At 45.4% G+C, this 143252-nt stretch overlaps 3 protein-coding genes across 7 annotated transcripts; 1 reads left to right on the top strand and 2 right to left on the bottom strand.

Moving 5' to 3' along the window:
• Nucleotides 1-35779: 35779 nt before the first annotated feature.
• Nucleotides 35780-39271, bottom strand: LOC124976038 (uncharacterized). Its single transcript, XM_047538638.1, has 2 exons — nucleotides 38924-39271; nucleotides 35780-37052 (listed from the first exon to the last, which is right to left on the bottom strand). Exons 1-2 carry the CDS (start codon nucleotides 39135-39137, stop codon nucleotides 36472-36474), a joined length of 795 nt encoding a protein of 264 aa, XP_047394594.1. The 5' UTR covers nucleotides 39138-39271; the 3' UTR covers nucleotides 35780-36471.
• Znf710 (zinc finger protein 710) lies at nucleotides 37814-107330 on the top strand. Of its 5 annotated transcripts, XM_047538635.1 has the most exons (6): nucleotides 37814-38352; nucleotides 39844-39922; nucleotides 93876-95364; nucleotides 98885-99076; nucleotides 99541-99715; nucleotides 104832-107330. In XM_047538635.1, the coding sequence occupies exons 3-6, from the start codon at nucleotides 93904-93906 to the stop codon at nucleotides 104999-105001; spliced, it is 1998 nt and encodes a 665-aa protein (XP_047394591.1). In that variant the 5' UTR covers nucleotides 37814-38352; nucleotides 39844-39922; nucleotides 93876-93903; the 3' UTR covers nucleotides 105002-107330. The 5 variants fall into 5 exon arrangements, with proteins under 5 accessions (XP_047394591.1, XP_047394590.1, XP_047394589.1 ...); XM_047538634.1 differs by lacking the exon at nucleotides 39844-39922; XM_047538633.1 differs by lacking the exon at nucleotides 37814-38352 and having other exon boundaries at nucleotides 39512-39922.
• A 1270-nt stretch (nucleotides 107331-108600) lies between these two features.
• On the bottom strand, nucleotides 108601-125511 carry Idh2 (isocitrate dehydrogenase (NADP(+)) 2). Its single transcript, XM_047542346.1, has 11 exons — nucleotides 125319-125511; nucleotides 116476-116567; nucleotides 115523-115688; nucleotides 113804-113964; nucleotides 113578-113721; nucleotides 113157-113293; nucleotides 112826-112977; nucleotides 110610-110722; nucleotides 110348-110445; nucleotides 110162-110254; nucleotides 108601-109700 (listed from the first exon to the last, which is right to left on the bottom strand). The coding sequence occupies exons 1-11, from the start codon at nucleotides 125431-125433 to the stop codon at nucleotides 109613-109615; spliced, it is 1359 nt and encodes a 452-aa protein (XP_047398302.1). The 5' UTR covers nucleotides 125434-125511; the 3' UTR covers nucleotides 108601-109612.
• Between the last annotated feature and the right edge of the window lie 17741 nt (nucleotides 125512-143252).

The raw sequence follows: 143252 nt of genomic DNA, 5'->3' as shown, positions 1-143252 counted from the left end.
GTGGTTCTAAATTGCCCTGTACCATCTTCCTTAGGCTCTTCCCATTAAAAGCCAGCAAGGCAACAACAAAACAACCAGGGCTGGAATGTAACTCAGTGGTAAAATACTTGCCTCACATGCTCAAAGTCCTAATTAAAAAAAAAAAAAAAAAAAAAAAAACAGCAAGGGTGGCCTCCCCAAGTCACCGCTCCTCTAAGTTAAACCAGTTTCATGGGTCTCTAGTCTCAACCTAAGGATAAATACCCTTCAAAAATAATTCAGAATGCTTCCAATGTTTTTTTGTCAAAAATAATGGCAGAGAAGCCCAACCTGGCAGTATATGCCTATAATCCCAGTTACTTAGGAGAACAGAGTAGGAGGATTGAAGTGTCAAGGCCAGCCTAGGTGACTTTGTGAGGCCCTGTCTCACAATAAAACACAAAAGGTCTGGGAATGTAGCTCAGTGGTACAGCACTTGCTTAGCATGCTTGAGGCCCTAAGTTCAAACCCCAGCACAGAAAAGAAAACCAGTGAAATCAACTTTTCTTTCTCTTCGTGTAAACTTAAATTTTTAATAGTTTTATTTTGCTAGCATTCAAACTCAAAGAGGGAGAACATCATTAAGATGCTTCTCTTTCACCTTATCTAACTGGTTTCCAAGATCCTTCAACCTTTTTAATGTCTCTTGAATCTGTTTTTTCCACATTCACCATTTAAATGCAGGCTGCCAGGATTTCTTGCCCAGATTTCTGCCTTACACTCCTATCTGGTCTCCCTTCCTCTAGTTGACCTTCATATTGCTACCAGAATAATCTTAAACTTAAGGGAATCGCTCTCCCCTGTAAAACTTTCTGTGGCTCCCTATTGCCTCTGGAACAGAACCTTTACTTAACCAGACCCACCAAGCCCCCAGTGCCCTGGGCACTCCTCCCTCTCCAGCTGGTTCCCAGAATCCCTTGCTCTTTGCATGGGATCTGCTCTTGCTAAACCAGTTACAATTGTCTCTCAAAAAGAGTAGTCATGCCGGGCACCTGTAATCCCAGCGGCTTGGGAGGCTAAGACAGGAGGATCTCGACTTCAAAGCCAACCTCAGCAAAAGTAAGGTGCTAAGCAACTCAGTGAGACCCTGTCTATTAATAAAAATTTAAAATAGGGCTAGGAATGTGGCTCAGTGGCCAAGTGCCCTGAGTTCAATCCCTGGTACCGCCCCCCCCCCAAAAAAAAAGAGGAGTCATGCTGTTCCTTGACTATATTTTCACACACTAATACTTCCTTTACCTGGGAAACCCTTCCCAGATGTACCACATACAAGATTCAACCCTTTCTCCCAGCTCAGTACAGGTCTGAGTGAGTGAGAAAGGATGTCATGGATGCAGACTTTCTGAACACACCTGGCAGGTGCTTGGATGATCATGGGAAAATGGAGGCTTGGAAGACCCAAATGTCAGAGCTGGAGGAAAAGGGGTTCCTTGAGCTTATCCACTCCAGTCACTTCCCTTGGTGAATGAGAAACCAAGACCAGAGAAGAGCAGTGACTAGAGTCCAACAGTCTACTCAGGGCCTTGTGCATGTCATTATTTTCACAGAAAAACAAGGAAGCATCTGAATTCATTTTGAGCTATGTATACCCCTGGGTTGAGCCTGGAGACCTCTGGAACTGATTTAGCTTAGAGGACCAATGGCTTAGGGAGACCCCTAATCATTGACTTCTAAGGGGAAGAATCTAAGGATTTTTTAAAGATCTTTGAGGGCCAGAGACCTGTTTACTTTCAGAGACTCTATGCCAGGTCACATGAAGCAAATGAAAAAATATCTGTATCCACAGTCAGATAAAATTTATATCCAGCCAGGCATGGTGGTGTGCACCTGTGATCCCAGCAACTCGTGAGTCTGAGGCAAAAGACAGCACGATGAATCAGTCTTAAATTTCCTATGTTCATATATGAATACCACCAAAGAATCTCCACATCATGTTCAACCACAAAAATGGAATCCTAATTAGAATAAGTTATACTCCATGTATGAATGTCAAAATATATTCTGCTGTCAAGAATATCTAAAAAAAAAAAAAGGAAATAAAAATTTTTTTAATAAAGGAGTCTGAGGCAGGAAGATCACACGTTTGAGGCCAGCCTCAGCAATTTAGTGAGATACTCAGCAACTTAGCAAGACCTGGTCTTAAAGTAAAAAAGGACTGGGATTCAGTTCAGTGGTAAAGCACCCATGGCTTCAACCCCAGTACCTAAATATAGACAGATAGAGTTACAATTTATCAACTACATAGCTTCCTGTTGCTGTTGCCTGATTGATGCATGTGACATTTTGCAGACACTTAAACACATATTAATTGTGATTACATCGTTTTAACTTTTTTGGAGGTTTGGTTTCCTTATCTGCTTTTCAGGTTGCCCTGGTGTCAAACCTGGGACGAGAGTTCAGCCTGCTACTTTCAGTCTGAAGGTTTCCTCCATCCCCTACAGAGCTTCCCAACAACAGAATGCTCTTCTTGGTGGCCTGTTATCATTGAAAATTTTCATTGCTGAACTAAATACCCTGAGTACTCCTATCCGCTTCATTGCCTTAGTCTTTGTTAATAAAATCCAGAACCATATGTTCACTTACTTGAGAGATGATGTGAGCAGTCATTCTCCAAATCTGGAGCATGAGAATCATCCAGGGAGAAAACTTATAAAATGTAGTTTCCCTGGCTAGGGATGTAGCTCAGTGGTAGAGTGCTCACCTAGCATGCATAAGGCTATGAATTTGATCCCCAGAACTGCAAAATAAACAAACAAATAAACACAGTCTCCAAAAATCCACCCCAGACCCATGGTTTCAAAAACTCTTAAGACTGGGGATGTGGCTTAGTAATAGTGTGCTGGCCTGGGTCTGATCCCTAGCACCAGGAAAAAAAAAAATTCTGAGAAAGGTATTAAGAAATATGTTTTTGTTTTTGTTGTTGATGTTGTTGTTGTTACTGGGGAGCTAACCCAGGGTTGTTTTACAATATCCCCAGCACTTTTTGTTTTTTATTTTGAGACAGAGTCCCACTAAGCTGGCTTCCCTAATTTGCCAAGACTGGCCTCTAACTTGCCATCCTCCTGTCTCAGCCTTCGGAGTTGCTGGGATTACAGGTGTGCCTCACCATTCCTGGCTGTTTTTATTTTGTTTTGTTTTTTGCAAAGCACTCCCAAAAGACCCAAGAAACAAGTAACACAAAGCAACCAAGGAGGAGAAATAGATGCTGGGAGTCAGAAATGAAAATCTTTTATACTTTTAGAATTCTGAACTATGTGACTATATTACCTTTTAATATAGAGTGTCAGGTTTTAAAGGAAAGAAATAGAACAACCAGAAAAAAGATCAATCAATAAGAAAATATAAGGAATTGAGCAATAAGGAATTGAGCAACACTGTAGACCAATTGGACTTAACTGATGTATACAGTAAGCTCCACTCCATAATAGCAGAATGTATACTCCCCAAGGGCAAATGGAATGTTCTCCAGGATAGACCCTATAGTAGGTGACAAACCTTAAAAGATTGAAATCATAGAAACCATCTGTTCTAATAACAGTGAATGAAAGTAGAAATCAATAGCAAAAGGAAAACTGAAAAATCTACTCATTGATGGAAATTAAACAAAATACTCTTAAAGAACCAAAGGTTCAAACAAGAAATTACAAGTAAACTTATAAGATATCTTGAGACAAAAACAAAAACACGGCATAAAAAAGTTTACGGGATAAAGGAAGTTGATAGCTGTAAATGTTTGCATTTAAAAAGAAAGGTCAAGCTAGGTAGTGCACACCTGTAATCCCAGCTACTTGGGAGGCCAAGACAAGAGGATCACAAGTTCGAGGCCAGCCTGAACAATTTAGCAAGACCCTGTCTCTAAATAAAAAACAAAATGAGCTGGGGATGCTGCTCCATAATAGAGTGCCCTCTGTGTTCAATCCCTAGTACAGACAAGGTGGGAAACCACAGCTGGATACCATGGAATGCACCTGTAACCTCAGCTAGGCTGGAGGCTGAGGCAGGAGGATCTCTTAAGCCCAAGAGTTTGAGGCAAGCCTAGATAATATAGCAAGAACCCATCTCAAAGTGAAGAAAGGAAGGAAAGAAAAAAAAAGAAGAAAGGAGGGAGAGAAATGATTGTAAACTAACAAACTAAATCCAAAGCTAGCAAAAGGAAGAAACTAATAAAGATTAGAGCAAAGATAAATGATATTAAGAACAGAAAAACAATAGAAAATCAACAAAACTGAGAGTTTGTTGAAACGATCAATGAAATTGTCAAAGCTAGATTAACTAAGAAAAAACAAGATTCAGACAACCAAATGAAAGATGATAACAAATGGTACTGGGAACACTAGATTTCCATATGCAAAAGAATGAAACTGGACTCTTATCTTACATCATATAAAAAAAACTAACGAAATGGATTAAAAAGCCAGGTGAAGTGGTTCATGCTATGATCCCATCACCTCAGGAGGCTAAGGCAAGAAGATCACAAGTTTGAGGCCAGCTTCTGCAAGTTACTGAGATCCTTTCTCAAAATTAAATAATAAAGGGACTGGAGATGTAGTTCAGTGGTAGAGCACTTGCTTAGCAGATGCAAGTTCCTGGGTTCAGTCTTCAGTGCTTCCAAGATATAAACAAAAAATCCATAATAGGGACCAGGGTTGAGGCTCAGTGGTAGAGTGCTTGCCTAGGCAAGCACTGGGTGAGGCACTGGGTTTGAGTCTCAGCACTGCATATAAATAAATAATATAAAGGTCCATTGACAACTATATATATATTTATATTTTAATTCATACTACATAAAGAACTCCTACAAATAAACAACAACAAATATAAAACATTTTGAAAATAGGCAGTCAGAAAATGAGGAGAACCAAGATGGTGGACTAGAGGGAGGCTGCATTCCTTGTCGCTCTGCAACTCCGGTTTCAAGCAGAGGATATCTGTTTCTTGGGGAGGCAGTTTTTGCTGCTTATCGATCCCCTGCTGTTTACCCCATTTGTCTACTGTGATCACCTGCAGTCTGCCAGCATATTGACGCCTTTTTTGAGTGCAGATTGCTCACTGTCAGGCACCTATAATCCGCCATTTGCCTGTCTCTCGCCTCTCCATCATCTGCCTTATACCTATCCATCACCCAACACACAAGGTTCACCTCCCGATCTTCCAACAACACTCAGCAAACTGATCGCTGAGTGGAGAACCAGCTGCCTGCTGTTGCCTGGAAGTTCACCATTACGGTACCTACAGGTTTGATTACACGTGACTGCCGCCATTTTGAGACAACAGCCAGGCCCCATAGGACCCCTGGCCGGACTGACCGAGCCCCATCTCCAGGAGCCCTCAGCCCGACCGATCACTCCCTGCCTCTGGGGCCCTCACATCGACTGCTCCCTGTCACCAGGACCCCCAGACCAACTGACTGCACCCTATCACCAGGATCCCAGACCGACTGATTGCACCTGGCCTCCAGGAGCCCACAACTACCGCCAAACACACCTGACCTCAGGACCCCTGCCTGACCAACCACACCCCGCCTCTAGGACCTCCAGCTGATCACATCCACACCCTGAGCTGCAGCTCCCCATTTGCCAACACATTTGGAAGCCAGAGCGGCCATCTCGGATAATCCTGGAAGCCGTAGCTCCGATCTTTAGGTGGAGCAAATCCCATTCTGAGACGCCTGCTGGAGGCTTGAAGCTCATTGTCAGGTACCTATCATGCATCAGGTTACTGAAGACTGGGAGGTTTCATTACTATATAACTGTTATACTATAGATTTTCTTTTTTCTCCTTATTGAAAAATTTTAAGTTTTTATTTCCTTACTTTTCTTGCTCTCTTTTCTTTTGTTTACCTGTTCCCTCAGAGTCTCTTTCTCTCTTTTTTGCATGCTAGCATCCAATATCTTTTGATTACACTCTCACCCTTTCTATTATCTAGAACTTCTGTATATTCTTTTCTTATCCCATTAACAGCCACATTCTACATCCCTCTGCATCCTCTTTGTCCTCAATTAGAAAGTGCAGACCTTATTGCATATCTGTTTGTTATACTGAAGATAATATTTGAACTCATTCTGTTTATTAGGACAATATTGTTATTGTCCTCATAGGGGCTATTTGGTCTAGGATTGCATAGTGTCTGAATTGGGCACTGCTAATATTGATCTCCCCTTAAAGAAAAGGTTTTGGAAACATGTAGGGCCACTATAAGCCTATAGGGGGAAATCTGCAATACCCCAGATCTGCACTGCTAGAGGGGAAGATACATGAACAACATGAAAAAAACAAGGGAAGAAAATGATCCAAACAAATCTAGATTCTATATTAATAGAATCCAATGACAGTATGTTAGAAGAAATGTCACAAAAGGACTTCAGATTACACATGATTAAGATGATTCGCAAAGCAAAGGATGAGTTAAGAGAGCAAATGCAGGCAATGAATGATAATACCAATAAGCAGTTGAAAGAGCAATTGCAGGAAGTAAAAGATCATTTCAACAAAGAGAGATTCTCAAAAAAAAAAAACAAAACAGAAATCCTTGAAATGAGGGAAACAATAAACCAAATAAAAAACCCAGTGGAAAGCATCACCAAAAGACTAGACCACTTGCAAGACAGAACCTCAGACAATGAAGACAAAATATTGAATCTTGAAAATAAAGTTGCCCAAACAGAGAAGATGGTAAGAAATCAAGAACAGAATCTCCAAGAACTATGGGACATCATGAAAAGAACAAATTCAAGAATTATTGGGATTGAGGAAGGCACAGAGATGCAAACCAAAGGAATGAACAACCTATTCAATGAAATAAGAGCAGAAAATTTCCCAAACCTGAAGAATGAAATGGAAAATCAAATACAAGAGGCTTACAGAACACCAAATGCACAAAATCACAACAGATCCACACCAAGGCACATTATAATGAAAATGCCTAACATTCAAAATAAAAATAGGATTTTGAAGGCCATGAGGGAAAAGCATCAGATTACATATAGGGGGAGACCAATACGGATAGCAGCAGACTTCTCAACCCAGACTCTAAAAGCTAGAAGGGCCTGGAACAACATATTTCAAGCTCTGAAAGAACATGGTTGCCAACCAAGAATCCTATACCCAGCAAAACTGACCTTCAGATTTGAAGATGAAATAAAATCCTTCCAAGATAACCAAAATTAAAAGAATTTACAAATAGAAAGCCTGAGCTACAGAATGTTCTCAACAAAATATTCCATGAGGAGGAAATGAAAAACAACAATGTAGGTCAGCAAAGAGAGGAACTACCTTAGAGAAAAACCACTCAAAGGAGAAACCAAGCCAAGTTAAAAACCAAAAATAAGCCCAAATGACTGGGAATACAAATCATATCTCAACAATAACCCTGAATATTAATGGCCTAAACTCATCAATCAAAAGACATAGACTGGCAGAATGGATTAAAAAGAAAGACCCAACAATATGCTGCCTGCAAGAGACTCATCTCATAGAAAAAGACATCCACAGACTAAAGGTGAAAGGATGGGTAAAAATCTACCACGCACATGGACTCAGTAAAAAAGTGGGGGTTTCCATCCTTATATTAGATTTAGTGGACTTCAAGCCAAAGTTAGTCAGAAGGGATAAAGAAGGACATTTCAGACTGCTTAAGGGAACCATAAATCAGGAAGACATAATGATAGTAACTATTTATGCCCCAAACAATGGTGTATCCCTGTACATCAAACAAATCCTTCTCAATTTCAATAATCAAATAGACCACAACACAATAATTCTGGGTGACTTTAACGGACCGCTGTCACCACTAGATAGATCTTCCAAACAAACACCAACCAAAGAAACCATAGAACTCAATAACACAATCAATAACCTAGACTTAATAGACATATATAGAATATTCCATCCATCAACAAGCAGATTCACTTTCCTCTCAGCAGCACATGGAACCTTCTCAAAAATATGTTGATCCGTTGATATTGATCCATTTAAATTGTGTTATGCCACATATGTTATGCCACAAAGCAGCCCTTAGGAAATGCAAAAAAAATAGAGGTTCAACAAAAGATTCTGTCTTGTGTTCTATCAGATCATAATAGACTGAGGTAGAAATCAATGACAAAATAAAAAACAGAAATTACTCCAACACCTGGAGACTAAATAATATGCTATTGAATGAAACATGGATAACAGAAAACATCAGGGAGGAGATAAAAAAATTCTTAGAGGTCAATGAGAATGATGATACAACATATCAAAATCTCTGAGACACTATGAAAGCGGTACTAAGAGGAAAATTCATTGCATGGAGTGCATTCCAGAAAAGAATGAAAAGTCAACAACTAAATTACCTAACATTACAGCTCAAAGCCCTAGAAAAAGAAGAACAGAATAACAGCAAAAGTAATGGAAGACAGGAAATAATTAAAATCAGAGCTGAAATCAATGAAATTGAAACAAAAGAAACAATTCAAAAAATTGACAAACCAAAAAGTTGGCTCTTTTTAAAAGTAAACAAAATAGATAAACCCTTAGCCACACTAAAAAAGAAGGAGAGAGAAAACTCAAATTACTAAAATCGGTGATAAAAAAGGAAATATCACGACAGACACCACTGAGATACAGAACATAATGAGAAGCTACTTCGAAAATCTGTATTCCAACAAAATAGAAACTACCAAAGACATTGACAAATTTCTAGAGACATATGCTCCTCCCAAACTGAACCAGGAGGACATACACAATTTAAATGGATCAATATCAAGCAATGAAATACAAGAAGCCATTAAAAACCTACCATCCTTCCAAAAAAAGCCCAGAACCAGACAGATTGTCAGCTGAGTTCTACAAGACCTTCAAAGAAGAACTCATTCCAATACTTCTCAAAGTATTCCAGGAAATAGAAAAGGAGGGTACCCTACCAAACTCATTCTATGAAGCTAATATCACCCTCATACCCAAACCAGGCAAAGACACATCAAGGAAAGAAAATTTTAGACCGATATCCTTGATGAATATAGATGCAAAAATCCTTAAAAAAATATTGGCAAACCGTATCCAAAAACATATCCATATTCAAAAACATATTCAGAAAATCATGACCACAATCAAGTGGGGCTCATCCCTGGAATGCAAGGATGGTTTAACATCCGTAAATCATAAACATAATCCATCATGTCAGTAGAGTTAAGGATAAGAATCATATGGTTATTTCCATTCACGTAGAAAAAGCATTCAACAAAATACAATACCCCTTCATGCTCAAAAGCCTAGAAAATATAGGGATAGTAGGAACATACCTGAACATTGTAAAGGCTATTTATGCTAAGCCCATAGCCAACATCATTCTTAATGGAGAAAAACTGAAACCATTCCCTTTAAAAACAGGAACAAGACAGGGATGTCCTCTTTCACCACTTCTATTCAATATTGTCCTCAAAACTCTAGCCAGAGCAATTAGACAGACTAAAGAAATTAAAGGGATATGAATGGGAAAAGAGGAACTTAAGCTGTCACTATTTGCTGATGACATGATTCTATATTTAGAGGATCCAGAAAACTCCTCCAGAAAACTTCTAGACCTCATCAATGAATTCAGCAAAATAGCAAACTATAAAATCAACACACATAAATCTAAAGCATTTTTATACACAAGCAATGAAACATCTGAAAGGGAAATAAGGAAAACAACTCCATTTGCAATAACCTCAAAAAAAATAAAATACTTGGGAATCAATCTAACCAACGAGGTAAAAGATCTCTACAATGAAAACTACAAAACATTGAAGAAAGAAATTGAGGAAGACCTTAGAAGATGGAAAGATCTCCCATGTTCTTGGATAGGCAGAATTAATATTGTCGAAATGTCCATACTACCAAAAGTGCTATACAGATTGAATGCAATTCCAATTAAAATCCCAATGATGTACCTTACAGAAATAGAGCAAGCAATCATGAAATTCATCTGGAAGAATAAGAAACCCAGAATAGCTAAAGCATTCCTTAGCAGGAAGAATGAAACAGGGGGTATCGCAATACCAGAACTTCAACTATACTACAAAGCAATAGTAACAAAAACAGCATGGTATTGGCACCAAAATAGACAGGTAGATCAATGCTACAGAATAGAGGACACGGACACAAACCCAAATAAATACAATTTTCTCATGCTAGACAAAGGTGCCAAAAATATGCAATGGAGAAAAGATAGCCTCTTCAGCAAATGGTGCTGGGAAAACTGGAAATCCATATGCAACAGAATGAAACTAAACCCCTATCTCTCACCCTGCACAAAAATCAACTCACAATGGATCAAGGACCTTGAAATCAGACCAGAGACCCTGCATCTTATAGAAGAAAAAGTAGGTCCAAATCTTCAACTCGTTGGCTTAGGACCAGACTTCCTTAACAGGACTCCCATAGCACAAGAAATAAAAGCAAGAATCAATAAGTGGGATAGAGTCAAACTAAATAGCTTTCTCTCAGCAAAGGAAACTATCAGCAATGTGAAGAGAGAGCCTACAGAGTGGGAGAAAATCCTTGCCACTCATATTTCAGATAGAGCACTAATTTCCAGAATCTATAAAGAACTCAAAAAACTCTACACGAAGAATACAAATAACCCAGTCAATGAATGGGCTAAGGATATGAACAGACACTTCATAGAAGAAGATCTACAAGCAATCAACAAACATGAAAAAAATGTTCCCCATCTTTAGTAATAAGAGAAATGCAAATCAAAACTACACTAAGATTCCATCTCACCCCAATTGAAAGGCGATTAGCAATAAGTGTTGGAGAGGATGTGGGGGAAAAGGTACACTAATACATTGCTGGTGGGGCTGCAAATTAGTGCAGGCACTGTGGAAAGCAGTGTGGAGATTCCTTAGAAAACTTGGAATGGACCCACCATTTGACCCAGCTATCCCACTCCTCAGCCTATACCCAAAGGACTTAAAATCAGCATACTATAGAGATACAGTCACTACAATGTTCATAACTGCTCAATTCACAATAGCCAGATTTGGAAGCAACCTAGATGTCCTTCAATTGATGAATAGATAAAGAAACTGTAGTATATATAGACAATGGAATATTACTCAGCTATAAAGAATAATAAAATTATGGCATTTGCAGGCAAATGGATGAAATTGGAGAATATCATGCTAAGTGAGATAAGCCAATCTCAAAAAACCAAAGGACGAATGATTTACAGATAAGCGGATGATGACACATAATGGGGTGTGGGAGGGGGGCAAGAATGGAGGAAGGAGGGACTGTATAGAGGGAAAAGAGGGGTGGGAGGGGTGTGGGGGAAGGAATAAATAACAGAATGAATCAAACACCATTACCCTATGTCAATGTATCATTACACAAATGGTACGCTGTTACTCCATGTACAAACAGAAACAACATGTTTACAATAAAAATAAATTAAAATTAAAAAAAAAAAATAGGCAGTCACCAGGCACAGTGGTGCATGCCTGTAATCCAGGCAACTTGGGAGTCTGAGGCAGGAGGATTGCAAATTCAAGGCCAGACTCAGCAATGTAGTGACACCCTGTTGCAAAATGAAAAAATAGATAGATAGATAGATAGACAAATAGATAGATAGGAAGGACTGGGTATGTAGATGGGTGGTGAAGTGCCCCTGGGTTCAACTCTGTCGTACTCTCCTCCAAAAATGGTTAAGATGGTAAATTTCATATTCTATGATTTTTGCCACACACACACACACACACACACACACACACACACACACATTTTAACCCTGCAGGGTTAGGGGGAGAAATAATTTTTTTTTTTTTTCTCAGATGATTCTGAAGTACCCCAAGTGATCCTGGATGGTTTCTAGGAGGAAGGGTAGCTCAGCAGGGCTGCAAAGGGGAAGATTTGGTTGGGGGAAGGGGATGGGGAAGGCAAAGGAAGAAATTAGTTCAGCAGCAGGAGCAGCAGCAGCACAAATCTTTATTAGAAGTGCTTGTTATGTGCTAGGTGTGTATTTCTCCCAACAGCAGCCCTGTAATGTTTCAGCAGAAGAGAAAGTGGAAGGCAGTTTGGGGCAGCCCGAGCAGGGACATGCTGAGACACGGGTGTGTACGCAGAGATGCTGTAGATTGGAATGAAGGGGTCAGATCGTCGCAGGCCTTGACGCCAGACGGAGACATCCACGTGATGCCTGGACTAGGGAGCCACTGCAGGTTCTTCCGCAGGAGCACCGTATGACTTGAGCTGTTTTCTGCAGCAGTGTTGGGGAAAGTCCTGACTGGACCCATATTCCTTGCACCTGGGGCGGAGGGTGGGCGGAAAGCCCCATCAGTGTAAAATGGGTGACAAAACGAGAAGTTCGAATCGGGGGGTCAAAGGGTGTTAACTCCTGAAGTAGGTGCCCCCTGGTCCACCTTCCCCCACTCACAACATTCCCAGGTCTTTTTTCTGAATGACTCATGGCCTGAGGCAGCAGGTCTCCTGGTACCTGGCCTGCTCTGGCTGAGTAAGACCAGATGGAGCGGAGCAGTCTACTCCTGCAATTTGGTGTCTGGCACCATGTTCCATGCGTGGCACGGGTGGGCACTGCCCGGTTCTGCGAGCGCCCTCTGCTGGAGGCTCCTAGCCTGGCTCATGTCTGCAGACTCTGGGCGCTGGGCCCAGCCGGATTTCATTTTCTATTAGAACTGTGGGGATGTCTTTCAGAGCCTCAGTAATATTAATTACAGCCTGTTGTATAACAGCCTATGCTTCACAGAGGATAGAGCACACTTTCCCAAAGGCCTCTGGCTCTTGAGACCCTGCAAAAGGATTGACTTTTCAAGGATTCTGAGCTCTCTCCTCCTCATGATGCTCTCAGCCTGAGCCTTCCGCCCCTAGCCCTTTCCTTAGAAAGACCCATCAGGCAGAACCTCGGAGCTTCTGGTGAGTTATGCTAGAAACTTCTCCTTAAGAATAGAAAATTCTAGATCTGGGGTTGTATCCCAGTGGTAGAGTACTTGCCTAGCACATGTGAGGCACTGGTTCAATCCTCAGTACCACATAAAAACAAATAAATAAAATAAAGGTATTGTGTCCATCTGTGACTAAAAATTTTTAAAAAACATAAGATTCTAGAGCTGGGCATGGTGAATATGCATGTGGAAGCTGAGACAGGAGGATTGCAAGTTGAAAACCAGACTCAGCAATTTAGCAAGACCCTAAGTAACTTAGTGAGACCCTGTTCCCAAAAAAGGCTGGTGGGGGGGTGGGGGTTGAGGATGTGACTGTAGTAAAGCCCTCCTGGGGTCAATCCCCAGTACCAAAAAAAAAAGAGAGAGAGAGAGAGACAGAATTCTAGCTGGGTGTGGTGGCACACACTTGTAATCCCAGTTGCTCATTTGAGGACAGTTTGGGCAACTTAGTGAGACCTTGTCTCGAGTAAAATAATAAAAAGGCTGGGAATGTAGCTCTGTAGCAGAGCACTTGCCTAGCATGCATGAGACCCTGGGTTCAATCCCCAGAACCACATTAAAAAAAAAAGAATAGAGAATTCTAGAAGTCAAATCTAGAAGCTGGACACAGGTGGCCATGATAGGGGACTAGATTATTGTTCCAAAAAAGAAAGGAAGTGAGGGCTATTACAGGACTGTTCAAAGAAGGACCTTAGCCAGGGTCACCATAATGGATCCATGCATTGAGCTGTGGGGTTTTCAAATATCTTTTAGCAGCAAATTCCTGGAACCTTGCCCACTATACCTTCCTGGATCCAAGGCAGCTCTCCTGAACCCAGGGTCCCCAGGTGCAAGCCCTGGCAAATGTTTCTTTGCTCCATGAGAGTCTATATTCTACCATTCTAAATCAATAAAATATTATTTGGGCTAGAGTCATAGCTCAATGATAAAAGTACTTGCCTAGCATGAGCAAGGCACTGGGTTCCATCCCCAGCACCAGAAAAAATGGGGAGAGGGGGACTATTAAAACAAGGAAGATAAGTATATTTGAAAAGCAGGTACTTCCTTAGTGGGTCAAGTGTTCATTTCTATACTCCCACTGAGCTATTTCCCTCCAAAGGTTCATTTCTGAATTAACTCATCCTGGATTCAGGGATTCCTGAGTTTCTGATTCATTTCTTCTCTTTTGGAAATGACATAAAACTAATGGAAACTGCAAATGTGCCGGGATGACTGGGCATGGGGGCACACAAGCCAGGTGCAGTGGCACATACCTGTAATCCCAGCTACTTGGGAGCTGAGGCAGGAGGATTGCAAGTTCAAGGTCAGCCTGGATAACTGAGGCCCTATCTCAAAATAATCTTAGGAAGGCTGAAGTGTAGAGTGTTTGCCTACCATTTGCAAGACCCTGGGTTCAATACCTAATCCTCCTTGCCCACACACACAAAAGTGGAATCTTAGTGGTCACTGGAGGCTCCACCCTCATGAATGGATTACTGCTGGTCTCCAGGAGTGATTGGGCCTCTCAGGAGTGAGTTAGCTCCCTCAAGAGAGCCACCTCTATAAAAAGAGTGAGCCTGGCCCCTTCCTTTTCTCTGGCTTCTTGTCGCTCCATAGGATCTCTCCTTCTTATAAATGCTCCTTTCATGGTGCCAATCATCATGTTGTGAAGTTGTCAGAAGGTCCTCACAAGTGGATGCTGGTGCTATACTCTTAGATCTCCAAAACTGAGCTAAATAAACCACTTTTCTTCGTAAAGTACCAAGTTTCTTGCATATTTTGTTATAGAACACAAAACAGACTAATGTTTCAGCCAGAATTAAAAGGAGGTGAGTTTCTGAAAGGTTCAGAATTGCTGGCAAGAACCCAGCTTTACTGAGACCAACAACTCCATTGCTCGGCCACTGTATCCCTTGGCTCCCAGAGAGAACAGTCTGTGCCTAAAGATCTCAAGACAATGTCACCCCTTGTAGCTATTCCTCCATAGCATCTGCAGTTTTCTTGTTATTCTTCCTCTTTTATTCTTCCTTTTCCTCTTCTCTCACCATAAATTATATCCCTATGTAAGGGATACATTATCTTTGCTTACATAAAGATAATGGCAGGAAGCAGGAGGATTGCAAGTTCGGGGCCAGCCTCAGCAATTTAGTGAAACCCTATCTCGAAATTTAAAAGGGGGGGGTGTAGATAAGTGGTAGAGCACCCTTGGGTTCAATCCCCAGTAACACACACACACACACACAAATAGCCTCACTTCTGTTCCTTCCTAAATGTGACTCTTACTTGCATAGCCAGCCCAGGGACACCCCAGAGGTGTACTCACTACTGACTGAGCTTTTTATACACTGCTCAGCAGGTGCAGGCATCAGCTCACTGCACCCTCCACATAAGTCTCAGAGGTGTTTCCATCTGCCCATTTCACAGATGAGGTGATAAAGTCTCAGAGGGTCACTCATGGCTTGATCAAGTAACACAACTTATAAATGACAGAGTCAGACCTGGGTTGACCTAAAGCTAATGCCCATATTCTTCACCCGGTCGTTCCTAATGAGGGATAGCAAAACCATAGCTAACTTTTGCCCTTCCTGTTTTAGAATTCCTTCAGTTAACAGGATGCATCAGCATGTTTTTAAGTGAAGTCAGACTTTGACATAGTATTATTAGATATTATTATTTGACATACTATTATTAATATTATTTTTCACATACTCAGTTATACCAGGCATTGTGCTTTTCCCTGTTATGCCATTCAGTCCCTACAAATGCTTAATGAAATGAATACTGCTATCTCCATTTTACAGATGAGAAAACTGAGACTTGGGAAGCTTAGTAACTTGCCACTAGCACACAGCTAGTGAATGTAAGAAGAGGATTTGGACCCAGATCTGGCTGATACCTGAGCCCAGACCTTTAACTGCCTCTCTACCTTGCCTGCCAAGTTTATTGTTCTTCCAAAGATGACATAAATTCTCTCCACCGCTGGAGACAGGCCAGGAGAGGCGGGTCTGGTCAGTTTGGTTGGCAGGAGACTCAGGACACCCTAGTTCCCTGTCTCCTTGGTTCTGCCTGAGGCTGGCTCCCTTCCCTGCAGGAGAACTACTCCGGGTCTCAGGATGGGAGCCAGATGACAGCTAGAGTGTCTGCTGGAACCCTGGGAACATATGTGACGCGTCTATTTGGAGCTACAGAGGAGACTGGAGCTCAGACTGTTTAAAAACAGTTCCTTTTCTTTCAGCAAGACATGTGTGCAGTGCTTATCCTCCCAAGAGAAGAATGGAGTATTAAATCAGTAGTTGGGCCGGATGTGGTGGCATATGCCTGTAATCCCAGTGACTCAGGAGGCTGAGGCAGGAGGATCACAAGTTCGAGCCTAGCCTGGGCAACGTAATGAGGCCCTGTCTCAAAGTTAAAAATAAAAAGGGCCAGTGATGTCACTCAGTGACCCCAAGTACCAGTTTCTCAGCTTTGCTCTACTCCACACTGACTTCACTTTTCTGTCATCACAAGATGATGACCACAGCTCCAAACCACATACCCTCTCAGGTAAAGATAAAAGAGTCAAACAACTGGGTTTCACTGGCTCTAATTAGCCTGACTTTGCTCAACACTAAAACAGGGTAATAAGATGCCTTGATTGGCTGGGCCTGGGGAACACACTGCTATTCATGGACTTAAAGTGAGGGAAGAGTGGTGCCCTCAACCCAAGTTGGGAGTCATTATAGGAAGCAGGGTGGGTAGATGGGAGGATATTAGATGTGAAAGGAAAGAAGAAAAGAGGGATATAGGGACAAAAGGAGGGAGGAAGAAAGGAAAGACGAAGGATGGAGAAAGTCAGAGCCAGGCACAATGGCACATGCCATAATCACAGCTACTTGAGAGGCTGAGATAGGAGGATCACAAATTTAAGGAACTTAGCAAGACCCTAAGCAACATAGTGAGACCCTGTCTCAAAATCTTTAAAAATAATAAAATAAAAAGGTCTGGGGGTGTAGCTCAGTGGTACAGGGTCCCTGGGTTCAATCCCCACTATCAAAAAATAAAATAAAATAAAAAGTCCTGGGAGCTCAGTGCTAGAACACCCCTGGGTTCCGTCCTCCATCCTGCCAAAAGGAGGAGGAGGAGGAGGAGGAGGAAGAGGAGGAGGGAGGAGAGGAGGAGGAGAGGAGGAGAGGAGGAGAGAAGAGGAGGAGAGGAGAGGAGGAGAGGAGGAGAGGAGAGGAGGAGAGGAGAGGAGGAGAGGAGAGGAGGAGAGGAGGAGGAGAGGAGGAAAGGAAGAGGAGAAGAGGTGAGGAGGAGAGGAGGAAGAGGAGGAGGGGAGGAGGAGGAGGAGGAAGAGGAGGAGGAGGAGGAAGAGGAGGAGGAGAGGAGGAGGAGAGGAGGAGAGGAAGAGGAGAAGATGTGAGGAGGAGAGGAGGAGAGGAGAAGAGGAGGAGAGGAGGAGGAGGAGGAGGAAGAGGAGGAGGAGGAGAGGAGGAGAGGAAGAGGAGAAGATGTGAGGAGGAGAGGAGGAGAGGAGAAGAGGAGGAGAGGAGGAGGAGGAGGAGGAAGAGGAGGAGGAGGAGAGGAGGAGGAGAGGAAGAGGAGAAGAGGAGAGGAGGAGAGGAGGAGAGGAGGAGAGGAGGAGAGGAGGAGGAGGAGGAGGAAGAGGAGGAGGAGGAGGAGGAAGGCCAAAACTCCACTTGGGATAAATAGAGATGAGACAAATGGCTTACAGACAGGGTATGCTCCAGAAATTAATTTGTAAATCAGTTTAGAACTCAGAGCACATTTTTACCCATGTAGGAAAAGAGAAAGGGGGATTTTTAATTGCAAAGTTCCCAGGTTAGTCTTCTAAAATGTTATTTAGTCTGCAAGACAGTAGTGATGCTGAATATTTGCAATGAAAAAAAAGAAAGCGAAACTTAAAACCATGGATGATAAATAAGAAAGATTTTGGATGTGAAACCTTGTCTTTATTTGTTATGAATGCCAACACTGGAGAAAAAGCAAGTTTAATTAATGAGAGTGAACTGGCAGATGGAGACCCCAGTGGGGATCCAAAGGGGGCTTCCGAGCATTTCCAAGGACTCCGGAGGTCGACTGGAGAGCTCTACTATTGGGAAATTTTCCATCCCGTCTTGTGGTTTTCCTTTTTCTTGGTATGGATGAATCCAGAACATTCCTCATCTTCTTTTTATAGGGTGCAAAGAAGATATGCCTGCAATTCTGCTATGGGTCCCACCACTTTCGACTCACAAATAGAATCCAAGAGAGGACGAGAGGTTGTTCATAGCACCTGGCCAAAGGAGGGGCAGGAGAGGGGCTGAGATCAAGTAGGGCTGCATAAAGTCAATGTGAGGGGCTGGGTCTACAGAAGAAAGACATGCACCTGACAGAGGAAGTACAAGAAAGCCGGGAGGCTCCATTGCCTTATTTTTGTTTTATATATTTATTTGCTTAGCAGTACTGGGAATCTGACCCAAGGGCACTCTATCACTGAGCTACATCTTCAGGCCTTTTCTTCTTCTTTTTTTTTTTTTTTTTTTTTTTTTTTTTTTTTTTGGTGGGGTGGGTAGTTTACCAGAGATTGAACCCAGGGGTGCTTAACCATTAAGCCACATCCCCAGCTCTTTCTCATATCTTATTTTGAAACAAGGTCTTGCTAAATTGCTTAGGGCCTCTCTAAGTTGCTGCAGCTGGCTTTGAACTCTCCATCCTCCTGCCTCAGCCCCGCAATGCCGCTGGGATTACAGGTGTGTGCCACCACGCAAAACCTTTTCTACTTTTTATTTTGAGACAGGGTCTCTCTAATTTGCCCAGGCAGACCTCAAACTTCTGACCCTCCACCTCAGCCTCCAGAGTCACTTGAGATTACCAGTTTGTACTACTGCATCCATCTCCATTACCTTATTTATTACTGCCATGAAATGCATTCAAACTCATGTTTCTCCAACACTCAGCATGTCCTCTCTAAGACCATCTAGAAATAAAGGAACTGCTACATTTTGGATCTTGAAAGACCTCAAAGCCTCACGTGTTAAAGGTTTGGTGGGCAGCCTTCAGAGCCTATCACTAGCCTATCGCAAGGTGGTGGATCCTTTGGGAGTGGTACCTAGTGGAGGCTAGGTCATTGGAGGTGTGCCCTTGAAGAGAATATTGGGACCTCAGCCCCTCCTGTCTGTTTTTGCTTTTCTACTCCTTGAGTTGAACAGGCCTCTTCCACCATGTGCTCCTGCCAAGATGTACTGTGCTGCACCAGACCCAAAGTGACAGAACAAACAATCAAGGGTTGAAATCTCTCTAAAACCATGAACCAAAATAAATCTCCCCCCCCCCTTTTTTTTTTTTTGTGTGTGGTGCTTGGCATGAAACTCAGAGTTTCTCTGCCATTCCCAGCCCTTTTATTTATTTATTTTATTTTGATACAAGGTCTTGCTAAGTTGGCCAGGCTAACCTTGAACTTGGAATCCTGCCTCAATCTCCTCAGTTGCTGAGATCACAAGCGTGCATCACCTTACCCAGCTAAACCTTTACTCTTTATAAGTTGATTCATCTCAGGTATTTGTCACAGTGACAGAAAGCTGACTAACACAGACTTGGCATCCAAGCTATGCCTAGGCCAAGCACCACCCTTGCCCCCTGGCCAGTGAAGACAGTTCTCCCACACACACAGGTGGCTTCTACTCCCCTGAAGTAAGCAGGTTTTCTATCTGCCTCCCTCACCTTTCCCCCATGCTTCTCCCCACACATGCTTCTCCCCACTTTGCCTAAAATTCAAATCTGATTCCATTACTTGTGGCTCCTCAATACCTCCCTGGGTTGCTCAGTGGCTAGAGTAGCACTTCTCCAATTATATTCCATAGTAAAGGATTGTTTTCCCTATTTCAGTCTGTTAAATACTTGCCCTGCCCCATATTGGGGATTGAACCAAGTGGCACTCTACCACTGAGCTACATTCCCAGCTTTTTATTTTAATTTTGGCTCAGGGTCTTCCTAAATTGTTGAGGCTCACATCAGACTTGTAATCTTCCTGCCTCCATCTGCCAAATTGCTGGGATTACAGGAATTCACCACTGTACCCAGTTTTATTAATTCTTAATCTAATTTGATACAGGAGCCCTTTTTATGCATTGTCATTTAGCAAGCACACTTGGAGGACCACTGACCTACAAGATAAATGCAGATAGCTTAATATGGCATCTATTCTGGCCACCACCCACCTTTCCAACCTTGCTGCCCAGTATTCCTCTGCAGATGCCCCCTGGGTTTCCACTATACCGATCACACATGAATGCTTTGTACTTTCATTTCTCTACACTTTTGTACGTTATTTCTCCTTTCTTCCCCTTTCCAGCAAATAAAACAATCTTAATTTCAATGTCTGGCATTTATTGAGTACTTACTACGTGGCAAGCACTCACCTTATAGTTTGATCAAGATACTAACAATAAATTAGTTGCTTTCTAGGCTTTGCTGTTCCCCTTCCTCCTGCCCCCTCCAGCTCCTTGGATCAATGAGACCATCTCCTCACCTGGTCATCCCAGACCTCTTCTACCTCCAATCACATTCCCCCTCACTAACTCCTTTATTATTAGAAAATAACTTTGTAATCTCTATTTGACAGGGCAATTGAAGCCCCCAGGTATATTCATTCATTGCACAAATATCCTTTGAACTTTGAGATACAAGATTTTAAGGAAGACATGGTCCCCACCCTCTTAGGGTCATAGGTTAGGAATTAGAAAGACAGGAAATGTCGTGTTATAAACAATTAAAGATAGGTTGAGCATCCCTTACTCTAAAACCCAAAGTTCAAAATGCTCCAAAATCCAAAAAAATTTTGAGCACTGACACAGTGCATAAGTGTCGATTTCCACACCCTGAAACTTTATTTCACCCACAAAATTACTAAAAGTATTGTATAAAATTACCTTCAGGCTATGCATATAAAGTATTTAAGAAACATGGATTTTTTGTGTTTAGACTTGGGTCCCACCTCCAAGAAATCTCATTGAACTTATGCAAATATTTTAAAACCTGAAAAAAATCTGAAATCTGAAATACTTCTAGTCCCAAATATTTGGGATTAGGGAGACTCAACTTAAAGTTACTAGGTGCACAAAGTGCTGCCAGGAAGTATGGGGCAGAGGTACTCAGGGGGTCCAGGGAGGGCAAATGCCCACAGGAGATGGGAAAACACTGGGAAGGATTGAAGTGCATTTAGGAGCTACAAGGCTGATGAGCAGAGAGCAGGCAGGCGAGGGGTGATTTTGGAAGGAGGAGAATAAGGAGCAGGCAACTCAGCTCAGTGACTGGAGTCAACAGGTTTGGGTGTGAATCCTGCTTGAACCATTTACCTGCATGAATTAGTCTCTCTCTTTCTCTCTTTCCTTCCTCCTTCCTTCCTCCTTCCTTCCTCCCTCCCCCCTCTTCCTCCCTCCCTTCCTCCCTCCCTTCCTTCCTTCCTTCCTTCCTTCCTTCCTTCCTTCCTTCCTTCCTTCCTTCCTTCCTTCCTTCCTTTCTCTTTCTACTAGGGATTGAACCCAGGGGTGCTTTACCACTAAGCTCCATCCCCAGCCCTTTTAATTTTTCATTTTGAGAAAAGTCTCCCTAAGTTGCTGAGCGTCTCACTAAGTTGCTGAAGCTGGCCTCAAACTTGTCATCTTCCTGCCTCGGCCTCCCGTCACTGGGATTACAGGTGCGTGCCACTGTGCCCTGCATGGATGAATTTCTTAATTTCTCTCTCTTGCCATTTCCCTATCTGCAAAATGGGACATCTTCTCCTACTCCTAGCTAAATATAATAAGCTCTTACAACATGCCAGGCATTTCCCTAAGCTTGTCTTTGTCAGCTATTTCGCTGCTATGACTAAATGATCTGACCAGCACAACTGTAAAGAAGGAAGAGTTTATTTAGGGGCTCAAGGTTTTGGAGGTTTCAATCTATAGACAGCCTACTCCATTCCTCAGGGCTCAAGGTGAGGCTGAACATCATGGTGGAAGAGTGTGGCAGAGAGAAGCAGCTCTCATCAGGAAACACAGAGAGAGTCTACACTCTCCGGATACAAAATACATACCCCAAAGCCTTGCCCCAATTCTTACCTCCTCCAGCCACACCCTACTACTTCAGTCACCACTCAGTTAATCCCTATCAGGGAATTAAATCACTGATTGGGTTAAGACTCTTACAACACAATCATTTCTCCTCTGAACCTTCTGCATTGTCTCACACATGAGTTTTTGGGGGACACCTCATATCCAAATCATAACAGCACTCTACATTATATATCTAATTGAACCCATCACAATAATCTTATGAGTTATTATGACCACTTAACAGATGATGAAAGGGTGTCACAGGATTAATTTGGTGAGGATGATCCAGCACACTGCAAGTGATGGTTTCTACCTAATAGGTCTGTGATGAGAAAAAGCCAGTGAAACACCTGGCACACAAGAGTTGCTCAATGACTTTTATTATTTATGTCTGTGTGTCCTAAGGGTAATAGGAAGCCATTGAAAGACTTTAAGCTAGAAAGAGGATATTTTATACTTGATCTTAGCCAAAAGGCCAAGAAGCAACATAAGAGGTATTTTAAAAATCAAGGGTCTGAGGAGCCCAGAGTAGACACAGTGAGAGTCATTAGAAGGCCGTCACAGAGGGCTGAGGATGCGGCTCAATGGTACAGTACCTGCCTCCCCTGCACAAGGCCCTGGGATCCACCCTCAGTACTTTAACAACAACAACAACAAAAAGTGTTACAAGGGAGGCAGATCATGTGGACTGTTGCAAGCCACAGGAGTGGAGAGGGCGGTGAATACATGGGATAGAGCTCCAAGGTGGAATCAACACGCATTGGGCATTAATGGGCATGGCAGGTGGAGGAGAGGGAGCACCATGTTTCCAGTGGGCACTGGATGGACACTGGTGCCACTGAGGGGAGCCCAGGATGGGACAAGTTTGGCATAGAAACTGGCAGGGGATGAGGAGTTCTGTTCAGGACCAGTGACATGTAGGAACATGCAGGTCAGGTGGGCCAGCTGCCAAAAGACACATAGGTTCAAATCTCTTGAACTATTTGGCCGTGCTCAGAAGTCAGACACTGGAGTATGCCAGCTCCCGTTTGCAAGCAAGCCTTGTACTGTGCCTGACCCCACACTATGTGCTCGAGTCTCTCATAGAAGCGGGGTGCTACTCTAGTTCTCAGTTTAGAAAAGTAAAAACTGAGTGTAATGACTTTTCTGGTATCAGGTAGTAGGTAGAGCTGGGATGATTTTTTTGTTTATTTTTTTCATAATGCTAGGGATTGAACCCACGGCCTCACGCATGCTAGGCAAGTGTTCTACTGCTGAGCTACACCCCTGTCCCAGAGCTGTCTAAATCCAGAAATTGAGAGCCCAGCCCTGTTTGCTTTGTGTAAACAAACACTGGGAATCTACATAGCAAAAGAGAAGGTATCACTGGGCGTGGTGGTGCATGCCTGTAATCCCAGCTGTTTAGGAGGCTTGAATCAGGAGGATGGCAATTCTGAGGCCAGCCTGGGCAACTTAGAGAGGCCCTGTCTCAAGATAAAAAATAAAAAGGCTAGGTATGTAGTTCAGCGGTAAAGGTCCCCTGGATTTAATCCCCAGCACCAAGGGGGAGAGAAAGAGACGGAGACAACCTCTTAGAGTTTCCACTCGGCTATAAACGGTTTCAAATCTGCTTGTCTTCATCAGCCGTGACCCCCTCTTCTCTCATCCGTTCCTTGGGGCTCAAGGAAGCTTTAAAGTCAACCTTTCCCCTATGCTCCTGTCACAGTCTAGGACCTGTGGGGAGTGGGGTTCCTAGACACAATACCCCCAATTTTGTCTTCAGTCCCCAGGTCACAGCATATCTGGTTGTTCTCTACGTACCCCTGTGGCAGGAAGTCGAGAGGGAGGAGAGGGCCAACAGCCCAGGTGGAGGGGCTGGGCAGATAGCAATGGCAAAATCTGCCACCATCCCCATCCCCTCCCCTCTGCTGTGCATTCCCCCAAGGCCCGCAAGGGAAATTGGAAGGGGAGAAGATAGTGAAGCAATAGCTGCTTTTCCTAATGTTTATACTCGCATTGGATTGATGTAGTTTTGTTTTCTGGTATTTTTTGTTGAGTAACCTGACTAGCGGTATCATATGACCCTTTATTGGGAGTTTATATTTAAAAATCATTTATAACTGGGTGTGGGGGTGCATGCCTGTAATCCCAGTGACTTGGGAGGCTGAGGCAGAAGGTTCTCAAGTTTGAGGCCAGCCTGTCTCAAAAAGAAAATTTAAAAGGGCTGCAGATGTAGCTCAGTGGTAGAGCACCCCTGGGCTCAAACTCTATTATCACACATACACATGTGTACACACACACACACACAAATCATTTAGATGTACTGTTTCTATAACAAAAAATAGACTCAATGGGGCTGGGGAGATAGCTCAGTCGGTAGAGTGCTTGCCTTGTAAGCACAAGGCCCTGGGTTCGGTTCTCCAGCACCCCCAAAAAAAAAAAAATAGACTCAAATATTTAAGGCAGCTTGCATTTCTGTTTTTTGTTGCCAAAAGTCAGTTGAGTGTGTGTGTGTGTGTGTGTGTGTGTGTGTGTGTGTGTGTTTTTTTTTTTTTTTTTTTTTTTTTGGTACTGGGACTTGAACCCAGAGGTCCCTAACCACTGAACAACATCCCTAACCATTTTTAATATATTATTTAGAGACAGAGTCTTGCTGAGTTGTTTAGGGCCTCACTAAGTTGCTGAAGCTGGCTTTGAACTCAAGATCTTCCCACCTCAGCCTCCCAAGTCTCTGGGATTTTAAGTGTGAGCCACCATGCCCCGCCACATGAGTATATTCTTGTTTTAAACACTAAAAATTCATACACTTCAAATAAAGCAAAAGTCCCCTTCACCCAGCCTCTTCTCCAAGCTATTCCTTACCCCAAATGCTGTCAATTAGTGTATTTTCTTCCTGATCTCTTACTAGGTATTTACACTCATAATGTATTCAATCAAAAATATGTACCTTTGTTTTGTGTACATTTTTCTTCTGTATGTGAACAGTGTACTAACTGCAACTTGCTTTCTTCATTTGTTATTTTCTTAGCATGGTACGGTTTGACTTTACATAACCAATGACAATCTCTTTTTCTCTCATTTTCTCCATTGATTCTAAGACTAGAAAGTCATTTCTTCACCCAATGTTTCAAAGTATCTATTTTCTTTTTCTTACAAATTTTTATTATGATTATTTAGTTCAGACAAAATTTATTTATTGTATTTTGTGAGGTAAGAACTTTCTCTTTCCTAAATTGGCAGCTGGTTGGCCCAAAGTAATTTTTTTTTAAGTTAATGAGGTGTTGTTCTTTATTTTTTCTATTGTTTTGAGACGGGGTCTTGCTGAGTTGCTCAGGTTGGTCTCAAACTCCTAGACTCAAAGGATCCTCCTGCCTCAGTCTCCAGAGCAGTGCACAGGCATGTGCCACTATACCTGGAAGACCAAGGTAATTTTTTGAAGTAATACTTCTATCCCCCATTCTAGTACCTTCCTTACATATTAATTATTACTCATTTCATTGTCTCATCAGAGGTTATCTTTTTATTTTTATTTATTTATTTATTTTTTATTTATTTATTTATTTATTTTTTGGCACTGGGGATTGGACCCAGAGGTGCTCTACCACTAAACTATATCCCCAGCTCTTTTGATTTTTTAATTCTAAGACAGAGTCTTGCTGAGGCCAACTTCAAACTTGCAATCTTCCTGCCTCAGCCTCCTGAGTCACTAGATACAGACTTGCACCACTACTCCTGGTTACTTTTATACCTCTTTATATTTTTGGTTCAGGGGTTGAATTCAGAGCTTTGTGCGTGCTAACCATGAGCTCTGTCACCCAGCCATGAGCTACCTATTTCAATCTATTAAAACAATGCAATTTTTTTTGTCTGAAAAACCACAATTTTAAGTAGTATAACTGTATAATATGTTTAATATCTAGATACTCTATTCCTTTTCTCTTTACTCTTATTTTATTAAAAAAACTTGCCTCTGCCTGTTTATTCTTCCATGTAAATTTTTTTTCCATATAAATTTTAAATCTTTTTGTAAAGGTTTGAGGAAAATCATATCTGGATTTGTACTAAGCCTATAATTTAACTTGATCTTTCCATCTTTATATTATTTAGCCTTTGCATCAGGTATAGATTATATCTCTCCATATTCAGTTCTTTAATATCCTGCAAGGGAAAAAAAAAAAAAACTTTAGTTTTCTTCATATGGAAAATGCTACATTCTGTATTGATTGTTATAAGATGGGATTACCTTTGCCTCAAATGTTTATTTTATTTTACATAAATATTTATTTTTGGTACTGGGGATTGAACCCAGGGGCACTCTACCACAGAGCTACATCCCCTGCCCGTTTTAGTTTTTATTTGAGACGGGATCTCACTAAGTTTCTTAGGACCTCGCTAAGTTGCTGAAGCTGGCTTTGAACTTGTGATCCTTCTGCTTCAGCCTACTTAGTCACTGGATTACAGGATTGTGTCACTGTACCCTGCTGCCTTGAAATTTTAAAAATGTCCTCCCTTCTCAGTAAAACCATCTGGATTCAGAACTTTGGGAAAACAGTGTTCCTGATAACCTTTCTTAAATTCTTCCTCAATTCCTTTTCTTCATTAAATTCACATTTATGAGTTTTATTTTTTGCAGTGCTAGGGATTGAACCTAGGGCCTTGCATATGCTAGGCAAGTGCTCTTTCACTGAGCTTCACCCCCAGCCACAAATTTGTATGTCTTTTAAGTGACTACTATGTGCCAGGCCCCACTTCTGTGCAGTAGGAATGTGCAGCCACAAGCAAAACAGTTTTCTTACAATTACCTCAAAATAAAACTTAATTTGAAAAACACCATAATCTCAAAATAAAAAGTGTTATTAAAAAAAAAAAAAACAGTTCACTTCTCAGGAAGTTCATATTCTAGTAGTGAGAGAAGAAGCAAACAGGTAAACAATTAGGCACATGTCATATCAGATGGAAAGAAGTGCTGGGGAGAAAATTAAACAGAGACAAATATAGTCAGGGAGGTCTCTGTCCAGGGTGTGTTTTGGGCCCAATCTGAAGAAGGTAGTTTGATTTGTCTGATTCTGTCTAACGTAGAAACTATTATATATTTCAGAAAATTATCATTTTATTAAAGTTCTCAAATTTGTCAGCAACTTCACATACCAGCCTTTTTACATTTTTAATATCAATTTATTTCTGTTATCATAACTACTGTTTCACCTTAAATGGTATTTGTTTCTGTTTTCTCCTTTATTATGTTCATGCATTGTATCCTTCAGTCCTTGTTTTTGCAAAAAAGAACCAACTCGAGGACACATGTGTTAATTCTACTGCTTTTCTGTTTTCTAATTTATTTTGATGTATTCTTTTTCCTTCCTCATCTTTATTTGCATTTTGTTTTGTTTTGTTTTTGTTTTTGTACTGGAGATTGAACCCAGGGGTACCCTACCACTAGGTACATCCCCAATCTTTATTTTTTATTTTGTGACAGAGTCTCCCTAAGTTGCTGAGGTTATAATTTGCAGTCCTCCTGCCTCAACCTCCCAAATTTCTGGGATTAGAGGCATCTGCCACCACATGCCCAGCAACACTTTCTTCTTGATTTCCTCCTTTATCCAAAGATGTTTTAGAGAATTTTCAATGACTGATTCATAATATTAATTTCTAGCTTTAGCATTTTGCAAACAGGGAATGTAGCCTAGATGACATCTGTATTTTCAAATTTTTTAAAATTTTCTTTGTGGTGGAAAATATGACCTGTATTTAAAATTATTTTGCAGATTCTGAAGGAGACTGGGTAACTTAAGGTCCCAGGCCAAAGAGCAAGACATCTAGAGGAACGGGAGAAAAGAGTAAAATGTGAACAGGAAGTAAACTGTAGAGAGGAACTGATTTTGATAGTACTGGAACGAGAACCAGCTTTCTGATACCTACTATAGGCCAGCACTGTGTTGGGCATTTTGCATATCTTTTTTAAAAAATGTTTTTATTAGTGCATTATTGTTATACATAAGAGCGGGGTTCATTTTGATATAATCATACATGCATGGAATATAATTGGCTCCATTTCAGTCTCCAATACTTCCTCTTTCCATCCCCCCCTCTCTCCTCTCCTCCCTCCCCCGTTCCCCTTCCTCTATGCCACTGGTCTTCCTCCTATTTATTTGTTGTTTTTTAATTGGTGCTTTATAGATATACATAAAGGTGGAATTTTACTGTAGTCTCCTCATCACTTTGTATATCTTACCTCTTTTGATGGTGAGGCAGGGTCTTGGGAGCAAGAAACTGGGCTCAGGGAGGCAAACGAACACGTTTCCCAAGTCTTTCCCTGCTATATGCCAGGTTCCCCTTGCTTTGCTGAGCAAGTTCTCACTTGAGTTTCAAGACTCTGGGCTGGGGATGTGGCTCAGTGGTAGAGCACTTTCCTTGCAGAAGTGAGGCTGGGGGTTCCATTCCCAGCACCCTCCTCTTATAGGAAGGCTTCCCACAGAGAATAGCTGGGAACCCCCTCCTTCTGCTCTTGCATAATAAGTCAGCACTAGTCTTACATCTGTCACTTTTGGTTGCCCAGGAGACCTTTGAGGGTGGGCAGCATTTTGGGGGTGCTCAATGTTTGTTGATTGAATGAAGAAAATAGGTAAAGGGAGGGGACCAAAAAGAGAATTCATGTCTGAAAATGCAACGTAGCACAGTCCCATGGGGACCATCAAGCCTCTCCGCCCCCTGCTCAGGATGGTACTAACACGGACATTAATAACTCCTTCTGTTTGTAGGTTCTTTTGATTGTCCACATGGCATTATCCTATATGTTTTAGCTCATTTGATCCTCTCGAGAACATAGTTCACCTTAATACTCCTTAGTGGAGTATTCAGAAACTGTGTTTGACCACGGTCACCCAGCTGGCAAGTCAGCACAGTCAAGAGCTCCTTAGATTCCAGTCACTGCCACATTGGAACTTTAAACCAGGTCCCTCCTGATGCTAGAGTGGACACAACCCACATGCCACCTGCTGCCTTGGTGGGAAGGCAATAAATTCCCGAGTCTTGCCCATCCTCACAGCTTCACAAAAGAGGCTTTATTTTTCAGCCAGTCCCATTAATGCCTCAAAGGAAATTTAGGAGAGGCTGAGGGTGTAGCCCAGTGGTAGAGCACCTGCCTAGCATATGTGAGGCCCTGGGCTCAATCCCCAGCACCACAAAAACTTTTTAAAAAGGAAATTCAGGAGAGTGATCCCTAACGTTACATACTCATTTTTCCATCTTGTTTCATCTTGTTTCTTGTTGAGTCCATACGAACACAGCACCAGGTACAGGGCTGGTCTTGCACACTGAGACCCAGAAGCAGGCTAGGGAGCACACCAAGATCAAAAGACAGGCTGGGAAGGACAACTTGTGGGGACCTTTAGGGCGACTCTGTCTGAAATCCACCCACAGGACAAGTGCTTCCAGGCCTTTCTCAGGGATCTGCCCAGCCGTGCCTCCTCCTCCCCCAGCCTCCCTGTTCCTACCCTACACCCTCTTTATCTCCCTTCACAAAAAGCTCTATTCTCTTTTTGCACAATACACTTTCACAATAGATAGTCTATTCAACCCAGAGCCCAAATCATCAGCAACCAAAACGATGGTTCCTCTTTCCTACTAGTTCTTCAAATATTTCCAAGGAAAGAGACATAATTGTGTTCTGCAGCATAACGACTGTGCATGGCCATTTCTCCTCTGGGTTGGAAGTTTCTTGGAGGTGTGGCCTGCGTCTTTGCACCACTGACTGTGAAATGAATGAGAAGGTTATATCCTCTAAGTAAAAAGTTTAAAGTAATCAGGGCCTGGCACAGTAGTACATGCCAGTAAACCCAGCAACTCAGGAGGCCAGGCAGGAGGATTGCAAAAGTTCAAGGCCAGCCTAGGCAACTTAGTGAGGCCCTAAGCAATTTAGTGAGACCCTGTTTCAAAATTTATAAAAGGAAAAAAAAAAAAACAGGCACAGTGGTACACACCTATAATTCCAGCAACTTGGAAGGCTAAGATATAAGGATCACAAGTTCAAGGCCAGCCTCAGCAATTTAACAAGACTCTGTGTCAAAATAAAAAATAAAGACTGGGGATGTAGCTTAGTGGCAAAACACCCCTGGGTTCAATTCCCAGTACAAAAAATAAATAAATTTTATAAATATATAACTATATGTATAATAAATATAAAATCAAGGTGTAACTCAGTGGTAAAGTACTGGTGGGTTCAATCTCCAGTATTACTACTACTACTACTACTAATAATAATAATGGTAATAATATAATTACACTTACTACACAAACAAAATAGAAACACAGAGACATAAGGAAACTTTGGAAGCAATGTTTACACTGGTCACCTTGATTGTGGTGATTGCAACATATGTTATTTACATAAGTAAAAACTCACAAAATTGTACATGTTAATTATGTGTGACTTTTATATGCCAATTATACCTTAATAAAGCTGAAGGGGAAAAAAAATCAAACAAATCAAGTTTTCTCAAGGAAGAGAAAAAACATACATAATCATTAAAGAAATTTGATAAATACACTAAATATAAAGATGAAAATAAATATCACTCATAATTCCAACAAATAACTTTTATTTCCTTCCAGGTATTTTATATGTATTTTTCTGTATATAAAAGCCTGACAAAAATATAATTCTGATGCATGTACAATTTTGTATCAAATTAGTATGTTACAAACATTTCCTGCCAATAAATATTCTTTGCAAACTTGATTTTGGCAGGTGCATTGGTACACACCTATAATCCCAGCGACTCTCAAAAGGGTAAAGCTAGAGGATCGAGAGTTCAAAGTCAGCCTCAGCAACTTAGCGAGGCCTTAAGCAACTTAGTGAGACCCTGTCTCTAAATAAAAAATAGGAAAAAGGGTTGGGAATGTGACTCAGTATTTAAGGGCCCCTGTACCAAAAACCAAACCAAAATGAAACAAAACAAAACAAAAAAACAACTTGATATTGGGGCTGGGAATATAGTTCAGTGGTGGAGCACTTGATTTGTTTTTCTGGTATTTTTGTTTGTTTTTAGTTTTTAGTTTAGTTTAGTTTAGTTTAGTTCTGTTTTGTTTTTGGTGCCAGGGATTGAACCCAGGGTGCTTAATCAATGAGCTACATCCCCAGTCCTTTTTATTTTTTATTTTGACACAGGGTCTTGCTAAATTGTTTAGAGCCTTGCTAAGTTGCTGAGGCTGGCTTTGAACTTGCAGTCCTCCTGCCTCAAACTCCTGAGAGCCTCTGGGGTTAAAGGTGAGCCCCAATGCTCCTGGCCCACCTTGATTTGTAGTAGTTTAGATAGTATTGCATTATATGTGCATACCATAACACAAATTTATTTATTTGTTTACTTATTTATTTATTTTGGTACTGGGAATTGAATCCAGGGACCCTTTATCACTACACTACATCCCTACTTCTTTTTATTCCTTTTATTTTGAGACAGGGTCTCCCTAAATTACCCAGGCTGGTCTCAGACTTTTGAAATTCTCCATAACTTTCCTATGTTCATATGTGAATACATGACCAGTGTAACTCCACATCAGGTACAACCACAAAAATGGGAAGTTACACTTCATGTATGTATGTATTTCCAAATACATTCTACTGTCACATATAACTAAAAAGAACAAATAAACTTTTTAAAAAATAAATAAGGAAAAGAATACAATATTAATAAAATTAAAATGGTTAAAAACAAAACAAAACAAAAAAACTTGCAATTTTCTTGCCTCAGTCTCCCAAGTTGCTGGTATTACAAGTGGCCATAACTTTCATTATTTGTTTCTTCACTGTTGAATAGTTAGGGTGTTTGTTCCCTTTTTCCCTCCATTCTTTCCTTCCCTTTCCTTTTAAAAATTTTTAATCTCTGCCAATGAAAATAATACTTTGATAAACATCCTTAGCATCCATCTTTGTTCACATTGCTGATTAGCTCTTTCTAGAACTACAGTTAGGATAAAGAGCAGAAAATTTATCTATCTATTTATTTATTTATTTATGTCACTGAGGATTGAACCCAGGGTGCTTTGCCACTGAGTTATATTCCCTGGCCCTTTTCCTTTTTAAGACAGGATCTTGCTAAATGGCCAGTCTGACCTTAAACTTGTGATACTCCTGCCTTAGCCTCCAAAATCACTGGGATTACAAGCATGCACTATCACACCCAGCAAGGGTAGAAATGTTTAAGCTTCTCTTAATTTATTATATCACATTATTTTCCCAACCTGTTTATGATCATTGGCCCATGTTTCTATGGCAAATTTTTTCAAATTCATTTTTATTGTAAACAAATGGGATACATCTTGTTTCTCTGTTTGTACATGAAGTAGAGGCATACTATTTGTGTAATCATACATTTACCTAGGGTAATAGTTTTTGATTCATTCGGTTATTTTTTCTCCCCACCCCCCCATGGCAAATTTTTAATCTATACATTTATACAGGTAAGACCAGTTAACTTATCAGTTTCAAGTCACAATGGAAACAGAAACATGAAAGCATGCACCCTTAGGGGGTGTGGTGGCATATGCTTGTAATGCCAGAGGCACAGGAGCTGAGGCAGGAGGATCAGGAGACAAGTTCAAAGTCAGCTTCAGCAACTTAGCGAGACCCTGTCTTTAAAAATAAAGTATACAAAAGGGCTAGGAATGTGGCTCAGTGGATAAGTGCCCTGGGTTCAATCCCCAGTACCAAAAAACAACCAACAAACCAAAAAAGCCATGCATCCTTAATCACAAGAGGGTGGTTAGAGGAACTGGAGTGTTTCATGTACCTTGTCAATGTACTTCTGGAAAAACCATTTGCAAAAACCAGATGCTTACTCCATCTATCCACACAGAGTTTTGCTTTCTTTGGGTTTTCCGCAAAAACCCTGAGGATTCCTAAACTATAACTGTAGTTCTAAGAATTTTGAATTTCTGTGTCATTAACTTAGCTCTTGGTGACTCTAAGAACTAAGTGATTCCCAGAATCTGACCAGTCCATCTTATAGCCCAAGCCAACATGCGCTTGCTGCAGGGTGTTTATAGTTTAACTGGAGTCTCTTCCTTTCTCGTTGACTTGATTTCAGTTGGGGGCTTGATATTAAAAATTGAATATCAGATAATGCAAAGCTACTGATATCTTCTAAAATGTTTGTTTGATTCTGCCAGTGAAAAAAAAACAGATTTTAATAATCACCTGCTAATCTCCCAGTAGAGTTACTCTGGCAAACATGTCAATGAAAATGTTGAATAGCTGTGTTTCATTCCTTTTCTCAGCTTACAAGATTCCTTAGATTTTCAGAGATGGATGTGAACATTCTGGAAGGTCTGTATTGTAAATACATCCCCCCTTAGGGAGATAATGAAGATTAATAAACCTTATAACAAACCTACCTTCCAATTTCAGCTCTGGGGGGCAACTGTGGGGTTTCTGAAATGCCCAAGAGAGACCTCCATTACTGCTGTGTTTCAAAACAGATTTCTTTCTCTCTAATGTGAATCTGGAAGATTCCCTCCTGGGTTTGGGTAAGACAGGGGATTTGGCTAAATGGTGATGTCTATGAGCTTAAGCCTTTATTCCTAACATTCGCATAGGCTTTATAGCTTGCAAAATACAGTATCATGTATTTCATGTCATATATTACCTGCTTTCATTCCTCACAACAACCCCAGGAAGTGGGCAATGCTGAAGTTAATAAGGTGTCAGGGAAAGAAGTGGGTCTCCTGTCCAACAGGTTCTCACAGGAAGGCTATCTTCAAAAGAGAAAGATAGTGGGGAGGATCCTGAAGAGGATGGTGGCTCCAAAGAAAGGGGGAAAACGGAAATGCTGAAAGGGAACTCCCAACTGGAAACCTGGCTACAGATTCTGCCTCAGTCATGCCATTGTTGACCTTGGGAAGTTTTTAAGATTTTGTGTGTGTGTGGGGGGGGGTTCCTCGTTTCCTTATCTGTAAAATGATGACACCTACCTCATATAAAATATTATCCTAGCCTGGCACAAAGGAGACTGTATGAGAATGTTTACCTGCTGGGTGCAGTGGTGTATACCTGTAATCCTAGCAGATCAGGAAGCTGATGCAGGAGGATTGCAAATTCAGACAGCCTCAATTTAGTGAGTCCCTAAAGAATTTAGTGAGATCCTTTCTCAAAATAAAAATAAAAAGGGCTAGGGACATGGCTCAGTGGTTAAGTGCCCCCAGGTTCTATCCCTGGTACAAAAAAAGAAGAGAGAAAAGAAAAGAAAAGAAAAGAAAAGAAAAGAAAAGAAAAGAAAAGAAAGAAAAGAAAAGAAAGAAAAGAAAAGAAAAGAAAGGAAGGAAAGAAAAGAAAAGAAAAGAAAAGAAAAGAGAAAAGAAACAAAACGTTTATCATAGTAGCGTCATAAAAGTGAAAATCTGAACTGGGCATAATGACTCTGGAGATTGAGGCAGGAGGATCTCAAGTTCAAGGCTTGCCTGAGCAATTTAGTAAGACCCTGTTTCAAAATAAAAAATAAAAAGGACTGGGGATGTAGCTCAGAGGTAAAGCCACCCCTTAGTTCATGTCTCAAGTATCATTAAAAATATTAGGATACATGCATACTACAGAATAATATTTGCAAAGAATGATAATATAGATGTTTATACATAGGAAAAGATATCTGTGACATGTTACTTGGTGAAAGTGGTTGCAATTCAGTAGGTACGATGTTATGCCAATTTTTTTATTTTGTAAAAATAACATTTACGTGTACAATCATTTGTTTAACAACATTTATTTTGTATATTTTATTATATGCATTTACATGTAGATATGGGGATATACAATGTCCAAGGTTATATGCCAAAACATAATGTCTGCATGTGGTTCTTTTTCAGTTTTGCTTAGTTGATTTTCAAATTCTTTTACAATGACTTTGTGCTATAAAGAAATAATAGAAGAGTAAAATGTTTACAACACAAGAACTGCAACACTGGTGTCTGCCTGGATCCAGGGGGCATTTTGCTGGTGTAACGTTCATCATTCATTGGCAGGTTGTTTGGAGAACCAGGACCCCATGTAAAGGTTTTAAGAGATTTAACATGGGCTCTGGAAGAGTCAGTACCTGTCCCCGCAACACTGACACACAAACCCAGTGGGAACTTCTGTGTCTACTCTCACCTGAGCAAACACAGCCAAGTGCCTGCTTCTTTTTGGATTTTACAAGGCCCACCCTCTTCCTCAAGAAGAGGGTTTGGCCTTCTTAACCACAGTCATTCATTCTGGTCATGTTTTTGAGATGCTATCTCAAACAGATGCGTGTCTTCCTCAACCCTGCTACCTGCTGGGACGAAGGAAATTTTGAAGGAAAGCTTCCTCCACAGCCAGCTCATCTGGTTTCTGGCCCGGTGAGTCACTCAGACTTAAACCAATAATCTTGAATTCAGGTTGTAAGGGCATCTCCCTGTCACTCCCTCATTTATAGTAATCATGAACAGAAGCTACCACGTACTGGTGCTTATGTACAAAACACCAATTTAGGTGTGGGCTTGTTTAAGTCTTACAAACTTTGTGAAGCATGTGTCTTCATCCCCATTTTACAGACAAGAAAATTTAGACATGGAGTGGTTGATCTACCCAAGGATATTCAGCAAACAAGCCTGGGCACTTAAACATAAATCCTTTCTGCAACCCACAGGTCTTCTTACTCCCATTTTATAGGTGAGGAAACTGAGTCACTGTTAGTCACCCAAGTTCATGAAGTTTGTAAGTGGAAGAGACTAAAATTTGAACATTTCCCCTCCTTGTCCCCTACTTGTGCCCTAACCCTCCTCACCCCCCATCCCCCCAGGTACTCTCTGCTGCAACAAGTACTGGAACTCTTAACAATTCCAAGAACCTCTAAGGTTCTCTCTTGCCTTGGGGACAGGCTATTTCCTCCCATGCATTGTCTGACATAGGTCTCCTTATCTAGATGTAGCCTCCTCCAGGAAGCCTTCCAGGAACACCCCAGGTCAGTCACCCCTTTAGGTATTTTCTTAGTTTACCCTTGTATACATTATGTATTTTTTCTTGCTTCTTCCCCTTCTGTCTTGTGAAGCCATATCAAGGACCCTGTCTTGCTGTTGGTTAGGTGCTTAGTACCTAGTACACTAGCTGGTGCAGAGTAGGTACTTAGCAAGAATTTGTTGAATGAATGCTTGAGTATCAGAGCTGTGTTTTGCTTTGTTTAGAGGTTACAGTTTTGGTGTATTTAGCAGGAGGGGCAGGTAATGACAGAAATGTGACTTCTGCAGGCCCTAAAGAGAGTGTCCTGAGCACTCTCTTAACAGGGCATGCAGGAAGGTTCTGGAGTCATTGGGGGCTCAATGTGCTGATGTCAAAATCATGGTGTCTTTCTTGCTGAAGCAAACTCTCTGGCTTCTGTTTTCTCACTCCTAGTGAGAAATAAATCATGTTCTGAGTGACTGGAGTCATTGCTCACAGCACCAAGAACTGGTGTAGGGTGGGGCGAGGGGCAGTGGCCTTGGGGCTCCAGTCTCTAAAGGCCCAGGCCTCCGGGCTTGGGGGAGGGGTGAGGAGTGGCAGGTCCTGTCCCTGGGAGGCTGCAGTCATTGGGGGAGAGACAATGGGGCTCAGCATCTGCTCCTCGCTGGGAGAAGGGACCCTCCAGTGAAAAGCCAGGGAGAGCAGGGAAGTGTGGGAGGAATTGATGAGGAGAAGGGGTGGAGCCAAGGAGATGCAGCCGGGAGGAAGGGAAGGGGAAGGAAGAGAGGAGGGGGGAGAGAATCCAGGCTTTCCTTCTTCCCGGTGACCTGGTCCTGAGCGTCAGGCTCCTTCGCATTGTTTCCAGCGGAAACTCTTGGGGGCCCACCAAGACCTCACGTTTCTCCCTCCCTCCCCCGTTGCAGCCCCACTCCAAGGGCCAGGCATCCAGCAGGTGCTCAATACTTACTTGGGAAAATAAGAAATGTGACCAACTTTGCTCTGGGAACTTTTCCCCCGTCTTCTCCCCACTTCTCCGGAGAAGCCGAGGACAGAGCAGGTCTTGGGAGTACGCCCAGGCGCCCCATGAATAATTGACCCTTCGTGGCGGCTCTCTCCGCCGGCTCAGGACCGGCCCTGCGTCGGAGTTGAGAAGCGGCTCTGAGTGGAGGGGGTTCTGGAGGTTGGAGGCCGGGTGTCCGGCCTGCCCCAGAGCTGGGAGAAGGCCAAAGCTGCGCCGGACCCCACGGCCTTGCGGGAGCCGCCGTAAGGGGCCGGAGCGGCGTACGGCGAACGGCCACGCCTCGGCGCCCCCCAGCACTGCGTCCCGGGCCGAGGCCCAGGCCAAGGGCTTGGGAACCCTGCGAGGGGCCATCCCTGCGGCTCCTCGGAGCCCCTTCCCGCCCGGGCCTGGCGCTCGCAGCCTGCGCCGCTCCCTCGGTTCTGGCCGTCCAGGGCTCTGCTAACAGCTGTTTAAAGGCTCTCTTACTGTTCAGAGATCTGCGGGGATGTTTGCTCCAAGCCCATCTGCCTACTTTAAAAATATATAAGTGAAGAACACACCCAGCCTCCCACCTCTGGCTGGGGAGGACCGACCCGGGGCCCCCAGTCCGTACTTCGTAAGGATCGGGAACCCAGGAACTACACCCCCACCCCACTGACTCCCTCCGGGGGGGGACCCCCAGGCTTCCCGGGGGGTCGGGGCCCCTGGGCCCCTTTGTGCCGGGCAGGGCCGGCCCCCCCATTTCCATGCGAGGTTCTGACGCTCCCTTCTCCCCCGCTCGTTAATCTTTGTTCCCCTTTTCTGCTGAGGAGAGAAAAGAGAGAGAGAAAAGAAGGAAAAAAAAGGCGTGACTTGATTTTCAAACGAAACTCCCACAGCAAACAAAACCCTTTTAGAGAAATAAGAAAGGAGGAAGAAGGAAGAAAAGAGGGAAGAAAAGAGAGAGGGGGAAAAAACCCTCCAGGCTTTTGAATTCGAGTAGGAGAGTTGAACCGAGAGAAAGAGAAAGAAAGGAAGAAAAATCCTCTCTGCGGTAGAAAGAGAAAAAGAAAACTTGGGCTGACAAGAGGGGGGTGTTGGGGGGGGAAGGAAGTGAGAAAACAAAAGAGAGATAAAAGGGCTGCTTTTCTGTCTCTCTTCCTCTGCGAGCTGGGTTAGGAGGAGCTGTTTTGCATCCCTTCACGTCAGCCCTGCCTCATTCCCTTCTTCCAGGGAGGGAGAGAGCGCGAGCGAGAGAGCGAGCGAGAGAGGAGAGGGAGAGAGAGGGGGAGAGAGAGAAAGAGAGGAGCCGGAGGGAGGGCGGCAGGCGCAGGCGGCGGGCGCGCGTGGAGGCGGGCGCGCAGCAGCAGCCCGGGCGGTGGGCAGCAGGAGCCCCCGGCCCGGCCCGGCCCGGCCCGCCGAGGGCCCCGCGCAGGAGCCGCGCCCGGACCCAGGGTGAGTGTCCCGAGCGGCCCACAGCCCCCGGCCCGGCAGCCCAGGCAGCCCGCCGGCTGGGGCGCGGGGGGCGCGGGGGTGGGTCGCTGCGGCCGCGGCCGACCCGCCCCCCGCCTCTCCCCGGGGACGGCCGCGCGCAGGCCCGCGCCGCGCTGCAAACATGTCGTCTTTTCCTTTCACTTCCACATTCCCTCATGCCGGAGAGCTGGAGGGAGAGAGGGAGAGCCGGGGAAAGAGAGGGAGAGATGGCGTCCGGGGGGGGGGGGAGGGAAGGAGGGAGAGGGGGAAGGGAAGGAGGGAGGGAGAGAGCGAAAGAGGGCGAGAGCGAGGAGAGCGCGCGAATGAGAGAGAGAGAGAGAGAGAGAGAGAGAGAGAGGGAGAGAGAGAGAAGCAAAAATGAAAGGAAAGCGCCGCGGCGGCGGCGGCGGAGAGGGAGGCCGGGGCGGCGGCGGCGGCGCTCCGGACCGCACGTGGGCGTCCGGGCGCTCGGTGCGCTCCCCCCGCACCCGGCCCGGGACTCAAAGTTTCACCCCCTCGCCGCCCCGCCCCTGCGGCTGCCCACAAACTTTACTCTCCGAGCGGGTGGGGTTGCTGCGCGTCCCCGCTGGCCGTGATGGGGGAGGGCTGAGCGCGCAGCTGGGGGTGTTGGGGCGCCCCCGAGGGCAGCCGGCCGCCTTGAGCTGGGCGTTGCGGGACCCACACCCGACCCGAGTCATTGCGTCCGGGGCCGGAACCTGTTGAAGGCACTCGCCGACTGTGGGGGGAATGGCGGGTGGGGTCCCCATGGTCGGTCTTCAGCCTCCCGTGGCTCAACCCCCCTCCTCGTCGCCCTCTTTCCGTCTCCTCGCGGTCATTTTCCTAATTGGACGGAGCTGTGGGGCGTGATCGCCGGCGTCAGATCGTGGGGGGCCCAGCCTGCCAGGTGGGCGCGGAGGCTCGGGGACCGCCAGGGCAGCCCCTGTATCTCCACCCCAGGCGCGCAGATCCCACAGATCGGCCCCTGTGCTACCGCCACCCTAATCGCGGACTTGTTAACTAGTGCGTATCGGGTTTTTTTTTTTTTTTTTTTTTTTATTTTTTTTCCAACTTGCCTTTTAAGATGACTTTTATGGTCCCTGCAACTGCTTCCCTCCAGTCTGAACTGTAGTTTGGGAAGATTTAAGAGGCCTGGGAGGTGCTTGTGTGGGTTTTAACTAACCTGAAACGGTCATTAATACATCTCTACGCTCCACGAGAACCGGCAAGTCTTAGTAGCAGCCTGGGTGCGCTTGCACCGGGACACTGTGAGATCCTTCCCCCTGAGCCTGGTCTGCCAGTGAGGGGGCATCCTCCTGGCCCACTCTTGAGCTGCGGATCTAGTGCTGTATCTGCTAAGGGTATCCCGAACGTCTTTATTTCTGTTAATCATGGAAACTCTCCACCAGTGTCCACCTAGAGAAGACATGACTAGTCCCTGTGGATACCTGAGAAACTCACTAAACTCCCCCACAGGTGTGCCAAGGACTTTGCGCTCTTGGGGGTCACCCAGCCAGCTTTGAAGCTGCCCTCTCGGCCCTGCCTTTGTACCCGTGTAAGTAAAAACAGTCAAAGTTCATTTCGGTCAAGTAGAGGGGCTGTGGTGTGTGTGTGTGTGTAGTGCAGGGGGGGTACATCTCCCTTATGTCTTCACTAGGGGCCTTCAGAGAACTAGTGGGGCCTGGTGGGGGAAGGGAAGAAAATCGTCTTTAATTGTCATTAAATATTAGAATGTATTCATGTCAAAGTGAATGGGCTTGTCTCGTTGATTTTCGAGACCTAGTATGACCATCCCTTTCTTATTTGTTTGAAGATTAATATTGTTTTCGATGGCTTTCCTGGCCGTTTGGTCAATTGCCCCTCCAGCCACAGGTTACATGTAACCCTGTGCCAGGCACCTGCTGGTCTTAGAGCAGAACCTCTAATTGGTCACCTATAGCTCTGGCCATCTTGGCGTTTCAGTAATCTTGCAGAGCTGGCTTTACTGCATGAGGATACTGGGGGTAGAGTTGCTTCCTTTTGGGTAGTGGGAATGGGCATTTGGGTCCTATTTTCTTCCTCCAGGCTGGCCTGGTTGCCTGTGTGTGGGTGGAGGGAGCTGCAGTGAGTTCAAGTGGGAACAGAGGCTCACTCCTAAGCCTCTTGCTTGTCTTCTGAGAACTGTCCTGGGTGAGTCTTCATCCAACAGTGGGTGGGCCATTTGTTCTGTGCTTAGGTCACTCCCATCCCAACCAGGCATTTCCTACCTGTGAGACTTATTTTAGGCCCTCTGTCTAGAGACAAGGAGAGAGACAGAGTCTGGAATTACTGTCCAGTTGGAGGAAGGGAGACTAATGGGACCACCAGAGATTTTGCATAACTTCTATTTTGGGTTTACCTTGTGGCCCAGAGATATTTCTAGCAAGGTTGTACATGGAAGAAGTACAACCTCTTACTAGAATCGAGTATACAGATAAGTAAGAGTTTGTTACATTTCAGAGGAAATAGGACCCATACTGATGCTTGGTGCAGGCTTCTCATTCAGTTTGGTCATCCCCAGATCTCACATGGGTCTGTACCAGAGCAGTGCTCAGTTGGTAGAATTATGGACTCTGAATCTGCAGGGCCTCAGTGAATGATGATTGACCCAGTCTTTTGGCTTTAAAGCTGGAAGAGGACCTTATAGATTGTTTAAAAGAAACTGAGGCAGGAAAAATGCTCCAGGACCACATAGTAAATGGCAGGGCCAGCAGTCAAACCTGAGCTTCCAGACTCTGTTTCCAGTGCTCCTTTCACAAGGTCACTGTCCCTGATCCTGCTGGGGTTCCCCAGTCAAGCCCACTGCAAAGAATGAGCTGGTAAACAGTATTTTCCAGATGTGTTATACACACTGTTCTGGAAAATTTGATTGGCCATTGTGACTATTGGGCAACTGGGTGCTTCTGGCTTTGTTAACACTCACTTCTTCAAAGTCTGGCAATAGAAGTTTAGTCCCAAATTGTCTTTTTTTTTTTTTTTTTTTTTTTTAATCTGTGATAATGTCTTCATACTTCATATTTGTAGGTGGTTTATTTAGATTGATCAGAGAAGAATGGGAACATAAGGAAGGGCCAGAAATCTGAAATGATCTTCATTTGTGAATTAGAACTGGTAGACCTACGCAGAGGTCTTGAATATATGTGGATTTGGATATATGGATTTCTTTCTTACGTCTTATTTTGTGCTTGCTTTGCTTTGGTAATTGCTGAGTTCCTGCAAAACTGGTACATAGTAGGCCCTTCATAAATACTTGTTGAATGAGTGTGCTGGACATTAGGAAAAGGATTTCCCTTCCAGAAGGACTCTAGAATGACACACACAGGCAGAGGCAGGGAGGGAGGTGATTGATGGGAGCTGCAGAATTGTGCTGTGATTCATTGTTTCAAACAAGCTTTAGACAGGTAAGGCAGGAGGGGGCTGGGAAGAGTGAATCCTGAATGGGTGGAACCACTGGGTGGAGACTTGTGCAAAACAATAGAGAGGTTTTGAATTGGACTTAGATATGGAGAGAATAATGATAATGATGTGTCCTAGGCCTGGATTATGCTAAATGCATTATATGTGTCATCTCCTTTAGTCCTTGCAAGTGCTAGCTACCCACATTGTTATTTTCATTTGGTAGCCTGGGTAACAGCACAGAGGAGTTAAGTAACTTGTCCAAGGACACAGAGCTGGTGTCAGACTTTGCCTCCCTAGGACAATGGTGTGGTCAGACTCTCTACCCATGCCAAGGAGCTAAGCCTTCAGAGCTTTGGGTTCTACTGAAAGAAGAAAGAAGAAGAAAAATTAGAAATTGTAAGTCTGCAGCAGAGTGAGGCTGGTCATGGAACATGCCCACTGCTTCCTCTGCCAGGGCCCTCATAGAGCCTGATCATGGTTCACCCAATGAGGACTATAAGGGGATATTTATTTTCCAGGGCCTAATTATACCACTGGCAGAGTGGTAGTATCAGATCAGGACAATTTTGTACTCTGTAAAGATTTAGGACACCTTTTTCTACTGGAAGAGGTTGCTTTCAACTTGAAAGTTTGGTTGGTATAAACATATGGGTACTGATGGTGAGGAGGTTACTGGGGATCAAATCTAAGGCCTGTGCATACTAAGCATGTACCCTACCCCTAGGCTATATCCCCAGGCCAGTTGGCATACATTCAAAACTGGTGGGAATAGTACAGCTAAGATATGTCACTGTTGGCCTTGAGGTTTCCAGAATATGCTTTGCATGTGTGTAAATCTTACCTTCCTGTTCTAGAATGCTGGCCCAGCCTGTCACAGACCACAGCAACTACTCATTTACTGACAGTCAGTGATTTACTAGACACTGTGCTGGTCCCGTCCTCGTGGAGCTTGCAGTCTCCCTGGGAGGCAGACATTAAACTAATAATTACACAAATACTCTTTAATTACAGTTGTCATAAATGCTTCAAAGGAGAAAGTTCAGAGGCAGAGGAACAAATAATCAAGGAGGGGGAAGGGACTTTTTCCTAAAGAAATGCCATTTATACAGCCACCTGAAGGGCAGGGATGGGGGTGAGGAGGGGACATTAAGCAGGGTAGTATTGTTTTTGTTAACCTTAATGTAAACCTGGCTGCTTTCTGTGTGGTCCATGGACCAGCAGCATCAGCATTACCTGGGAACTTTTTAAAAATGCAGAATCTCAGACCCCTGAGCAGTTTTGCTGAACCTGCATTTTAACAAGGTTCCTGTGCAAGATCATCTCTAGGAAGCACTGGTGGACTCACAGTACTAAACTGAGGGCTGGGGATATAGCTCAGTTGGTAGAGTTCTTGTTTCACATGCACAAAACCCTGGGTTCAATCCCCAGCACCACAGGAAAAAAAAAAGTACTGAACTGGGAGGTTCTCAATTTTGGAGTGAACTAGTCAGGTGACCTCAGGCAAGTCACTTCTCAGGCAAGTAATAAGGGAGTTACTAATCTCACAGGTTCCTCCTGGCTCTTCTGATCTGTAGCTTTTCTTGTTTATACTGTCTCTATGCCCCTTTGAGGGCAAAGACCTGGACCCCTCTGTTGGGGGATGAGAACCAGGTTAGGTGGATCACCAGAGCTTTTGAAAAGGATACAAATAATTTGCAAAAAAGTGTGTGGATCGGTGTTGCACCCAGAGATTATCCTAAGGGGACCCAGTGGGGATTTAAACTGAAGCAAGAGAAAAACTGGCAAGGGTCAAAAGGGCTTTGGGGAAGAGAGGTGTAATGTTTCTGCCAAAAGCGGAACCCAAGTGAGGGGAGAGGAACCTGCTCAATAGTTCCGTGTGAGGGAACATGATACTTCTGGAATCGCCTCAGAGTTCTGTCCCAGCACTCCTCACGTGTCTGCAGGGAGGACTGGAATTCAGGGTCCTTGACCCTTGTGGTGCGTTTGTGGGCTTCAGGGGTCAGTGTACCTGAAACTCTGCTGAGGTTTACATGTGTGCACTTTTCTAGGAAGAGAACCCTAGGCTTTCACCAGCCTCAAAGGGGTCTGCGGCCCCAATAACTGGAGCCAAATATCTTTCTGCACTGACCTCACTCAGCTCTTTTTTTCTACAGCAACTTTAAGCATTTTTATACACTGTCTGTTAGCCCACTGAGGTTGGATACCTTTTCTGACATCACATACCTAGTAACATCAGCGCCAGGATTAGAACCCCCGGCAGGCCCCAGGGTCGCTGCTCACAAAGCCTCCTGCTCAGGGGGAAGGCAGAAGGAGGAATGTGCTCTTTTAGCATGGAGATTAAAATACAGAGGCGCCCCCTTATAAGTAAGTGTAAAAAACAGAAAGGATTTTCCCAAGGAAAGAAGTAACTCGGGGAGCAGTGCCAGGTTGCCACACTAGCCTGTGAAACCTGTATTGCTATTTGGCCCAACTTAGGCTTGTTTGCAAAGAATTAGAAAATAAGATCATTGCAGTGTTATGGACTAAATTAAAAATTCTAGAAATGGAAGGAAGGCACTTGAAGAATTGTACCCTTAAATTAGGAGGGTGAGGTGATAACAGGAATTTGGGGTAGATTCTGAAAGGGAGGGAATAAAAGATGTTAGTACCAAAGCAGGGCCAGATGGGTGTTGAATCAGCAGCATCATAAGGCAAAGTAACTGGTTTTATTACCTACTAATTAATGTGTGGATCTCCCAGACCTGACCCTTCCCCCATCCCTAGTGCCTTACCCTAAGTACAGAAGCCTTTTGTCTTCTCTTTTATTCATTTCTGTGTAACTTGAATTTTTATCTGTATGTATTTTTTTTAATAATTGTTTGTATTTGTAAATGAAGTAAAGAGACTATTAGAAGTGGGTCTCTGAGGGGCTTTTGGTTCTATCCCTGACAACCACTGTTGTGGAAGAGTTTCTGATATTAAATATATCTGTCTATTGTGTATATATTTCTGGGAATATGCAGAGAGTGGTGGGAAATGTAAGGATTTTCGATGCAGTTGGAAACTGAGAATAAGGGATCCCATTGTGGCTCAACTAGTTTCCCTTTCTTCCTTCCCTACCCTTGGTGTGTAATATCTATGGACTCAAAATGAGGTTAGAATGATCACTACATAGAAAGCAGGAATGTTCACCCTCCAGATTGAAATGGGAAACTGTAACTTTTGTACTAACTTTTGGTTACACATCATTTGTCTCCTGGGTAGTGCCTGGATGCCACCCTGAGCCCCAGTCCTGTTCTCAGTAGGGCAGTAATGAGTTTCCAGCTTGGGAAGGCTGTCCTGCTTGTTTGGTAAAACAGTAGCCAGAATTTAATGGATGTATTGTGAGTTACATCAGAATGTCCTCACAAGGACCACAGCAACCCCTGGAGAAGCATCAGGTCCTCTTTGGAAGCTAATGGTGCTGGTGGGTTAACCTTACTTTGTGATTCTGATCCTGCAACCCCCAGGCTCATAAGTCCTCACCTCCTATTAGAGCTCTATCCTCTGAGGAGCCACAGACTCCAAGACCAGTTGTAGACTTGCCCTTACCCAGAAGCAGTTCAATTCTGAAATTCTGCTTTTTTTTTTTTTTTTTTTTGGTACTAGAGATTGAACCCAAGGGTACTTTACTACTGAGCTACATCATCAGTCCTTTTTATTTTATTTAATTATTTTTAGATAGGGTCTGGCTAAATTGCTGAGGCTGGGCTAGACCTTTGATCCTCCTGCGTCAGCCTTCCAGGCCTCTGGGATTATAGGAGTATGCCACTGAGCCCAAACTCTTCTTGTTCTCTCCCCCCAAAGACCTCCTTGAGGCAGCCCCACTCACCCCTGCCCACTGGGAACCTAGGCCACTCTCCATGTGACCACCATCAGCTCCTCCTATTCCTCTGTGTCCTACCCTGGTTGCCTCCAGAGGACAGGGCACCCACCATCCTGCTGGGCCCTGATTTCCCACCTGTGGGTGCTGACACACCTGTCTCTCCTACTATGTCACTTCTCTTCACCCTAGGATTTCACAAAGAAGAGCCCACCCTTACTGTCCCCACTTCCTCTCTCTCTCTCCACTCTCAACCAACTCACACACTCAGCTGTCTCTCCCAGTCACCTCCTAATCAAACTCAGTGGCTCATTTTGCAGTCAGGTAAGACCCTTGGTCTAGCTTGTCACTCCAGGTGCTCCTCCTGCCTCTCTGATCCTGCTGTTTCTGCCATTCTCTCTTCTCCTTGCACATGTGAGGCAAAGCATGCTACCACTGAGCCACATCTGCATCCCATTTTATTTTTATTTTGAGACAGGATCTCCACAAGTGGCCAGGGCTGGCCTGGAACTTGTGACCCTCCTACCTCAGAGTAACTGGGATTGTAGGCGCACACCACTGCACCCAGCTTCTCTCTTTGTAGACAGTCTAGAGCTGGATTTACTTTTGTTTAATCCAGTTTGACTGGCTACCTAGTGAGTTCAGGCCAATTACATTTGTTCTGAATATATTTGGATTTTTTTCTACTACCTTATTTTACACTTGCTATCTGTTCTTTTTCTGTTTATTCTTTTAACCCATTAAGTCCCAAATTTTCAGTTCTGTTAATATTTCAATGAAATTCACACAGATGCATTAAAATAGTTGGAAATCATAATCTAGACCTGCTTATATAATTTATTATTATTAATATTAATGAATATTATCAGTAATCATTCATCTATTACTTTCCTCAAAAGAATAGAACTCTAAAAACAAATATTTATTTCAAAGTTACTGTAGCAGTATAGTTACTCAATTTAAGTTTTTTAGGTGTTGCATAAATGGGGCAATAGGGTTAAATTGATTGAAAGGTATATTTTTCTTCACTATTTTTTTCCCCTCATTACTACTTTGGAACTTACCTTATTTCTACTCTTATAATGCATGCAGACTGCATAAAGGTTTAAAGTTACTTGATGTCCCCATTGTTTTTCCAAAAAACATCAAGAACCTTGTAATGCTTTACATGAAGTCACTGCTGTCCCTGCTCAGATGCAGTTGTCATACAGTGGTCTAGCTGCATCCTGTTTCTCTCTTGAATCACAGATTGGGTGCTGTTTTTAATGTATATGATCAATCGTTGCTTTGATTTTCCAGGGTTTTGCCAATTTTGTATACCCATATTTCTTTTTTTTTTTTTTTGTACCAGGGATTAAACCAGGTGTACTTAACCACTGAGGCATATCCCCAGCACATTTTATTTTTTTATTTTGAGAACAGGATCTTGCTATGTTGCTTAGGGCCTTGCTAAGTTGCTGAGGCTGCTTTGAACTCACCATTTTCCTGCCTCAGCCTCCCAAGCCTCTGGGATTACAGGTATGCGCCACCACGTACAGCTCACCTCAGGTATTCTTTCTGGGATCATTAATATTATGTGGAGAAGGGGTTTTTTTTTCCCCTAAATATTCAGTTTCTGTTTGACTGAGATTATATTTCCTTCTTCTAGTTAAGATAGTTTTATTGGGTATAAAACATTCTTCATTTGACGGTTATTTTCTTTTAGCATGGACAGGCAGTTTTCTACCATCTTATGTACATTTAACTCACTGTAAATGTACTGAGGAATGGGTTTTATCTCATTTAGCTAAGGATTCAGTGGATTTCCCAAAGCTAACCATTAATGACTTCCATCAGTTCTAGAATGTTTTTAGCCATTAGCTCTTTGAATATTATTTCTAATCATTATCTCTCTCTCTACTGTCTCTTTTGGGAACTCCAACTAGATGTATATTATATTTTATTTTTGTGTATATTAAATCTTATTCTATTATTTCTTTGTGTTTCCTAACTTATTCCTTTTTTTTTTTTTTTCCTGTGCTGGGGAGTAAATCCAGGGAGTAAATCCAGGGCCTTGCATATGCTGGACAGGCCCTCTACCACTGAGCTTTTATTTTGAGACGGTCTCACTGAGTTGCCCAGACAGGTCTCACTGAGTTGCCCAGACAGGCCTTGAACTTGCAATCCTCCTACCCCAGCCTCCTCAGTAGTGGAGAGTACAGCTGTACACTACTGCACCTGACTTTCTTAACTTCCTTTTCATTTCCAATATTTTTCTTATTTTGGATGTTTTATGGGTGATTTCTTATTTCTTCTATTTCCCTAAGTCTCCTTATTGTTATCTCTAATCTTCTGTTTACCCCTTCCATTTGTGTATTTTTAGTTTTAGTTTTAACTTACAGATACAATTTATCTGTTTTTTTTTTTTTTTTTTTTTTTTTTTTTTTTATGGGTGCTGGGGATTGAACCCAGGGTCTTGTGCTTGCGAGGCAAGCACTCTACCGACTGAGCTATCTCCCCAGCCCCTATCTGATGTTTTGTTTTGTTTTGTTTTGTTTTGTTTTGTTTTGTTTTGTTTTGAGACAGTGTGTCAGTGTGTTGCCCAGGCTGGCTTCAAACTCCTAGGCTTAAGTGAGCCTTTTGCCTGTGCATTCTAAGTACCTGGGACTACGTACATGCTACTGTGCCCACCTTTGTTTGATGTGTTGTAACTCACTACAATTATTATTTCTGATGCTCATCCATTCAGTTTTTAATCTGGTTTGGTTGATCATATTACTTCCGTGTTTCTATTTTGTTTTGTTTGCAGTGCTGGGCATGGAATCCAGGGCCTTACTCATTCTAGGCAAGTGCTCTACCACTGAGCCACATTCTCAGCCCCAGTGTTTCTATTTTTTTCTTTTTCAAATATGTTTGGTTGTCATCTTTTTTGTGTGTGTGTTATATTTTGTTTTTAAAACTCTTATACAAACTTGTCTTTTTAATTCCCCATGTTATTTGTTCAATCATATTGAACATCCTTAATTTGTATGCAGTATTTGTAGGTATAGTTCTGTTGTTAGGTGCTTTTTGCCGATTCTCACTCATGAGGGCTTCTTTTCCTTTGGTGTTTTGTGATTTTTTTTTATTGTGAGTTTATATTAGTTAGAATTCTCTGTCTGTGAGGATTCTTTGAGGTGTAAGAGTAGAAAACTTTTTTCTAGGGAAAATGTATGTTTCCCCCTACCACATACCTGAAGGATTCATTAATTTATAATTCTTCACTTGCAATTTGGGGGCCTAAATCCAGTGACCACAGATTCTCAAAGGAACCATTTTTTTTCCTTCCACCCACAACTAACACTAGCCAGATTACTTCCTTCCTGACTGTGTATCACCAGACACCCTGCTTTGTCCTGTTACTGCCTTATTGCCAAATGCTTTCTCTCAGTTTTTGCTCAAAGCCCTAATCATGTCAGGCCCAATTAAAAATGGTATCGTCTGAGTCTCTTCCATGCCATCCCTTGCAGAATCAGGTAAACTTTCCACATTTCTAGGCCACCATTGCCTTACCTATTGGTCTGTAGGTATAGGTGATCAGTCCCCACACTGGACTTTGAGCTTTTTGAGAGCTCAAAGCTGTGTTGTTTATTTCTGGAGCCTCAGTGCCTGGCTTACTGTTGGGGAGAGTACTTTAATAGCTGTCTATTGATGAAACAGAATTTATAGCAAGATCAATATTTTTCTTCTTCTTGAATAGTAATAAGAAAAAATTGTAAGACTAACCAGTCCCATGATCTTGAGCAAGTCCAGACGGTTTGGATCTCAGTGTCCTTAGTTCTAAAATGAAAAGATGCTTCCAAGGTCTCTACTTGCTCTAAGATACTGAGATTCAGTGCATCTTAGACTGTTAGTTGCAATATCATGGATCATCAACTCTTGGCTCATAAATAGGATGAAGGATTGGAGGGCTGTGGAAAGAAAGAGTATAATTATGAGGTAACTGGTCATGAATTAGAAAAGAGAAAAGAGGGACTTCAAAGTAAATATAAAATACATACTTTCTTTTTATGTATTTTATGTTAACTTACTGGTAATGTAGTTCAGTGGCAGAACATTTACTTAGTATGCATAAGGACCTGTGTTCAATCCCCAGCACTTGGGGGGGAATGAAGTAAATTAATATAAAGATGACATTTTAAACAATTACTTATATATTTATGGTGCTGGGGATTGAACCCAGGGCACTCTACCGCTGAGCTGCATCCCCAACGCTTTTTTTTTTTTATTTTGAGTCAGCATATCAGTAGGTTGCCCAGGCTGGCCTCAAATGTGCAGTCCTCTTGTCTAGCCTCTTGAGATGGGATTATAAGCATGTACCACTGCACTTGGTGAAATTCTAAACTATTTGACTTAAGATGGCTATTAATAAATGAACAAAAGTGATGGATTAAAGATGGTAAATATTTTTTAGAATTAATTTAGGAAAATACTTCATGAGTATGACTTTAAAACCAAGATCCATAAAAGAAAAAAGTATATGTATTTGATTTGACCCTACACAGATAAGAGAATTTTTTTTTTGCGGGGGAGGTACTGGGGATTGAACTCAGGGGGACTTGGCCACTGAGCCACATCCCAGCCCTATTTTGTATTTTATTTAGAGACAGGGTCTTCTTGAGTTACTTAATGTCTCACTTTTGCTGAGGCTGGCTTTGAACTCACGATCCTCCTGCCTTAGCCTTTGGAACTGCTGAGATTACAGGCATGTTCCACGGTGCCCAGTGGATAGAGAATTTTTGTGTGGCTAAATCAGTTCTCAAAACTGGGAAAACATTTTTGCAACATATCATATAACTCATTTCTTCAATATCTAAAGAGCTTCTACAAATCAATAAGAAAAGGTGTATCAATTTTTTTTTCTTTTTTCTTTTTTTTTTGCTGGGGCTGAACCCAGGGCCTCAAACATGCTAAGCATGTTTAAAGTAAGCTAAGACTGTGGATAGCTCAGAGAAAAGGAAATACAAATGATTCTTAACCATATGAAAGCATGTTCAGCCCACTAGCAACAAAAGAAACATAAGTTTATTCCAGAGATGTGACAGTGGGAAACAGATACCCTCCTAATGATGATAGACACATAAACCAGTACAAAGTGTATAGAGATAGTTGTGACAGTATGTATTAAAATTAAAAGTATACAAGTAATTCCACTTCTGGGAATTTCTCTTGTAGATATGAGCACACATACAAAATGATACATTTTTAAAGATCATTGTATCAATGCTTGTAAAAGCAAAAAATAAAAAAATGAAAGGAGAAAAACAAAAGTGTCTGTCAGTAGAGAAATGGTAAATAAAGTATCCTACCACCCTTCCAATGCAATTCCATGCAACTGTAAGAAAGAGTATGAAAGCCCATCATGTGCCAGAGAACACTGTGAATGAGCTAAAATCTTTGTGTGCACATGTGTGTGTGTGTGTGTGTGTTACTGGGGATTAATCCCGGGTCCTCACACATGCTAGGCCAGCATTCTGCCTTTGAGCTACATTCCCAGCCCTTTTAATTTTATTTTGAGATAGAGTCTTGCTAAATTACCCAGGCTGGCCTGGAACTTGAGGTCCTCCTGCCTTAGCCTCCCAAGTAGCTGGGTTTGCAGGTGTGCACCAACACACCTGGCATTAAATATATATACATACACACACACACACATACATACACATATATGTGTGTATGTATATCCACACACACGCGCGCACACACATACATATTTATATGGAATTTGAGATAGAAAGAAGGGAAGAGAGGAAGAGAAGGCTCCCAGCTTTGTTCTGCATTTTCACATAGGTCACTTGATTTACTTCCTTCTGCAACCTGTGTGAGGTTACCATTTTTATAGGCTAAGAAACTGAAGCTCAGAAGTCTGAAATGACTTGTCCAAATTCACAGAGTTAGCCTTGGAATCTGGCATTAAATCCAGTTCCAACTCCATAGCCACTGGGCTCCTCTCTCTAGATCAGTGTTTTCCATTTTTTTCTTTTCCTTTTAACGAGCATTTAACTGGTCAAGGACCACTGGCCATACACCATTACTGTACCCCCTTGCCAAGGCCCACCCCTCCCAAAGGAGTGAGTGCAAACTTCCACTCAGGTCTCCAGCAGCTTGTGTCTACAGGGCAGAGCTCAGGCAGTAGGTGGCAAAGACAAGCCCAGAACCCGGCCTGCTACCTCAGAAATGAGGAGGAGGATTAGAGATGGGCTCTGCAGTCCTACCTTTGAAGTTCCCAGCTTTTATCAGAATGTCTGAACTTTAGTATTATTTCAAAAGAGCTTTTATTATGCTTGTCAACTGGCCTCAGGTAGGTACCAGCCGCTGCCAGGTGCTGAGGGAGCACTTCCTGGTGCCCTTAGCTGGTGCCTTCACTTTGTTTTATGGCAGGGAAGTTTTCAGGACTAAAGGCACTTAGTACTTGGAAGGTTCTGGAAGAATAACTGTAAAATATTTTTCTATCTAGAGGTACCATTGGAAGGCATCTCTTTAATTAAAGGGAGGGAGAGGTGCATATTTTTTTAATTTGTCTTACAGAGACACCTGCATCATTTTTCAAAATAGGGTATTGACTACTTCCTCTTAGCTGAAGAGAAATGTTGTATAGAGAACAAAGCTAAAGGTGTTGGACATATATAATACGAGACTATAATTTATAGGCTACAGCTTCACCCGGGGGAAGAATCTGATGTCTTTAAGAGATACAAAATCATCCAGCACCAGCTGTCCTCGTGTGCAGTGTCATATTTATTTTCTAAGTTGGAATCCTTGTTTCTTAAGAAATAAGCAGGGTCCTTTGGGGCTGAGGAATGCTCATGGAGGGCAGGAAATGCCTGCATTGGTGTCTCAACACCCTGTCATTGTGCTGTGTGGCATCTCTACAAGGGATGCACCGAATGGTTCATGCTGCCCATTTTTGTTTATTTGGTTAGTGAAAGTAGAAGTGTCTTTTTGTTGTTACTGGGGCTTGAACACAGGGGCACTTTACCACTGAATTATACCCCCCCCCCTTTTTTTAAATATGTCAAGACAGGGTCCAGCTAAGTTGCTGAAGGCTTGTCTAATTTGCTGAGGTCAGCCTTGAAACTTGCAATCCTCCTGCCTCAGCCTCCTGAGTCTCTGATAGGCATGCGCCTATCTCTATAGGCATGTGCCTCTGTGCCCAACTGTGGAAATGTGTTGAACAATGTAGTGCCATCCCCATGTAAATTTCACACCTACTTATTTGCTGAATGGAGGAGTGGTTGGGAGGCACCCGATAAACATTTCCCAAATGGATGCATTTTGATATTTGAGACATACTTTAAAGCTTTTGGCTCTCAATCATAAAGAACTGGAGATGCTCAGCCATTTCTCTGTTGCCTCTCAGGTTTTCTTGACGCTTGAATAATTAAGTCCATATCCTGTGGAATTTTCCTTCCTTGGGCTCCAGGGCGTCCCTCTTAGCAAAGGCAGACTCCTGTAAGTGTATGCTCTAAGTGCTCTGAATGCCCAGCGTTCTGCTCCATTGCCTTCCTGTGTCCTGTCATTATCCAGGAAACTTCCGTGTAGTATCAGCAGAGTTCTTTTGCCTCAATTACAGAGCTTAGGGGAATTTCTCTTCCAACCCCTATTTTGGGGCTTTTCTACCATGGTTGTAAAAATTCATTCCTTGCTGCCATCTAGATTAACAAATCACAGCTCAGAAGTCACCTCCTCTCCCCTGGTCAGGTGGGGATCTGTGTTTGCCAGGCTGGCCACAGACTCCTGGGCTCAGGACACCCTCCCGGCTCAGCCTCTGGAGTAGTAGAACTTCAGAAGAGGCTCAGTTGGAAGCCAGCCCTTCTTCCCCCACTCTCCTTTGAGTTCACTGTCCAAAGAGATGGCCACTGTCCTTTCCTTAAACAAGGAGAAAGGTGAGTTTTCTTCACCTTTTCCCACCTCTGTCCATCTCCCCACTTTACCTATTGTTTCTCAAAGGACTTCTACAGAAAAATTAGGTTTTGAGGATTCATGGACATTTCGGAGGATTTGGCCCCATGCTAGTGGCTTACCTTGCTTGCACTCACTAGGACCTTCTGGAAGATTCCAATTCCTCTTTACTTTTTAGACCTTGAAAATATTTATAGGTGGTTTTAAGATGCCTCTGTCCAATTTTTTTTTAAAAAATCCTGTTACCTTAGATTCGAATGTCCACTTTCTTTTGTTTTTTAGAAAATAACTTTTATTGAATTTTTTTCTTATGACAAGTAGGCTTATGATTATTGCAAAAAATTCAGAAAATATAATCGGGCAAAAAAATTAATATTTAAAGATAGTACATACCCTTTCAACATATTTTTTAATTTAATAAGATGAGATCATGCCAGGTGTGGTGGTGCATGCCTATACTTCCAGCAACTTGGGAGGCTGAGGCAGGAGGATTGTGAGGAGTTCAATTCCCAGTGCGGGGGGGGGGGGGGGAGTTGAGATATTGTTTGCCAGGCTTGTTCTTTTTTTTTTTTTTTTTTTAATTAGCAGTATTAACTAAGTTTAACCAGGGATTGAACCCAGAGGCACTTTACCCCTGAGCCACAACCCTTTTTTACATTTTATTTAGAGATAAGATCTCACTTAGTTGCTTATGGCCTTGCTAAATTGCTGAGGCTGGCTTTGAACTCTCGATCCTCCTGTCTCAGCCTCCTGAGCCACTGGGATTATAGGCTTGTACCATCGTACCTGGCTAATTAATTTTTTAATTAAAACATTCTCTTCGGAATTGTTCTAAAGAGTTGTATAGTATTCTTTTAACTGGCAAGCACTGAGGTACATCCCCAGCCTTTCTTAATTTATTTAAAACTTTGAGATAGGGACTTGCTAAATTGCCTAGATTGGTTGAATTTGTGATCCTCCTGCCTCAGCCCCCCCAGATATCTGGGATTACAGGTTTGGTTTCACATACCTGACTTATACTATTCTTTTTTTGTAGGTGCTGGGGATCGAACCCAGGGCCTTATACTTACAAGGCAAGCACTCTACCGACTGAGCTATCTCCCCAGCCCCTTATACTATTCTTTAGAGCAGCTGGACTACCATTTTGTTTAGCTGCTGTCTACATTTAGGTTGTTTCCTCTTCTCTCTGGTAAAGAAGGGAATGGTGAACATCCTTGGGTAATTTTGCCCACAGCCTTATTTCTTTGGGATATGTTTCTAGAGGGAATCAGTAAGCCAAAGACACATTCTAAAGGCTTTTGATGTAGGTGGTAAAATTTCCATCAGTATTTTGATTACTTGTAACTGGATACCAAGTCTCATTCTTTTAAAACATAGATTTTATGTTTTTAAGACTTCTCTTTGCAAGTGTTTCATACATATTGGTTTCTACATGTCCAGAAAAAGGCCTAAGAGATATTGGGCACAGCTCACCTGTAAGACAGTCTCCCGTCTTTGCCCCTCTGTTTGTGAAAGGATCCCAGTGACTGAACCCAGAGACCCTGGTTTGCCTTCTCTGACCCCAGCCTGCCAAACAGACCTGTGGCTCCCCAAGGAAATCTAAAGGTGCCCATCCTTAGGGTACTGGGGTAGACAGAGCTTCCAGAGTCTGATCTCTGATTCAGGAGGATGCTCATAAAGCAAACATCCTGCCCTAACTCCAGAGACCACTGAGCAAAAACCAAGGCTGGTGCTGCAGGGCTTGGTTGGTGTTTGTGGTGGGTAGAGGGAGAGCTGAGGACTTCCTGTGCTGCCCAGGGGTCAGGTCCAGGGGAATGTCTCTTCCTAGACTTTAGCCCCTCGCAGCCCGATCTTCCGATCTTCCATCATTGTCTTGGTGGGGGAACAGAGTGAGGTTTGATGAAATTTCTGAGGAAGTAACATTCCATAGGCTAAATTGGGCCTTCCTGTTCCTGCTCTTGACAGCTCTTCCTCCTTTTCTGCTCTCTTCCTCTTCCAAAACAGTGAGTTCTTTATGGTAGTTGGCGGGGCCTCTGAGGACCTTCTCTTCTCAGCCTTTCTTTCCTTTTCACTCCTGCTCATGAACCTAGGCTGGTTCCTGCCATCAGATGGTCCATGTCCTTGCAGGTCACCACTCTGTCCCTCTGCCTCTCTGCACCATGCTTCCTAGCAGAGCTGTCTCAGCTGAGGCCCAGGCCCAGGCTGCCCTCCTGTCTCAGGCCTGCCAGGAAGGTCACAGGCTGTGGAGGCCCGAGCTTCCTCCCCCTAGAGAAACAGCGTGCCAGCTGCCATCTGTATGGGTTACAGAAAACAAAAACACAAAACCCTGGCCCCTAGAGAAGAGGGACATTTCAGTTTATATGAACCTGACGAATCTTGCTGGAAACTAGAGGCACAGGTTGGGAGAGGGAAGCTGGATGTTTCCCCTGGGGTGGGCTTTGTTTAAATTTTAATATGCTCTTCCTTTCTCTCAAAGCATCAGCAACAGCTCCCAGCTCCTTTGTCACTTTATCCCTGATATCTCTCTGGTGGCTGAGATCCCTTATCTGCCCAGTCCTCCCTCTCTTCCCTGAGTGGTGCATCCCTATCCCATTCTCTTCCCTCCCCCATCTGGGGCACAGCACTACAGATCCCATTCTGTAACCTTAGATTCAGATGAAACTTGTTACTTTGCTTCTCTAACCACTTAAGATTTGGGAACAACAGGTCCACTTTTAATGATGTTGGACCCACTCAAGGCACAAGTACTGGGCCACTCAGATGTCCTATTTAAAGGGTGTGGCACCCCATAGCAAAGGAGAAAATGGTGGGTCCAGGTTGAGTGTCTCTGCTCAGGGTGGCTTAAGTCAGAGACCAGTGTTCGCTCCATGGCACTTTTCCAGCCCTCAGGAACTGTCACCATGTCCTTTGCAGTTCAGAAACTGCCTTAGACACAGGAACACAGAGCTGCTTTCTCCTCTAGGCAGGAATAATTGAAAAGACCCCACAGACCTAGGCTCAGGGGAAAGGGGAGGTCCATCAAGTCATAAGAGTCAGGATCAGAGCATCCATGGCTTTCAGTCTTGGCTTGCCATCCCAGCCCTGACGACTGCAGCCTCTCTGAGGCTTAGTTGCAGTCTATGAAATGGGTTCATGAGTCTACTTTTCATTTGTGGTTGTCATTATTACCTGTGAACCAAAGCCTTCCAGATCTCCCTGGAGGTTTTGGCCATCTCTTCTCCAAAGCTGCTGGAATTTGGGTGGGTAGCAAGAGCAGAGAGAACATCCAGGGCGAATGTCAGTTCCATTTTCCATTTCCAGGGGCCTAAGCTGGGAGTTGACCAGAGTTCCTCCAAATTCAGTGGGTTTCTGGCAGTTGGCTTGGGGTTGAAAATGAAGTTTTTTTTGCCAGGCACTTATAATCCCAGCAACTCAAAAGGCTAAGACAGGAGGATTGCAAGTTCAAGGCCAGCCTGGGTAACTTGTTGATAACCTGACTCAAATAAAAAGTGTAACTTGGTGTGGTTTCAATCCCCAGTACCATGGGGCAAGGGGCGCGGGGTGGGGGGGATAAAAAGGTGAATTTAACTGATCATTTTCATATAACTGCCTTTTGCGGGAAAACTCAACTGTCAGAGTGATAGGGGAATGCTCAGCTGAGAGTAGGGAACATGGAGGGACAAGGGTGGTTCTCCTGGTATCCCAGGAATGAATTTCCTTCTTCAGAGGGGAACACCAGAGCAACTGAGTCCCTCATAGGGCCACTATATCACTGTCTCCAGGTATCTCATCTCTTGGATCCAGATCCAGTTGTCCCTCAAGTCCTTCTTGGTGACTTCCTTAATTCTGACCGTGGGCACACTACGAAGCCCTGTTCCTATAGCAGAGCATATCTGTTACCAAATATTTAAAGAATCGTTATTAGTCAACCTTAGGGTTATATAGGGAATTTGATAAGAGAGAAAAGTGTGAAGAAGTAAAAATTTCTCATAATCTCATAAACTAGAAATTATCAACTGGGCACTATGTATTCCTTTTGTGAATTCCTCTGTCTTTTCAATGCATATATGCAAATATACTGTATTTTAAACATGCTTACAAGCCCATGGAACCTTCTATCCTTTTCTTTTTCTTTTGACATAACATTATGGCAAGCAAAAACTTTTAAAAGCACTCGGGCTTTGCAAGTGAGCATATGCTTTGCAAACATTTTTGTCAGCTACCAGTAACCAACTGTAAGAACTCACATTCTACCCAAAACAGAAATTGTGCCAGTCGGGGAGTCCTTTGATCACCATGCAGTAAACCTAGCCAAAATATTGTAAATTTAAACAAACTACAACTGAAACCCAACCACTTGACACAATGTAAAGCACTCTCCTAAATTGCTGTTGGGTCAAGGAAGAAATAAAGAATATAATGACAAATGTTTAGAAAGGCATTGAAAATCGGAATGCCACATAACCAAACCTATGGGAGACAGCTGGTGCTATTCTCATTGCCTTAAATGCCTTTATTATTAAAGAGGGAGAGAGAAAAGGAGAATAAACCAAGCATTCAGCCTGAGATCTCAGGAAAAAAAAAGAAAAAAAAAAAGAATAAAAACAGCCCCTAAGGAAAACATGAGGGAAAAAATAGTAAAGATGAAGGCAGAAGTAAATGAATTAGAAAACAGAAACACAGTGAAATTAGCAAATATATCTAAGAGGTGATTCTGTGTTTAAACAAACAATGAAGCAGACTAACCTCTGGCAAATTTATTTGAGAAGTAAGAGGGATAAAGAAAATAATAATAGGAATAAGGAAGGGGAACATCGTCATCGATAGAGGAGATTTTAAAGTAGCAAATCTATGCACAACAATAGGCTTAAATTTGAAAATCTCAATTAAATGCATGCTTTTCTGAAAATGTATATGTTGCTAATTGAGGGAAAAATTGTGATCCTTATCGAAGCCCTGCCCCCTCTATCCAAAGAGGACACTGGTCCCAAGTGTTTTTGCCAGTTAATTTCAAATTTGATAATACCGATAATGTTAAGCTGTTCCATGGCTTAGCAAAAGATGGAGGGCTCTCTAATTCATTCTACAAAGCAAAATAAGACTGATATTAAACACGGCAAAGAAACCATATTAAAGAGTGAAAATGCTGGGTAGGAAATAGAATTCAATAATATATTAAACAAGTCATCTACCATAACCCAGTGGGGCAAGAAGGGAAGAATAGTCAATATTAGGAAAGCTTAATATAGTAACTATGTCATGCTAATGAGTTAAAGAAGTAAAACCCTATTAGCTCCAATATATATAGGGGGAAATTGATTAAATTGAACAACAATTTCTACCTAATCAATATGCGGAAAAAGGAACAGAAGGGTACGTTCTTAGCATGATTAAGAATCTCTATTTCAAACTAATAGCCAGTGTTATAAATAACTAATAAAACATTAAAGGCATTTCTGTTGAAACCAGTAAGACAATAAGGAAGTCTGTGAGTCCCTTCACTATTTAACATTGCTTTTGAATTCTAATCAGCACAGTAATACTGAAACAAAATGTTACAAAGAAGGAGTAAAAGCAAGAGTAAATACAATTTAATCTATATCAAATCTTGGGCTAGAGGTTGATTTCCAAAATTCAGAGCCAATAGGAAAAAAATCATCAAAAAATTAAATAGGCCGTCGTAGTGCATGCCTATAATCCCAGCAACTCAGGAGGCTGAGGCAAGAGGAACACAAGTTTGAGGCCAGACTTAGCAATTGAGCAAGACTCTCATCAACTTAGACCTTGTGTCAAAATAAAAAGGGCTGAGAATGTAGCTCAGTGGTAGAGTGCCCCTGGGTTCAATCCCCAGCACCAAAAAAAAAAAAGGGAAAAAGAAAGGAGGAAAGGGTGGGCAGCAGGCAAAATGGTAAGCTCAGGAAGGTCAGGGACTAGGTCAATTTGCTGTATGACAGATACTGTATTAAAATAATATTTGTTGACTATTGAAAGAATATTTACTGAAAACATAAGTAAATGAAAGTTTCAAAAGCATACTATTTTTATCTTTTAAATTAGAAAGTGTTTTTCCAAAGTTTTATTATGAAAAAATTTCAAATATTTAGAAAACTTAAAAGAATATTACTGTAAATTTTCATATGCCCATGGCCTAGATAAAACAGATGTTAGCATTGGCCATATTTACCTTCATCTGTACTTTTTTTTTTTTTTTTTTTTTTTTGTACTGGGAATTGAATCCAGGGATGTTTTGCCACTGAGCTATATCCCCAGACCTTTTTACTTTTTGTTTTGAGACAGGGTCGTGCTAAGTTGCTGAGGGTCTTACTAAGTTGGCCTTAAACTTGCAGTCCTCCTGCCTCAGCCTCTCAAGTGGCTATGGTAGGAGGCATTATGCTCATTTTCTGGGAAGTTGAGGTTCAGAGAGGTTAAGTAACTCATTCAAATGCACACAGTCTCATTGTTCAACCCAGAGCTACCTGATACCATCAAATTACATGGCATTTGTCTCTCCCCTTCATCTTCTCTGCATGAATGTATGAAGATGATTGGTTAGGCAACATGGACAAATTGGAAGCAATCTGAATGTCCTCCCATGCAAGAGTGGGCTATCAAATGGTGATCCATGTGAACATTCCATGGCTATGAACATGCACAATTGACTGTGAACATGTAACATGCAAAATTGCTTGTTGCATCCAGGTAAAGATTATGTAAGCAGGACACCAGGTCATATACACCATGATTAAAACTAACTGAAAAAGAAGACCCAGGAAGGAATAACACAAGTGGTTGAGTTAGGTTGAGAAGGAATATTAATTTTTTTCTGTTCCATCTTCTTCAAACTCTTTATATGGGTGATTTTATTAATTTTATAAGAAAAAACCGTTTAGACCCATCTTACAGTTTTTTGAGGTCATAGTAGGAGAAGTTCTGCTCTGATTCTTGCTGTTGTTTTATTTACCAATGCCCAGCCTCATGTCTGGCATATTATGGATGCAATTAATGTGAGTGTTGGATGGGTGCCCACTGGGAAACTTCTCAGATGGGTTTGGCTCAGGAACATGTTCGCAGAGAACTTCCCCCGGCGGGGTGTTCAGCAATCACACACAGGGCAGGGTACTTGCAGGGTGTTAAGGTCACCTGGTCAGAAAGGTCACGGCTAGGTGTGAGGGCCATTTTGGCCATTTATTCAACATCACCAGAAGGCCAAGGGTGTAGTACAGTGATAGAAAGCATGTTTAGCATGCAAGAGGCCTAGGTTCAATCCCCATCCCCACCCCTACCAAAAAAAAAAAAAGCATACCATCATCAAGGCATACCACCATGGGGCTCAGACAGGGACAGATTTTGTATTATTCTTGGACTTTCAAATTTTATAATAATAATCACACAGTTTGTTATTTATTGAGTGTTTACTAGAGGCCAGGGATGTGCATTTGTAATCATTCCCTCTTAGTTTTCATAATAATTATAAGAATTAGCAGGTATTAGCTGGATGTGATGGTACATGCCTACAATCCCAGCAATTCAGAGGCTGAGACAGGAGAATCACAAGTTAGAGGCCAGCCTCAGCAACTTAGTAAGACCCTGTCTCTAAATTTAAAAATTGGAAAGGGCTGGGGATGTGGCTTAGTGGTAGAGCACCCCTGGTTCAAACCCCAGTGCCAAAAAAAAAAAAAAATATATAGCAATTATTATCATCTCCATTTTGTAGATGGAGACAATGAGACACAGAAGAAAGAGGCATGAGCTAAATATTGCTCTTGCTGAGAACTTGCTTTTCAGCAAATTACAAGCCTCTTAGGTTTTGACTTTGTGAACAGCAGTCATTAGCTGAGTGCTTACTATGTGCTAGACCCTGGCTGCACACTCAGAGCACATCTTCCTGGACTGTTAGCTATCCAATGGGGAGTGGAAGCACAAATCAGGCCCAGTGAAGTGGGGACTGTGAGGCCAAGGGGAAGGAAGGGCATACTACCGAGCAGGAAGGGGGAACATTCCTCCAAGGTCAAACTGCTGCAAAGAGAGTCATTCCAGATTTTTTAAATTGCTATAAAGTAGAATTTTTTTCCTTTTTAAAATAACAATTTGAACTGCACACACACATACACAAAATGCCTGTAATCCCAGCAGTTTAGGAGACTGAGTCAGGAAAATCCCAAGTTCAAGGTCAGACTGGGCAACTTAGAGAGACCCTGTCTCAAAATAAAAAGGGCTGGTGATGTAATTCGGTGGTAGAGCATCCTTGGGGTCATTCCCCAGTACTGGAAAAAGATAAAAACAAAATAAGCATTTTAATCAGCGGGTTAAGCTCGTCTCCTGAGGTTGTGGACCCGTAATGCTTTTGTTCATAAAGTACAATGGTGTTCATTAATTTAAACCAATACCTAGATCGAACTGAACAAGAAAGAACACAAAGGCCAAGTGAGTGTGGAGACTAATCATAGACTAGGGTTTGGAGTTTGGGTTGGGGAGAACTGAGGGTACAGTATCACCTTGGAGCTTTAGAACTGCTGCACCCCAGGCCCACTAAGCCAGAATCTGCATTTTAACAAGATCCCTGGGTGATTCCCCAGCACATTTTAAAAGCGGTGCCCTCTCTTCCATCCATCCTCTCTCCTTTGAGGAAATCAAAAGACCAAAGAGTTTAAGGGGTCATACCTGAGGACCCACAGAACATCCTAGAAAATAGCCTCTTGATGCCAGGACTTTTACTCAGTGTTTGCCCCAGTTGAATAAACCAGTTGGTTTTGTTTGGATTTGGTTTGCTTTCTCAAGAGCAAATCTTTGGGATCACTGGTGATCCCCTTGCAAAGGCATGGGGGCATCTTCAGTGGCCACCTATTTGTTATTCCCTGTTGGGAAACTTGCTAAAATGTAATTACTTGGGCCAGCTCAGATCCACTGGGTCTGAGAGGGATTCTAGGGTCTGCATCAGGGGGTTCCTAGGTGTCAGCGTTGCTATGGCCAACCATGAACTATATGGTGGCTTTTTCTTCTGACACAAAACCTTGCAGGTGCTTGGGCTATTATAATCCAAAGCCCATTTTCATCTGGAGGAACCCAGCAGAGCTATGAACGTGGTGAATGATTGCAAATTTTGTATCATGTACGTGTGCTGAGCATTTGTGAATTTCTCATCGACAGGACATTTTCTTCAAACCTCAGTTCCATGGAGCTCAGCAGGCCACTCATAGTTACATATAAATTCCAAAAACACTTAAGAAACTTAAATGTATTGTTTTCTATTTTTAAGAGAGAGGAGAGGCAGACAAGATGACCTTGGAAAATTAAACACCCTTTAAAAATGACACTTAAGAAGGTATGTTGGGGGATGGAGTTTTAGCTCAGTGGTAGAGCACTAGCCTAGCATGTGTGAAACCCTGGGTTCGATTCTCAGCACCACATACAAATAAAGATCCATCAACAACTTTAAATTTTTTTTTTTTTAAAAAGAGGGTATGTTGGCCATGCATGGTAGTACACACCTAGAATAGCAGCTACTTGGGAGATGGAGGCAGGAGGAACACAAGTTCAAGGCCAGCCTCAGCAAGTTAAAGAGACCCTCTCTCAAAATAAACAAGATTGGGGATATAACTAAGTGGTAGAGTGCTTGGCTAGAATGTGTAAGACCCAGCACCTCAAGAAAAAAAAAAGTTTGAAATATGAAGAAATGGCAATGTTGAGGTTCTCTTACCTGTAACAAGAATTTTCATTTCAAAGGAAATATATAAATCTGCATGTTAAGCCTGGCATCTTGGTGCATGCCTATAATCCCAGTGACTCCACAGGCTGAGGCAGGAGGAGCCCAAGTTTGAGGCCAGTCTCAGCAACTTAGTGAGACCCTGTTTCAGAATAAAAAAATAAAAAGGGCTGGAGATAGAACTCAGTGGTAGAGTACCCTTGGGTTCAATTGCCAATACCCCTCTCCCCAAAGAAGTGTAAAGTGGGTGAAGAAAGACTGCTGTCTCTTCTTCCACTGGTGCTCCAAGTCCCAGCAGGCCTGTTCATGCAGAAAGGGGCTCCTAGACCAAATTGGATGCTCCATGTTCAGCCCTTACACCTTAACACCTAAACTAACTTGAACTCTGATCATGGAGCCTGAGAGAGAGATTTATTAACCCAGGACAGGGAGAGGTGCTTTAAAAGATGACCTTCTGACCCCTGACAGGCCTGGGTCTGAAAACTTGGGCACTATTTGCTGTGTGACCTCAGGCACTGGCTTTCCTTCTCCTTGCCTCAGAGTTTAAAACACAGGGCAGTCACTCCTTATGTGAGCTCTGAATGAGAAAACACATAGAAGAGTTTCCCACCCAGCCCTTGCTCAGGAAAGGGGGGATTCTTTGTGCTTTGTCTATGTTATTTGAAAAAGCGGATTGCAGGAAGTTGCCAACTGCCCTCACTGTTTCCAAATTCCTCTGTGAGTGTGTGTGTCCTGTGCACATGATGGCGGTGGGGGTAGCTGGGTTGTCAGGAAGCAGCATCAGCTTCCTGCTGATTGACTCAGTCCCTGGAGGCCTCCCTGGCAGCCAGGGAAACCTGGCACTTGGCTGGGCTTCCTCTCCAGCCTCCACCTCACCAGCCTGCTCTTCTCACCCCTTCTAAGGGGTCTGCCTACCCTCCTGCCTCATAGGACCCAGGACAGCCTGCAGGCCTTCTGAGCGACTTTGTTCTGTTCTTGGGTGGAGTACCTGTCTCCAGCTGCCTGAGTTTTGCCTGCAGGTGCATTTCCTTTGCACACCTGGCACCTGCAAGGAACTGAAGGTCTCTGCCAAGTTACCCTGAGAGATTTGGATCATTTGAATTATAAGCCTTTGGAAACAATGCTGTCAGGTTCCTCTGCCTGCTCAGAGAGGATCTGGTAGCAGGGGCCCCCAGATTTTTCCCTGCTGTTGGAAGCAGGGTTCAGAAGGTGGCGGCCTTTCGTCTTCAGATTTTTTTTTTTTTTTTTTTTGCATGGGAGGAGTGCTAAGGAGAAGGATAAAACCCAAGGCCTTGTACATGCTAGGCAAGTACTCTACCACTGAGCCACATTCCTAGCCCACTGCCTTTGGTCTTCCAAAGGGAGGTTCTGGTAAGAGGATAAGGTCCCTGACCTGTACCTTGGCCTTTGAGTGAAAGACCAGGCAGAAAAGTGGAGCACTGTTAGGTAGGCTGGCAGATGCCTGCAACTAGAGAGGCCGAGACAGGAGAATTGCAAGTTCAAGACCAACCTCAGCAACTTACAGGGTCCTAAGCAACTTAGCAAGACCCTGTCTCAAAATTAAAATTAATAAAAAAAGGGCTAGGGATGTAGCTCAGTGGTGAAGTGCCTCTGGGTTCAATCCCCAGTACCAAAAAAGAAAAAGAAAAAGAAAAAAAAAAGAAGAAGAAGAAGAAAGAAAGAAAAAGAAAAGGGAAATATTTCTGGGGGAAGGGAGAGACTGGCCTGGGCCCAGGCCCACAACCTTGGCATTTGTCTGGATCTGCCCCTCCATTTCATGTGGAGATTTGGTGACCACACCACAGTTCTGGTGAATGGTGTGGAGTCTGAGATGAGGCTGTGATCTTGGTCTCAAACACTACAGCTCTCAGGCTTCAGAGTGCCAGTGATGAGCTGTGGCTTCCTGCCCCAGCTCAACAGACATCTCTGCTCTGAGCAGACAAGTCCATCAGCTCAGGATGTGGACAGGCACGCTGCCTCTGCTGTGAGCTAACCATGCAAGGCAGGTCTTCCAGGACGAGATGTGGGTGTGAGCAGCCTGGCTTTCCGCCTCAGCCCAACCCTTGCATCTCGTGTGCAGGGGCAGATAGGACCATTTTTGCCTGGCATCCAATAGAATTCAAAACACGCATGCATGCAGGCACACACATGGTTCTTTTGGTATCTCAGCCGAATCAGACCTGGCTCTTCAGCCAGTGTGTGCAGGAGTGGGGGTGGGGGTGCTGCACTTCTTGTATTTGGCGGCTGAGTCAATAACATGGGAGGTGTATTTGGACAGTAAACAGCAAGCAGCAGCATGGACCAGCCCACCACCTTCTTCCTGCCACCTTGCCAGCAAAAATGTCCTCTGAAGAGGTCAACCAGGATGTAATTTTCAGGGCCAGGTACAAAATGAAAATGCAGGCCCTGTGTGTGGAAATCAGTAAGAATTTTATGACAGCAGAGCATGGAACCAAGTGTGGGTCCTTCTAGGCCTGAGGCCCTGGACTGTGGCAGTCACTTCCTGGAGGCAGGCCTGATATCAGGGTTTCCCAGCCTTGTGAAGTCCTGGTGCTGCCATGGGGAGCCAAACTGGGCTTCTCTCTGGTTGAAGAGGGACTTGACATCCAGAGCTGCTGCTGGTTCTCAGAGATGCTTCCTACCCACCACACCAGCTCCTCAAGGCTAGCCTGGCTCCCACTTCCAAGAGAAGAGAACTTCAACCTTCTTTTGTTCTTCTCTACCTTGTTTCCCCTGTTCTTTGTAAACTCAGGAAGCTTGGAGACTCCCTTCCTGCCTCTCCTTTCTTCTTCTGTCTCCTCCATCCCTCCCTCCCCCTCTGATTCTTTCTTCCTCTTTCCATTAATTTTATCTTGAGGAAAACCCCTCACCATATTGACAAGTAACATTTCCCACCCGTTCATTTGGTGCCATTTGATTTTAATGTTTTTCTGAATGACACCAGGCTAGGACTCCTCATGTTTCCAAAGCCTGTCTCTGAAATGACTTGAGTATCTTCCCCACCCAGGGTTGTCCCTCCTCCAGTGGCCTCTGACTCTGTCTATATGTCCTCTGCCCTGGGAGCCTGGAAATGAATTCTCATTGTTAGGGTTTGTCTCTCACTGCTTCCTCCCCACATTCAGCTGTCAGCTGTACTGGCCACAGTGGAAAGCCTACTCCATCCTCTAGTGACATTCCATGAGCCCTGGGGATATAACAGACCTAGCCAGGGACAGTAGCCTCCATGTGGACTTCATGCTGGTGGTGGAGTAAGGGGTATCAAAGGGTTAAATAAGTAAGCCCAGGAGATTGTTCTGGCCTCCCTTCACCTTGTCCATGTGGCAACCAGAAGAATCTTCGAAACATGTGTGGAGTCATGTGACTCCATTGCCTAAGACCTTCTGGTTGGCCTTAGTGGCGCTGCCTGCCTCAGTGATTCCATCTCTAGCACTGTCCCCAGTTCCACACATCAAGAAACTCTCCTCTCCTTCTGGAGAGGTGACTTGGGTTGCTGAAACACTTGAAACACACCTTGAAGAATGCAGGCTGTTCTGGGAAGGTAGAAAAGGGGAGGCAAGAGTCCATGGGTAGCTCAAGGGGAAGGCTAAAGTGGAAAGCCAGGAATGGTGGGGAGGGAAGTGGGACTGGGTTAAAAGCCTGGATCAGCTTGGCGGAAGAGGTGAGCCTCTCAATCCTGATGCTCGTTCAGTTATTTAAGAGCTTTTAAAATCACTGGTGTCTGGGGGGTGGGCCCAGCCCAGGTGTTTGCATTTGCTCTCCCAAGGCCACAGGTGCCTTAAGCACCTTTGGGAAGGTGGCCAGAGCTGGCTACTGGTCTTGTCCACAGCTGGAATGCCCTAGGACTTTCCTCTGCTGACTGGAGGGCAACTGTGGCCCAGTCAGCCCTTGGACCCGTGGGCAGAAAAAACTAGGGAAGCACTGAACAGAGATGGGGCCCCAAGAGAGACACTAAACTACCCCGGCTATAAAACACAGGCGTGAAAGAAAAGGGATGAACTTCCCCAGGGAAGGCTCAGTGAGGAAGCAGAGGCAGTTGATGATCTGGGGTCCACCCAACAGGCCTGGCTGCCCAGCCGGTATGCTGAGCTAAACACCAGAGCCATCAAGCTCTGCCCACATGGTGATTTCCCCTCTGCCTGCAGCAGCTGGGCTGGGCGGGCTCAAGGCAGCTGGTGCCCATGGCTGGTCTGAACAGCCTTGCCTGTTTGCCCCAGTGTGCAGTCCAAACAGTATCTTCTACGTGCACTGAGCAGATTAGGAGCACTACGGTTAGCTGTCCCCTCATCCCAGACATCGCTGGCTGCAATGTGCAGGGCGGGGAGCAGCTAAAGGTTGACCCAGGAGACTAAGAACAAGTCACAGCCTGCCTACATGGTTTATTTCCTCATGAGGTTTTATTTTAGAATTGTCAAACTTGACAGAAAACTGAAGAACCTTCATTTGGATTCATCCACGGTTACCATTTGGCCACGTATACGTTCCCTCACTGTCCGTCGAGTGGTTCTGCTGAGTCATTTGAAAGGGAGTTGCAGATGGCCTGATGCTTCACCCCTGAGTGTTTCAGCAGGTGTCTTTTAGGAGCAAGGATCTCCCTTATGTTGCCACAGTGCTGTTGTTACACCAAAAAAATTACCACCATTCAATAATGTCATCCAATGTACAGTCCTATTTAACTTTCCCCAGTTGTCCTCCAAATGTCATTTATGGCTCTTTTCCTTACCCAACAAACTTCATACACTACACTTGGTTATGTTGCTTTAGCTTCTTTTAATGCAGAACAGTCCCCCAACTTTGGTCTCTGTGTGTGTGTGTGTGACATTGGCTTTGAAGAGTCCATGGAGCCAGCTTTCCTGTAGAGTGGGTTCTGGATTTGTCTGATTAAATACATTCAAGTTAAGTTTGCTGAATTTTGAAACTCTCACCTGAAAATTGCTTCATTGTGTCCAAGAAAGTCCTCAGGCAGAGGGTATTTATAGTTGGAGGTATATGTCCTTTGTTCCCTACCCCTTTGTGAGTCATGGAATGTCCTGTCCATCTTTAGTAACATATTTATAAAATGTCCCAAATGACCATAAAGATTATTTCACTTGGTCCACATCAAGCCTGACTGGTTGGGCAGGTGTTCTCCTCATTTCATGGGATTCTGAGATTTTGAGGTGATGCCTGAGCAGTGGTGGACCAGGTCCCAATGACATACTGCAGGAGCTCTGTAGTGGCAGGTAGAAAGTTGGGTAGAGTTACTCCAGGCCGTGGTACTTGTAAGGTGGTCTCCCTGCACCTTACCCCAGGACCCATTGCACTTCCCAAGCCTGAGAATACTGAACATAATATTCTAATAAAGTCTGACCCATCTTTCATTACCCAGGTCATGGTCATGAGCCTTAGGTACTGAACCAAGGCACCGTGGTGGTGGTACTCTCTGTCCCACCCTGAATGGCCATTTTGCCAGACTACCATTCAGTCATTTTTCACCTGTACCCTGCACAACTATCATGCCCCTTCCACCTCCCTGCTCCTCCCTCTGATTTGCAACTTGTATCTGCTAGGGTCTGGGAAGCCAGTCAGTCACCGCGTTGGAGCTGAATCCAAAGGCTCCAAGTCAGGGACTGTGTCCCATGAAGGGAAAAGGGCATGGGATGTTGAAGGGCCTTGTCAAGACATCCACATGTGAGAATTGATCTGAGCTTCCTGAGTTTTATGGTATGCTCTGCACTTCTTTTTTGAGGGGATAGAAGAAGGTAACTGGGGATTGAACCCAATCACATTCTAACATGAAGCTATATCCCCAGTACTTTTTATTTTTTATTTTGAGATAGGATCTTGCTAAGTTGTCCAGCTGACCTCAAACTTGAGATGCTTCTGCCTCAGCCTCTTGAGTAGCCGGAATTATAGTCATATACCACCACACCAGGCGCTCTGCAGTTCTCTTTCTTTTGAGGGAATTTGGGGTTTTCAGAGGAAAAACTGTATATAGCAGAAGGTGCTAAAGTGGAAAACAGAAAAACAGTCTCTGAGTGTGTGTGCAAGTGCCAGAGCACCAGGGCACTTTGGGCGTGGTGGCCACAATGTGTGACAACGCAAGCTCAGGCTGAGGCTGATGAGGAGGCTCAGACCCAAGGCCTGTGCACTGTACCCTGTGCCTCCCCTGCCAGTAGATCAGCACGCAGAAGTCAGCTGTGTTATTAATGACCACCTCTTAGTATTTCAGAGGATTGAGCCGCCTGAATGAGAGTCAGTGGCAAGGACCAATGGTCTTCGGATGTCCCAGTCTTCCAGGGAGGTGTCCTTAGTCCCGTCATCTTGTTAAAGCCATCTGCCTGGAGGATCACAAGTTCAAGGCCAGCCTGGGCAACTCAGGGAGACCCTGTCTGAAAACAAAAAATATTTTTAAAGGGCTGGAGTGTCCCTCAGCGGTAGAGTGCTCACCAAACACCAGTGAGCCCCTAGGTTCAATCCCCAGCACTGTAAAACAAACAAAATACCCACAGGCTTCTCCCCTGTGTGCTTTCCCCTGAGTCTAACCTGCCTAGTTATGTTACCTTGGGCAGAAGCTCCCTGCAGTCTGTCCTCTATTGAGGAAAGCTCTATTCTCATAAATTTATAAGCCCGGTACCCCTCTTGTTTCTCAGCTCAGTACCCTAGGGAGTTCAGAGTGATCTTGATTTGATTTAACAGTGACTCCTTTACAAACCTTTTTTTTTTTTTTTTTTTTAATTCTTGTTTGCTTGCTTTTTTCCTTTCTTATCAAAGTAATACATGTGCATCTTTTTTTTACATCACACAATGCTGATCCGTTTATAGCGACAAAGCAGCAGGCCCCACCCTCCCTTGCTTCCCTGTCACCAGCCCTCCAGACTAGTTGATCTTTTTCAATTCCTTTAGTTCCTCCTTTCTGCCATTCACCTCCACATTTTGAAAGAATTATGTTTCTCCCACTACTTGATTTACCAACTTTGGACATTATCTGTTGCTTCCATGTTCTTGTAGGTGGGAATTTCCCTCTCCACCACCCTATCATTTCCCCTCTCTTACTAATATCATTAAATCACAATTTTGGGTTTAAGTCCACAGTATAAATGCTGTTCACTGCTGAGCCTAGCACTGAGCTGTGATTACTTCTATAAAAAAGTTAATTATTGTCTCTGCTGTTCTCACCAGATTACCTTTATCTGTGCCTATCTCTGATCCTCCCAGTACACTAACAGGTTGGGAAAACATCTATCAGTTGTTCTATATATATCACTTCATCAGTTCCATTTTTTTTCCTAGATACTGGGATATCTCGCTAGCAAACTTCTTTAAAACTTCTTCAAAATGAATAGAAATTTAGTTCATTTTGGGGGGTTTGAAGCTGAGGGACTCTACCACTGAGCTTCACCCCCATCCCTTTTTATTTTTTATTTGAGTCAGGGTCTGGCTAAGTTGCTGAGGGTATGTGAAGTTACTGAGGCTGACCTTGAAGTTGGAATTTTCCTGCTTCAGCCTGCTGAGTCTCTGGAATTACAGGCATGTGTCACCATGCCCAGCAAGTTCATTTTAATATTATTGTTATTATTATTATTTTATTTGTTTTTGCAGTGTTGGGGACTGAACCCAGGGCCTGGTGCATGCTAGGCAAGTGCTCTACCCCCAGGCCACAGCCCCCAACTTTTAAAATAACTCCACACAACTTCCTTTGGAAAATGCTTCCCTGACACCCTACCTCCCCTCAACTGCCCCGCCTTTGGGCTCCTACAGCCCTTGTTCCTATTCTAACACAGACTTTTGAATACTAAATTGTAATTACTTGCTTTCTTGCCTATTGCTTTTCCTATGTCATAAGGTCTGGAGGTCAGGGCTGTGTCCTGTTTTCTTCTGTCAACCTAGGAATACATAGGAGCTGCTTGGCATAGAGTAGGCACTCAGTAAATATTTGTTGGCATTTGCATGTGTCAAATTGAAATGCAAGAGTGATTATAGGATCAGGGCTAAGCATAGGGGCACACATTACAGCAATTCAGGAGACTGAGGCAGGAGGAGCACCCTCAGCAACTTAGTGAGACTCTGTCTCAAAATAAAAAGTAAAAGGGCTGGGGATGTAGCTCAGTGGTACAGCATCCCTGGGTCCAATCTCCCGTACTAAAGGGGGGCGGAATGTGACCATAGTATAGACTCATGGTGGTTCCACTAAGTTTCTGCCCCATTTGTCTCTATTTACCACACACCCCTTTCTCAAGCTTCCTCATTAAGTTTAGAGACCCTTTTGGAACCAGTTTCAATTTAGCAGCAGTCTTTCCTCATGAAGATAGCAAAGGCAGGGACTTCTTTCCCCTTTCCCTTCTTTCAGTTTGCCCCCAACACAGTAGAGTGGTCTCAAGCGTCTCTGGGCCCCATTGGTCCTCCCCACTTGGTAATCCCAGCCCCGCCACTGAGCACAGCACAGACGGAGTGCTCAATAGATGAGGAAGGCTCAGACTCGCTCAATCAATCCATCAATAAACCAATCAGTCTTCCTCTCGCAGCCTCTCTGCTCTCAGGCATTTCTCATTATCCAGCGTTTGGATGATCAGAAGGAAAAAGCAACCTCTGCGTAAAGGTGACCCTATTTCAGGTTTTGTCATGACTCGCTGGATCCTGAAAGACAGGAGGAGCAAGACAAAGAAAGGAGGGGTGCCAGGGACATTCACTAGCCATCTCAGAGGGATATTTGGGAGACATGTGGTCACTAGATTGAGGGATGTGTCACCCGGAGCTTAGCACCAGTCAGGCAGCATCCTGTATGTAACAATGCCCTACTGCAGGAAGGAGAAGAAATCCAAATCCAGGACTGGGGCACCCATATTTCTTGCAGTTTTGGGGTCGTGGCTAACAGGAAAGTGCTGATCTGGAATGATCCGTGATGTGAAAGCAAGCCTCAATGTCCACAAAGGCCCCTCCCTCTGAGAACAGTGACCTGACCGTTTGGCAGTCAGCAGAAAGAACTAAGCCACCCTTCGCCCTCCTGAAACCTGGTAGTAGGCTCCTAGAGTAGTTCCCTCAAATAGATCCAGATCCCAGGGCTGATTCAGGATGTCATTCATTCTACACATATTCACCCAGGCCCCAGTATCTCCCGGTGAATCCCAGAACAGGTGATCAGATAGACATGGCCCAGGTGCAGTGAGTCTCTTGAGACTTCCACTCGTAGCCAGAAAAGCTATCTGACCCAGGCTGTCCTCCCATGAGCTCCTCCCTGGAAAAGCACCCCTGGACTCTCAGACACCCAGAGGGCAGAGCCACCCCCGAAATGTGGGCTCTCTTAACCTCACCAGGGACCTTACGGAGGTGGGCAGTGGCTGCCGACCCTGAAATAAAGCTGATGGCCGCCTGGCCTGAGCTGCCCCTGGAGAGGGAGCTTTTCTCTTGGGGGCGTCATGAGTTTCGGGGGAAGCCTTTACAGCAGCTCTTTGATGTTTTGCCAGTGGAATCGAATTTTTTTTTTTTTTTTTTTTTGTACTTTTAGAAATTAACTTGCAGTTCTCAGCCTTTCCCTCCCCAGAAAGGAGAGAAGTAGAAAAGAAGAAAGGCTTTGCATTGTCACCATGATTGGCACCTTGTGTGAATGAGGGGTCACCGCGTCGGGCTGCTCCTTTTCAAGCACGCTTCTCTCCCCTGCACGCTGCATTCACGCCGGAACATTCTTTCTTTCAAAGCTTCTGTCTTTCTCTCCCCACCCTTTGTGTCTCTGCTCTCCTTTCCTTCCTTCTGAGCTCTCGCCACCTCCCTTGGGGATCGCTCTCTTCTCGCTCTCTTTTTTCCTCCCTTTTCTTCTTCTATTCAGTTCTTTTTTTTTTTTTCTTTGCCTCTTTTTTTTTATTTCCTTTCTTCTTTTTCCTTTTGAATAGTGCTTCTGTTTTCAAGGGAAGGAATGAGTAGAGAAGTCAGTTTATTTGAGGAAGGGAGAATGTGAGTGTGTTTTCTCTGTTGCTTATTGCTATAAGCATGCAAAAACTCCCTGTGCAAGATTCTGTTTTCCTTTTGCCACTGGTTTGAGGGGACAGGGTGTTGGGAAAGGGTCTCCACCAGACAAGAGACACCTGTTAATCACAGATGAGGAACCCTAATGCAGTAAGCTGGGAGAGTTGGCTGAAGGAGACAGATGTGGCCCTGGGATGGCTCCATTTCTACCTGACCTGAGATGGGGTTGACATATTATGGTGCTTCCAGTCAGAGATGGACACAGGTCCCCAAAACCTCCTCTGTGGGAACCTGGGGGCCTTGGTAGAGGTGGTCAGAGTATCATGCAGAGGCTGAGCCGGAAGAAGAGGGCAATTGACACAGGCCTGACAGTTGTTGGGTGCACCCCCTCAACCCCGGGTCCCCACATTGGATGAATGCCTAAGCTAGATGGCCTTGCCAAATAAATGACCTGCCACCTCTGGGTTGGCAAGCTGTGTTGACACGTCCTTTGTGACAAGGATATAAATGTCCCACACATTAGTCAGAGGGATTTTTAAATGTCACCTGGGAGCTACAGAGAACATTCACTTAGGATTTCCTAAATTATCAAAACAGATCATTTGGTTCGTTCTTTGTGGGCCTCTTTATTTTTCTGTAAGCCTGCAGAGGTGAACCTCCTCTGAGAGCTGACAAGCTTGTCGATCAGCCATGTGCCTTGCATGGGGAGCACATTTACCCACCATGCAGTAGCTCTGCTCCTGTGTTCAGGGTCTGTAGAGAGGATCACAGGAGGATCGTCACCTCGTACAACCCCAAGGGCCACATCTTGCTGTGGTCTGAGTGGTCCAAGTGGCCCTGACTATTCTCAGAATGTGGACTTGTTTGTTTATTTGTTTGTTTTACATTATTGGGGATTGAACACAGGTGCTATACCACTGAGCTACATCTCCAGCCCTTTTTATTTTTCATGTGGAGACAGGGTCTCATTAAGTGGTTGAGGGACTCACAAAGTTGCTCAGGTGACCTCCAACTTGTGATCCTCCTGTCTGAGCCTCCTGAGTCGCTGGGATTACAGGTGTGCACCATTGTGCCTAGCCGCAGCCCTTTTTATTTTTTATTTTCAGACAGGGTCTTTCTGACTTTCCTGGGCTGGCCTGGAACTGGTGATCCTCCTGCCTCAGCTGAGGATCTAGCCAAGTAGCTGGTATTATAGGCATATGCCACTTTGCCCAGCTTCGGAGTGTATATATATTAGCATAGGCTGCAGTTTAAGCCCCTGTGCTACATCACATCTCCACTCTTTTCCAATGCCCTTCTCTTGATAGTCTTATTAGTTTTCTTTTGTTAATCTCTTGTTAGGAGTTAGTATTGAACTCCTACACAACTTACAAAACCCTGCTCTGGCAACACTATCCTTTTGACTCCCAATGTGGAATTAATCGCACCTCCCTTTATTCACCTTCTGAAACTTATGTTATAGCTACCAACTTGCTCTGGTAATCACCTGTTTACTGTAGCAACAAGGATTGTGTTGTCATCTCTCTGAATTCCTAGGAGAATGGAGTACCATCCTGGTTTGCCAGGCAGAGTACCATTGCCTCGAGGCAAGATCTGAGCCCCAGGCCACAGGGATGAAGAAGGCAAAATGGGCCAAGGGAAGGGGTGGTGCGGAGTAGTCGGTGAGCTGGGGGAGGGGCAGCAGAGCTGCTGCCAGGTCAGGAGGAGGCCTGACTCAAAGCTTCCATGTTTGGCAAAGGGCAGCAACCTTCCAGAGGACAACTTGGCTCCAGTGGAGGGGACAGATGTCATAGAGCAGGGATCAAGGAGGTGATGGAAGACATGGGACTTGACGATCCCCCCACCCCAATTCAGGGGCTGGAGGGAAGGCCTCCAGCAGAAACCTGAGGGAAGAAGTGTGAGTAGGGCAGAGTTAACTGAGACAAGGACGGGGAAGCCTGGAGGAGGGACAGGGCTGGACTCTGTAGGAGGGCACATTTCCTCTCTCCAGCAACCCCCTGGAAGATGCTGCATACCTCCCAGAGCACAAAGAAAGGATCCAGGCTACATGCTTTGGGTCCCCCAGGTCCACAGGGGGAAAAGTGAGTGGGAGCTTAACCAAGATTGCCAGGGTCTCCCAAAAGGGGATCTCTGCTGGAACCCTGGGACACAAGTAGCCTGGATGATGTAAAGCGAGGACTCCAAACCAGGATGTCAGGCCACAGTCTGTCAGGGACCAGTCCATGAGTCCTTCTTATTTTATACCCAGCTCATGCCTGGCCCACAGTAGGTGCTTCACAAATGTGTATTGAGATATGAATTGAATTTATCTTTAGCAGATATAGAACAAATGCAGTCCAGTGCACAGTGACGTGCTGTGTGAACTATAATGCCTCATATAAAGGAAGGGCCCTGTCCCTGCCCCTTCCAGTCATCCAGGGAAGGAGCCCGTAGCCTTCCCATGAAAGACAGTAACCAAGCCAGATACCAGAGAGGACAAATGAGCAGCTAGTCTGTAGTGACCAGGCCTGGGTGAAGGAAGAGTGTCAGCCAGATGCTGAAGGTGGATCTGAACTCCCAGGGGGCGGGGGGGGGGGGGGCATTCATCAGGAGACTGTGTGGCATACCTACCATGAGCAAGTTCCAAGGATGACACACGCTTCCCAAGAGGAAGGCCTGGGTTTCAAAAACTGGGAAGAAGGCTGTAAGCTCTCTAAATCTAGATGACTGAGACAGGGTGAGCCGTGGGTAAAGATGGCCAAGCGCGTCTGTAGGGACATTGGGAATCTGTGTTCCAGAGAAGGGTGGAGATGGCTGGGGGCAGGCACCACCTCCTGCAGTGTCTCCCCAGGTGGACACCTGATATGTGGACCTCAGGGCCAGGGACCAGGTAGGGGGGACACCACTGCTCTCCCTGGCTTTACTTGCTTCTCAGGACACCTGCTGGCAAACCTGAACCTGCCAGGGCTGAGCTGGGTGCTTTCAGGTTATTCCAGTTTGGGTAAGAACATTTCCTGACACCCCATGAAGGGACGCACCCAGCAGCACCCTAGCCTGGAGAGGAAAGGGAGCAGGGCAATGAGGGTCTGCGTTTGTAAACAGGCTTTGGAGACAGTTGTGTTTCCAAGGCCCCAGTTTCCCCAGTGATAGAGGACCTAAAAGTCAATTCCCCTTTAAGAACTGGCATCAAGGAATTGGCTTCTCCAGGATCTGGCTGTGTGGCCCCAGGCGAGTTACTAATGCTAATAATAGTAGCAAACACTGGCGCCAGGTTCTGCGCTCCCTCGGCGGTTTACATATTTTGACTGGTAAGGCAGGTGCTCTTGGTGCTGCCCTGACTTTAGTAAGAACTGGTCATGGGTGTGAGGTGAACTTAGTGTTTGGACTCCAAGAATCTGGACTCTAAACCAGAGCTTGGCAACTTTGAAAAGAAAAAGTTATTCTTTTTGTCAACTCTTGGTATCTGCTAGGGATTAGTTCCAGGACCCACGCTCACGAATATCAAAATCTATAGAAGCTCAAGTCCCTTATGCAAAATGGCATCTTTGCATTTAACCTATGCATATTCTCCCACATACATTAGATCATCTCTAGATTACTTATAAAACCATATACAGTACCAATGCTGTGTAAACAGTTGTAATGCTGTTTAGGGGACAGTGACAAAAAAGGGTACATATTCAGTACAGATGCAGTCATCAGGGCCTAACTACATAGTACATATCAGTGGCAATGTGACATTTTTTCTGTCTGAATATTTTCAGTCTATGGTTGTTTGACCCCATGGATGTGGAACCCGTGGGCCAACTGTATTTCTAAACTTCACAAACTGATACTGTATCAGTGCCGTTCTGGTCATCACAGCATTGTCAAATGGTTCTGTAAGACTCTAAAGCTGGGTACGGGAGATCTGTGCCTATGATCCCAGCTACCTGGTCGGGGAGGCTGAGGTAGGAGGATCACTTGAGCCAGGAGTTTGAGACCAACTTGGGCAACATAGTAAGACTCCATTAAAAAAAAAAAAAAAAAATTTTTTTTTTTTAAAGGCTGCCCTCATTTCTGGAAGCCAAGCACCCAAGAACTGTGCTTAGATGGAGGAGTATTCTTAAAGTTGCTCTTAACCTTTCTATGCCCCAGTTTGCACATTGGTAAAACAGGATGATATTGCTAATACCAACCACAGAACATGGTCTAGATTGAGAGTATGCACTTAGAACTGGCCCAGGCTGGCACTGTAACTGTCAGTGGCTGCCACTAGCATCAGGATTTTGCCATCAGGTATAAGAGCCCACACAGGGCTGGGCATGGTGGCACACAACTATAATCCCAGCGCTTGGGAGGCTGACACAGGAGGGTCACAAGTTTAAAGCCAACCTCAGCAACTTGGAGAGGACCTGAGCAACTTAGCAAGACTCCGTCTCAAAATAAAAAATTAAAAGGGCTGGGGATGTGGCTCATGGTTAATTGTTCCTGGGTTCAATCCCCAGTACCAAACAAATTAAAAATAAAAATAGCCACTGGGCACGGTGGTGCATGCCTATAATCCCAACAGCTTGGGCAGGAGGATCATGTTCAAAGCCAGCCCCAGCAACTTAGTGAGACCCCGTCTCTAAATAAAAAGAAAAGGGGTTTGGGGATGTGATTCAGCGGGTAAGCACCCTGGGTTCAATCCCAGGCACCAAAAAGAAAAAGGGAAAAAAAAAAAAAAAAAAAAAAAAAAAAAGCCCACTTAGGCTTTGCTCATTTTAGGGCTGGTACAAAACCTGATAGGGAGATACAGTGACATCATGCCTGGGAATGGCTTTGTGAACTGTAGAGGGCCATGCCTGGGTGAGTGGGTGTGCTTATTCCCCTGCTTGGCCTGGCTCTCTGAGTTCCAGAAGAACTTGTGCTTCCTCCTGCAGTTTGGCATCCAGAGCTGGGGACCCTGGGAGAAGGAAGTCCACTGAACCAGACCCAGAGCCAGGGCCGAGTGCTTTTGAGCCAGGACACTGTCCAGCCAGCCCTTGCTGCAGTACAGGGACAAGGGTGGCACTTAACTCCTGCCTGTTTACAAGTTGAGTGTGAGTGATTTTCAAACAAGACATTTCCTGGGCTTTTTGGTTTCCAGTCAGGATCAGCACGGGGGCATGGGTGTCTTTCTTGGACCCTGCCCTTTGTCCTGTGACCCGTCTGGGCTGTGTTTGCTGAGGGGCAGCTGATCCTAGCTGCCAGTGAGACAGAAGGTACCCAGTGATCCCGGAAAGACAGCCACTCTTTGGTGAAGAGAGTTGTGCTTTGTAATTCATTTAGGAATGTGGCCTTTTGAGCTTTGAGCCTGGAAGAGTTGTAAAATTTCAGAAAAGAGATAGCACCTGTGCCTTCCCATCTTTCCCAAGGACATAAGGGCCTCATAGCTCCACATGCACTGGGGCTGGGACCGTCAGTCTCCTGGCAACCTGGGGGCTCCCTCATGGGCCAAGAACTGGAGCTTGAACCTTTTGTAAGCTGTGGTTTGTTTCCATCATCTCTGTCCTTCCTTGTTCCTGATACATGTCCATTCTTCTACCATGGAATTTAGATCTTTCCAGTGATCATAATATGCCAAAGCCAGGCGTGGTGGCACACATACCTTGAATCCCAGGGACTTGTGAGGCTGAGGCAGGAGGATGCAGGTTTGAGGCCTCAGCAACTAAGCAAGACCCTATCTCAAAATGAAACATATAAAGGGCTAGGGATATGGCTTAGTGGTAGAGCTCACCTGGGTTCAATCACCAGTACCATAAAAAAAAGAAAGAAAGAAAAGAAAAGGAATATGGCAATATTTGGGTCCCTAGGTGATTGATATTGTATGTGCACATATATTGTGATGGTAAAAGCTAGGAGTGGCCGTTTCTCAAATGCCAACCCCCATGCCAGGTACATTCATTTCATTGTCTCGCTTAATCTTTCCCGCCATCCTGTGAGAGAGGCACCCGCTGTCCCTATTTTATAGTTGAGAAAACTGAGACTCTAAGAAATGAAGCAACTTGTCCAAGGTTGCACAACCAGAAAGTGCCAAGCTGACTCTAGAGCCCCTAGGTGCTCTGAGACAGGTGCTTCCATCCTGTACCCCATGGCCTGCCCTGAAGACCCTCAGACCCCATTAATGGGGAAAGCCACAAGGAAAACTTCACACCCAGTCTAGGGAAGCCCAGTCATTTGTTTGGTACTAGTCACTACTATTAAAATTGTTTTGGCATTTAGGGCACAGACACGCATTTGAATTTCAGCATCTGGTGACACAACATGTGACCCATTGCCCATCACCCTGCACCACCTCTCATGCTCCTAAGTGTCATCGTTTGTGATCCAGATTGAGGAAGAAACCAGTTTCCATTCTGGAATGAGCTGGCCACCCTGGGCACTTCCCCTCTGAGGTCCACAGACCTGCCCTCCTCCAGGGACCTGCCAGAGCCCTTCCCAGGCACCCCTGCCCACCTCTCCATCAGCCCCCAGCAGACAGGCGCCCTTTGCCTCCTCCTTTGTTAGCTCCTGGAAGGGTGCAGACCCAGCAGCATCTGGCAAGGATGCCCCTTAATATGGCTCCATCCCCCTCCTCCTCCTGACTTTTACGGTTCTCTCATACATGCATGTTCCTTCCCCAGATAGACTTCAGGGTCAAGTGCAGGTACGTGGCTTCCACCCCTTGCATGGATCCTACCCCTCTGCTTGCTGCCTGAAAGTGCTGTCTTCTGGGTGACCAAGGAAGCAATGGCTTTGCGTGTTGCTCCTGCCAGCCCCTGATTATAGCCCATGTGGATGGCTGCATGTGTCTGACGTCTGCATGTGTACACTATCAGCCACAGTGTTTCACCAGCTGTCCCTCCCCGCCGGAGATCCACGGAGGCATTACGTGAATGAGAAAGACAATCTTTACTCCTCTCCTGGCATAAATCCGAACTCAAGTTGGGTGTGTGGGTGACTGCAAAATAAATGTTGATTACAGCACAGGCTTCAGGAGGCAGCACTGTCAGAGGCTCTGTAGGGATGGAGGCCCCAGGATGAGTCACGCTGGCGACTGGGAGAAAGGAGAGGGCTGTGTGCCAGGCCACACACTCCCTGCCTTCTCCTCCAACCCCGGCACCTTCTCCGCCCACTGCTCTCTGCCTTTTTTTGTGTGTGTGTGTATGGTACTGGATATTGAATTCAGGGGTCCTCTACCACTGAACAAGAACCCCAGCCCTTCTTAAGTTTTATTTTGAGACAGGGTCTTGCTAAGTTGCTGAGGCTGGCCTCAAACTTATAATCCTCCTGCTTCAACCTCCCCAGATATGCACCACCTCATGGCTGCTCTTCTGTCCTCTTTACCTTCCCTTCTCCATTCTGTGACTCCAGCCTGAACTGGTCCTTGTCACTGCTAGATCTGTTGAGGAGAGGGGTGCTTCCTAACCAGCTTCTGTTGCTAGGCCTCCTCAGGTCCCCCTACCCGACCTTGTTGGAATGAACACCACAGATCATTCTTATTCTGCTAATAGGCTCTGTTCAGCCTCTCAACAGCTCTGGAAGTGGGAACCATTATCCCATGACACAGATGAGGAGTCTGAGGCCCATACTAACTAGCATGGAATGCATGGGGCCAGACTGTAGTCTCATTCTGCAGCCTGTGCTCAGTCTCTGTTGTCTCTCAAAGTGCTGGTTTTCATGGATGAACATTCCTGATCCTTTAAGTTTAAAACAAACAAACAAACAAAAAAAAAACAAAGTTATTTTATTACTTTGTCCTTTTGTTCATATTTCCTGCCTGGTATTTTACAGTACTGTTTTGTGGTTCTGTTTTATTTTGTTTTGTTTTGGGTGCCAGGGATTAAACCCAGCATTGCTTAACCACTGAGCCACATTTCTAACTCTTTTTATTTTTTAGTTTGGGACAGGATCTCGCTAAGTTGCTTAGGGCCTCGCTAAATTGCTAATAAGGCTGGCTTTGAACTTGCAGTCCTCCTGCCTCAGCCTCCCCAGTCTCTAGGATTACAGACATACCCCACCATGCCTGGTATTTTGCAGTTCTTAATCTGGTCTCCAAACAAATTGTGAAGTCTCTAGAGACTGTTTATCTTTGTGCCCCACCATCACCCAGCACCTGCCTGGCTCTGGGAATGGATAATGATGGTAATAATAGTAGTAATAATAATAATAATAATAGGAGCAGCAATAGTTCCCATTAACTTAGACCTTACTCTGGACTACCTTGTTATCAAACCCATTATTTCCCTTAACCCCTTTATTGTAAAAGCACAGGCATTGGAGTTATTCCCCACCTTCACTTATTCTCTGATGTATCTGTTGGTCTCATGCAAGTCATTCTCCCCTGTGCCTCAGTTTCATCCTCCGTAAAATGTTCTCAAGATGCCATGCTCTGTCTATATACATGACCTCGTCAGATGTACTGGCCTAAAGGCAGGCTTAATATGTGGTAGAACCTTTTCCTTTCATTGTCCCCATTTACAAACAAGGAAACCAGAGCCCAGGGAGGTTGAGGAACTTGCCCAAGGATGCACAGCTCAGAGTGACAGAGCCGGCAGTGGAGGACAGGCAGGCCTGCTGGGCTGAGAGCCATGATCCTCTCCCTCTGTTCATATGCAGATTGAGGAGCAGTCCTATCTGGCTTCCTCTCCCATCCTGTCTTTCTCACTGAGCACTGAACCTGGGGTCCCTGAGGTGTTAGGCCAGCCTTTCAGGGGAGCAGTGGAGCTATGGTGTCATTGGCACCTGGACCCTGCTGTGTCCTGGGGCAGTGCCTTGCCAGCTGCAGGGATGGGGCAGGCTGGGCCGCTACTCCAGCTGGGCTCTTGGAGCCTAGGACTTAAGGACCACCGATGATGCCATATCCTCTCTGGCGCAGTGACATTTTTTAGCTACAGCTAGATGATCACACGGTCCATGGGGCTCCTGAAGATCCAGGGCCCTTTCTTCTCCATGTGACTTACATTTCCCAGGGGACTTGATACCATTTTCCACCTTTCCATCTATTCTTTCCGTCATTTTGTGATGCTGGGGCCATAGCCATAATCGGCTTGCTTTATTTTCTGCAGTAAATCTGTTCCCGGACCTTTGTTTCTCCTGTCGTTTCTGATCAGTCCAGATTAAACACAGCAGTGGAGAGGCCAGAGGGAGGCTGGGTAAGAGGTTGAGGTGACCTGACTCCTCCCAGGAACACAGGGAGAAATGATATCAACCAGGAAGAACATGATAGTGATCAACTCAGATCTCACCTGTATCTCTTACTGGCTGTTATGACTTAGACAAATATTAACTTCACCAAGCCTCAGTTTGCTCATCTGTAAAATGAAAATAAAAATGACCATCTCCCTGGGACAGCTTATATCATGTGACTGACTGGTCCATTGGAGGAACTCAGTAAAAGAAAACTGAAAATAACTATAAAGAGCAGACAACTCTTAATGCTACATTAAGCTAAGGAAGCACAGAGAGGTCGGTAGTAGAGCTTATGGGTGGGCACTTCCTTTTCTCAGAGGCAATTGAGTACTATGTAAAAAGATGCCTTTTTTTTCCCCTTCTGATTCTGAGGATCAAACCCAGGGCTTCACATGTGCTAGGCAAGTGCTTTACCACTGAGCTACATCCCAACCCTGAGGAATGATTTCTTTTTTTCTTTTTTTGGTACTAGGGATTGAATTCAGGGGCATTTAACCACTGAGCCACATCCCCAGCACGTGCCCCACCCCCCTTTAAATTTAGAGACAGTGTCTCACTGAGTTGCTTAGGACCTTGCTAAATTGATGAGGCTGGCTTTGAACTCTCTATCCTCCTGTCTCAGCCTCCCAAGCTGCTGGGATTACAGGCATGTACCACCAAGCCTGACCTGAAGAGAGAATTTTGAAGAATTGATGATTCCCACTACTCTAGGTACTGGGGGGACTCTGAGGATCTGCCGTGAGCCTTGCCTGGGGCCAGGCCCTGTGTCAGTCCCATAAGGTGGGCCTAAAAAAGGTGCCTTGACAGTTGGGTAGTTGGGGTTTCTCTGGATGGCAATGAATTCCTGCCTCTGGCAGTATCGTGGGGGACTTCCGGGCCTGGCTTACAGCATGCTGTGGGTCCTGTCCTTGCTCCATCCTGAGGGGGCTCTGGCTTCTGCCCTCACCCCATCTCTAGGAAGCAGAGCTACTCTCTAGGGTGCCTCCCCCAGTGAGCCTTCCCTGACCCACACCCCCCACCTGCATGTTCTCTGCCTTCCACAGGTGAGGTCGATAAGGAACTTTCATTGAGGCAGGCAAGGGGTCCATTCTAAGATCTGTCTCCTTCTTCTCTGCAACTGTGGGAACTCTGACCCCTAGGGAAGACCCAAGAGAAGGGAGGCTGGGACTGAAGTGGGGGAGCCAGGGCTGATGGAATGGAATTTCTTTACCCTTCTTTTCTTTTTTCATTTTTTATTTTTAAGAGATAAATAAATGTCGCCCTGAGATGACAAGAGAACATTGAAGGAGATAAAAGGAGAGTAAAAGGCAGCTAGAGGCCAGAAGCAAAGGACACAGGGTGATTTGGACTCTGCACTGCAATGAGGGGAGAGATGAAAGAGGAAAGAAAGAGATGAGATGGGAACGCAGGACCGAGTGGCAGAGCGGAGGATGGGGTTGCCACGGAAACGGAAGAGGGGAGGAATGGAGGGAGAGGAAGAAAGGATGGAGAAGGCGGAGGGCTCAGCGAGGGAGGGACCAGAGTTGAGCTTGGTAAAGAGGAAGGGAAACCATGAGGCCTCCCAGATCTGAACTGAGCTTGACAGAGGAGGAAGACATGACCCAGAAAGTCCATTTCTACTGAGAGCTGGTGGAGTGAAGAGAGCTGGATCTTGGCCCTGGGCAGACCCAGTGGGGGCCCTGCTCACCCTGTCCCTGGGAACGGTCTCAGGTTCCACATCTGTAAGAAGGAAATGATGCTTCCCACCCCCAAAGGATTGTTCAGAGGACTAGAAATATCATGTGCTCATCACAGGGCCTAAACCAGGCCTCAAAGATGTTCACGTAGTTCCTTCGTTTGTGATTCTTATCTCTGCTCTTTGAACTTGTGAACCGAAGTTTTGTTCATTTTTCTCTGTTGCATTAAGCTGATGATTCTTGGGTCCCATATAGCATCCTTGTTTGGGAGACAGACTTGCTTTTTGCTTCTGGAATTGGAGAAGAGGCGAGAAGACTTCCAGAAACACAAGGCCTGCCATCCCTCCCCCTGGAAACAGGAACCCGCCCTGAAGCTTGGGGAAAGGAAGTCCAGACCGGATGATTTCCATCTGGCTGCTCTCCAAAGCTGGGCTCCGCAAGGGGCTTTTTTTTTTTTTTTTTTGCCCTTGAATATGGGTATTCTCAAAAGGGCAGCATTTCATTCTCCATATGTACTCTGCTAGGGATGCAGAGGTGAGCAAAACAGACAAGGTCTCTGCCCTTGGGGAACCTGTCATCTAACTGGGATGCCAGGTAGCGAGCAAGTAATTGTACAAACAGATCATTAAACCAGTCATCAAAAAATTATAAGGTCCAAGAAGAGAAAGTATTAAACCTGAAGCTACCAAGAACTTGGGGGACCTGTTGTGACACCTGAGTTGAAAGCACAAGGACGAGGAAGGAGGATGAGCATTCCAAGCACAGGGAACAGCCTATGCAAAGGCCATAGCAGGCAAAGAGAAATGTTAAAGAAAATGAACAAAGCCAGCGTGGCTGGAGCTTGAAGCCGGGGAGGCAGGCAGCACTCTGGAAAGTGACTGGCCAAGAGAGTTCACATAGGTCCTTGGTGGGGTGTTTGGCCTTGACTGTAAGCACAGTAGAAAGTGCTGGTGGCATCGGGGACAAGTGGGAAGGTGTGACTCTGCTCACATAGTGCTTTTTCACTCCTCTCTCCCTTGATGGACTACTGTCTTGGCAGGTAGGGGCAAGGGGCAGCTGCATGGTAGAACTCTTGAGACCCCAAATACTCCCTCCACGAGAGTTGAATGGTGGGAATCTTCACTCCCCACCTGCCACCAGGCCCACTCAGAACCCCCAGGTCACAGAAGGTGAACACCCTGGCCAGGGCCACCATGTTTGGCACAGATGGAAGAAAATGCACTAGGGTCAAGGGTTCCTATGCTGGGACTGTGGCTTTGGGCCCTCTGTTTCCATATCTGTAAAAAGACAGCAATTTGACAAGAGGGTCCCTAAAGCTCCTTCTAGCCCTGTGGTGAAGATTCCAAGACCAGCCTTGAGGGTACACTGCCAAAGTGGCTCAGGCAAGGGTCTTTTCCACTGTCCTGCCAGAGGAGAGCCAGGTGTCCCTCGTTTGCAGTAAAGAAAATGACTTGTCTACTCAGGTGCATGGACTGTCAGGTGGGAGGATTCACGGCCTGTGGCTTCTGTGGGTGTTTTGACTTCAGATCAGAGGCAGCACATCACTTAGCACGGAGGGAACCCTCTAGGTCTCATTCATTCATTCACTCATGGTCTCTTGGTGACTGACAGCTTCCTTCCCTTCCCTCTTCCCCACTCTGGTTTCTTTTTTTTTTTTTTTTTTCCTCTCCCCCTGAGGGGCCGGGGATTCGAACCAGGGTCCTTGCACATGCTAGGCGAGTGCTCTCCAACCCAAGCTATTTCTTCAGCTCCCCCAATCTGGTTTCTTTTTCTTTCAGGCATTCCCTTTGTGGACCCTCTCTGTACCCCTGTGGTCACTGTGCACTGTCTGCAGTGTGGAGAGGACCTGTAAACAGATATAATTATGAATCAATATCATTGTACTAGTCAGCATTCTCCCAAGAAAGAGAAATAGAACCAGTAGTGTGTATGTGTGTGTGTATTTTATTTTAAGAACTTGGCTCATGCAATTGTGGGGGCTGGCAAGTCCAAAATCTGTAGAGCAGGCCAGCAGGCTGGAAACTCAGACTGTATTTTTATGTTAGTTTTGAGACAGAAGTGCTTCTCTAGGGGGGGGAAAATAATCTCAATTTTTCATCCTAAGGCCTTCAACTGATTGGATAAGGCCCACCCACATTAGGTAGGGTTACTGCTTTACAAAGTAGATGTTAATCTGTTAATCACATCTACAAAATACTTTTTGCAACAACATCTACCTGGTTCTTCCCCTCCCCCCCCCCCCAGGGCCTTGCCCATGCTAGGCAAGCATTCTACCACTGAACTATGCCCCCAGCCCTTATGGCAACATCTAAACTGGGCACCATAGCTTAGCCACATAAAATTAACCCTTACAGACTGGGGATATAGCTAAGTGGTAGAGTTCTTGCCCAGTATGTGCAAGGGCCTGGATTCCATTCCCAGCAGCAAAAAATATTTTAATTGTCAGTGATGTTCTCAGACTGGGAAAAAGGGCCCTTGACCTGCCCCCACTTCCTGGGGAGGCATGCCAGCACTAAATCCCAAAGGGGTGGGAAAATGTGCCCAGTGCAAGGGAAGAAGGGTTGTCCAGGCCAAGAGTCAGCCCATGCAGAGCCCTGCAGCAGGGAGTACCAGTGTGTGAGGTGCAGAGGGACAGAAGAGCCTGACTGAGGACAGCCTGGGGTAGTAGGCTGAGGCATGGGAACTTGGTCTTGCAGGCCACAGGGCTGAGGGTGGGCTTCTGAGCCACAGACCTTCCTTCTAGTGCTTGGCTTCACCACCATCTCACTGTGGGCCTGGGATCAGTCCATTCCCCATCCTCAGTTTTTTTTATCTTTTAAAAAGCATGGAGCACTGGGTGTGGTGGTACATACATGCCTATAATTCCAGTGGCTCAGAAGGCCGAGACAGGAGAATTGCAAATTCAAAGCCAGCCTCAGCAACTTAGCAAGACCCTAAGCAATTTAGCAAGACCCTGTCTCAAAGAAAATATAAAAAGGGCTTGGATGTGGCTCCGTGGTTAAGCACCCCTGGGTTCAATACCCAGTACCAAAAAAAAACAGACATGGGGCTGAGCTAGTCATGGTGGCACATCCTCTAATCCCAGCTACTCAGAAGGCTGGACACTTGTACCCAGGAGTTTTGAGGCCGGCCTGGGCAACATGGCAAGACCTTCTCTCAAAAAAAAAAAAAAAAAAAAAAAAGGAAGAAGAAGAAGAAGAAAGGGTTAGACACAGTGGTGAGCATCAGACCCTTTGTGTGGTTGGGAGTTGGTGGCCCAGCCACTCTGACTCCTGGAGTTGGGCATCAGCAAATCTGTCCAGAGAAAAGCGGAAGCTGAGGCAGAGAGAGAATCCAATAAGGAAGAGACTCATGCACTTCCCCTGGCCCTGCTCCCCGCCCTCTACCCTGCCCCCCCTTGGCCTCTCACTGCTGAGTTGAGCCTTGTGCACTGGGCAGAAGTGAGGCTGTGGCAAGGAGCCCTGAGGTTTGCACAAGCCTCCCAGCTTTCTTTCAGCTTTCACTTCCTCTTCCTTTCTGGAGATGTGAGCAGAGTTTACCTTTAAGTCTACAGGGAGGACAGCAGAGGAAACAAAGAGGAAGGTTTCATTACCAGATGAAGTCCCAGGAGTGTTTTTGCATCTTCTACATGCCTGGAACTTCCCTTTCCTGGCCCAGCTACCTCTCCTGCCCTGGCTCACTCCGGGGTTCCCCGCTCTAATCCCAGGGGCTTGGGTTCCCAGGGGCAAAAGGCCCAGAGCACTGCACCCCTAGTAGCACAACTAATGACAGAAACCAGAAAGGGAAGCCAAGGCCACATCCCAGAAGGCTGGAGTGCAGACCAGGGTGAGAGCTCCTCCTGTGTTGTTCAGGTGGGTTCTGAACTGCTCCAACCCACCCCAGGGCTTCAGCATCCACCTCCCAGAGATCTGCCGCCTCACCTGTTGGCTGAGCTCACTCGGGTCAGCTCCTGGAAGGTGAGAGCTTTGTTTTGCTTCCTACTGTATATATTACCCAACATCTGGTAGATGTTCAATAAATGTGTGTTAAGTCAGTGTTTCTGTTTTGGAACTGAAGATTGCAACCTCTGAGTGACCTGGTGATTCAAGGCCCAGGTGAAGGGGACCAAAGGAAAAACCTGTCCTCCCAGCCTAAGTACTACTCACTGCTGAGGGTGCCTCTGAAAACATGGACCCACTAGGCCCTCAGGAAATAGTCATCAAATTAGTCAATCACTGTCCAGCCTCATAGAAGCCCCAGAGCATCCCTGTGTCTTCAGTCAGCTTTTGACAAGATTTCCCGGGTGGTGGGAATTAGTTAAAGAATATCCAGATGTTCACCAGGTCCTGTTGGGTTTTCCTTCAAAATGGCTTTTGTCCCACCAACCCCAAATCCAACCAAGGCCTTAGGGGCCTGCCACCATCTGTGTCCTTGCGCCTGCCTGACCCTCCCTGCTTTCAGAGGAGTATGAAAGGGGTCTCCACGAGAGGGAAGGAGCACTAGAGCAATGTGGTATGAGAAGAGGCGCTGCCACATCTTGAGGAGAGGACCCCACATGACAGGCTGGTAGGCCAAGGGTGAACATACCCTCCAAGTTCCAATAGGCTTTTGTGCCCTTTTTTTACAGATGAGGAAACTGAGACCCTGAGGGGTCAAGTGGCTTGCCCAGGGTTACAGGATTTTTATCAGAATTTACAGGAACCATAGTGCAATGGAGAAAGAGGCAAAGCAATAGATGAAGTAACAGTGGCTGGGGCCTAGGTCACTATTTGGGGGTTGGAGAAGGTCTCCTGCTAGGACTCAGAGGATAAGACTTCATTCCCTCCCCAGAGGCTGAGGCTGAGCCCTGAGAAATAGGGCACTCTGGGCTCCCTGGGTCACAGCAGGCCCCTCCCCCTCCCTGCCTTTGTTTCTTTGCCTCCATGGCCTCTTTCTCTTTCTCTCCCTCCTCCTCACTCAGGCTCCTCCACTGCCCCCCTTTTCCTGTCTCTTCTTTTCTTCTCCCTCCCTCCCTCTCTCTCTCTTCCTCCCTCCCTCTCCCTCCTATGGCTTCCCTTCCCCCCACTCCCAGCACATCTCTACTCAGGCAGCTACTGTATTTCTCCATCTCTCTGCCTCTAACATTTACTTTCTCCACACCCTGGGGACCCAGGCTGAGCTGGGTGGGTTAATGGATGCCCCCATCTCACTAGCCCAGGCTGTGGGAGAGCCCAGGCCTTCCCAGCTTCGTTCTTTTGAACATGGTCAGGAGCTTTTGTTCTGAGTCCTCCTCAATGGAGGAGAGTGGAGAGAGGCCTTGTCCCCAGAAGGGAGGTGCCACAAGGGGGCCCTGGGCAGATGACACAAGGGCCTGGGGCTGAGTGGGACTGCAGTGGCTCAGGGTAGCATGGCACCTGGCAGGCTTTTCTGCCCTGGGCAGCCCTGGACCAGGGTGCCAAGCAGAAGGCCTATGAGAAGGGGAGTGGGAAGAAGTGAACCAAAAGGCTGGCCCTGGGGAGGACAGTTTCTACTCGTTTCTGTGTGTGAAATGCAGGTCAATTAGATTCCCTGTCTTATTTCTCTCAACCTCTGCCTCAACAGAGACTATTCTGCATGCATGTGTGCACACACACACACACACACACACACACACACACGTGTGCACAGCCTGCATGGCAGGAGACAGGGCAGTGTGGACACATCTAGACTCATAAGACCCATGAAGTAGGCACTCGCAGAGTGATGTGTGTCCTGCTCAGGCATGGGTCTGTCTGGCGTAAAAGGACTGCTGGCTAGGAGGATGGTAGCTCGGCGGCTGGTAGACCTAGAGATCTGGGGAGGGGCTCTGGCTGCCCTCAGGGTGCCAGCCAAGGGGAGGCATGACGCTTCATGTTGCAGGTTTCCAGGTCTCACTTGTGTCCTCCTGTTGGCTCCTGGTGACCCAGGGCAGCTCCAGAGAGCAGAGGAGGCCAAACTCAGAGTCACGATGTGACCTCCCATATTGCATAATTGTGGGATCAGAGATGGAGACCTGAGCCCAGATGGGGCCTGCTAGAGGCCAGAGAGCCCTGGGTGCAGACCCAGCTCTGCCCCCACTGACAAGACAGTCATAAGAATGTTATTTCCACACATACACCATGTCCTGGGCTGTGAAGTGGGGAGCACACGGCCTCCCCCGTGAGGTTGTTTTAGAGTTAAATGGCTCGCATAGGACCTGGCGAGTATTCATTAATGACAAACTATAGCTCTTCTGCCCATGTTTGTGGTTCATTATTGGCATCTCTGAACCCACCACCACTCAGACACAAAGCTCTCAAAGAATAAGGACTTTGGGCCAGTCCCCTTTTTACAGCCAAACCTAGACTCCTAACATTGATGCCACTTCTCCAGTTAAAAGCACTTGTTTTCTATAGGAAAAGCAGGCTTGGTTTACATCCAACGTCCTGGTGTGACCATGAGGAGGCCCCTGGTGGAAGGGCCCCACTTCGAATGGTCAATTATGAGGTTCACAGTAGGACCTGTACTCCAGTTCCACGGGCAGGTGCTGATTAACTCTTTTGCCCTTGCATTCACCTCTAGAGTAATGTTTGTTCATTTGATACTAGGGATTAAATCATATCACCGAGCTACAACCCCAGACTTTTTTTTTTTTTTTTGCAGGGAAGGGGGCTTGCTAAGTTGCAAGGCTATCTTTGAACTTGGGATCCTCCTGCCTCAGCCTCCCAAGTTGCTGGAATTATAGGGGTAGGCCATCTGCACCCAGCTACAATCATGTTGATTGGTTCGTTATGCTATTCCCCTGAGGTTACCAAATGACAGTGGTGGCCAGTATTGGTGCTTTGGTGGAAAGAGAAGGGAACGGACATTTATACCTACATCCTCATCTCTTCTCCTCACTAACCCCTGAGTCAGGAACTCTTTCCCCCTTTATAGAAGTGAGGAAACAGCTGGGCATGGTGATGCACACTAATCCAGTGTCTCAGGAGGCTGAGGCAGGAGGATTGCAAGTTCCAGGTCAACCTGGGCAACTTAGTAAGACCCTGTCTCAAAAGAAAAAGAAAAAAGGGCTAGAGGTGTAGCTTAGTAGTAGAGCACCCCTGGGTTCAATCCCCAGTACAAAGGAAGGAAGGAAGCAAGAAAGGAAGGGAGGGGGAGGGGAAGGGACTTGCCCAAGTTAAGCCTAGGCTTCACTGTTTTTTAAATTTTATTCTGAGACAGTGTCTCGTTAAGTCGTTCAGGGTCTCTCCAAGTTATTGAGGCTGGCTTTGAACCTGTGATCCTCCTGCCTCAGCTTCCCAAGCCGCTGGGATTACAGGCACACACCACTGTACCCAGCTAGGCTTCCCTATTGATGATCAGTTCCTCCCCTGACTTTGGGGAAGTCTTTAAAAAAAAAAAAAAAAAAAAAATTGCTGAGTGCATTGTTTGTTGAAGCCACAGCAGACATGAGGGCTGCCACTGGGTGCTGCCTCAGAAAGGTCACTGTTGCAGGAGGCATCAGCACCTGCAGCTTACTCAGGAAACCTGGCACTGGCTGGTGGGCGCCAGGTATGGCAGTGGTGAGGACAGGAACCCTGCTTCATTCGTCTTGTTCTCTCCAAGCACAAGCCCTGGCCCACAGCAGGAATTTACCAAAAATTTGTTGCATAAATGAGTTCACAAGTTCTTAGTTCCTAGTGGTTGTCCTTGGAGTCACTGAAAATTAGCTAAATTTGAGGCCCGAGGTTGGGAGTATCTCTCAGCTGTGACTTTCTTCAGGAAAGGCTTCCTCCAAAGATCCAGGCAAACAAAAAAATAGTGATTCTTTACATTGGGTTAGGGCTTGTAATGAACTAAGTCCCTTCCCTAGGGTTATGACCTTCAGGCTCTCACACCTTTCTATGGGTAGCTGTATTCACCCCTTACTGGTTTTTTTGTTTGTTTGGGGGGTTTTTGGCAGTACTGGGGATTGAACCCAGGAGCACTTTACCATTGAGTCACACCCCCAACCCTTTTTATTTTATTTGGGGATAGGGTCTTGCTAAATTGCCCAGGCTGGCCTGTAACTCATGATCTCTGCCTCAGTCTCTTGAGTCACTGGGACTACAGGTGTGCACCATCCTGTCCAGCTTCACTCCAGGGAAACTGAGGTGTAGCAGTGAATTTGCATAGGCACATGTAAGCAATGGAGACGGAACTTGAGACCAAGCGGCCTGAAGATTCCTTGAAGAGTGATCCTTCTCTTGGAGAGTTAGGCTCCCTGGCCTGTTCCAGATGGACCCTGAGACCCCTACTCAAGGTTTTCTTCTGTCAGATCCCTTCCATGAGAACTGCACACTAAGCTTAATAGTTGAATCTTTAGTGACTGCTTCAAGGAGGCTAAATTCCTGTCTGGGGTATTTTTAGCCAGCCTCAGGAAGGGGAAGCTCCACTGGGTGCTGGGGGAAGGGCAGCACCAGGCCTGGGGCTGGTTTCCTGAGGAAGGGCTGTCCCTGGCAGGAGTACTGCTCCCCTTCCTCTGGTGGCTGTGCCAGGTGTGAGCCAGGGCAGGGAACAGGGACATGAGTATCCAAGGTCCAGGAGGAGATGCCACACATCCACAGGCATGCTGCTTGGTGCACCATGGTCCTGGGGAAGCCTAGAGTGGGCAGAGGGCTGGGAGGGCCCCAGGTGCACCTTAAGGGACACATAGGAGGCTGCTGCAGTGGAGTTGGAGAAATGGCACCCCATGTGGGGAACTAGTGTGCAAAGGCTGGGCTGCTGGGGAGCAGGTGCATACTGAAGCAGCTGGAGCCTGCGGAAGGGAGGAAGCCTCTGAACTGGGTTTGCACCTGCACAGGTGGGCACTTTGGCATTGTTTACAAGGACCTGTTAGATCAGAGACCATGAACGTGACCCTGGGAACAAGTTTTAACATTCAAGTCAGACAGTGGCCTCAAGCATGTTCACCATCAGGGAGCCCTTCTTTCAAATCAGATCTGACATGCAACTCCAATGTATAAATCAGACAAAAGCTCTGTTTTCATCAGTATAAATTTAGATATTTAAATGTATCACATTTGGCTAATCAAGAAAAACAGTGACCTGTGTGGTAGACAGCGCCGGGGTATCTGTCGATCGTTGAGACCAGCCTCCGTACCTCATTTATTTTTGTATGCTGTCTTGTTTTTGCCCTATGTGTACTAAAAAAATTCTCATTCATACAGCCAAGCCATCACAAATGGTGACAGTTGTTTAACACCTCATAGTACAGTCTCAAGGTCTGTGCAAAATTAATTATCTTAGCAGCACGGCCAGTGGGGCTGTTGAGTGTGTTGGGATATGGTACATATTCCTTTTGAGTAGGTGGGTTTTAAAATAGCAGAATCATTGTTTTTAAAGTAGCAGAATTATTATTATTATTATTATTAGCATTTTCAAATCAAATTTCTGAGAACTTTTTTCTTTTTTTTTTTTTTCAGTGCTGGGGATTGAACCCAAGAGCATTTTACCATCTTGTCCTTTCTATTTATTTATTTTTATTTTAAGATAGGGTGTCCTGCTAAGTTGCTTGGGCTAACCTTGAATTTGTGATCCTTCTGCCTTAGCCTCCAGAGTGGCTGGGATCATAGGCATGCACCACCATACCCGGCATCTGAGAACTTATTGAAGGACCTATAGGACAATTTGAGAACCACTAAGGAAATCCAACCTCCCTGTTATACAAATGGGAAAACGGAGGCCATTGAGGGGGCTGACGGTACCCAGGAGCCCACAGGGAGATGGAGGAGATGGTTGGATACAGAGGGTATCATCATTCCCCATAATTACAAGTGTACCCTGTTCCCAAGATAGGAGTAGAAAGACATCAGGGCCGGACACACCCAAAATTAGCCAAGCCTTTGTCCACTCTGAGTCTCTCTGTGAAGCACTGAACCAGTCATACTAATACACCCTTCTCCTCCCACAGCGATGCCCTCCTAGCCAGCTGCCACGGGATGGAGGGCTTCATGGACTCAGGGACACAGACGGATGCCGTGGTGGTGCTGTCCTTGGCTCAGGCTGCTGTGCTGGGCCTGGTCTCAGAAAATGAGCTCTTTGGAGCCACCATAAGCGCCGAGGCCTTCTATCCGGACCTAGGACCAGAGCTATCTGGGGCGGCTATGAGTGAGCCTGGGCCACCAGGCCCTGATGTCTACCAGCTGGCCTGCAATGGCCGGGCCCTGGAAGAGCCAGCTGAGGAAGAGGTGCTGGAGGTGGAGGCAGCCTTCGAGAAGCACACTCGACGGAAGACACGGCCCCCTGTGCGACTGGTGCCCAAGGTCAAGTTTGAGAAGGTAGAGGAGGAAGAGGAGCAGGAGGTCTATGAGGTTTCCGTGCCTGGTGATGACAAGGATGCAGGCCCAGCAGAGGTCCCTGCTGAGGTGGCCAGTGGTGGCTGCGAAGCCCTGGTGCAGAGCAGTGCTGTCAAGATGATTGACCTCAGCGCCTTCAGCCGCAAGCCCCGGACGCTCCGGCATCTGCCCCGAACTCCAAGGCCAGAGCTGGATGTGACCCCATACAACCCTCACTTCCCCGACCCTGCCCGAGATGGCTTCCCTGAGCCCAGCATGGCACTGCCTGGGCCAGAGGCCTTGCCTGCAGAGTGTGGTTTCGAGCCGCCCCATCTGGCCCCCTTGAGTGACCCCGAAGCCCCCACCATGGCATCCCCAGAGCCTGTCAAGCCAGAACAGAGCTTCGTGTGGCAGGAGGCAGGCGAGTTTGAAGCTGACGCAGCAGGCTCAACAGTGGAGCGCCACAAGAAGGCCCAGCTGGATCGGCTGGACATCAACGTGCAGATCGACGACTCCTACCTGGTGGAGGCGGGCGACCGCCAGAAGCGCTGGCAGTGCCGCATGTGCGAGAAGTCGTACACGTCCAAGTACAACCTGGTGACGCACATCCTGGGCCACAACGGCATCAAGCCACACTCGTGCCCGCACTGCAGCAAGCTCTTCAAGCAGCCCAGCCACCTGCAGACGCACCTGCTGACGCACCAGGGCACGCGGCCACACAAGTGCCAGGTGTGCCACAAGGCCTTCACGCAGACCAGCCACCTCAAGCGCCACATGCTGCTGCACTCCGAGGTCAAGCCCTACAGCTGCCACTTCTGCGGCCGTGGCTTTGCCTACCCCAGCGAGCTCAAGGCCCACGAAGTGAAACACGAGAGTGGCCGCTGCCACGTCTGCGTCGAATGTGGCCTGGACTTCTCCACCCTGACCCAGCTCAAGCGCCACCTGGCCTCTCACCAGGGCCCCACCCTCTACCAGTGCCTCGAGTGCGACAAGTCCTTCCACTACCGCAGCCAGCTGCAGAATCACATGCTCAAGCACCAGAACGTGCGGCCCTTCGTGTGCACCGAGTGCGGCATGGAGTTCAGCCAGATCCACCACCTCAAGCAGCACTCGCTAACCCACAAGGTGAGGCCGCCTGTCCCGCCCATCTGCTGGACACTTTTATTTACTTATTTATTTATGTATTTGGCTCTAGAAATTGAACCCAGGGGCACTTTCCCACTGAGCTATATCCCCAGTCCTTTTTTATTTTTTATTTTGAGACAGGGTCTCACTAATTTACCTCAGTTAGTTTCAAACTTGCAATCCTCCTGCCTCAGCCTCCCAGGTCATTGAGATTACAGGCATGCACCACCTTGCCTAACACTCCTGTCACTTTATCGTTCAGGACTTCTCAGTGTCTTGGTTGAGACAATTTAGGTGCAACTCAGGTGAACATTTCTTATTTTTGTATCTATAAATTTGTCTTGATAGGGCTGGGGATGCAGCTCAGTGGTAGAGCACTTGCCTAACATGCATGAGGCCCTAGGCCACACACACACACACACACACACACACACACAAAGAGAGAGAAAGAAATAAAAAAAGAAGAAATTTATCTTGATGAGTATTAAAAGGAAATACAATTGAAATTGGTTTTCAGTTTGGTTTTGGTTTTTTTTCAGTACAAGGGATTGAAACCAGGGCCTCCAACATGCTAGGCAAGTGCTCTACCACTGAGCTATATTCCCAGTCCTGAAATTATTTTTTTAAACAGTAAAATTTAGCCAGGAGTGGTGGCACACACCTGTAAACCCAGCAACTTGGGAGGCTGAGGAGGATCATAAGTTCAAAGCCAGCATGTCCAATGTAGCAAAACCCTGTCTCAAATTTTAAAAAATAAAAAGTGCTGAAGGTGTAGCTCAGTGGTAGAGGACCTACGTTTAATCTGCAATGTCATGGGGGGGAAAAAAGTAGAACTTATTTTTTTTTAAAGGGGGGGTGGTTTGAAGGAAATATTTAGGGAAGCCCTGCAGGACCCAAGGAGTACAGTCAGTTTGGGAATCACAGAAGTAGCCTAACCTTCCTGATTTCTGGATGGGGGAACTGAGGCCTGATAGAGGCTAGGATGTCACTGGGAGATGGACAATGGCCAGAACACAGAGAGCATCCTTTGCTGCTTGTCATTACAAAAGTATGTCAAAACCTATGACTTACCTTTAGGAATAGGCCAGATAGATTTGATTTTAAAAGGAGAATGGATGGAAGGAAAATATTTATTATGGGAAAGTCCAGGTGGTTCTAGAATATGGCTAAACTAGGCAAAATGGTTTGTGAAGGTGGAAGACTGAGCGGACCTGTTCTGACTACCAGGTCCCTAGACCCAACCTAGACCTGCCCTCCTCTCCCTGCCTCAGGCCTCCAGCACCCCTACGTTTCAACCACATCATTTCCACCAAGAGGCCTCACGTCCAGGCAAATGGAATGAAACCTCTCTCTCAGGTCCCACAGTCCTTCTCCAATACTTGGCTGACCTGTGGTTTCCACCAAAATCCAGCAACTTATCCCTCTGAAGCTTAATGTGTATGGAGCTCTTCTCTGTATATAGCAACCTGTAGTGATAATCCAGGTCAAACTTGGGAACTTACCTCTCAGTGGACAGTGAGTGAAGGAAAAAGCAGCTTGCCAGGCTAAGAATCCAGCCTTCTCCAACCCCAAGAAATTTCTCTGCTAGCGCAGGCTGGGATCTGTTGCTGGGGCTCCTCCAGCAAATTGATAGTGGCTGCCTGAAGTGTAATGTTAAGGATTCTGGAACAATCTGGACTTGGCAATAACATCATGATTGATTGTTAATATTTGTAAGGAAGAGAGTGGAAGGTGATGGTACGTGTGCTATGTTTGCCCTCTTTTTCATCCAGTAGAGGGCTTCAGAATCCCTACAAGTTCACAAAGTGTTAAAAAGATAAATAATAACTATGAAGAAAAGCTGAAAGAAAAACTGAAAAACTGATAAAATTGAGAACATCCCTATCAGCCTGAATTTGTTCAACATGCACATAATGTGCTTACAAACTCCTGAGTGGCAGGGCCCCCTGGTGGTCATACACACCTGCAATTTCTTAAGAGGGACAGTCTGGCTGCTAAGAAAAAAAGACACAGATGCAAGGGTCATTAATTTTTTTCCTCCCTGGTACTAGGGATTAAACCTAGGGGTGCTCTACCATTGAGCTACACCCCCCAGCCCTTTTTTATTTTTTATTTTGAGACAGGGTCTCACTATGTTGCCCCAAATGGCCTCGAACTTATGATCCTCTTGCCTCAGCTTCCTGAGTAGCTGGGTTTACAGATGTGCACACCCAGACCATTAAATTATAAAACATGCCCTGAACCAATCCTCAGCACCAAAAAAAGGAAAATTACAATATAAAACTTCGTAACAGATAAGTAGTTGAAACAGCAGCTATGACATTGTTTCCCCTAAATTACCTACTCAGCAAAGACAGAACAGCTTCCAACATTCAACCTAACATCCTCCGAAGACCACAGATCACAGCCCGAATGTGCCCAGCACCCTCCCTGTTCTGAGAGTCACACTCTGGGGAAGCATGACTGACAGTCCAAACTAAACGGTTTTTCCCTGGAGTCTGTGACTCCTGGGGCTGAGTGGCTCAAAACCCATCAATGATAAAAATCACCTGGGGACCTACCAAAAATAAAATTTTCTCTGAGCATGGTGGCCCACACCTGTAATCCCAGCAACTCAGGAGGCTGAGACAGGAGGATCATAAGTCCGAAGCCAGTCTCAGCAATTTAGCAAGGCCCTGAGCAACTTAGTGAGATCCTGTTCCAAAATTTTAAAAATTAAAAAGGGCATGGGATGTTGCTCAGTGATTAAGCACCCCTGGGTTCAATCCCTAGTACCAAAAAAAAAAAAAGAAAGAATAAAAATTCCCGGACCACCCCATTGCCCACTGGATTAGTCTCTCCAGGTAGGGAAGGGTGACCAAGAAGCTGTAAATTGGACAAGAACTGCAGGTGGCTCTCATCACCAGCAAAGTCTAGAAAAAACACTCTCTCAAGGAGTCAGTGGATGACCTCTGAGGTTTTTAGAATTCAACATTCTATGCAAACCTGAGTGGTTGTCATTTTTCCAGGAAGCACATAGTAGCTTTAATCGTTTTCTCAAAGGAGTCTGTGAACCAAAAAGACCACCCAGAGACAGCACTGGGCAGAACAACATATACACATCCTTGATCTGATGAAATAGTCCATGGCCACCAGGCAAAGGCCACTGATGTCTGTGCTGTTCTGGCTCCAGGTGCCTAGGAAAGGTCACTGAGTGAATGAGTGAGATTGCATTTGCCTCCAGGCACTGGTACAGATGGAGGTATGTGCCACCCTTGTGGGCAGGAGGCTGCAGGAGTGTGGCTAGGAGCAGGGCGCAGCCTATTTCTGCCTTTTACTAAAAGGCTTCCTGGGAAAAATGGCCCTGCCCTTCTGCTGGTCATTCTGGTGTTTCCATGCAAAAGATACCTGTTTACAACACCTCCAGAAAGAGACGTTTCACAGAACCCATGCCTGTGTAATGCCGTGGCCCTGAAACCTACCCCTGTACCAGGGTCACTTCTGGAGGCAGTACCTGACCTTCATCCCCACCCCCTCACAGGGCGTGAAGGAGTTCAAGTGCGAGGTATGTGGCCGGGAGTTCACTCTGCAGGCGAACATGAAGCGGCACATGCTGATCCACACCAGCGTCCGGCCCTACCAGTGCCACATCTGCTTCAAGACCTTTGTGCAGAAGCAGACTCTCAAGACCCACATGATTGTACACTCACCGGTGAAGCCATTCAAGTGCAAGGTACTGGGACCTTCCATGGGTAGCCTAGGGTCCACTGCTTGCAGCAGCTGTGGCCCACCTAGAGCCACCAGTGGAGGCAAGGGGAACCCTAGCTGGGTAAAGCCTTGCCTGGGCTCTGGAGGCTGGGGTGGGCAGATGGGGGTCAGATGCTGCTCAAGTTGTGTTTCTGGAGAGCTGGGGAGAAGAGGAAGGCGTGGTGCAGCCACAGAAAGGGCCCTGTTCTGGGACTCTGTGCAGTGCAGATCGGACCCTGTTTCTGACAACTCCCAGCTTAAGAGAGAGCAGGCAGACCCACAGGAGCAGGGACCAACAGGAGTGACTTTTCTCTCCCTCTTGGGCCTCTGTGGTCACATAGGAAAGGACAAATAGAGTGCTGTCTGTAGTGAATGGGATTCTGGCTCAGCTGTGAAGGTGGAGTGGGCTGGGGTCCCGGCAGGCTGACAGCACTGGTTGGTGTTTTCCAGGTGTGTGGGAAGTCCTTCAACCGCATGTACAACCTGCTGGGCCACATGCACCTGCACGCTGGCAGCAAGCCCTTCAAGTGCCCCTACTGCTCCAGCAAGTTTAACCTCAAGGGCAACCTGAGCCGGCACATGAAGGTCAAGCATGGCGTCATGGACATCGGCCTGGACAGCCAAGGTGGGTGGGCTGTGCGCAATGGACAGAGCAGGAATGACACCAGCATGGCGCACTCGGGAGCCTCCTGTGCAGTTAGGGGAGCAGGGAGGCTGACCAAGGCCGAGACCTCAGTGGGGTGGGCTCAGGTCTGGAGGGGGGGGGACCCTGGAGGGCCATCATGGCGATAATGATGGGATATTTATGTCTTCTTCCAAGGACTTAAATGGGCTCACAAAACAAAAATAATAAAAATAATCACTTACATTTATTGAGTGCTGTGTAACGCGTGATCCTCGCAGTGAGGCTGACTCTGTTATTATCCCCGTTATAAAGATGCAGAAACGGAAGGACAGAGAAGTTAGGGAACTCAGGCAAGATCACAACACAATAGGGGTGGGAGATGCTTTATCTCATTACCATGAGATAACACTGAAAATAAGTGGATGGGCCACATGAGATATTGGTGCATGCCTGTGATCCCAGCAACTTAAGAGGCTGAGGCAGGAGAATCGCAAGTTCAAGATCAGCCTAGGCAACTTAGTGAGTCTCTGTCTCAAAATAAACTAAAAAGAAGTGGGGATATAGCACAGTGGTGAAGTGCCCTGGGTTCAATCCCCAGAACCGAAAATAATAATGATAATGATATAAGTGGATGTGAAAGGAAGTAACAAAAGGAAGAAAACAGCAACTTGAAAGATAAGGGACGCGGGCATGGTGGCACACATCTGTAATCTCAGTGATTCCAGAGGCTGAGGCAGGAGAATCACAATTTCCAGACCAGCCTCAAGAGACTTTTGAGACCCTCAGCAAGTTAGCAAGACCCTGTCTCAAAATTTTTAAAAAGGCTGGGAATGTGCCTTAGTGGTTAAGCGCCCCTAGGTTCAATCCCTGGTACCAATAAATAAATAAATAGGAAGAATGCAGTGAGGTCACAACTTTAAGTGCACCATGGCAGATCTTACAGAAATCCAGAGAATGCTGAGCTTCACACTATTGGTCACACTCCTCACAGTGCCCGCCAAAGAGAATGTAACCTACAAACTCAGGAGACAGATGATCCTGCCATTAAAATCTGGGAGAAATTTCCAGAGGGGAGCCTACACTTAAGCAGTTGGCAGAAGTTTCAGAGCCTATTATGAAACATCCTTAAGGGTTAACAATAGCCTCTCCCTTTAGCACTGGTCAGTAGTAAAAACACTTCTGTGAGGCCATCATGCTAACCATTAGTCTGTCTGGGCTCACTGTGGATAGGGTGGCTTCAAAAATCCAGGAATGAAGCTGAAGTTACCTCATGAAGGCTTTTCCTACAGTTTGAAGCTTTCTCTGGGGCTCCTCCTGAAACAAACAAGCCAGAATGTGCCTGGGCAGCAGCAGCCAGGTGAGTGACTTACCCTAAGGGGTTAGTCACCTAGAAATGGCTGCAGTCCCTCACCGTGGTTTTTGATTCACTGACCAGTCAATGACCTAGGATTTCTGGCAGAAACAGGTGACTCCCTTGTTTGTTTTGTTTTGTTTTATTAAGTCTGCTTCCAGTAGGTGATAATTAAACCCTGTTGGCTGGTTTTGTTTTGTGGTGCTGGGGCTGCAACCCACAGCTTCCCACGTACTAGGCAAGAGCTCTCTTACCTAGTAAGCTCACATCCCCAGCCTATGGCCGCATATGGATGTGCTCTGTAGCCCCTTGATACTCAAAATAAGCACCAACAATGTTGGCATCACTCAGGATCTCAGTAGAAATGCAGACTCTTGGCCCTACCCCAGACCCACAGTCAGAATCTGCCTTTCAAAAAGGCCTCTACGTGATTTGTTGCACAGTGAAGTTAGGAAGTACTGAAGTCAAGGAATGCTTCATCTCCCAGAGCATGTTGAATCAAATTGCTGGGCCTTAACCCTAAATTTTGTTATTCCAGAGGTCTGGGATGGTGTCAGATAATGCATTTTCAACAAGTTTCCAGGTCTTACTGAAGCTGCTGGTTAGGATCCCTCACTTTGAGAACCTTTGATCTAGACCCTACAGAACTGGTTCTCAAATGGGCTGTGCACTGAGGAGTTTTAAAAATGCAAATATCTGAATCTGGACCATAGAGATTCTGGAATGTGGCTTGTGATCAGAGTATTTTGCTTTTGTTCACCAGGGAATTAACCCCAGGGTGCTCTACCACTAAGCCATATCCCCAGCCCTTTTTATTTTTTATTTTGAGACTAAGTCTCACTAAGTTGCTTAAGGTCTTGTTAAATTGCTGAGGCTGGCCTCAAGTTTGCAATCCTCCTGCTTCAGCCTCCAAATTTTCTGGGATTATAGGCGTATGCCACTGCACTCAGCATGATCAGAATATTTTCAAACATTTTGGATGGCTCCTTATGCAGTAGAGTTTGACAACTGCTACTCTAGTGGAACTGCAAGGAGGGTCCAGAGCTGATTTTGCCCTTGCAGAAATAACTGGGGCCAGCCAGGTGGGGTGGTATACCCCTGTAATCCCACTCGGGATCCTGAGGCAAGAGGATCACAAGTTTGAGGCCAGTCTGAGCAATTTAGCAAGCACTAAGCAATTTAGCGAGGCCCTGTCTCAAAATGAAAACTAAAACGGGCTGGGGATGTGGCTCGGGGTAGAGCACACCTGGGTTCAACCCCCAAAACTGGGAAGAAAAAAATGAAAGAATATACTGGGGAATGAAAAGACCGTCCCTGCCCACAGCGTGCCAGGGGTGGTTAAGGAGCAAGCCCCTTCCTGTGGGGTCAGTAACCAGGGATGCTCAGCATCGCCCCCTTCCTACCACCTGACAGACTGGAGCAGTGATGGGCACTGGTATGGCCCGGCTCTGGCCACCCAGCTCTCACTACAGCCCGGGTCTGAGAACCCAGTCTTGATACTGGCACAGGAGAAGGCAGCATGTGCTCTAGGTGGAATCACCCTTCGACTATGTGGCTGTTATTTGGGAGGCTGAATAATGTCCTTGTTAAAAATGCTAGACTATATGCCAGGGGCTGGTGGTGCATGACAGGGAACCCCAGCACCTCAGGAGCCTGAGGCAGGAGGACTGCAAGTTTGTGGCCAGCCTCAGCAACTTAGCAAGGCCCTAAATAAAACAATAAAAAGGAACTCAGTGGTAAAGTGTCTCTGGATTGGATCCACAGTAACCCCACCTCCCACAAAAAGAAAAGAAAAGAAAAAGCTAAACTATTCCCTGGGCCCAACTAGATAGGAACAAGACTCCATAAAGTGGGGATGTTGTATATTTTCCCAGGATGCTTTGTTTAACTTGCCTTTATAAGCTGTATAATATATGAGGATGTGGTGCTGGGGTTGGAGGAGGAAACAGCCTAGAACCTGATAGAGTTGTGATATTTTGCATTATTTTATAAGGTCAGGAAGACTCGCAGTGTGTCTGATGCTCTGGGAACAAATAACAGATGCCCATTCAGATGGATTTAAACAAGAAGGGGAAATTAAGAAACCATGTCTAGGCCATCTTCATAGACGGGAGATTCTTAACAGTGACATTGGGGTAGACTCTCATTGTCTGTCCACAGTATCACCTGTGATTTTTCCTTATGGTTACAAGACGGTTGCCAGTGACCACAAGAGAACTGTGCTTCCTTGCTTGCATCCAGTGGCAGAATAAACACCTGCTCCTCTTAGCTCTTCGAAACCAATGTGAATGTTCTAAGGACTTGCTAACAGCTATTTCCTCATGAACCACTGACCAGAATTAGTTCCTGTGCCAATTCCTGAGCCATTCATTGGCAGGGGGTGGGATTACTCTTAGACTAGTGGTTCTTTTTTTGGTGGGGGTGGGGGGCACTCAGCCACTGAGCCACATCCCCAGCCCTATTTTGTATCTTATTTAGAGACAGGGTCTCACTGAGTTGCTTAGCGCCTCACTGTTGCTGAGGCTGGCTTTGAACTCACCATCCTCCTGCCTCAGCCGCCCAAGCCACTGGGATTACAGGCATGTGCCACTGCGCCTGGCAGACTAGTGGTTCTTGACTGGGGGTGAATTTGCCTCCCATGTAATATTTGGCCATTTGAAGAAATGTGGGTTGTCACACTGGCATGATACCACTGGCATGATACCACTGGCCTCTAGAGGGTAGAGGCCTGGGATGCTGCTAAACATACTGCAATGCCCCGGGCAGCTCCATACCACAAAGAATTATGGCCCACAATGTTAATGGTGCCAAGGTGAAAAGTCCTGCCTTCGACTTATCAGGGCTACCCACCCTCCAAGCTGGGGCTGACACCCCCAAAACAAATCACGTCTCCCCAGTGGACAGGGGCAGAACACACTTAGGGGTTAAGCCACAGTCCTTCCAGCCAGCTTCTGGGGCCACCTCATCACACCTTGGGCCATCCTCTTGGAGTAATTCTGTCTGGCGTTTGTTACAACAGTAAGAGCTTTGTAATAAGATTCCAATTTGATAAAATTACAAGAGGCCGCTCAGAATGTCTGCCTCCTACACAGCCTTGTTAACCTACCTTGGGTGTGTCTTTGTCCTTGGAGAGTCGGGCCCAAGGATACCACTGGGTACAACTGGTTTAAAGCACTAATGCTGGCAAGAGGTCAGAGGAGAAACTGCTCTCTCCAGTGATTTGAGGCAGAAAAGCACAGCAGTTCAAAACAACAGTACCTGCTGGGTGACCTCTGGCAAGTTGATTAACCTCTCTGGACCTCAGCCTTTGGATCTGCCAGTTGAAGTTGCTGTGAGCAGTGAATGAGTGTGCGAAGTGCCTCATGTGCAGTAGGTGCTAAATGAATGGCATTGCAGAAACATGATAAAGTGTAGCAGGTTTTCATGCAGCAAAGTGACCACAGAGAAACACTGCTGAGAATGATTGAGGAGGGCTCAAAGATTTAGTTAGAAAGGGCAATGGAAGCATGACCCAAGAAGTTCAAGGCCAGGCCTGGGTCTCTTGCCTGTGCCACCTCACTGTTAGTACCCACCCCTGTATTCACAGCATTAGGGACCGAGGAACCTGGGGCTCCCCAGAGTGGGAAGAACAAGAGGCAGCTGGGGACCCCTGGAAGCAGTGACTAGAAAGTCCTGTTTTTGGAAGTGTCACCAGCTTCCTACATGGGGGTGACCAGCTCCTCCCACAAAGCAGCATCCAGGCCTAACTGCACCCCTCTCTTGCAGACCCCATGATGGAGCTGACAGGCACTGACCCCTCCGAGCTTGACAGCCAGCAGGAGATGGAGGACTTCGAGGAGAATGCCTACACTTACGCGGGCGTGGACAGCAGTGCCGAGGCCAGCGCCCTCACCGAGCAGGCCATGAAGGAGATGGCCTACTACAACGTGCTATAGCGCAAGCCGGGCCAGCCCAGCACAGGGCGAGGAGGCTGCAGGGAGTGGGGGTGAGACCCATGTGCTGCAGGCCGCACCTCCTGCAGCCAGAAACAAGCTACTGCCCCACTGTCCCCAGCCCTCCCTCCCCCAGTCATTTGCACCACTAGGGACCTTTATAGACCAAATGGAGACTGTACTACTGGCCTTGCTGGGAGCCAGGTGCGGGCCCAGGCATCCCTGCAAGGGAAGAGTAACCGGGAGGCCCCATCTGCGTCTCCTTGGCCTGCTGCTGTGAGCAGGAGGGAGAAAGGGCCATTTGATAACAGGGCACAGGGCACAGGCTGGCAGGGTGACTCCAGGCCACCTCAGGCCCAGCAGAGCTCTTCACGGGTCCTGACACCCCAGGAAGAGATCGCTTGAGTCAGGCCTCGTTTTTTCCTGGACCAACTCCCACCTCTAGGGATGCCTGAGTTCTCCTGCTGGTTAGCACTGTCCACCCCACCTACCCAGGCCAGAAGTCCCTTTCCCCATCTTGTCACCAGACAGCCAGGCAGGGCACTCTGCCTTCTACCTCCTGGGCGTGCATGTGGCCCTGGTCTGCAGGAAAGCCGGAGGAGCCCAGCCCCCAGCTAGTGCCCTCCCAGAAGGCCCCCCGAAGACTCCTGTCCTACAGCCCTGTTTGGAAGTGATTGCCCATAAAGTGGATTGTGACAAATATCCATTCTGTCCTGGGCTAGGGCACCACATCAGGGTCCCCCACCAAACAAAATGCAGACACACCTGTGTTAGGCACACCCTAACAAAGACCCAGAGGCCCCTTGAGCCAGAGGGAGGGCAGGGTGAAGATTTACTGGAGACCAAGAGGGGCTGTCCTCAGGGGAGGCCAAGGACCACCTGTGGGAGGAGACTAAAACAGTTTCTTATGAACAGGTGTGCATTTTGAGGATGGGGTTAGCCAAGAGTCTGCAGGCTCCCAGGAAAGAGCAACATATTTAAAAAGGAATATGAAGACCATAGAGGGAGTTTTGGGGGTTTTTGGTTTTTGGTTTTTTTAGTAAATGGGGGTTTTTTGAAGGTAATTTATTATTATTTTGTCTTTCCAACTGTGTCACCTGTTCTCTTTTTTGGCGGAGATGCATTCTTTTTCCAAATGTAAGCTTTGTGTGCTGTGTGTGCTTCATGCCTCCCCAACCTAGAGCAGCCCAGCTGGGCTGGACCTGGGCTCAGTGTGGACTGATGCTCTGGCCCCGGAGGTGCAGCTGCTGGCAAGGAGCCTCAGAAGGCTGGGGGAGAAAGGGAAAGCAGAGGCTGGGCAGCCCTCCAACCTGCCTGGCCCCGCCAGCAGGTGACTCTTTTAGATCATGCACAGTGGCCAGGACTGCTGACTCTGCTTAGCCAGCAGCCCCCGCCCTAGCCCACCCACTCTCATCCTGTCCCCTCGCCAGCTCCTGTCCCTGGAACAGAAGCCCACAGGCTCAGGGCAGTGAAATAGCACATTCAGGAACTCTAGGGCACCCAGACTCCCACCCACTCACCTCCTGAGGCCTCAGTGGAGAGGGGCAGGCAGGGCTGTCCCCAAAGACACAGGTGAGAAGGAGGGACAGCTGGGTTGGGGGGACCAGTTGAAATGCAGCTACCCACAAGGCTGTATCCCTAAGTGAAGGACCAAGACAGGCCTCAGGGTGACTGCGATCAGGACAGGGTGGGGAGTGAACACACGGTGGCCCCAGTGTGGCTCCCCAGGCCCCAAGGCCCCCAGCCTCCCAGGTGCCCGCCATGATGACCCTCAGGTGGCAGTGACTCAGGTGTCACTGTACAAGACATTTTCTCCTGCTGAGCAGAAGGTATCACCCCTGCAAACTACCTCTTCCCACAACGTCTTTCTCCCCTGGTACCAAAAAGAACCCTGTACCTCCTCCTCCTCCCTCCCGCCAGCGCAGTACCCTTGGTCTTGGAAACCGAAGGGAGGTCTGGCCTGGGGTGGGGGCTCTGCTCTCTCCCCAGCCGACGTCAGCACTGGCCCTCCACGAGGTCCCATACTTGAACGCCCCTGCCCTGTGCCTTGTACCTGGGCAAAGTGAAGAGGAGCAGAGCACGACTCGGCGGAGCTGGGGTGGCCTTGGCAAGGGTCCTGTCCTCACCCCTCCCCAACCTTCTCAGAAGAGGCGTGCGGCCTCCTGGTGACTCAGAAACTCCCGGACGAATTCCATTCTAACTTATTTTGACATGTATACAAACCAACCGTTTAGAGATTCCACTTGTGCAAAGCCCTACTGTGATTTTATGTTCCTGTTTAAAAGAGAGGTTTACTTAGCAATAATTATAAATAAACAAATATTCTTTAGCTAGGTGACTATAAGTGCTTCTTTCCATAAATTTTGGGGTTGCCCCACGTGGCAGAGCGAGTGTCACTCTCCAGGGTATGGAGGGGGCTGGAACTGTCCTCTGTACTGGAAAGGACACCCGCAGCACCAAGCACCTGCAGCGAGTTGCACCAAGCCCAAATGAAAGGGGTGCAGGCCAGGGCCCCAGAATTCCCACCACTTGCAGAAAAAAGTTGTTCCACCTCCCTGTGCACCCCTACAGCCCCAGGACAGAAGGCAGCTCACGATGCCAGGCTGGGCTTCAGAAGCTGCCTTCTGGGGCGATGACAGCCCTTTGCTAAAGACTGGCAAGAAGAGGCCGGAAAGCCTTGTGCTTTCTCTCGAGTTGGGCCGGCCAGAGCCAGCACTCCAGCTTCTCTTCCTATAATGCTGGGGACCTGAGGGACTGATGAGGAAGAAGGGGGTTCACAGAGTCACTGGGGCATCCACAGTCATGTTCACAGCCATCGGGAGTTGGGAGTTCCTCCAACACTTAGGAAACAGACTTTAGTTTGTTAAGTATGATTGTCTTTGGTATCTATGCGGGATTGGTTCCAGCTCCCCAACTCCTGTAACTACCGAAATGCAAAGGTTCTCAGGTCCCTTATATAATATAAGAGAACCTACTCACCTCCTCTTATATACTTCATTGTTTTAGTACTGGGGATTGAACCTAGAGGTGTTTAACCACTGAGGCACATCCCCAGCCCTCTTTTTTTTTGTGTTTGTTTTTATTTTGAGACAGGGTCTCAATAAATTGGTTAAGGCCTCACTAAGTTGCTGAGGTTGGCTTTGAACTCTCAATCATCTTGTCTCATACTCCCAAGAGGCTGGGATTACAGGTGTATGCCACCACTCCTGTATCCTCCCATATACTTTATATCATCTCTAGATTACTTGGAATACCTACCACAATGTAAATGTTATAAAACAGGTGTGTGGTAAGGCCTATAAACCCATCTACTCAGGAGGCTGAGCCAGGAGGATCAAGTTCAAGGCCAACTTAGGCAACTAAGCAGAACCCTGTCTCAGAATAAAATTTGAAAGGGTTGGGGGCTTAGCTCAATGGTAGAGTATTTGCCAAGCACGTGTGAGGCCCTGGCTTCAATCCCCAGTGCCACAGAAAGAGAAGAGTGTTGTCACACTGTGTCATTTAGGGAATAATGACAAGGGGGGAAAGTCTATACATGTTCAGAATAGATGCAACTATTTTTCCTAAATATTTTCAATTCAAGAAATGGTTAAATCCACAGATGCAGAACCTCTGAATACAGAGGACTGACTATATTTATTTTTTCAAGTAAAGATTATTCAACTCTTCCCCCGGACATTTTAACACCAAAGAATAAAAATATAATCACTGCACAGAGGATAATGCTTTAAATCAAAGATAGCAGTTCTAGGGCTAGAAGCCAGGGCCTCACACACGCCAGGCAATGTGCTCTACCACCAAGACACATCCCCAGCCCTGGGGCAACTTTTTATCACCTTCATTTCTAGTTTTGCCAAAATGTGGTAAAAATGAACCCAAGTCTGGGAACCACTTGGTCTAGTCTACAGGAGGTGCCCTTTATACACAAACAGGCCCTGCAAAGCAGGCACTGGGTAGGACCTGTTTTTAGTATAGAGAGAAAAGGGTAAACAAAGGTCTGGAGATGTTTAGAAGGCTAAAAGCATCAAACAATAACAACAAAAGTCATTATTATTATTAACATACAATCTATCAGGAAGTGATAGAAACCCAAAATGGAGACCCAGATAAAATGGCTCATCCTGGGGAATTCTAGGAAACCCACAGGCCTGTGTCCACAGAGTCCCAGCAGCTTCTCAAGCAGCTCCTCAAGCAGCTCCTGTCTCCCCTGTGCTGGCCCGAGATGCTCTGGCCTGCCCCTGGAGGAACCCACCAGCTCTACGAGGGCCTCTGCCTCTGGCCCCAGCGGCCTCCTTCCCCTCAGGGACAAACACAGCAGACAGTTTTGTGAAGAGCTTTTTAGTCACTAAATATGGCACCATGTGTACCGAGGGCAATATAAATTACAGTATGCAAAACATACTGAGCGGCTGAGGTAAAGCACACTGTTCCTGCCTCACGTCACCATGAGGGGAAACACACACATACTTTTAAAAACATCTTGCTTATAAAAATATGTCCCCTAGAAAGGCCTCCAGAGAGGGGCTGTGAGGCTCACCCTCCACCGTGCGTCAGGAGGACCTGCTGCCGGCTCTGCTCCGGCCTGTCCGCCACCACCATCAGGCAGCACCTCCCCTACTGCTTGCCCAGAGCTCTGTCCAGGTTGGTCTTGATGGTGTCCAGGAAGTCTGTGGTGTTTAGGAAGTGTTCATTCAGCTTCACACTGCCAAGGAAACACCGTTCACATTAGGGGGCAGCTCTCCTTTCCAAGGCCCTCAGAAGAGCCCTTCCAGGACACAGCCTGAACTTGGGCAACAGAATGGCCCTATCATGCCACCCAGGCTTGGGCCAAAGGTTACCTGCAGCCCACTGCCAAGGAGCCACAGCAAATTCATCAAGAACCTGGTAGGGTCTGTCTTTTCTTTTTCCCCCAGGCAGTGGGTAATTGGGCACAAGCTCTCCTGGGAGAAATCGGGAGACAGATGGTTCGGGAACAGGGGAAGCAGCTGGCCAGTGGGGACCAACTCACTGGGCCTGGTCTAGGGTGGCTCGACCTACATGACAGGCCCAGGCCCCTAGCTGGGCTGACTCATGAGAGGGACTCATTAGAGGGTCCCCTGGCTTCCTCCCACCTGGCTCTGAGGTCTCAAAAGGGCACCCCTGCCCTCTGCCTGGGCCACGCACTTGCTAAGGCCATGGATGCAGCCAGCCAGGTCCTTGGTCATGGCTCCACTCTCCACAGTCTCCACGCACACCTTCTCCAGAGTTTGTGCAAACCTGTAGGAGTCAGGGCAGAGGGAGACCCCAGCTGTGCAAGGCCAGGATCCAGACTCAGCCCTAGGCCAGATCAGGCCCCTCCTCAGCACTTACCTGATGAGATCCTGGTTCCCATCCAACTTTCCCCGGTGCTCTAGGCCACGCGTCCAGGCAAAGATGCTGGCAATAGGGTTGGTACTGGTCGGCCGGCCCTGGGGATAGGGTTCACAGGGATCAAGAGCTAAGTGGGTACTTGAGAAGCTCCCCAGATGTAGCTGCCCACCTCTAGACTGATGGCCCAAGCCCATCCTTCTAGCCATCAGGCTGTGGCCTCTGGGGTGGACTGCCATCATGCAGCCGCGTGACCCACACTCACCTTCTGGTGCTCCCGATAGTGGCGGGTAACTGTCCCATGAGCAGCTTCAGCCTCGATAGTCTTCCCATCCGGGCAAACAAGCACAGATGTCATCAGGCCAAGGGAGCCAAAGCCTGAAGGGTGGGAAGACTCTCATCAGTGCTGGCACCTTAGGTTACACCCCGAGGGTGAGTCCTACCTAGTCCCTTCAAACTGCTGTTGTTACTACTCTTGGATCTTGTCCCCATGTCCACCCAAACTGGAACTAGGACAGAGACTGCAGGGGGCATGTCCACCCTTGCTGTGGGTCCACAGGGTCCCCAGAAGGCAGGGGTCCCTCAAAGTAACTATCACCAGCACACTAACATGCATCTGTGTCCCCCTCTTCAAACACCCCAAAGTTTGTGACACCCAGCACCTAAGACCACAGAGTCCTGAGCCTCCCAGGAAGCTGCATCAAGCAGAATAAATAAAGCAGTTGGCAGCTACTTCACAGTGACCACTTTCTGCTTCTCTGAGATCACTTCTCAAACTTTGTGATTTATTTCCAAATTTCCCCCAAGTCCAGATGTCAGCTCAAATGACCTTTTCTGTTACCATGGCTCTGGAGTTTCAAAAGTACCTCCAAGCACCAAAATAAGGACTTTGAAGGTCTGAGAAGAAGTGGACCTTCTTCCATAGGAAAATGACTTGTCAGGGCTGGGGATGTGGCTCAGTGATAGAGCGCTTGCCTAGCCTGTGCAAGGCCCTGAGTTCAAACCCCAGTCCCCTCAAAAAGAGAAAGAAAAAAAGAAAATGGTTTGTCCCTGATTTCTTTCTTTTCTTTTTCTTTCCTTCTTTTTTTTCTTCCTGGTATTGGGGACTAAACTTGGAAGGTTATTACTGAGCTATATCACCAGCCATTTTTATTTTATTTATTTGTACTGGGATTGAGCCCAGGGGTGCTTAACCACTGAGCCACATCCCCAGTCCATTTTATTTTTTTATTTAGAGACAGGATCTCACTAAGTTGCTGAGGCTGGCTTTGAACTCTTTTTTTTTTTTTTTTTTTTTTGCGGTACTGGGGATCAAACTCAGGGCCTTGTGCTTACGAGGTAAGCACTCTACCAGCTGAGCTATCTCCCCAGCCTGGCTTTGAACTCTTGATCCTCCTACCCCAGCCTCCTGAATCACTGGGATTACAGGTATGCACCACTGCACCCAGTTCAGCCCTTTTTATTTTGAGATAAGATCTCGTTAAGTTGCTGAAGTTGGCCCCCTTTGCCATTTTAACCTAGACCTTCATGCTCACCAATCCCTTATATACTTAAGGTTAATTTCCATGCTTTTCTTGTCTGTTATGGATTTTTTTTTTTTTTTTTCCTTTTTTGCTGGTGACAACCCAGGGTCTCACATCATGCATGCTAAGCACACACTCCACTTCTAAGCTAAACCCCTGGTCCCTGCAATGGTTTCTCATACTTCAATCCTTCCAGCAGGCTCCAGCTGCCTCAGTATGCATCTGGATGGGAGTGGCTCTGGTGAGAGGATCAGCAATGAACTTTTGGAAATAAACCAAAAGTTTACAGAAAATAAGACCCTTTTCATTGCACCCTGTCATGTGCTTCTATGTTTCCCTCATCAGGAGCTGCACCTCACCTACCTCAAGCCACCTTCTTGTTCCCTTTCACCCCTTATCTTGAATGCAGCCACTTCCATCACCTTTCTTGCTCTTGTTCCCCATGAAATGGGGCTGTTCTCACTGCTCTCTAATGGCCTCACACGTGCTTTCAGCTGCAATCTAGTTTGGGGGTCTGCCATCTTTCCCTGTATTCTCCCGCTTCCCTGAGGTTTACTGTATAGAATGCACTCCTTCATTTAAAAAGCATCCACCTGTAATCCCAGGAGGCTGAGACAGGAGGATGGTAAGTTTGAGACCAATCTGGGCAACATAAGGAGACCCTGTCTCAAAAAATAAAAATATAGGAGTGGGGTGTAGCTCAGTGGTACAGCCTCCCAGTACTATTCTCAAATAAGTCAAGTAGCCCCAGTATGAGTTCCTGTTCCCTTTTCTCTGAGGTCAGTCTTAGAAATACCCTAGTCCAAACCTAGTCTGTGGGCCTCTTTCACTCACTATCTGTCTGGGAGTCTGCAATAAATCCTGCCACTACCCTTGAGTTTTCTATCTAAAGGACCTGAAAATTTCCCCAACCAAGACCAACAGCCATCCCTGTGGGGAGTGGGTCCTCCCAGCATACCCTGGGCCAGGATGTCCGACTGCACGTCTCCATCGTAGTTCTTGCAGGCCCACACAAAACCACCTGAAGACTTGAGGACCTGGGCCACCATGTCATCAATGAGCCGGTGCTCATACCAGATCTTATTCTTGTCAAAGTCAGTCTTATAGTGCCTGGGAGTAAAAGGGCCTATTGTATGGGGCGGACAGGAGGCTGGCAGGTTGGGTACCCCTCCCTGAGCCTCAGAGCTGAGCAAATGCACTCGGATAGTGACCTCCCCAGGTAGGATGGGGACAGCACACAGGAGTTAAGAAGCTGAGGAGTACTCAGCAGGAAAGGAATAGGCTGTTACTTGTCAAAGATCTCCTGGAAGATGTCCTTGAAACGCCCATCATAAGCCTTCAGAATTGTGTTCTTGGTGCTCATGTACAACGGCCACTTCTTCTGGATAGCGTACTGGAAGCAGCTGTGCGCAAAACCCGAGATAGACTGCAGGGAGAGAGAGAGGGCGCCAGCATGTCCTCCAGCCTGGGGACTTCCAACTCTCCCCTGTGTCCCAAGGCCAGACCCAGCTCCCCAGTTTCCACACAACCATAAGCCCCGGCCACCATAGAGTGGGCACCTTGTTTCTAATGGTTCTTATCTCCCTCCAAACTTGGAGAAGCAAGCAGCCCTCCAGTTTTACTTCGGAAAACCACTACCTCCTCCCCAATTCTTAGGCCATGAGGCTCAGTTAGAGACAGGCTGAGGGAGGAGGAAGCTCAGAGCCTCACCTCATCGGTATTATACATGCCCATGCCTACGCCGCCCGCAGGGAAGTTGTACACCTCCCACTCCTTGGCACCACTGCCATCCTTTGGAGTGAAGACCATCTTGAATGTGCCAGCTCGGTCTACCACGAAGTCTGTGGCCTTGTACTGCAGAGACAAGAAGATGGCTCAGGCCAAGGGCTCCTGTGGCAGGCCCAAGTCAATGGACTCGGTCTCCCAGCTAGCCTACCTGGTCACCATGAGCATGCCTGCCAATGGTGATGGGCTTGGTCCAGCCAGGGACAAGGCGGGGGATGTTTTTGCAGATGATGGGCTCTCGGAAGACAGTCCCCCCTAGGATGTTTCGGATGGTTCCATTGGGACTCTTCCACATCTTCTTCAGCTTGAATTCTGTGAGACGAGATATAAAGTAGGCCCATTGCAACCCCTCCTTCCAATCAGAACTTGAACCCCAAGCAAGAACACAGCCAGACAGGGAACCTAAAAGTCATCCTGAGGGAGGTTGTAGAGTCCAGAGTATAACATGTGGGCTCTGGATTCTGCTTACATAAGTGGCTTAGTTGTGAAACAAAAGTAATGATAAAATACCTAGCCTGCTGGGTTGTGAGGACTGAATGAGCCTGTGTATGAAGTGCCTGGATCCGTGCCTGGCCCATGGCAAGTCCCCCTTAGTTCCCACATCCTGCCTGTGGGTAGTGCATCCTGAGGGAAAGAACTTGTCTGATGGTCCTGACAGCACACTGCCTCACTCCTAAAGCTCTGGTGTTGGCCCCAGTGCTAGCCTGTTTACCAAAACTGTGACCCTCTACTTCCTTGTTCATAAAATGGGGATATATAAATCCCAGAATTTGGAAGAACTAAAGAAAAAAAAAATAATGACTCCAATACTCTGCGGCCAGGTTCAATCTAGAAGGACAGAAGGTGGCCTGGAGAGTTTGCAGATGTACCCTGAATGCCTCCTCCTTGCTCCCTCATAGTGCAGAAATTAAGGAGAGTACAGAGAACTCCTCAACCATCTATTTATTTATTTACTTATTTATTTTACTGAAGATTAGACTACAGTAACTTGCCACTAAGCTATATTCCCAACCCTTTTTAATTTAAAAAAAAAAATTTTAAATACATGGAATTAAAGCCAGGGATGCTTAACCACTGAGCCACATTCCCAGCCCTTTTTGTTATTTTGAAACCAGGCACAGTGGCGCACACCTATAATTCCAGCGTCTTGGGAGGAGGATTGCAAGTTCAAAGTCAGCTTCAGCAATTTAGCAAGGTCCTAAGCAACTTAACAAGACTGTCTCAAAATTAAAAAAACAAAATGAAAATGGCTAGGGATGTGGCTCAATGGTTGAGTGCCCCCAGGACCAAAAAAAAAAAAAAAAAATGGAGAGAAAGAGAGAGAGAGAGAGAGAAAGAGACATGGTCTCACTAAGATGCCAAGGGCATGCTAAGTTGCTGAGGTTGGCCTTGAACTTGTGATCTTCCTGCCTCAACCTTCCAAGTCACTGGGATTACAAGCATGTGACACCACATCTGGGTCAACCAACCTTAATTATCGAAATCTGGCCCTTTCTCCACACCCTGGTGTCATTTCACAGAACTTGAGAAAGGCCCCCAGACTCAAGGACCAGCAGCCAAGCCAGGTTTAGAGGGGCACCTCTAGGATATCCATACATGATCTCCAGGGCACTGCAATGCCATGACAGTGGCAGGAGGGCACTAACGATGCTCCCCAGGGACCTCTGAGGTTCCCAACACACAGCATTCCTCTATACAGCATCTACAAAACAGGTCAGGTCAGAGGGATGGGCTGCCCAAAGTCCAACTCTCTGGATGGACTCCCAGGTCCAAAATCAGCAACGTGGCCAACTACCTTCACCCAACTCTTGAGAGGCCGGCCAGGGGAGCCCATGACCCTCCCCCACCAACCCCTTCCACACCCTCACACCTTCCACACGGGCCTCATCAGGGGTGATGGTGGCACACTTGACAGCCACACTATATTTCTGGGTGGCCAACGCAGAGTCAATGGTGACCTGGTCATCAGTCTGGTCACGATTTGGAAGCCCGAGGTCAAAATACTTGAGCTGGACGTCCACGTGAGGCAGGATAAGCTAGGGAAGATGACCAGAACAAGGCATCAGCCTGATAGCTGTGACTGGGGGCAGGACAACCTCTGAGAACCCTTGTGGGCCATGGCAGGGGATACCCAGTCAGCGTGGGGACAAGGGAAAGCCAGTGGAGGAGGCAGAGCAGCAAGTTGGGGCCTCAGCAAGGCCTGGCCAGGGCCGGAAGGAGACTGGAGAAAGGTCAGCAGATCAGGTTGCAGTCCTTTGGAAGACTTCCCCATCTACCCCTGTCATGGCCATCAAGTCAGCTGAACCTCAAGTCCAAGTTCATCTAGATTCCTCTATATAGTGGGGTCCTCCTACTCCTCCAAGGGCTTTGAGATGTTCACAATCAGAAGTGGCGGTCTCAACCTTTCTCCCATGGACATTCACTTGATATGGGACCTTCAGATCACAGCAGCTTCAGAAAAGCCAAGCCACCACCCTGAGAACCATTTGCTGGGACACTGCCCTGCATATAGCCCTGCTCCCCTTTCAACTCCTTCTCAGAGAAGTGCAGCAAAGACGGGCAGGATCAAGACAGAAACGATAGAGCATCAGCCTTGAAGACGCTCCAAGTTTGAAAGTTACTCCAGCTTCTGCACCAACATGAGACAGGCCTCCTCCCTGCTTGATGACTAAAAAACATTAATGGCCCACTCGGGAAAGCAAGATGGCCAGAAGGTGAGACACAGGACTGCTACTGTCCACCTGGACACCCAAGACCTTGTGGGACTGTCAGCTGTGTGGCCAGTTCACCTGGAGAGTCACCCACTTTAGGAGGGGGGCCTACCTTCTCCTTAATGAACTGCCAAATGATGCGAGTCATCTCGTCGCCATCCATCTCCACCACTGGCTTCGCCACCTTGATCCTCTTGTCTGCATCTAGAACCAGGCACATGTAGCACGTCACACCTCTTGAGAGGTGAGTGGGAAAACCCTTCTTCTCCCAGCCAGGGCTGCCTTTCACCAAAGAGGGAGCACTGGACCACACAGGGCTCCAGGCTGCTCAGGATCCACTCCCTGTTCTGCAGAAGTTGCTCCCTGTTTAGTCCCCCCACTAAATATGCCAGTTAAGATTAGCCAGAGAGATGCCCATCCCACCCTAGTTGGGGAGAAAGGTCAGCATGGCCAGTCAGATCCCCTCTCTCTGGAATCTGAAGGCAGAGGACACCAGCAGAGGATGACTGCCAACTAGGCCACCTTGTCCAGCATCAAATCAAGGAAAGGTTGCCCATGAGCTCCTGCTGCCCAGTTCCTCAGGATGGCTGGATATCCCCCTTGTCCAAGACTTGGTTCTTTTTAGTTTTCCCTTTTATGAGGTACCTTGTGTCCTTCCAATAAAATCGTTGTTTACAACATGAGAGCCCCTGGCTAACTTGAAGGAAGGAGGGAATGGTACAGAACTGTATTGTGTGCCTACAATGTGTCTATAGCGTACTGACCCTTTACATCCCTGATCCCATTCAATTGCAAAAACAGCCCCAAGGGAGGCATCATTAGCTCCACTTTATTATTATTATTATTATTATTATTATTTTTGGTACCAGGGATGGAACCCAGGGCACTCAACCACTGGGCCAAATCCCCAACTCTTTTTTTCAGATGGACAGGATGCCTTTATTTTATTTGTTTATTTTTTGTGGTGCTAAGGATCAAACCCAGTGCCTCATAGGTGCTAGGCAAGCACTCTACCACTGAGTTACAACACCCCCAGCCCTTTTTTTTATATTTCATTTAGATACAGGGTTTCGCTGAGTTGCTTAGGGTCTTGCTAAGTTGCTGAGACTGGCTTCGAACTCACAATCCTCTTGCCTCAGCCTCCCCAGCCTTGGGGATTACTGGCATGGGCCACTGTGCCTGGTTGGCTCCACTTTAAATGTGGAGAAACGGGTTGGGGATGTAGTTCATGGTATAGTGCTTTTCTAGCATGAGCAAAGCCCTTCAGTCCCCAGCACACCACAAACACACACACACGCACACACATACACACACACACACACAAACACAAAGTGGGGAAACTGAGGCTCAGAGAGGTTACTGCCCAAGGTTCCAGAACTCACAAACAGCAGAGCCAGCACTTCAGCCTTATTCAGTGGAAGGACAAGCTCATGGCACCTACAAACAGAACTCAGAATCCCTGTTTCAGGTTGGCTGAGGTGGGTCAGTCCTTTCAGAGAAGAATCAAGGACTCAGCAAGTGGCACCTACAAACAGAACTCAGAATCCCTGATTCAGGTTGGCTGAGGTGGGTCAGTCCTTTCAGAGAAGAATCAAGTGCTCAGCAAGTGGCTAATGAGAAGCCCAGGGAGGTGGTAGGGAGGCAAACAGGAGCCAGGGAGGTTCTTCTAGCAAAGTCTGACTTACAAGAAAAAACAGCAGTCTGCAAAGTGAATTCCAGAGAAAACAGCCCAATTAATTAATTGGTGCATGCTGTCTTGGACAAGACTTGCCGAATTCTACCTAGCCTGCAGCAGACAGGGGCGCCAGCATGTTCCACTGCCCACAACCTGAAAAGAAGCGGCTGCTATGGAGTAAGACAAGAACTACATAAAACTTCAGTCATCCCCAAAGGAGCCCTCCTGAGCCTCACTCACAGCCCACTTAACTGTTATGTTACTTACAATGCTTACAGATGTTGTGTGTCTTCCAACCTCAAGAAAGATTACACACACCAAATCATATGAAAGAAAAAAGATGTTTACCTGAAGACACTGAGTTGGGAACTGGGGGTTGTAGTTCAGTGACGAAGCACTTGCCTAGCATGCACAAGGCCCTGGGTTTCATCCTCAGCACATAGAAAAAGTATGGCCACCTAGACACATTTAAAACAAGTGACCAGGGGCTGGGGCTGTAGCTCAGTGGTAGAGTGCTTTCCTCGAATATGCAGGCACTGAGTTTGATCCTCAGTACCACATAAAAATAAATTTTTAAAAGATATTGTGTCCATCTACAACTAAAAAAAAATTTTTTTAAAGTGACCAAAGCCTAACAGACCTCAAATGTATTGTTGTCATACAACATATATCTCAGCCTGACTCATGATGGCACCCATAAAGAATTGCTAACATAATCCTTAAATTAGATCCTTTCTTTCTAACTTTTTTTTTTTTTTTTTTTTTTTCAGTACTGGGATGGAACCTAAGGCCTTGTGCCTACTAGGCAAGTGCTCTACCACTGAGCTACATTCCCAGACCTAATAAAAATCTTAAATTATGTACAGCAAAACAACTCACTTTCCAAGGAATGCAAACTTTTTTTTTTTAAATATCAAAAGCATCTTAAAGATCACTTAAGGAGAAAAAGGGAGGCCCAGGTAGTGTAGTTTGTGTCAAAGGCAGGACAGAGCCAAGTCCCTGGCTCAAGTGCAGTTTCTGGAAGTCCTTGTGGGTTAGATACAGAGAGGCAGAAAGTTAACACAGATGCAAAATAGTACCTTTCCTAGAGAACAAAAGTCGTGCCCACTGGGCTTCACTACCCTTCTCAAGATGCAGTGGAGATTTTGGACCCAAGCTACAAAATTCCTTTGCTTTGGTCTGAAGCTTGAGTGGGAAGGGCCTTGGGACTGTAGAAAGTCTGCTGGTTTGTTCTTGAATTAGCTTAGTTTTGTTATTGTTGGGTTTTCTTTTTTTCTTTTTTCTTTTGGGGGGGTGTTACTGAGAATTGAACCCCAGGGTCACTTTACCACTGAGCTACATCCCCAGTCCTTTTTATTTTGAGATAGGATATTGCTAAGTTGCTGAGGCTGGCCTCAAATTTGAAACCCTCTTGCCTCTGTCTCCTGAGTTGGATTACACCACCACACATGGCTGAACTAGTTTAGTTTTTAATGAGCATCTTCTTTGAGTTAACTTGAGGACAGTTAACTAAATGTTTTTAAAAACTGAACCTAGCTGGGCATGGTGGCACATACCTATAATCCCAACAGCCTGAGGCAGAAGGAACATAAATTTGAGGCCAACAATTTAGTGAGACCCAGACTCAAAAAAAAAAAAAGTGCTGAAGATATAGCTCAGTGGTAGAGCAACTGTGGGTTCCATTCCCTGTACAGAAAGAAACAAAGAACTGAACCTATATCATAATCGGGAACCCTAAGGAGAATCTCACCTGAGGGCCAATCTGAAGATTTCAGCCTCCACCTAGGTTCCACTGAATTGGGCTTCAGGCAGGTAAGCTGTGGATCATACACACACACACACACACACACACACACACACACACACACAGGGGAAGTTTAGGATCAAGATCTTGGTCCTGATGTGCATACAGGTATTGAACTCTTTTTTTTTTTTTTTTTTTTTTTAATATTTTCTTAGTTGTAGATGAACACAATATCTTTATTTTATTTATTTTTATGTGGTGCTGAGGCTTGAACCCAGTGCCTCACGTGTGAGAGGCAAGCGCTCTACCACTGAGCCACAACCCCAGCCCCAGGTATTGAACTCTTAAAAAACACATGGTATACTTATTTATTCAGCAGCAGCTAGGTGCTAACTAAGCATCTCTTCTGTTGGGATACTGAAATGCCTAAAACAGTGTTTCAGGGAGTAGGTGTAGAAGAAGAAAAAAACCTAGAGATAACAGAGAGGTAACTAAAAGAGCAAGCTGTGCTGTTATCAAAGTCAGGAGTGCTGAGGTCTCCCCGAAAGCACACTCTTCAGAGGAGCAGGGACTGGAATGTGAATTCAAGATGCAGAGACTCAAGATGCAGAGACTCAGGCTCAGGTAGTGGATTTCTTAAGATGTTCATTGGTGACCCAATTTTAAAAATCAGGAGATTGCAACAACAATAAAGCAAATAATAATTTAATAAATGGGCAAAGACTTGAACAGACATTTCTCCAAATATGATATACACTTTTGTATATTATTCGCACCTGGAAAAATGCTCAACATCACTGATCATTAGGGAAATGCAAATCAAAACCATAATGAACCAGTGTTGTGGCACACGCTTGTAATCCCAGAAACACAGGAGGATGAGACAGGAGAATTGCAAGTTTGAGGCTAGCCTGGAAAACTTAAGTGAGTCTCTGTCTCAAAATAAAAAGGGACGGGGATGCAGCTTAGTGAACAGGTGCTCCTGGGCTAAGTTACCTACCTGGGTAACCTAGGAAATGCTGTCTCAAAATAAAATTTAAGAAGGACTGGAGCCAGGTGCAGTGACTCATGCCTGTGATTACAGTGACTCTGGAGGCTGAGGCAGGAAGATTGCAAGTTCCAGGTCAGCCTCAGCCACTTAGTGAAGCCCTGAGCAACTTAGTGAGACTGTCTCAAAAAAATAAAAAAAGGACTGTGGATGTGGTTCAGTGATTAAGTGCCCCTAGGTTCAATTCCTAGTACCATAAATTAATACATAAATAAACATAAAAACAGGGAAAAAATCCACCATAAGCTACAATATGGATGAACCTTGAGGATATTATAAGTGAAATAAATCACAAAAGATAAATACTATATGATTCTACTTACATAAGGTACCTACAGGAGTCAAATTCACAGAAACAGAAAGTAGAAGGGTGGTTGCCAGGGACAGGGGGAGGGGAGAAGAAATGAGTTCCGGTTTAATAGACATAAAGTTCCAATTTTGCAAGATGAAAGAGTTCTGGAGATGGCTAGTGGTGATGGTTACACAACACTACTGAACTGTACACTTAAAAAAATATCAGTTATGGGGCTGGGGATACAGCTCAGTTGGTAGGGTGCTTGCCTCACATGCACAAGGCCCTGGGTTCAATCCCCAGCACCACATAAAAAAGTAAAAGTTAAGATGATAAATATTATAATACATTTTTTGCCAAAATAAACAAAAATGATAAGAATTTAAACCATCTCTCCCTATAAGAAAAAAAAAAGGAAATTTTATGTAAAAATATAAATACTCAGGTGCAATGCACATTGTTACCCTCTCCACTTTCTTACCATGCAACTCTCACCAAAAGATCGGAATGTGGGGGAAGCCCCCAATTCTGGGGAAGAGGCTCATGTATCTTCCTGATTTCACTCCTCCCTTTCTCTCACACCCACATCCAAAGTATCAACAAAACCTACTGGCTCTTCCTTCAATAGCAATCCAGAATCCAGTCAGTTTCTCACCACTCACTGCCCCACCATCCAGTCCAACCAAGCCAGGGTCCTCTCTGGCCAGGGTATAACTATCATCTCCTACCAGGTCCCTGAAGCCAGGGTGTCTCTGTTAAGACCTAAGTCAGATCAAAGTACCCCCCTCAAAAGCCTGCAAAGCCTCCTTTTTCTCCCAGAATAAAGGCCAAAGTCCTCAAAAATGGCTTATAAGCTAGGGGTGTGGCTCAGGAGTAGAGCTCTTGCCTCGCTTGTACAAAGTTCTCAGTTTGATCCCTAGCACCACTAAATAAATAAATTAATAATAGTTAGAAGCTAGGCACTGTGGTGCATGCCTGTAATCCCAGTGGCTCAGGAGGCAGATGCAGGAGGATCTCGAGTTCAAAGCCAGCCTCAGCAACTTAGCAAGGCCCTGAGCAACTCAGCAAGACCCTGTCTCTAAAAAAAATATTAAAAAGGGCTGGGGATGTGGCTCAGTGGTAAAGCGCCCCTGAGTTCAGTGAGTTCAATCCCTGGCACAAAAATAAATAAATAAATAAATACAAACCTAGAGCCTTCCACTGATCTTCTTGCCAGAACTTATTCATCTCCTGTCACTCACCATAGTGCTCCTCCTCTGCCCCTCCCATGATGGCCTTGACACCTGCAGGTCCTCTTTCCCTGATACCTAAATGCCCTGCTTCCCCTTCTCAGCACTTCATTCTCTGAGGTCTTTTCTGTCTGCCCTAATCAAACTTTCACAGGTATACCTTCCTTTTTTATTCCTTGTCCTCAACTCTCCTGCCCATATGACACACTACACAACTTCTGTCATGCTTATTATCTGCCCCCTTCCACATTAGAATTAAAGTTCCATAAGGGCAGGAATCTTTCCTGATCTTATTCCCAGTTCTTACCCCCAGCTTCTTGCAAGGTTATCTAGCACACAAAAGGAACACCGTATTTGTTGAAGCCTTTAATGAATGTCAAGTGAAGGTTAACCTGATCTGTGACCAGGGCTGCCTTGCCCTCCTCTCTCATCCTCCTGGAGCGCATTGCCACACAGAGGCCAGGAGTTTGAGCCCGCAGGCTGCACTAGAGAAACACAGGCAGCTCTGCCAAGCAATGAGCTCCCTGCCCCAAAGAACCTCACAACCTAGAGCGTACTAATATTTGCAGTCTGGTCTGGAGGTGTAGCTCAGCAGGTGAGTGCTTGCCTAACATGCATAAGACCCCAGGTTCTAACCCCAGCACCAGGGGGAAAAAAAGGCAGTCTCCTGGCATTTTTAACATGGGTTTACACAGTAAAAATCCGAGGGCATGTCATAGACCCTAGCTTCCTGGAATCAGCAGCTTCCAGTACCTCCACCCTGAATGGAATCAGCCCAAGAGGACTCAAACTTAGGTAGATTTCAAGACAGGACCCAGGCTTTCTTAAGTTGTGTGGTTTGGTTTTGTTTGTTTTTGCAGTACTGGGGATTGATCCCAGGCCTCATGCATGCTAGGCAAGTGCTCTACCACTGAGCTACATCTCCAGCACAGGCCCCAGGCTTTCCAGAGACGTTTTCCCTTAATACCTACTGGATAAAATACAAGCACCCAAACCAGTTCTGGCGAAAGGGAATTCTGGAGGGGGGTGGGGGGATGACTGATGGTAACAAGACTCCACAGGAGAACAGATAAGAACTGTACTCATGGGTCTTTAGTCATTAATTTGTCCAGGAATCTAAGAGTACAGGTAAGACACCAATCACATCTAAAAGGGGACAGAGTGAAAAAATTAAGTTTCTGGCTGGAAGTGAAACAAAGAAAGACTAGGTAACTAATTTTCCCATGGAGCAGTTCAGAGTGGCCCTTGCTTCTCCCAGCTCTAACTTATCAGAACCACCAGCAGCAGTCGCTGGAGGCTGCAAAATTTGAAAGAGACACGTGTAGGAATTGCAAGGCAGCAAAGATACAGGACTTTTTAGCCAAAAATTATTCTTTCTTTGTCATCAAAGGGAATGCCAAGTATTTTGTCTCCAACAATGTTGCCAGGTAACAAGTTGGCAGAACTGTTAACTGTGTAGTCTGATGTCCAATTCAAAGTACTGGCATTTTCCCTGTTAATAACCACTCCACCCAGGGACTTCTAGAAGAACTTGCAACTGACTGCTTGTTTAAAGTGTATCCAAACCCAGGCCCCAAAGGGGCTTCATTTTCTTGTTAGTATAGTTTTCTGTTGCTTTTTGTTTTGCTTTCTTTTTTTACCATCAAGGCAGAAAAAGGGGGGAGAATTGGAAAATATATCTAACTTCTACCACTTTGCTGAAGGTGGTAAAATACGTAAATCTTCAGGGCCTGTTGTACTTGAAATCTTAAGTTTCAGGGCTGTATCCAGAAGTACAAAAGCAGAAATATCCCTTTCTCCTTAGCAGGGGAGAGGGGAGCTGGGGCCCTAGTCCTTTTCCCTCCTCGCAGCCACCAGCTCTGGTCAGTTTCTCCCACTCGGTTAAAGATTACCCACTGTGGCCAGGACAAGCAGTGGGCCCCACTCCCTCTTCCTCATTCTCCAGGCCCACCCCAAAGGACTTTGAGGCAGGATGGGCTGGGAGTTTCTGTGCCAGCAGGAATCAGAAAAGGACAAGATACCTTCAATGTTCCCTGCCTTTTATAGCAGAGAGTTGGGTAGCCAGAGTAAGGGAGACACGGATGCCCACAGGCCAGGTTCAGCAGCAGTGTGCGCAACGGGGTCTCAGGTGAAATCTGGCTTATTTTGACTTTTCTCTCCTAAGGGAGCTAAAAGTACCCCCAGACGCCGTGAGAAAGACTCCGGAGAAAGTGGCATTTTGCGCACGCTGCCAAGTCTTCAAGGCGGGTAAACCAGACAGGGTCAACAATGGAGTAGGGCATGGGTTGGTAGGTAAGAAAAAGCAAGTCAAGACAAGGAGAGGCCCCAGGATGGAGCCTCAAGTGCAACGACCAAGGAGAAGCCGGGGGGTGGGGGGGGGGGCAGTCTAACAAAAGGGGAAAACTGAAAGGACACTCCTCCAGCTGTCGAGTAATGGCTCCAAAAATAGCTGACGTGGGCCTGATGGTGAGGAGGGATTAGAGCGCGCCCGGCTGAAAAGGAAGGGGAAGTGGATGCCTCCCGCTCTCCGCCTTTGTCTGAGCAGGGGCCGCGCCGCGACCCTCCCTCTCGCCAGAGAAGCGGCAGGGTGCTCGAGCCCCCCTTGGTTCCTTGTCTCCCTCCAGGGGCGCAGGCGGGCAACACATCCTTCGGATCCGGGACTCCCCCAGGACCCCCTCCCGGAATACCTGGGGGCGCAGGGCAGCCCCGAACCCAGCCCTCGCAGGACAGCAATCTCCCGGGCCACCAGTTGCCACCGTCCTTCAAGTCCCCACCGCTGCGCCTCGTGCGGCCCGGAAGCGCCAGACAGGGTAGCGTAGAGCGAGGCCACCACCCGGCCTTTTGTGTGCCAGATCCCGCCGTTCCCGGGCCGCGGGCGTCGCGAGTCGCGCTCCCTGGCCCCCGCCCGGGAAGTCGCCACGTCGCGGCACGGCGCGCGCCCGCCCGGACCCTCCGTGCGGCACTCACAGTGGCGCCGTGGCTGCTCTTGCAGGCTGGGGGTGGTCAGGGCCGTCGGCACCCAGGCCGGCCCGGAGCCCGAGGCTCTACAAAGCGAGCGTAAGACCCGCAGGTAGCCGGCCATCCCGAGCAGGGCAGCGAACCAGCGAGCAGCAAGACCCCAGCGCGCAGCAACACTCGGCTGCCTGCGGCGGGGCCGGGCTAGCGCTGGCAGCCGGGACACAACCGGGGCGGGACTGCTAGGGCCCGCCGCCCCATTGGGCCTCGCCGGGAGGAGGCGGGGCCAGGGCCCGGCCCCGACCGACCCTTCTTAGGGCCTTGCCAGAGCCTGCCGGACAGAGTACTGCACCCGCGCGTTTTGGGCGCTGCGGCTAACTCAGCTCCGCGGTATTGAGATACAGCGAGACTCACTTGGACCAGCGAGGGGCTGACTGCTCCAGGATGCCCCACTGAAACCAGAGTGTTAGTTGACGACACATCACCCTAACCCCTGAGTCCTTCGCATATGAGGGGTTGAACCCTGGGGGCGCACTAACCAAGTGCGAGTTCCGCCTTCTTGACTCAAGACCAAGGAACCTCAAGTCTCTTCAAGCTCGCTCTCAGATTCAACTGGTTGCATAGATTGACCGGGGTCAGCAGTTGAAATTCCCCTTCTGCTCCTCACTAGGTTAGACTCCGAGTCTCTGAAGTCCCTTAGCACAGCCAGAGTCCGTTTTCCCCAGTGCCAAAGGGATGTAATCATAACAGGGCTGCCAGAAGACGTGGGTGAAATTATGTAGTAAAAGGCTTGGGGCGCACTCTGTGCTCAACAACTACGACCGATGTTTATCTTATTCCAGATGGTTAGCTCTGCAGCCCCAGGCAGAACTGAACCAAGGCGTCAGGCATGCTAGGCAAAAGCTCCACAGCTGAGCTGCACCCAGTCCCAAGAGTTCCATTTTAGCCCGTGTGCATGCAAAAGACGGGAGTGACAGATTTTGTCACACACAACCAAACTCTATCTCTTCACCCATTTTCTTGAAATGAGACACCAGCTAAGGGCTGGGTTTTAATTAGAAAAATGTAATACACGTCCCCCTTTGCCAGTCACATCAATTCATCTCCAATAGAAGCAACCTCTCTGCCCTTTGTTAAGGGCTCTCCCCGCTGTCTCATCAACATTGCCAGATGGAGCTGGTCCAGGAAAGTGACCTTGAACTCAACTTCAAAGCTTTCCTCACCTAGTCCCAGCCTGGCAGGACTACTGCTTTGGCCCTAATATCCAGTAGACTAGGCCCAAGTGGAGGCTGTTTTCGGGCCCCCCAAAGTCTGAGTCCACAAAGACCTGATCTTGGGCCAGGGTGTCCCAGAACAACCTGTTATCCTTTTTACTCTGTTCCCAATTCTTTTGCTCAAAACACTAATATAGCCCAGCTTGGCAGCACATGTCTGTAATTCTAGTGACTCAGGAGGTTGAGGCAAGAGGATCACAAGTTCGAGGCCTGCTTCAGCAACTTAGTGAGACCCTGTCTCAAAATTTAAAAAGGGGCTGCTGGGCACAGTGGCACACGTAATCGCAGCGGCTCAGGAGGCTGAGGCAGGAGGATGGTGAGTTCAAAGCCAGCCTCAGCAATTTAGCAAGGCCCTAAGCGACTCAGTGAGACCCTGTCTCTAAATAAAATACAAAAAGGGCTGGGGATGTGGCTCAATGGTTAAACGCCCCTGGGTTCAATCCCTGGTACCAAGAAACTTCTTAAAAATTCAAAAAAAAAAAAAAAAGAAAGAAAGAAAGAAAGAAAGAAAAAGGCTAAGGATATTATGGCTCAATGGTAGGGCACCCCTGGATTCAATTCCTAATACTGCAAATGAATTTAAAACACACTTATACACACACAAGCCAGGCATGGTGGTGCACCCTTGTAATCCCAGTGGCTGTGGAGGATCACAAGTTCAAGGCCATCCTCAGCAACTTAGCAAGGCGCTTTCTCAAAATAAAATATAATAAAGGGCTGGGGATACCAAGGCAGCATTTGACTTTCTCACCAAACTGGTATTATCAGGCACCTAGATCTCAGGGACCATATCTGTGAGATTGGCAAATGGACCCCTGAGGATCCTTCTGGTCCAAACGGTCAAATTCAGTTATGTATGTTAGTAACCCCTGCTGACGCCACTGAAAGGGTAGTGAAGAAATTGCTGCCCACCCACAGGAGCTTACCTTTTCCTCCATGTGGTGAACTGGGATCTCAGAGGCCTAGCAAGCCTCGGTGTGTTCCTGAATCTGGCCTCTACCTGCTGAGAGATCAGGGTGGGAGCTCTGTGTCCTTCATAAACACAGCAGTAGCTGAAGGCAGTTGAGACAATCTTTTAATTTTATTTATTTAGTTAGTGGTGCTAGGGATTGAACCCATGATTTCACACATGCTAAGCAGCACTGTACTACTGAGCTGGACCCCAATCCAAGAGCCAGAGTCTTTTAAACTGCCCCAGGTCTCCAGCTCTGTGCCAGCTTTCCCCATATTGTGCCTATTTGGTAAGGCAGATAATTTCACCTCCATTGAATCAGAAAGGTTTAGGACATGGTTAAAGTCACACAGCTGGAATGTAGTAGAATTCCAAAACAAAACCGTGTTCCTGGTTCATAGTCTATTACTCTTAAGGACAAAATGAGAGAGGCCCAAATCTCATTTATTGTGCTCATTTGGTAATTATTAGCCCTGAAAAACACTAAAGAGAAAGATGGTATTTAAAGTAAAGGGGCTTAGATCCTGTAGTTTGAGGTCAGTGGCTTGGAATCTTTCTACCTTTCTATATTTTTAATCAAACTCTACTTCATTATTAAGTTTAGGTCACATACAAGTTCCCCAAAGAAGCACAAAAATGCCTATCACTCAATCCCAGCTCTTCCAGAGCCAGAGGTACATACGTGCAATCACAAGCAACCCAGGGATAGGAAGAAACTATCCCAAGGGGAATTCATATGTCATGTTAGGCATTTGCAAAGCAAGCATCAGTCCTACTGGGACAGACTGTAAAAAGTGTACGGTGTGGGGAGGGGGCATTTATGAAGCTGGCTCTTCCAGGCTATCTGGGAAGAGGCTGGATGGGTAGGCTGGGACAGCGACCCAAACTTCACCCAGCCCTCACTCCAGGGCATTAGTTTTGTGGGACATGTTTGGTAAGTAGAGGGTTGCATCTGGCAACAGTAGTGAGGGGCAGAGTCCCTTGGCTAGTCTCTTAGGCTGACACAGCACATTGGCAGGACCTGTAAGAAGGTGCTGCAGAGATGGTGTGGAGGAGATGAACTGGGCAGGAACTGCAGCTGCTGGGAAGCAGGGCATGGCAGGGGAGGAGTCAGGGTGACTCAGACTTCCAACCCAAGGGCTGGAAGAATGGCAAAGCCATTATTAGAAATTGGAAAATAGGAGGAGGAGGAGAGGGTTGTGGGGGAAGTGTTGATAGCAGAGCTATTTATGGTCATCTCTACACTGATTCCCTGCCAGCAGTCTGTGCCCTCTCCCCCACCCAGTCTGTCCTAGCACTGCTTCCAGCACCTTTCCACTGAAGCCCTGAGCAGTCAAATGCCTGCAGTAGCTTCCTGCTGACGTATGATGAACTTGGATAGCTTAGGCCATCCATGGCCTCCACCTCTTGCCATTCTTCTCTTCTGCTCTTTCTTCTTCCCAAGAACCCTAAGCCTACCCGTTTCCCAAACAGGTCTTGCCTCTGTGCCTTTGCACTTTCCCTTCCTCCCACCAGGTGAACTGTTTCCCCTCCCACAGCCAGACCCAATAACTGCTTGATGGCACTATGGACTAGATGTTTGTGCCCACACACCCAATTCAGAAGATGTGCCCAGATCCCCAATGTGACGGTATTTATTTATTTAGTTAGTTAGTTAGTTAGTTTTATTTTTTTGGTACCAGGGATTGAACCCAGGAATGCTTAACCACTAAGCCACATCCTCAGGTTCTTTTTGTATTTTATTTAGAGACAGGGTGCCACTGAGTTGCTTAGGGACTCACTAAATTGTGGAGGCTGGTTTTGAACTCACCATCCTCCTGCCTCAGCCTCCCAAGCCAGTGGGATTATAGGCATGCGCCATCACACCCAGCAAATGATGGTATTTACAGACATGGAGGGTGAAACCTTCATGAATGAGATTAGTACCCTTGTAAGCAGAGACATGAGACAGCAGATCCCTTTCATGTGAGATCATGACTAAGGAGAATACCCTCACCAGGATGGAATCCACCTGCATCTTGAACTTGGATTTCTCAGATTCCATAAGTGGGTGGGGGATGGGAAAGAAAAGATTCTGTTAAAGCACTGGGTTATGGTATTTTTGTTCTAGCAGTACAAACTGACTAAGACAGCAGCCAAGTCCTAGCTTACCTTCTCAAGCATGCACTGGGGGTGGGAGATGGGGAGGGAACACAGTAATCATTTACCTGAGTTATCCTGTAAGGTATCTGACCACCCCCACTAGGACCCTGGATAAAAATACAAAACAAATTTCTATACATAAATGATGAATCCTCTGAAAGAGAAATTAGGAAAATTATTCCATTCGCAATAGCCTTAAAAAAAAGTATTTGGGAATCAATCTAACTAAAGAGGTGAAAGACCTCTACAGTGAAAACTATAGAACCCTAAAGAAAGAAATTAAAGAAAACCCTAGAAGATGGAAAGATCTCCCATGTTTTTGGATAGGCAGAATTAATATTGTCAAAATGGTCATACTACCAAAAGCTCTATACAGATTCAATGCAATTCCAATTAAAATCCTACTGATGAACCTCATAGAAATAGCGAAAGCAATCATGAAATTCATTTGGAAGAATAAGAGACCCATAATAGCCAAAGCAATCCTTAGTAGGAAGAGTGAAGCAGAAGGTATCACAATGCCAGACCTTAAACTGTACTACAGAGCAATAATAACAAAAACAGTATGGTATTGGCACCAAAATAGGCAGGTATGGAATAGAAGACACAGAGACAAACCCACATAAATACACTTATCTCATACTAGACAAAGGTACCAAAAATATACATTGGAGAAAAGATAGCCTAGTCAACAAATGGTGCTGAGAAAACTGGAAATCCATATGCAGCAAAATGAAATTAAACTCCTACCTCTCGCCCTGTACAAAACCCCACTCAAAACAGATCAAGGACCTTGGAATCAGACCAGAGACCCTACACCAAATAGAAGAAAAAACAGGCCCAAATCTTCATCATGTCGGCTTAGGACCAGACTTCCCTAACAAGATTCTCAAAGCACAAGAAATAAAAGCAAGAATCAATAAATTGGATAGATTCAAACTAAAAACCTTTTTCTCAGCAAAGGAAACAATCAATAATGTGAAGAGAGAGCCTACAGAGTGGGAGAAAATCTTTGCCACATGCACTTCAGATATTCTATCTAATCTCCAGAATTTATAAAGAACTCAAAACACTTAACACCAAAAATACAAATAACACAATCAATAAATGGGCTAAGGAACTTGGCAGACACTTCACGGAAGAAGACATACAAATGATCAACAGATACATGAAAAAATGTTCAACATCTCTATTAATTAGATAAATGCAAATCAATACTACCCTAAGATTTCATCTCACTCCAATTAGAATGACTATTATCAAGAATACAAGCAAGAATAGGTGTTGGCGAGGATGTGGGGAAAAGGTGCACTCATACATTGCTGGTGGAGTTGCAAATTGGTGCAGCCACTCTGGAAAGCAGAATGGAGATTCCTTAGAGAATTTGAAATGAACCCATCATTTGACCCAGCTATCCCACTCCTCAGTTTATACTCAAAGGACTTAAAATCAGCATACTACAGTGATGCAGCCATGTATATGTTTATAGCAGCTCAATTCACAATAGTTAGATTGTGGAACCAACCTAGATACCCTTCAATAGATGAATGGATAAAGAAACGGGTATATAAATACACAATGGAATATTACTCAACCATAAAGAAGAATAAAATTATGGCGTTTGCAGGTAAATGGATGGAGTTGGAGAATATCATGCTAAGTGAAATAGGCCAAGCCCAAAAAACCAAAGGCTGAATATATTCTCTGATAAGTAGATGCTGATACATAATGGCAGGTGGGGCCGGGGTGAAGAATGGAGGAATGTTGGATGGTGTAGAGGGAGAAGGGGGTGGGGAGGAAAGATGGTGGAATGAGACAAACGTCATTACCCTATGTACATGTATGATTACACGATTGGTGTGACTCTACATGGTGTACAACCAGAGAAATGAAAATTTGTACTCCATTTATGTACAATGAACCAAAATGCATTTTGCTGTAATGTATAACTAAACAGAACAGACAATAAAAATAAATAATAAATAAAATAAAATAAAAGTACAAAACACTACAAGTGTGTGTGCGTGTGTGTGTGTGTGTGTGTGTGTGTGTGTGTGTGTGTTGCTGGGGATTAAAACCAGGGCGAATGCTCCACCACTGAGCTATCTCCCCAGCCCACCACTTTGATTTAATTTTGTCAAATGGATGATAATGAGGATCCAAGGCAAATTTGGAAGATTTTGATATACTATTTAATTTTATGAAATTTTCTCTGTGTTGCTTATATAATCCTGAAAGGTCCTTATAAAAGAGAGCCAGAATCTGGACAAGGGGAAATAATTGAAAGTCATTAAAAAGAAGGGGCTGGGGAGATAGCTCAGTCGGTAGAGTGCTTGCCTTGCAAGCACAAGGCCCTGGTTTGATCTCCAGCACCAGGGGGAAAAAAAAAAGAAGTAGACACAGGACTTGAAGATGTAATTCAGTGGTAGAGCACTTTCCTGGCATGTGGGAGTGGGAGGCCCTGGGTTCAAGTCCCCAGCACTGCAAAAAAAAAAAAAAAAATGCAAGGAAAAGAAGAACCAGATGCAATATTATGTCGGCAGCAGACTCCCAGACCATAAAGCTTTCTCCCAATTTGTATAAGTAATTTGTATGATTAAGGATCTCATTGCCTGGGTTCTCATTTAACCTCTCTGAGACTCAATTTCCTCATCTGCAAAATGAGGATAATAACAGCACCTAAGCTCATGCAAATAAAGAGCTAGCCAGTGCCAGGTCCACTTGGAGGAGATGCACTGCTGAGGTCGCTAATAACAGATCATTCATCCACCCTGCACCTGTTTACTGAGTCCCTGTGATATGCCAGACCTGTCCCCATTCCAATGATGGACAAGAAGGCACATTCCCTTCCTGAGAGGACCTTAGTCCATAGGGGTAATAAACAAATTATTTCAAAATGCAGAAGAGCTGGGCATGGTGGTGCACACCTGAAATTCCAGCAACTCAGAGGACTGAAGCAGGAGAATTGCAAGTTTGAGACCAACCTCAACAACTTAATCAAGACACTTCTCAAAAAAAAAAAAAAAAAAAAAAAAAAAAAAAAAAAGCCTGAGTATGTAGCTCAGCAACAGAGAGCCCCTGTGGTCAATCCCCAGAACCAGAAAAAAGGGGGAAAAATTGTTGTGGAAATGGTTGCTGGGAGTGTTGGCTAGTACAAGAGGGCAATTTCATAGCATCCATCCCATTATGAAATGCACATACCCTTGGACCCAGCAGTGTCACTGCGAAGGACCAATACCAAGGAAGTACTTACCAAGTTGAAAAGAGATACATACGTACAAGGATCGTCATTGCAGGGAAAAATTCAGAATGACTTAAATGTCTACTGTCAGATATACTAAGAATGAGTTAGGGGGCTGGGTTGTGGTTCAGTGGTAGAGAGCTTGCCTAGCATGTGTGAGGACGAGTTCGATCCTCAGCACCACATAAAAAATAAATAAATAAATAAAATAAAGTTATTTTGTCCATCTAAAACAACATATATATATATAAAACAATATATATATATATATATACATATATACAATATATATATATATATATATATATATATATATTTATTTATTTTTTTAAAAGAAAAAGAATGAGTTAGGGCCAGGCAAGGTGACTTGGGAGGCTGAGGCAGGAGGATCATGAATTCAAAGCCAGCATCAGCAACTCAATGAGGCCCTAAGCAACTTAACCAGATCCTATGTCAAAATAAAAAATAAAAAATGCTGGGAATGTGGCTCAGTAGTTAAGTGCTCCTGGGTTCAATCTCTGGTACAAAAAAAAAAAAAAAAAAAAAAAAAAATGGCAAAGTAACTGTGGTGCTGTACAGAGTGCTCAGCACAATGCCCTCTGCCATTATTTGATTTGTTTGTTTATTTGGTGCTGGGAATTGAACCCAGGGACACTTTACCACTGAACCACATCCCCAGCCCTTTTTATTTTTATTTTGAGAGAAGGTCTCACTGAGTGGCTGAAGGGTATCTCTAACTCACTGAGGCTGGCCTCAAACTTAATATTCTCCTGACTCAAAAAACTCCTGAGTTGCTGAGATGACAGGCGATCGCCATTGAGCCCAGCTGGCAGCTTCCATTAAATTAAGGCTTTACCTTGGCGTTTTGTCCATCCCTGGGGGAAGGAAAGAGTTAAAGGAGTTGGGGGAGGAGAAGAGGAAGTGAGGTAGGGGAAAGGAGTGTGAGGGACCCTGCCACCCGGCAGTTGCCACCAACAAACAAAACGCCCGGCGGCGACAGCTGCCTGAGACTGGCCACGCCCACAGCTGGGGCCGCCGGCTGGAGGAAGCTGCTTCTCACCGGGGGATCCAGAAGGGCCCTCAGGGCTGTTCCTGGGGACCCGGGAGGATGAAAGACAGCAAAATAAGAAATTAGGGGAGGTTAGGACAAGATCCTGGAACCCAGAGCAACGGTTCTTAATGTACGGTCCTGAGACCCTTGGTATTCGTGAAATGAAACTATCTTCATAATAATGCTAAGACATCACTTTACTTTTTCATTGTGTTAACATTTGTACAGATGGTGCAAAAGCAAAGGTGGGGAAAATTGATGCCTTAACAGGAATCATGATAGAAGCACTAAATTATGTTAGTAATGATTTCATTGTTCATCACCATGTACTCCCTGTTGTTTCAAACCCTATTTTAGGTAAAAATATCTTTAATAAAGCAGTAGGAATTAATAATTTTATTAAATCTTGCAAAGTGTAGTGGCATATGCCTGTAAATGCCGCCACTCGTGAGGTAGGAGGATCACAATTTCAAGGCCAGCCTAAGCAATTTAGCCAGACCCTAAGCAACTGAGACCCTTTCTCTAAAAAAATAAAAAAGGGCTGGTAAAGTACTACTGGGTTCAATTCCCACTATCTAAAAATAAAATTTATAAATAAAACACTATTTTCTTGCTTCCTTGTGTTAAAGTATATGTTTTATTTGTTTGGAATAATCATTAAAATACAGCTGTATTAAAAAAACACACTCTATCCAGGCACCTTGGGGCACACTGATGCAGGGAGATGGGAAGTTCAAAGCCAGCCTCAGCAGAGAGGCTCTAAGCAACTCAGCGAGACTCTGCCTCTAAATAAAATGTAAAAAAGGACCAGGGATGCAGTTCAGTGGTTAAGTGCCCTGGGTACCAAACACACACACACACACACACACACACACACACACACACACACTCTATCCAGGCACAGTGTTACAGTGCAGGTAATCCCAGTGGTTTGGAAGACTGAGGCAGAAGGACTGCAATTTTGAGACCAGATTCAGAAATTTGACAAGGCCCTAAGCAACTTAGTGATCTCAATTTTATTATCTTGAAATAGTTTTTTTTTTTAAATGCACTTTTCTTGGAGGAAGAACCCTCCGCAAATAATAAATAAATAAAAATAAAAATAAAAACAAAAACCCTTGTGCTACAGGCCACAGTAAGAAAGATAGTTGGCCCCTGAAAACGCACTTGGGCTGACTGGAGTCATGGGCTTCTTTCATAGAATATCATTTTAACTTGGAAGACCACTGATGAAGAAACCATAGTTATTCTAACTTGATATTTGGCAACTAAGGTCATTTCTCCAAATCTGTTGGGGTATTGGTTCCAGGACCCCACCCTCACCACCACCCAGGATATTAAAACCCATGAATGCTCAAGTCTTTCATGTAAATGGCACAGTGTTTGCATATAAGCTGCACATAACCTCCCATATACTTTAAATCATTGAGATCATTTATAATACTTAATAAAATATAAATGGCATATAAATTATTGTTATACAGTCTTTTTAGGAATAATCACAAGAAAAATGTCTATACCTGTTCAGTACAGATACAATTTTTTCTCAATTTTTAATTTATTTTTGTTCACTACTGAAGATTGAACCCAGAGGCATTCTACCATTGAACTACATCCTCTGTATCTTTTATGTTTATTTTGAAACCAGGTCTTGCCAAGTTGTCCAGACTGGCCTGGAAGTTGAGATCCTCCTGCCTTAGCCTCCAGAGTCAATGGGAACACAAATATTGCACCATTATGCCCAGCCTGAACTAATATTTGAATCTTAATTGACTCTCAAAAGCCCATATACTAAAGGTTTGGTTGCCTGTGGCACTAATGGTGCCAAGGTCCAGCCCTAGCTGCAGTTGGGGGTCCGAGGCAGATGGGAGGCATTGTTGCGGTGGAGAAACAGCACACAGAGACACCAAGTGTTCTGAGGCTGAGTCTGAATCTTTACTGTTCACAGAGTCTTTTTATATGTTTTTTCTCTGGTATTGATTACATCATTTAATGGTTAATACAATGAAATGTTAAGTAAAAAGTCTTCAAGAGCATAATTAATGATCTTATTCAAGAAACATGTTTTTACTGTCTGATAGCTTAAATAAAAAGAAAAACAGTTCCCAGCAAGGTAAAGGGCACCATGCTCTGTTTAGTTTTAATTTCCCTGAAAGAATATGTCATTAAGTTTCTATAGAGTTACCCCTTTCAAGAACGCTAATGTTAGTTATTAACAGTGGAATGTTTTTGTTATTACTAACAGAGAATAGAGGAATCAGGTTATAGTTAATATTTATTTTATTTCATGTACTCAATGACAGACTAAAACTCTAACTAGACATAGGAAGAATACAAATTGTACTTATGATTAACCTTTATTTATTAAGTGGGAAAAACATCCTTAAACTTAATCATAAACACTAAGAAAGCAATGAAGACCAAATACCACATCAAAGCTCAGAGGAATACACTCTCATATATAACTTTTAGAGAATTTGTATACTGGGCTGGGGAGATAGCTCACTTGGTAAAGTGCTTGCCTTATAAGCACAGAACTCTGGGTTCAATCCCCAGCACTGCAAAAAAAAAGAAAAAAAAAGAATCTGTATACTAAAAGAAATCACAATTTCCTTACAAATTTGAGTAAATCATAATTCCTTATTTATGATTTCATCTAAGTATTAATATTAAACTTTAATGTATGTTATTTTGTGTCCCAGTACCATGAAATCTCCCCAGTATTCTCTATAATCTGAATCTAAGGATATATTGATTATTAGTATTAAAAGCAACTGCACATGGAGACATGCCACGCCTATGGCCCCCAAGAGGGAGGATGATCTTTCAACAGAATGGTGTCAAGTATTGAATCCTCTACTCCAACAGAACCGTGTCAAGTGTTGGAGTGGTAGGAAATAGATGCGGCATAATGGAAGGTAGAGGAGCCGTCAAGAGGTAGAACCTGAACTTCTCCCTGATCGTCTCCTTCCTGATCTCTCCTCCCTAACCTCATTTTCTCTGAATCACCTCTTAAAAACCTCCCATTTGGGGTTGGTGTTGTAGCTCAGTCGTAGAGCGCTTACCTATCATGTGTGAGGCACTGGGTTTGATTCTCAGCCCACATAAAAATAAGTGAACATTGGGCTGGGGAGATAGCTCAGTTGGTAGAGTGCTTGCCTCGTAAGCACAAGGCCCTGGGTTCAATTGCCAGCATCACCAAAAAAAAAAAAAAAAGAATAAAATAAAGGCATTGTGTCCATCTACAACTAAAAATATATTTAAAAAAAAAAAAAACCTGTTCCCCATGATGGGCAGAATCACAGTCTTTGGGACAGGAGTCTCCTGTGTTTCTCCTTTGCTAGCAAAGCAGTAAACCATGTCCTCCATTTGGATTGGCATCGGAGACAAGGACTGAACTTTCAGCAACAAATTTGGCAGCCCAGATGGGACCCAAGAGCAGCCCCTCAGCCCCCCAGCTTCCTTGGGCAGGTCTGGCACTCTGAGGAACCCCACTTCCATGCTGAGTATACACGGTGGCTGGTGAGATTGTTGAGAGCCAACCACTGGAGAAATTGGGAGATGGTGTGAGTTTGCCTCAGAGGAGCTGTTCCTGTGAGTAAGGGGAGGGACTAGGGACCATCCCAGCAGCTGCTGAAGCTCTTTTTGCTTCAGGAAACCCCCACCTTCTCTCTGCATGCACAAGTTGCTACATCTTTTGCTCTACTTTGAGAAAAAGGAAACTGAACTCAGAAAAGTTGAGACACCCTTGACCATTCGGTAAGTGCCCCAGTGTGCATGACAAGACCCTTGATTCCATACAGCTAGTTCCTCTTTGTGGGAACATCAGGTCCCTCTTTCTGGGGGCATCTGTGGCACCAGTGGTGTAGGAGTCACAGTTAAGTGGGATCAAGAACCCAAGGATATGTACCCCCTTCTGATCTACTCTAGGTTCTCATCTCTGTGTTGGCCTTGGGTTTGGGAATTCCCTCCAGTAGTCTGTTTTGTTTGTATCTGCTACTGCCCCTTTTAAGACATGGCCAGGACTGCGTTGATTCTATAGGAAGTCTCTTGAGAAAGATCTTGGCTGGTCAATTTAAAGGTTCCTATCTATCATCCACAGTTTGGGGCCTTCTCTCTGACTGTTTCCCTCTGTGTTTGTTTTTTGTACCTTCTTACAATTAGAGTTGGTCTGTCAGGTACAGTGAGTTGAAGAAAGGACACCTACAAGTCTGTCTAAGATAATGCTTTTTACTGTAATGATCAGGATTTTAAATGACTTTCTAGATTATTGTACAATCTTTCAGTTGGAGTTGGTCTGTCACAGGTAGAGTAAGTGGAACAAATTTGTACTTGTAGGTCTGTCTGTTTTTAAAGGTTCCTGTCTGTCGGACCTGGTTTTGGTGATCCTCTCTTGTCTATTACTGGCCCTTTAAGAAATGGGCCATGCTGCATTGATCTTACTGGTAGTCTCCGAAGCAGAGAGATTTTGGCTGCATTGGCCACCTATAGGGATAAGCCTGTCTAAGACAAAGAGGGTTTGCTGTAACACAATCTGGTCTTTAGACGGTTTTTCTGGATTATTATACAATCTTGATGTTGAAGGTGGTCTGTCAGGGGTAAAATATATGAAAGAGATTCTGTATGTACAGGGATTTATGCAGTTGCAGGAGAAGGGGTCTGAACTATCAGGAAATAAGTTGAAGGTGCAAAAGGCACTGCCTCTAGTGTGCAAAGATAGAAGGACACCAGAAGAAAATTTTTTTAAAAAAGATTTCAATCATTTAAACCCAGAGCTGGCACTCCCAGCACTGTTTCTCAGCCTGGTCCCTGGCAGCCGCACATCATCTCACTGTGGGCAAAGGGCACCAGCCCTAAACTGAAAAAAAAAAAAGAAAGAAAGAAAGAAAGAAAGAAAGAAAGAAAGAAAGAAAGAAAGAAAGAAAGAAAGAAAGAAAGAAAACCTGCCTGGGCTGTAGAAAAGTGGTCAAAAGCCCCTTTTGCCCCTGGGGGGTCAGGTGAAGGCTACTGGCTACAAAGGATGTGGCAGTAGGTTCCAACACTGTCAGTTTATGACCTGGGGACAGGAATAGACTCCCCTTTTAGGATCTGATAGGAGACCCCATTTGGCCATGTGATACTCATCACTGGGCAAATCAATTCTTGCTATAACTGTATCCCATCCAACCCTATGCCTGGGGAGACTGGCAGAATAAACAACTGCACCCAGAAAAGAAAAAGGCAGAAACTAAGACCAACTTGTGTTTTGTAGGCAGCCTCTGTAAAAAGATCTCAAGGAAACCTAAAGAAAAGGATGCTCATAGGCATAAGGCCCTGGGTTCAATCCCCAGAACCACACACACACACACATACACATACACATGCACAAAAAAAAAAAAAAAAAGAAAAAGAAACAAAGAAAGAAAAGAAAAGGATGGAAAAGGCCTCCTTCATTGCTTATCAATATACCCAGTATAAGAAAAAGACCCAAAAGGAGCCTTTGAGGAACTCACTTAAAGTTGATGGCATTGTGATAATGACAACAGAGACAGGTCATAAATATCCTGTGCTCCAACCCCTTGAATGCAACCTGGGAGAAAAAAGATTAAGGCACAGTTTTTGTTTATGCTGGATTGTCCAACCCTCTCCTGGGATAAAATTTGTTGTATAAATTAAATGCACAGATAACATTCATAGGGATTGTTTTAGAATATAAATTTAAGAAAGGGTTTAGGGGTTGGAGATATAGCTCAGTTGGTAAAATGCTTACTTACGCATGCACAAGGCCCTGGGTTCAATTCCCAGCACCACCAAAAAAAAAAAAAAAAAAAAGGTTGGGGGGGGTCTGAAATTAGAAAAGATAAAAGAAAGATACAGGTGTGGAAATATACTTTAGTATAGAAAATTAGAAGGTAAAAGAAATGTTTATGGATGAGAAAGTATTTTGTCTGGCAAAGTAATATTCTTGGGCTAAAGTCCAAGATGAGAGAGGACAAACTAAGGATGTAAAGGAGTTGTGGATGTTTAAGCATGTTGCAGAAGATTTGTGGGAAGTGACTCTCAAAACCTTTGTGTTTGTGATTAAATTGCCTATAGGTAGCACAGTCAATTTAAGTTATTTGAATTTAATGTACTGATATGAAGCAAAGTCTGAAACGTTGATCTGCTCTTATCTATTGAGATAATTTTCTTATATTTTTTCAGTTTTATTACTTGGGGGAACTAAGTCTTAAAGGAATTAGAGTGTGTACCTGTCTTAAAGTCATAAATGATTACTTTGTAACTGGTTAAGTGATCAACTGTTACTTAGGTTAACAATATATTTGATACCCGAAGTATATGTGACAAAGTATATGTGACAAGGTATATGTATGCATTGGAGAACTCTCTCTAAGCCTTGTCTAAGTGTTCTGTAAAAGTTTATAAAACAAACGTTTATGTAAGTTTACTGGCAAGATAACCAATAAGCACTCTCTCTTTTATACATTGTATCTGACATAGAAGGGCCACACTGTCATTTGAAGACCTGTCTTATATCTGTTTGCTTTGATTAAGTCAATTTCCGATCACTAACAATTTCCTAAAGGTATAAGAGATTTAAGGCTATCCTTTGATTTTTGTTAACCCATGCAGACCTGTGATTATTGTTACTGTACACTCTGGATTCTAAATTGTACTTTAAAAGTTAAACTTAGTTAAATGTAAAGTTTTGGAGAGCATTTTGCCAAGTTGGTGTTCTCCAACCTAAAATTAGGTGTGGCAAAAGTCTCGGGTTTGTATGGAAATAATAAATTTGGTTGATATTTATTTGTGTATTTGATATTTTCTAGATGGATAAAGTAACCTGTTGTCAATAAGTTACATATACAATTTTGTGTTACTCTTCACACTGAAATTGGGATTTAAATGTATTTTTGGAAGATATTAAGGAGAGCCTAATCTGTTTAAAGGTGATATTGTAAAACATGGAAGCATTCTGCCACCTTTTCCACAAAAAAGAAAGTTAAAAGCTCTCTTAGCCTGTCTTTGATTCATATTTCAGGTGTAATGTTGTATGGTGTTAGTTGTGAAAAGCCCCACCTCACCTGACATAAGGCTCTGCCTCCCACCCTATTCTATGTTAGAATGGTTCCAGAATATTTCATTTAAAGTTGTATTCAGAAGACTGATTTTATTGTAAAGATTTCTGTGATATCAGACAGGGAATATAATATATAATATATAACTAAGTAAAGGTTTAAGATTATAAAAGTCATTTTTCTTGGTTCATAGCTATTATACAAACTGAAGATTTTTTTTGCTCTGTTAATTTCATTTTGTATTTTCCTTGTAAATTTTATAACTGTTTCCTGTTAGCATTTTACAGAGGTACTATTCTGAAAAAAAAAAATTGAACCTTGGTTAATTAGAGATAATAAGCCATCATCTAGATAGTATATAATGCTGACTTCCAGTACTAACGCTAACCCCAATTAAATGAAAGGAGTATCTGTAAAATTATAGATATTGACGTTATAACCTGTTATCCCCTCTTTAAGATTGGTGAAACTGCTTGCTGGGTATTTAAAACCAAAAACTTGGAGACCAAAGCCAAGGAAGTAAAAGGGCCAAGGAAAAAGCAGGCAACATTTTGACCCTTGCCCTCTACAGTCAGCCAGGACCCAGAGAACAGCGGGACCCATCTCTGCGCCCTGCAACTCTGGTGAGTCACCCGATCTGCTGATCAGTGAGATGGAGAGGACCCTAGAGAATAGAAAGTCAACCAGTGAACATGTTGCAAAGAGGAGAGTCACTGGAGACAGAAATGTCCCTGAGGCTTCCAAGAGAAGCCACATATGGTCAGTCAGACACCAACCCATCCTGGCAAGTGACACCAGTGGTAAAGGAAAGCTAAAGGAGCCAGGAGGCTCTGCACATGTCACCAGGAGTAATCTCTGAGAAATCTCAGCTGACTCTTAAGAATAGATAGGAACAAGTTCAGTTCTGACCAACTTGATCTTAAACACCTGGCAGGAGAGTATAGCATGAGCACAGTCCTATATGGACTTTTAAAAGGAAAAACAATGGTTTTTAATTTAAGTGAAGATGTACGCTTGTGTCGACCCTACCTAAAGTAAGTAAAACTGGAGGCTATAATGAAAGCATTCTTGTGTGAGTTCCTAATAATAATGACAAGAGTTGCAAATTTGTCCTGAGTTAATTTGAGTCTGATTTCATAGCCCTACAAATCTTTCTGACCTCCTACATTTATAAACTTGATCTGTTTTTCACTGATAAGATTATGAGTTACTGTCCTCATGGTTTTCAGGGATTGGCTTAAATACTAATTGTTTTTGTGTTAATTATTTACTAAAAAAAGTAATGCTTTGCTTTCTTGTTTATTGTTGTCTTAGCTTGATCCCTGCCCTATGTATTGTCCAGTCACCTGCCATCTGCCACTGTGGACCTCTGGACTGCTCTGATGCTAAACATCCTTAACTATCCAAGTCCCACCTGATAGAGAACAAGGACTTTGGGTTACTTCCCCAACTTCACCCCCTTTCAGCAGGAAGCAGCTTGGAGATATTGTCACCCACTTTCCATAGAAATGGAAGCTAGAAATTGACAGTGGGGAAATGTAACAGTGGTTCACTTGATGCTTTGACTATATCCGCTGTCGCTTTGAAACTTACATGTTTTCTTTTTTCTTTTTCCTAACCTTTTCCCTGATCTCTCCTCCCTAAACTCTTTTTTTCTGAATCACCTCTTAAAACCCCCCTGTTCCCTGTCATGGGCAGAATCACAGCTTTTGGGATGGGAGTCCCCTATTTCTCCTTTGCTAGCAAAGCAATTAACCATCTTTTTCTTTTTTTTTCAAAACTGTGTCCTTGTTATTGGATTGGCATCAGGGACAAGGACCAAGTTTTCGGCAACAAAACCATGAGCCAAAACAAAACTTTCCTCCTTTTACGTTGTTTATCTCAGGTATTTGTCACAGCAATAGAAAGATGACTAACACACCCACATTCTATTTCTGTATATTTAGAAATTAAATTGTAATCTCACTTTACCAAGATTAAAATGCATCTTTTTTCCCCAGGGCTAGGAATCTCACCCAACCTCTTGAACGTGTGAGGCAAAGCACTTTACTACCGAGGTACATCCCCAATAAACTCATAATTTTATTTATCCTTAAAAATACAAAAATTAGTTCGTTATGATGGTGCATGCCTGTAATCCCAGTTACTTTGGAGGCTGAGGCAGGAAGATCACAAATTCAAGTCCGGCCTTAGCAAATTAGTGAGACCTTGTCTCAAAATAAAAAATA

The sequence above is a fragment of the Sciurus carolinensis genome, chromosome 2, assembly GCF_902686445.1.
Source record: "Sciurus carolinensis chromosome 2, mSciCar1.2, whole genome shotgun sequence".
NCBI lineage: Eukaryota > Metazoa > Chordata > Mammalia > Rodentia > Sciuridae > Sciurus > Sciurus carolinensis.
This window is presented reverse-complemented; position numbering and strand designations above follow the sequence as displayed.

Bases quoted from the DNA above. Each gene is read 5' to 3' on its own strand.
- LOC124976038 (XM_047538638.1), bottom strand. From the start codon at position 39,137: ATGGGGACCCCACCCGCCATTCCCCCCACAGTCGGCGAGTGCCTTCAA. The intron at 37,053-38,923 runs GTAAAGTTTGTG...ACTCCGACGCAG, and splicing joins CAACCCCACCCGCTCGGAGA to GGCCGGTCCTGAGCCGGCGG.
- Idh2 (XM_047542346.1), bottom strand. From the start codon at position 125,433: ATGGCCGGCTACCTGCGGGTCTTACGCTCGCTTTGTAGAGCCTCGGGC. The intron at 112,978-113,156 runs GTAACAGCCTAT...TTTTACTCCCAG, and splicing joins TTCCAGGAGATCTTTGACAA to GCACTATAAGACTGACTTTG. The intron at 110,723-112,825 runs GTATGCTGGGAG...CCCACCCTTCAG, and splicing joins GTCGGACATCCTGGCCCAGG to GCTTTGGCTCCCTTGGCCTG.
- Znf710 (XM_047538634.1), top strand. From the start codon at position 93,904: ATGGAGGGCTTCATGGACTCAGGGACACAGACGGATGCCGTGGTGGTG. The intron at 95,365-98,884 runs GTGAGGCCGCCT...ACCCCCTCACAG, and splicing joins AGCACTCGCTAACCCACAAG to GGCGTGAAGGAGTTCAAGTG. The intron at 99,716-104,831 runs GTGGGTGGGCTG...CCTCTCTTGCAG, and splicing joins CATCGGCCTGGACAGCCAAG to ACCCCATGATGGAGCTGACA.